The sequence below is a fragment of the Sarcophilus harrisii genome, chromosome 2 (genome assembly GCF_902635505.1).
Source record: "Sarcophilus harrisii chromosome 2, mSarHar1.11, whole genome shotgun sequence".
NCBI classification, from domain to species: Eukaryota; Metazoa; Chordata; class Mammalia; order Dasyuromorphia; family Dasyuridae; genus Sarcophilus; species Sarcophilus harrisii.
Window position 1 is genome coordinate 547,512,848 of NC_045427.1, and position 144,179 is coordinate 547,657,026.

Below are 144,179 nucleotides of genomic sequence, written 5' to 3' on the forward strand. Positions count from 1 at the left end.
TACATGATTTACCAAGAAATTTCCCTGTGACATAATATATATCTCAAAGTATCACTTGCCTTTATCTACAGCAGACTTGCTACACTGAGAGATGAGTGATATTTTAAAAATACTAACTTGGGCTTTTTTCCATTACTTCTATATGTCTGTAGTGGAAAGAGCCCTGAATTTCCAGTCTAAATCAAAAGAACCGAGTTCAATGAAACCCTGCCTCTAACATCACTTCCTGGGGGCCTCAGTTTTGAAAGGAGGAAACTGAATCAGATGACATCTAAAGATCTTTTCAGTCTTAATTTTATATGTTAACCAGCACCCAACAAAGCAAATATCTCTGTTAACTTCAATTTGTGCTCTGAGGAAGACTAAATCTAAAGTTATTTCAGGGATAACCTGCTATATAAAAGGTTAAGTTATTTTTAGGTTTGAAGTTAAGGTTTGCTCCAGGTAGGCATAAAACATAAATAGTAGGGATGGAAGGAAGTCCACATTTTTTATACACAGTCAATGATCTGTTATACATAATTATATCTACTTGTTAATAGGGAGAGTTTTGGGGAGGGCTTAGGGAAAGTCAATGCAAAATGACTGATTTTCTTTCAAAGAAAAATGTGGTAGGGTGAAAAGACCAAGTGTCATGAGCTGCACAATTCAAATATAGACAAAAATATTCTTCAATCATGGTTCTATGAGTCAAGTAAACTTACCTTCCCAGGAAGCTTAAGAATCAAAATGACAGTTCAGTTCCCCACACCTTCCCCTGGAGGGGAATAGAACAGCATGCAAAGTTTTATACAAAACAGAAGTTCCTCTTAAATTAAGATTTATTACAAGACAAAAGGATGTGTTTGACCACACAGGTAAGATAGTGTGCTGTTGAAATAACTAGGTTACAGGCTCTGAGCAGGTCCAGTGAAAAGGCAATTGGGAGGGATAGGAATTTGAATTTGGATATTACTATGGGCAGTTTAGCAATAAATTTATCATAAAAAAGGAGATATACTAGTTATGGAGGGTTATTTATTATCAGAAAGGAAAGGGACACACCCTGTCCTGAAACTCAGGAAGGGCCTCTTTAAACTCATTAATAGATTATCCTCAACCTAGGATTCAGCTGTCACTTTGATACTACTCACCATAGTCCTTGAACAATTCCACTCCTCACTCTGATCCCTGCCATAAATACATAGCTCCTTCACTTCTACCTGATCCCTGATCTATTCTTTTATATGGAAGTGCAATGGTTTTATGATATAGAGGAGGTAGAAGCAACATTCAGCCCTGAACTCCCAAGTGAAGGTTAACCAAGAGAAGACTTCACAAAAGACCACAAGAGAACTATAAACCTAAAACAATCCAAATATCATTTCACATTAACTGCTACAAAAGTAAGGCTCCCAGCCCCCAAAGTATTCTTTTAGCTAAGATCATTCCGAAGGCAGGGAGCTTATTAGATTTGTCATCTGTTGAGAAGTTGGTTGTCTGTAAATCCATTGTCAATCCAGGGATAAGCCATGAACAATGGATAAGCTGCTGTCATGTTTCGGACCATATACTTTTCATAAAAGATAAAAAACATATCTTGGATTCTTGCCAAATAAGAAGATATTTTCTTGGAAGGAAAATGTTATTTTACTATAAAAAGACATGGTTAGACAGAAGAATATTGGCCATACCTTAATCCAGCCAGCAGGTGATTCAGAAATCTATGAAACTATGAAAATTAGTTTCCCCACCCCTACCATTTCCTGATAGACTTCAGAGGAAAGCCAGCTTTCCTGAATCTGAATCTAAAGAGCCAATCCTTGGCACCTAACAGAAAGGTATAATAACCACAAGAATCTTGTGGCACTGAGAATAATGAGCTTTAGACATTGGCCCCACCAGAATCTGGGGGGGACTAACTCAAACCACAACCACCACCCTTAGGGAGATTCAGCATGCAGAAGAAAGTGGGGCAGGAAATTTGAGAATGCTAGCTGACTTACTTAGGAAGGATATGCATCCCTTACATGAATGTTGTACCTATAGGCAATGAAGAACTTCATGTTGGATATGTGCACAGAGATTGTGATATAATGACACTGACTTTTCCCTAATCCCTCACCTATAAGTCTGACCAAAAAAAAAAGAGATCACATCATAGGTCTTAATGCTCCTAAAAGGTTCAAATTTTGCTCAGATCCATGATCAGTCTGGCCTTGGACTTTTAAAAGAGATTCAGTTCTGCTTGATCCATCTAATGCTCCTTCAGTCCTCAGACAAACTGAGAGAGGTTGGGAACTTTGATGTTGATATCCCCAATATTGATGTTCCGAGGAATCTCAGGGAGATTAATGTTCTTCACTGCAGACACAGCTCGTGCAGGGGCTGCTGAAAGGCCACCCTAGTGGGAGAGAAGAGATACAAACATGAGACAAATGGACTATATCATCATAGGTTCTTGAGTGCCTGTTTAATGCCAAAAACCAAAAGACAAACAAATGCTTTTGGTTAATGCTAAACAAATAGCAGAGCTAAGGATTGATGATGAAACTGAGGCTCAAAGAATCTAACTGAATTGGCTGAAATCATAGAAGTATTAAGTGGTAGAGTCAGAATTCAAACTCCAATCTTTGATTTCAAATCCAAAACTCTTCCCATAGCACCATGGTACTTGCCACTTATGATTTTCTCTCTCTCATCCTTCAAATATAACAAGCAATTCTTCATAATAGTCTCAAAGCTCAGTTTAGGACAGTAAATTCTGCATTTTATTTGATTTGGTTTCTCCATGCTTTAAGGCCATCTTTAAGGCATCTGCGTTATTACATTAGGAGAAAGATTACATACTTTCTTCTAGGCCAGATATCTTAGCAACTAGACTTTCACAGAAAACTAAGTCACAGAAAAACCTTTTTTGGAAGGGAAATGAAACTGTATTGCTTTATTTTCAGTCATTTGCCAACGGGATTGCAAGAAACAGGAAAGAGTTGGCTTTTGAAACTTCACGTGGTTATAATGTGGGAACCAATGACACGCATGTGAAGTTGGAGAGCCCCAAAGTACAATATAACTGGCAGGACTTGTAATGAAAAGCAGATGAAGGCAGCTGGTGGCCAAACTTTTCCCCATCATCTATAATAGACATGGGAGAGGAGGAAAGCGGAGATTAGGAAGACAAGGAAAGAAGCTGTCAAAGATGTTTCTCAAAATCTCCTTTTTCTAACTATCCATTTCCTGTATATGAACATAGAGCCTACCGTCATCCAGTAAGTCTGATTTCCATCAGCTAGAAAATCCCTTGATCCTGATTCATTTGCTATTTCTAGCATCATGCTAACTAATACTCCTAAAAAAATCACTGCCTCTATGGCAGTAATCTAGAAAGACTTCCACATCATAAACTTCCAGGCTTTGTGGAAAAGGGAATTTCTTGTAGCTCAGCCAAAATAGAGTGATTTAATTGCTTCAGGATACTAGGAAAATTTGAAAGGAAATTTATTATTTTAGTTTCAAACATTAACATTAACCCAGGGGCAGCTAGATGCTACAGTGGATGGAGCAACAGCCCTAAAGTCAGGAGGATATGAGTTTAAATCCGGTCTCAGACACTTAATATTTTCTATTATGTGACCCTGGTCAAGTCACTTAATTAATCCCAATTGCTTCAGAGATTGGGGGGGAGGGAATCATTAACCCAAATCTAGTTTCTTCAAGAATTTTCTGTTTCAGAAAAAGAAGCAATTCTGATTTCTCAATGCCATTTAGCAAGGCAGCTGAAGCAGCCAACTACCCAGGCAGGAGACCTGTACCAGACAGGTCAAACCACTGCCCTAATCCTGACCACCTCTTCCTTTAGTCCCCAGTGGAAGCAATCCAAGACACTGCTCAGCAGCTCCAGAAATAAAAAAATAGGTCCCTTCAAACCACCAGTCCTGCTTCCAGTCTAATCCACAACCACTACTCAGAGGTGCGACCCCAGTGGAAAAAATCCAACCATCCCAAAAGAAGCAATGCCAGCTACCACTGAAAATCAGATAAGCCCAAGTGTTTTCCAGACAATCTGTCCTGCTCCCAGTCCCTACTATGGAGATATCAATGGTCTTCTGCCCTTTTAGGAGCTCTAGCTACTAATAACCCAGAAAAGTTCTCCCCACCCAACTCCTGAGCACTAAATTACCTCAACATCAGAAAGAATCATGGTTTTATCAGTGAACATGGCTCAAAAACTAAAGAGAGGCACTACCACCTGCCTTGTCACTGCACCCCAATGGGCACTGAACCTCTCATTGGATCTCTAGCTGAAGCCTACTACGTGTGCTGGGGCTTCTGGAGACCAGGAATTCCATTTCTTTTCCATTTGTATCCTCAGCACTTAGGACAATTGTACAGTTACCACTAAATAAATACTTACTTGTCCATTTATCCATTCATCAGTGGAACTGTTTTAACTCTAAGTTAACTGTAACTTCTGTTAGAGACAGAAGATATGAAACCAGAAAATTTCACCAGCATCTGAGAAGCTGATGGAGGACTCCTCCAGAAGTCCTGTGGCTTGGAATAGTGACACAAGGAACCAAAGCATGGATAGAACCAAAAGCCAGTCGGGGCTGGCGCTTTCCTTGACATACTCATTGGCTTTCCCACTCATATTACAAGTATGCAAAGCATGCAATTTCCAATTTCACTCCTATCTTTTTAGTGTATAGGTTTGGCCACTGGTATAAGTAGCTTAAGAAACAGCTAGATAACTCAATGGGCCTGGAGCCAGGAAGACCTGAGTTCAAATTTGACCTCAAAAATTTAACCCAGTTTGTCTTAATCCAGTGGAGAAGGAAATAGTAAACCATTCCAGTATCTTTGCCAAGAAAACTTGTGTGCTATGGTTCATATGATCATGAAGACACATGGATATGTATAAACAATTGAACAACAAATAAGTAGCTTACCGAAGTTACTATATACTGCTTTATGATTAAAGAGTGCTTTGTATACATTATACTCCATAAAGCCTCATAAAATTTTCATGAGGAAGATAACATAAGCTATCCATTTTATGAATTAGGAAACTGAGGCTCAGGGAAGCTAAGTGACTTTGGAAATAAATCTTTGTCACAAAACTAGGAAATTGCCCCAGATGTCTACATAAACTCATACAATGTATGGCTAATAAACAAAATTAACTAGCCACTTTAATGAAGGGGGTAAATTTGGGCCTTTCAGTGCTGAATAACTGAGAATTAATGGGATAAGACAGATAAATGGAATTACAAAGAACAGAACACATAAAAGAGGCACAGAGTGACACTAGAAATTGTAAACATGTTCATGTAAGGAAATCCAGGAATTAGAAAAGGAAATAATGTTAGCAAGAATGATACTTTAACAAGAAAAGGAACTATACTATGGTAGGATCATTTAGCCAAGAGGAAATAGACAAAGAGTTTGCAGAACAGATCATAAATCTGGCATTGAGACAGGATATAACAGTAATGGAAGACTGCTGAAACCCACGTAACTGCTAGAATCCTGTTTCAAAAACAAAGCATCTGAAAAATTCCTGTCTTGCTTTAGTGAGAATTTCATTCTTCAAAAAATAGGAATTGCTATTCTGGACCTGATTCTGAAAAATATTAATGAACTGGTTGCCACAGTAGAAATAAGAACTTTGACAGGAAATTATCATTTCATATTAGAATTTATGGTAAAAAAGGAGAGAAGATGGGTCTGACAAATACCCTAGATATACTGTAAAGGTGACTTCAGATAACAGGATCCTAAGGCCAAAAATTCTACAGGGAAAGCTGGCCAAAGAGAGAGAGAATATTCTAAGAATTAAATTCTGAAAGTAAAACATACAGTCTTAATACAAAAGAAAAAGGAAATTATCTAAAGAGACTGACATGAATGAAGAGATAACTTAATATTATAGATTACTAAAATTTATTAAGCACTTCCTTTATATCAGACAGAGTATCAGGTGCTGGGGACACACACACACACACAGAGGATTATCTGAGCTCTCAAGGAGTTTGTATTCAATAAGAAAGAGAATAGCAATGTTCTAAAAGAACCAGGGCACTAAAGCTGTTTCAAAATGAGCAGAGGGTAAGGTTGAAACTATTGATTTTTTTATTTGTCTTGAGGAGTAATCTCTCCCAATATTTATTTATTTGTGGGGCATTCACTTTTTTGAGTTCCATTCTCTTCCCCTAACCCTCCAACACACTGAAAAGTTAAGTAATGCAATACATAGGAAATCATGTAAAACACATTTCCCTATTAGCTATGTGTTCTATGTGTTGCCAAAGAAAAACAATATGAATATACTTTAATCAGTTCCTCAGTTCTTTCTCTTGTAGTAGATGGCATTTTTCATCATGAGTCCTTTGTCATGGATCATTGTCTTGATCACAGTAGCTAAATATTTCACAGCTGATCATCCTAACATTATTGCTTTTATTATGTACAGTGTTCTCTTGGTTCTACTCACTTGACTTTGCATTAGTTTATGTCTTCCCAGGTTTTTCTTAAATCATCTCCTTCATCATTTCTTATAACACAATAGTATTTCACCACAATCATATACCACAATGACTAAACAAGTCATTTTCCAATTGATGAGCAAACCCTCAATTTCTAATTCCTTGCCAATCTCTTTTCTTCTAATTTTGGCTGCACTGGTTTTGTTTGTGCAAAACCTTTTTAATTTCATGTAATCAAAATTATCCAGTTTACTTCCCATGAGCCTCTCTAACTCTTATTTGGTCATTATTCTTTCTTTATCCAAAGATCTGATAAGTAAAACTTTTCATGTGCCCTAAATTGCTTATATCATCCTGTAAGCCTAAATCATGTACCCATTTTAACAACATCTCATAATGTGAGATGTTGATCTGATTTATTTCTTTCAGAATGCTTTCCAGTTTTCCTAGCAGTTTTTGTCAAATAATTTGAGTTCTTGGCACAAAAGCTTGATCTTTGGGTTTATCAAACACTGAATGAATATGCTCATTTATTTCTGTATATTGTGTACCTAATCTATTCCACTGATCCACTATTCCATTTCTTAGTATCAAACTGTTTTGATTTATAAACTTTTTTATTTACTTTATAATATAATTTGAAATCTGATGGGGATAAATATTAATGATTACAATTTTCTTTCTTTTTTTAAAGCTATATTAAAAGGCAAAAGAAGGCAGTTAGGTAGCATGAAAATTCATCTTTCTGAATTCAAATGTGGCCCCAGACACTGACTAGCTATGTGACTCTGGGCAAATTACTTATCCCTGTTTTCCTTTATGTCCTCAACTGACAAATGAGTAAAGAAAGAAACGGCAAATCAATCTGACAAAGAGTCAGACACAACTGAAAAATAACTGAACAGAGAGAGAGAGAGAGAGAGAGAGAAGAAAAAAAAAAGGAAAAAGGAAGAAAGATGGCTGCTGGGAAAATGGGGAGAATGAAATAATAGCTTCCACAAAGAAAGAAACTATTCGAATCTAATTTTGCTTTTATTTTTTATTTTTATTTTTCTCTAGCAAGAAAAATGATCTTCAGACTAGGAAGAATTCCCCCAAAAATGTTTAACTGAGAGTTACTGCTTTATCCAAGGAGAGTGTGGGAAAAAAAAGAGAGTAAGCTCTGAGCTGTTTTCAATATATAAAGGAACAAAAATTGTTCAACGACCTAGAGTTCCTACCTAAATTCTCTCTTCAGATTCTTTGCCTGCCACTTTGCTACCCTGGAGAAATGTCAGCCCTCAGGCTTCCTCTTCACTTCCCATTTCATCCTCAGCTCCCCAACCCCTTCACTTTCTAGGGCCCTTTTTTTGTGTTGTTCTCCCCCAATAGAATGGAAGCCTGTATTTATATCCCCACACTTCGCACAGAGCCTGGCATACATTACTGTAAGGACTTACCAAATGCTCTATCAATACTGAAAGGGGCCTCAGAGGCCACCTACTCCAACCCCCTTTTTGCACATGAGAAGACCTAAGAGGTCAAGTGACTTGCCTATGATGATGATACAGGTAGTATCACAAAAAAGACATGAACCCACTACCTCTGAGTCAGGGCCAGAGTTATTCCCTCTGACATCTGTCTCCTCACATGCAACCATTACAAGAAATGATAGCTGTGACTGCTGAGCTGTTTTCAGTGACCTTTGATAGATCACGGAGAGCAGAAGAGGTGCTTCTGAACTGAGAGGAGCAATTTAAAGTTAAATTTCCAAAGAAGAGAAAAAGACAGTGCTTCCAATGATAAGCCATGAGCCTGATTTCAATTCCTGGCAAAACTTTGTAGCATGGGATTCATTACTTTGATATCTTATGGTACAGATGAAAATGGGTTCTTGAGAATTATAACAACAAGGCGAAGCAAGAACTACAAGGCTGAAAAGACTTAGATTACAGTCCAGTCGCAGTGATGGACTGCATGGAGCTTACTTCCAGGCATCAACCCTGCTACATTTATAGAGCTAAATCAGCAATTTGGCTGCAAGGGGATTCATTTTTCAGCGAGAGAGACTCTTGAAAATGCTCTATTTAATTGGTTAAGGGGATTACAATCTGTATCTATGAAAGTAGTACCCAAACCAAAAAAATCATATTGATAACATAATGATGTATCAAAAAGACAATCTGCAAATTTAGATAGGAAAGTGGTAAATGGTAAGAGTCATTATGGTTTCACCAAGAACAGGCCATATAAAATTAACCTCATTTCCTTTTTCAACAAGGCTATTATGGGTTTATTAGGAAAATAATTTTAGCATAACATTTGATAGTCTCACATTTTTTTCTGGACAAAATAGATGCAAGCTAGATGACAATTAAGTGTGTCTGGTAGTGGTTGAATGACTGGATTCAAAGGATAGTTGTAAATGGACTGCTGCTAATGTGGAAGGAGATCTCTGGTGGGGTACCACAATAATCTGTCCATGACTGTGCTGTAAAATACTTTTATTACTGATTTGAATAGTTCATTAGGTTATATATATATATATATATATATATATATATGTATAATACATAGCCCATATATATATATATATTTGTATAATACATAGCCCAGAAATAAAGTTCTGGGCTTACAAGGATAAATTTCAAATTGGGAGTTTCTCACTAAAATTTCTATTTAATTTATACAACTATCCAGGATTTCCCTGGAACATCAGAATTGGGCTGGTGCCTGGTTCTTTACAGAAAAGGTATCTTGCCTTTATGGGGTAAATATCCATGCAAGTACCCAGACTAACAATACACAATAAATTTCACTTGATTAAAAATTGCAAAGCACAAAGAACTCACCTCCAAACTTCCGCCTTTAGTCAAAGCAACTTTCTGTCACTCCTCAGGATCTGCCCCAGGATTTAAATCCCCTTAAAAAGGAAAAGCCCTGAGGACTGTTGGAAAGATGACCCTTCTCCTTCCAATAACCTCTGTCCTTGCTAATACCCAGGAAAAGAAAGAGGACTATAAAAAGATATATAAAAAACAAGTCTTTTGGGGATGACTATAGAAAGATATATAAAAAGAAGCAAATTTTTTGTGTATACATAGTTATGTACATATATGTGTGTGTGTGTATACATATAAATTTATATGTAGATATACATATAAATTTCATGGTTAGAAAAATAGTTTACATTTTTAAAAATCTTATAATAGAGATAATACATAAAATTCTAAACTTGGTTCAAAAACAACTTCACCATGTGAACGAATCCAACCATTTTGGAGAGTAGTTTGGAATTATGCTCAAAAAGTTATCAAACTGTTGACTAAAAACCATTACACTGAATTCCCAATCCCTATATGTATGCTTATTGTGTATCTAAGTTATATTTTAATATATTTAACATCTACTGGTCATCCTGCCATCTAGGGGGGGGGGGGGGGGGGATAAGAGGTGAAAAATTGGAACAAGAGGTTTGGCAATTGTTAATGCTGTATAGTTACCCATGTATATATCCTGTAAATAAAAGGCTATTAAATAAAAAAAATAAATAAAATAAAAAAAAAAAGTTATCAAACTGTGCATACCCTTTGATCCAGCAGTGTTACTACTGGGATTATATCCCAAAGAGATTATAAAGAAGGAAAGGGACCTGTATGTGCACGAATGTTTGTGGCAGCCCTTTTGTAGTGGCTAAAAACTGGAAACTGAATGGATGTCCATCAGTTGGAGAATGGCTGAATAAATTGTGGTATATGTATATTATGGAATATTACTGTTCTGTAAGAAATGACCAACAGGATGATTTCAGAAAGGCCTGGAAAGACTTACACGAACTGATGCTAAGTGAAATGAGCAGGACCAGGAGATCATTATATACTTCAACACAATACTAGATGATGACCAGTTCTGATGGACCAGGCCATCCTCACAACGAGATCAACCAAATCATTTCTAATGGAGCAGTAATGAACTGAACTAGCTATGCCCAGAAAAGAACTCTGGGAGATGACTAAAAACCATTACCTTGAATTCCCAATCCCTATATTTATGCACACCTGCATTTTGATTTCCTTCACAAGCTAATTGTACAATATTTCAGAGTCTGATTCTTTTTGTACAGCAAAATAACGTTTTGGTCAGGTATACTTATTGTGTATCTAAGTTATATTTTAATATATTTAACATCTACTGGTCATCCTGCCATCTAGGGGAGGGGGTGGGGGGATAAGAGGTGAAAAATTGGAACAAGAGGTCTGGCAATTGTTAATGCTGTATAGTTACCCATGTATATATCCTGTAAATAAAAGGCTATTAAATAAAAAAAACAAAAACAAAAACAAAAAAAACAACTTCACCAGTCTATGATATGTAAAGTGTGATGAAATGATTTCTATGAAAAAAATCTAAGGGTTCTGTTGAATTGTAAGCTCAATAACAATACAAAACTAATGCAACTTTAGGTTGCTTTAAGAGAGGGATAGTAGAGAAGAAGAGAGACAATAGTCCCATCTGAATCTGTCAGACGACCTTGGAAGTATCATATTTAATTCTGTGTGCCACATCTTAGGAAAGTCACTGCAAATCCTGCAAATCACCAGGAGGCAGAGAGGACTCCACACCATACTCTCCAAGGGTAAAGAAAAGGACATTTTAGAGGCACATGATTTTCTTCAAGCATATGAAGGGCTATCATGGAGAAGAGTTTGTACTTAAGCTCATAGCACAGAATTAAGCATGAGAGAAGGAAGCTACAGAGAGACAGATTTGACAAAGGGGAGAAAAAAAGAACAATTCAAACTATTCCCAAATTGTATGGATCACCTAAAAAGATAGGCCTAGCATGCTCCACGACTGGACATTTTTAAGCAGACAGTGGATGACCATGATTAGGGCTGTGATATAAAAGGAATTCTTCAAGTACAGATAGAACTGGATAGACTCTGAATTTCTTTTCAACTCTGAGATTCAATGATTTGAGTGAAACAAGACTTCTTTAATCCAGGACACCTCCTTCTTCTGGCGCTTTTCCTACCACATCTTACCCATCCGCATAGAAGAAGAGAAGGATGGTAGCAGGAAGGCAAAGTGAAATAACAAATCTACATATCACTTCTGCTGGCTGTTCTCTAACAAAATTATATTCAACTCCATAAGAATGGAGTCCTAGGGGTTTACTCACCTCTGATTTCTCCAATTTGTTTTGAGCTTCAATCTGAGCCACAATTTCATTCATGTTTGTTTCCAGCACCATACCACCCATAACTACCTCTTGCAGGATATAATGTACCTAAAGGAGAGACAAAAATAAGAAAAATTAGAGCTCCTGGGTCTGAGCTGAGCACCTCCAAAAAGAAAAAGGAGGGAGTTTCCTGCAAATTGAGAGTGAAAAATAGAACAAGATTGTGATGATTGGTTGTGATCATCTTGTTGCTATGTACAACATTCTCTTGGTTCTACTTACTTCACTTAGCATCAGTTCACATAAATCTCTCCAGGCCTCTCTGAAATCATCCTGCTGATAATTTCTTATAGAATAATAATATTCCATTTCATTCATGTACCATAACTTATTCACCCATTCTCCAACAGATGGACATCCATTCATTTTCCAGTTCCTTGCCACTACAAAAAGCGCTGCTACAAACATTTTTGCATATGTGGGTCCTTTTTTCTTTTTTATGATCATAAAAGAGTTTTCAACATTCATTTCTCTAAGATTTTGAATTCCAATGTTTTTCTCCCTCCCTCTTTCTCTTTTCTCCTTCCCCAAGCAATCTCTAGCAAGCAATCTGATATAAGTTATTATGAGCAATCATTTTAAACAAAAATCAGAACAAAAGAGAAAACCACAAGAAAGAAAAAGCAAACAAAAATAAAGAAGAAAGTAGTATGGGTCAATCTGCATTCAGTCTCTACAATTCTCTCTCTGGATGAGGATGGCATTTTTTTATCTCAGGTCTATTGGTACTGTCTTAGATCACTATATTGCTAAGAGAAGCTAAGTCTATCATAGTTGATCATCATACAGTCTTGCTGTTACTGTATACAGTGTTCTCTTAGTTCTGATTATTTCACTCAGCATCAGTTCATGTAAGTCTTTTCAGGCTTTTCTAAAATCAGCCTGCTCATCATTTCTTATAGAATAATAATATTTCATTACATTCATAAACCATTACTTATTATGTGATGATCAACTGTGATGAAGTTGGCTCTTTTCAACAATGAGGTGAGTTAGCCAATTTCAGTAGACTTGTGATGGAGAGAAACATCTGCATCCAGAGAGAGGACATGGGGAGTGAATGTGGATCACAACATAGTATTTTATGAGCAGGACCAGGAGATCATTATATACTTCAACAACAATACTATATGATGACCAGTTCTGATGGATCAGGCCCTTCTCAGCAACGAGATCAACCAAATCATTTCTAATGGAGCAGTAATGAACTGAACTAGCTATGCCCAGAAAAAGAACTCTGGGAGATGACTAAAAACCATTACATTGAATTCCCAATCCCTATATTTATGCACACCTGCATTTTTGATTTCCTTCACAAGCTAATTGTACAATATTTCAGAGTCTGATTCTTTTTCTACAGCAAAATAACGTTCTGGTCAGGTATACTTATTGTGTATCTAATTTATATTTTAATATATTTAACATCTACTGGTCATCCTGCCATCTAGGGAAGGGGGTGGAGGGGGTAAGAGGTGAAAAATTGGAACAAGAGGTTTGGCAATTGTTAATGCTGTAAAGTTACCCATGTATATATCCTGTAAATAAAAGGCTAAAAAAAAAAAGGGAAAAAAACAAACAAAAAAAACAACATAGTATTTTACCCTTTTTGTTGTTTGCTTGCTTGTTTTTTTTTCTCATTTTTCCCCCTTTTGAGCTGATTTTTCTTACGTAGTATGACAAATCTGGAAATATGTTTTAGAAGAATTGCATATGTTTAACCTATATTGTATTATTTGCTATTTAGGGGAAGAGGGAAGTGGGGAAAAAGAGAAAAATTTGGAACACAAGATTTTACAAGGGTCAATGTTGAAAATTATCTTTGCATGTATTTTGAAAAATAAAAATTACTATTAAAAAAGAAGAAAAAAAGAAAACACAATCTTTACATGTAATTAGAAAAAAAAATACTAGTAAAGAAAAAATAAATAAAATAAAATTACAAAAATAACCCAAAACCAAATATCATTTCATTTTATCCTCCTTGCAACTCCAGGAGGTAGATGCTATTATCATCACCATTTTGCAGATGAGGAAACTAAAATAGAGAGCAGTTAAGTGACTTGTCCAGGATTATACAACTAGTTGTGTCCTGAAGCTGCATTTGAATTTAAATCTTCCTGGCTTAAGGTAGAGTACTCTAACAACTGTACTACTTAGCTCTGCATGTGTCTGTGACATGCACACATGTGTATACATACATATATAACACATATGTGTATATGTATATATACACATAATACATATATACATGTGTGTACATCTTGTTGCTGTGTATACACCTGTAGGCATATAGGTATGTACGTATATGTGTATATATGTATACATATAAATATCTATGTAGAAAACATGCTGTAACAGACAATAAATTGGGCAAGAACGAATAAAGAGGAAATGAAGCTGGGAATCACATCTGGATAATGGGAATATACTTTCAAAGGTCCTGTCTACTTGCTGTAGCAAATGCCTATCTTTATGACCAATATTCTCCTGGTCATTTTATATAGCATGGGACACACCAGGATATATAATTAGAAAAAGAGGTGAACCTGTCATATACTGAATATATTGGGTAGATTCTCTATGGAAGATTTATACAAATATATACACAAGAATTATACAAAATAGGATTTTTAAAGGAGTTTACACTAAATCTGCACTAAAATTTATGATTCAACCAAAGTCAACCTGCTCTTTTGCCTCTACAATCATTTACAGAAGCCATGTCCTTTTCCTTGCTCCCTTAAGCAATGATATAGAAACGACCAAGTAGTTGCCTTTACTGCTTTGGCCCTAGCAACTGGCCCTGAGCCATTATCCCCCAAGGGCATGTCAATGTCATCTGCCTCCTCCTGGAAATTGTCTTCCTCTACTTCAGTACCCTACTCAATCTACTATTTTTTCTTCACTTTTTTAGGGATTAGAGAGGTCAAGGATCAGTAGTTATTGTTATGTCACAAGAAATAGTATACCACAGTTCTCTGGATCACAAATCACTCCTTTCTGAGCATTTCTATTTTGTGCTGCTACAGGGTCTGCAGGTCTTTCACATGAAACACTCAAGGTCAGCAATAATGGGGGAATGCAATGACTCAGAGTGTATTCTGAAGTCTTCCCATATCTTGGATAAGCATCTTCCCCAACTCCAATTCAACTTGACCTGGGAACTGTATTGTCTATTTGTATCTTTGTTCAGAAGGAGGACTGAACATAGTCATTACTCTCCATTGCTACTGTTCCTAAACCATTCAAGTATCAACATTCCTCAATGACATCTCTTCTTTTAAGGGATATTTAATCTTCAAAATTTATCATCATTACCATTAACTCTTACACTCTCTGGATACAAGTATACTCCTCACAAAATGGAATAGATTTCTAACCTATATTCTTGATTCCACAGCTCTCTTACCTCCTTCAGGACCTTGCTGCAATAGTCATCAACTTCTTCTGATGTGTCAATTTGTTCAAAACTATTGTGCATTGAACTCCAGTCAACCACAAAATCAAACATATATTTAGAACTATTTACACTGCAGCACAATTTTCTACACATAGTGTATCCAAGGTTTCTTCTGGTCTTCTCTATTTGTTCATTTATGACTTTATTTGTATTTCAATTTCTCTCTCTACAGTGGCTCCTACAAATCCCTCAGGCCTTCCAAACTATTAAAGAAATCCTTTCTTTGACCTTTCTCTCCTCCCTTCTTATTTATTAGTAAACTTCTCGAAAAAGTTGCCTAAATCCATCTCCACTCTTGAGCATTGATGAGAAATCAATATACAAATCATTATTAAACTCTTATATGTCAGGCTCTGGGGATACAAATACAATACAAAAAAGGAATACAGTCTCTACCCTCAAAAACTTACATTAAAGGAAAACAACATGTTTAAAGGTGAATAAACATGGGTTATAAACAAAATAAGTATGCAAAGATTTGGCAGAGAAATGAGAGTACTAATGATGAGGGGAATCCTGAAACTGTCCTCTGACTTTGGGGGAGAAGCCATGGGTGAATTCTTGAAACTCTCCTTGAACTCTTGAAAAACTCTTTGGGAGAGGCCGGCCTCAGGAAATCAAGGTAAAGTGGCTTCATTCTGTTATCTTTATGGGACTAGCTATACCCTCTAGTGAGTTGAAAATTAGTCCAGTACCACTCCTACTTAGCTTGAACTAAAGTAGTCTCATTCTACTGGAAATCTAGGCCTGGGGGCAGTGATCTCATTCAATTGATCTCTTATAAAAAAGGTAATATTAAACTCATCATTTGCAGAGGTCCAAAGCAGGACCATGCCTTGTCAAGGAACCTCTCTCTTATTGGCATAGCTGCCTGCCAGGACTCCTGCCCGCTGTGAAGACATTCTCTTCTCAGTGTCAACACCTCTGTTTATCTCTCTGCCAGGATTTCTCGGCTAGGACCTTTATCTCTCTTCCAGGATTGACTTCTCAGTGCCAATATAAAACTTCCCTTTTGCCAGTCAAACTTTTTGGGTTCATGAATTCTTTCACGTTGAACATGCGCTGACCAGAAGGGGATTCTCACAGCGCAATTCTCTGTACTGCCACTAACCGCATCATTTGGTTCCCTAACCACATCACTAACAACTGAGGAAACAGAAAAAAAGCTTTTTGAAGGAGGTAGTACTTGAGCTGAGCTGAGAGCATCTCTAGGATGGGAGATAAGAGATTCCAAGCAATAAAAACAATCCCTGAAACAGAATAAAAGCCCTCAGTAAACTTGACTGATTGGCTCCTTTCGGCATAGAGGTGGCAGACTATGGGGTGTGAAATGAACCATATGTATTGTCAGTGTATACATTTGTTTTCTTTCCTATTTCTGTATTAGAATGGAGAGAAAAAGAAGAAAGAGAGAGAGAAAGTGAGTGTGTGTAATGACAGCGATATTTTTTAAAAAAGAATCAATGAAATATTTTTAAAAGATATCTATATCTGAGACCAATGCTTTTTTATTACCTACTCTCTCCATCAACTTCTTGCCAACAATCATTTGCTATCATCACTTCACTGAAACTACTCTATGGTCAAAATGACTTCTTAATCCCAAAATTTAAAAGCCTTTTTCTTTTTCTTCATCATACTGTGTGGTTCAGACAGCATTTAATTAAAAAAAGCTGGAGAAATATCTAGAAGCAAAGCGAAGTTTATTATACCCAAGAAATTGAACTTGACCAATAAATACATAGTTGGCACTGATGTCATAGGAGGATAACAAGGGGGATTTAAGTATGCCCTTAGGGGATAGCAGGGAGGGAACTTAAGTATGCCCTTGACTTGGTGCTTAAAGTCCTTCAGGCCTACTCAAACTTTGAAATAGATGAAGCCTTACTGGACTTTCACAACTGTCTTGAAAGATCTCACCTCATCTCCTTCAATACTCATTATTATCTACTTCTATCTTTTCTTTCTTCCCATGTCTTCAGAAACACACTCCTCATTCATGTTTATATACCTTTTCTAAGAAAAAAATAAATTGTTTAAATATAATTTCCCATTGTAGAAACCATGTTATCTTTCTCCTAAAAATATGTGTTTTCAAAGATTCAACTCTTTACTATATATTCTACAAACCTGCCTGGTATAATGGACTATAACTTCCATGGTCTCTCATAATCTCTATCACACAAAATTTGCCATTCTCACTGGCACATGGCTAACAAGAAGTTTTATATTTTGGCCAATAGTCACACTTTCATTCCTTTTCAATCTTGGAATTTTAAAATTTCAGGGATATGTCATTTAGTCCTATTGATACTGCAGTCTCTAATTTGTTGATCTGATCTAAACTATGCAAAACCATCACCACAGTTTGATCCAACTTTTTCCAAAAGAAATCTGAAAATACAAATCTCCTTAACTTCTTATTCATTAAAGACCAAGGAACTCTATTTATGTATCTGTTTTCACCACTTCAGTAGATTTTAAGTTTCTTGAAGGCAAGGATTGTTCTCTTCTTGCATTACATTCTCACTCCAATATTAGGACAGTACCTTTTTTGCATTTTTGTTGTTGAATCAATTTTCAGTCAATCCAACTCTTTGACCACAACTGGGGTTTTCTTGGCAAAGATACTGGAGTGGTTTGCAATTTTCTTCTTCAGATGATTTTACAAGTTGAGGGACTGAGGCAAACAGAGTTAAATGATTTACCCAAGTTTATACAGATAGGAAGTATCTGAGGTCAAATTTGGCCAAGTCATCCTGACTCTAGACCTGGTGCTCCATCTGTTGCACTGCCTAGCTGCCCAATATTTAATATAAGTTTGATGAACTCATTCAGCAAATGTATATTAATCACCTATTACATGCAGGAAACTATAGAGAATACAAATGTGAATGCTAAATGATCTCTACCATGAAGGAGATCATTTTCTGACTATTTAAAGGGGGAAAGATGACATGGAAATAAACAACTATAAAACAAAGCTGTCATATAAAACTATTTGAATAGATAAATTCAAAGGAGGGAGAAATCACTTCGGGAAAAGATATTTAGGGAGGGAATACAGGTTTGTGGATCAGGTGGCATATAGTTTGACCTTGAGACTATATAGAACTTCAAATGAAGAAGTTGAGACAATCCACATACATTATTACTGTTACTGTATACGACGGTTTCCTGCTTCTGCTCACTTCATTTTGCATCAGTTTGGATCTTTCCAAGTTTTTCTGAAATCCACCTATTCATCAACTAATCATTGATTAGTTTTAATATGGGGGCATAATATCAATTCAGCACACTTAATGGAAATGCCTTGTTACAGCCAACATCTTTTTCTAAGGCACCAATATGTCAGTCATTGTTTGTAACAACCATCAAAAATGTTTCAATAGTGAGTCAGGGCATGTTAGGGATAAATGTTAAGGACAATAGCAGAAAAAAATGGAAGAGGGAATTTCATGAATACAGAGAGAAGAAGGTATCAGAGAATCAGTGACTGAACTTGAATTGGAAAATTACATCACAAAGAAGGGATCTAGAAAATAGATTTCTTTGAGATAGTGATCTTGCAACACAAATATTTTGAGCACTTAAATTTAACATAAAGTGATAATTCCTAGTAGACAATTTACTAACTTAAAATTTCAAATGGCAGAAATTCCCTTAGAAATTTTTTCTTGACTGAGTTTAGACAAAAGTGTTATTGATTTAAAACTGAGAAAGTCCAATGGTAATTTGGTCTAATAGTGGTCCTTAATCAGAAAAATTTATATCTAAGTGGGAAAATTATTCTTCCAATATTCACAAACTAATAAGCTCTTATAACGATAATAGATAGCAAAGGAAAAAGCACCCTGAATGACTAAGCCTATTCTAGCATAAGTGTGACACTAGAAGGAAAATAGAGAAAGAAAAGAAACTGTGTACATAATCACATTCTTCAACATCAAATAAAAGAATCAGCAATAAATTTATGGTCAAATGTTAGGGAGCAAAGGTTGGTTCCTACTGTCTAAGCAGCAGCCCCAGCCCAATTAAATTCTTCTCTTGGTCATTATGGCCAGGGCAACTTGTCAAAGCTGTCAGCTGTACAGACTGGCAACACGCAACTGAAAGATTTATTCCTACGTGAAATATTTCACTGTTTCTTATCACACTCTCTTCTCTCATACCTTCTATTCTGTTCCTCAGCAAAAGCAAGGACTTCATTTGTCTATAGAAGAAAGACCATCATATACTTTGTATAACTAACCTCTCTTTTCTAAAAGCAGAGAAATGTGACAAGAGGACCAACTACTCTGTCAATTTTGCCCCACTGTTGTTGGTTTTGTTTTTTTTCTGAGTCACTATTTGAACATTTCCCACAGCAACACAGTTTCATGGGAAAGATATAGATTTAAAAGTTTGTATCCTGGTTCCAACACTCATTTGTTTTACTTTTAGTCCTCACTATAAAAGAAGAACAAGTATAACATACAATAACACTGAAATCTTCTCATCAGTTTTATAATATTCACAGAATATTCTTTCAGAATTTAGAGTGTCAAATACCTAAAAACAATAATCTATCATTTGTCTTTAAAATTCTCATCCGAAGGAGGGGAAACATTTTTGATGGTTGTTACAAACAATGACTGACATATTGGTGCCTTAGAAAAAGATGTTGGCTGTAACAAGGCATTTCCATTAAGTGTGCTGAATTGATATTATGCCCCCATATTAAAACTAATCAATGATTAGTTGATGAATAGGTGGATTTCAGAAAAACTTGGAAAGATCCAAACTGATGCAAAATAAAGTGAGCAGAAGCAGGAAACCGTCGTATACAGTAACAGTAATAATGTATGTGGATTAATTGTGAATGACTTAGCTATTTCATAATACAATGATCTAAAACAATTCCAAAGGATTCATCATGAAATATGCTCTCCACCTCCAGAGAAAGAACTGATGGAATCTGAATGCAGATTATTATTTTTCACTTTATGTGTTTTTTCCCATGTTTTTCCTCCCTTTGGGTGTGTCTCCTTTCATAACATGACTAATATAGTAACATGTTTTACATGACTGAAAATTTATAACTCATCAAATTGTTTACCATCTCAAGGAAGAGGGGGGTAAGGGTAGGTAGAAAGGATATTTAGGACTCAGATTTTTTTTTTTAATGAATGTTAAAAATTGTCTTTCCATGTGACTAGAGAAAAAAATAAAATATTAAAACAAAACTAATCAATTGAAGGACAAAGAAGAGCAAGTATAAGAATATAGGAACTCTGCTCTACATCTAAGGAAGGAGATGGAAAGGTGCTCAGATCATCCACACTTCTTTATCAGAAGACTGATAGGATGTAGATTTAGCTTTCTTTCCTACCTCAGGAACCTAGGTGAGGTCCTAAGTATTTTCTAGACCAAAAGAAAACCACTATAACAAAAAAATAATAAACATATCTCAAGTGAAGTTAAAACCACACCTTAGAGGAATGTCTATTCCCTAACTTCCCATCCTTGCTCCAACTTCAATAATAGGAACAGTGAAATGAATTCAAAAGAATTAAGTAAGGGAAGTACAAATCCAGGCATTTTTATTGATGCAGTAAACATAGCATCACCCAGTTTATGGACATATTATGTTCTAAAAATTAATGTATAACTCAATGGCTTAGAAATTTGAATACATTTTCCCTTAAATACCATGTTTAAAATGGTAGATAGATCTCTAGGTCAATCTACAAGTCTATTTAACTCATAATATAGTTTAAATATGGAATCAATGGTTATTATTTCATATGCACTTAACAATTATTTTATAACCATATGGTAAATTCCAAGTTTTAACATAAGACATCATAAACACATCCCATGCAGCATCAGCAAGGACTCCAAGACAGGGAATGGATTTGAAAGGAGGAAAAAAAATACTATGAAGTACCACTATGTTAGTCATTCCAGAATGCTTTAAATTAAGAAACAAAGGGCAGCTATTTTCAAACATAAGAGCAATAAGGCTTCTGGGCTATGACTACCCCTGCTACTACCTTTTATATATGGACATTTACTGAGTGTAGTCTTCTACTCAAGAACTGCAAAGTAATAGATAACATTTCGCATAGCACTGTGTTCTAGATCAAATGTGTCAAACTTGCTAATGGAAAGCCATTAGATTAAAATGTAATTGAGAAATGTTTAACAAAATAAATAAAAATATAATACAATCATAGATAATGTTAATTTGTGGTTTTCTAAGCCAAAATGTGGTCTAAATGGAATGTCTTTCTATTTGAGTTTGATATCACTTTTTAAATTAACTGGCAGAAAGCTGGATTCCTGAGAGAATGGTCTTAAATATAATAAAGAGATCATGTTCATGTTATCTAATAAAGTAAATGATAAAAACTGTAATACCAATTAAAACTGCAGTATGCTAATTAACTATTCTTACTAAATCAAGACAACAATATTACAGCATATAAACTTCAAAAAAACCAGGGATAAAAGGTAACTGTGGGTTTCTTTCTGTCATTCAGCAATGACTCCAGTGATATATGACAAAACGAAATCATAAAGCATTTTACATTTTAAAAAGGAATCTTCTACAAAGGAGCCTATTTTTCCTGATTCCTTCATGGTTTAGTAGATTTTAATGGTCAAATGTTATGCCTATTTTCCTGACTCCTTCATGGTTTAGTAGGTTTTAATGGTCAAATGTTATATTTATAATGGACTTAGCCCAAAGCTTTAGTACAAAGAAGATGCTTAAGAAATGCTTATTTCCTTCCCTTCCTCTTTCCCCTTTGGCTTCTTCCTTTTCCTTTTCCCCTTTTAAAAATTCCAAGTAACTGCCCTCTGGGAGGACAGTTAATATTTTATGCTTGAAGATGTGTTAGATTTCAATTCCTCTGGAAAGCTTAGCCATTCTGGAAAAAAGTCTTAGAGGGCACTCAAAGCAGAATCAGAAGGGCTTACAGTGCCAATCAACAAAAACTAGTGTTGTCTCCAGAGAGAGAAGAGTTATCTTAATTGCCTGAATTCCTTAATTAATAATTCCCACATTTTAAAAGAAGACCAATTATTTATTTTTAATATGAAGTGAAAAAAGGAAAGGATACAGATCCTCCCAGAGCCCCTTGGACCCCTTCCTACCTATAATCTATCCAAGCAAGAATTACTTCTTTTTATAGAGCATTTTATAGCTTTCTTTCTGTCTTTTCCTTATGTTATTACTTGGAAGATAAGAATCATTCCCACCAGAAGGAGAAGAATCAAATCTCTAGCAATCTTGAATTTTTTATCTTTTTGAGGGGAGCTAAAACCTAGTGGAGGCATCTCTGTGTGTTGGAGAGTGTAGGGCATGGACTGACTGAAAGGAGACAAATGAATGCAGCTACTACAAGTAGTACAGGGGAGAGTCAATGAACCCTTGAACCAGAGAGAAGGGGGGAGCTGGTAAAAAGATAGAATCAGTAAGACTTGGCATTGATTAGATGGATGTAAGGAAAGAGTTGAGTCTCCAAGATTACCAATTAGGTGACTGGAAAGATAGTGGTCCCTTCAAAATAAATAGGAAAGTTAGAAAGAAAGGATGATTTGGGGGGAAAGATAAAGAATTTCATTTTGGAAATACTTAATTCGATGCCCATAGGACAGCTAGATCAACATCTCTCTCTCTCTCTCTCTCTTTTTTTTTTTTTTTTTTTAAATTTAATAGCCTTTTATTTACAGGTTATATGTATGGGTAACTTTATAGCATTGACAATTGCCAAACCTCTTGTTCCAATTTTTCCCCTCTTACCCCCCCCCAAGATGGCAGGATGACCACTAGATGTTAAATATATTAAAATATAAATTAGATACACAATAAGTATACTGTACAAATAGAATCAGACTCTGAAATATTGTACAATTAGCATGTGAAGGAAATCAAAAATGCAGGTGGGCAAAAATATAGAGATTGGAAATTCAATGTAATGGTTTTTAGTCATCTCCCAGAGTTCTTTCGCTGGGTGTAGCTGGTTCAGTTCATTACTGCTCCATTGGAAATGATTTGGTTGATCTCGTTGCTGAGGATGGCCAGGTCCAACAGAACTGGTCATCATCTAGTATTGTTGTTGAAGTATATAATGATCTCTTGGCCCTTCTCGTTTCACTCAGCATCAGTTCGTGTAAGTCTCTCCAGGCCTTTCTGAAATCATCCTGTTGGTCATTTCTTACAGAACAATAATATTCCATAATATTCATATACCACAATTTATTCAGCCATTCTCCAACTGATGGGCATCCACTCAGTTTCCAGTTTCTAGCCACTACAAAAAGGGCTGCCACAAACATTCGTGCACATACAAGTCCCTTTCCCTTCTTTATGATCTCTTTGGGAGATAAGCCCAGTAGTAACACTGCTGGATCAAAGGGTATGCACAATACCCTTTGCAAAGGGTATGCATACCCTTCAAAAAGTTTTGATAACTTTTTGAGCATAGTTCCAAATTGCTCTCCAGAATGGTTGGATGTATTCACAATTCCACCAACAATGTATTAGTGTCCCTGTTTTCCCACATCCCCTCCAACATTCTGCATTATCTTTCCCTGTCATTCTAGCCAATCTGACAGGTGTGTAGTGGTATCTCAGAGTTGTCTTAATTTGCATTTCTCTAATTAATAATGACTTGGAGCATCTTTTCATATGGTTGGAAATAGTTTCAATTTCTTCATCTGAGAATTGTCTATTCGTATCTTTTGACCATTTATCAATTGGAGAATGGCTTGATTTTTTATAAATTAGAGTTAATTCTCCATATATTTTGGAAATGAGGCCTTTATCAGAACCTTTGACTGTAAAAATGTTTTCCCAGTTTATTGCTTCCCTTCTAATTTTGTCTGCATTAGTTTTGTTTGTACAAAAACTTTTCAGTTTGATATAGTTGAAATTTTCTATTTTGTGATCAGTAATGATCTCTAGTTCTTCTTTGGTCATAAATTCCTTCCCCTTCTACAGGTCTGAGAGGTAAACTATCCTGTGTTCCTCTAATTTATTTATAATCTCATTCTTTATGCCTAGGTCATGAACCCATTTTGACCTTATCTTGGTGTACGGTGTTAAGTGTGGATCAATGCCTAGTTTCTGCCATATTAGTTTCCAATTTTCCCAGCAATTTTTGTCAAACAGTAGGTTCTTATCCCAAAAGCTGGGGTCTTTGGGTTTGTCAAACACTAGGTTGCTATAGTTGTTGACTGTTTTGTCCCTTGAACCTAACCTATTCCACTGTAGATCAACATCTCCATTTGAGAAGTTGGTGCTATAGGACTGGACCTTAGATGGAGCCTAGGGCTAGACACTGAGCAGTGACCAACTGAGAACACAGACTTGCAATCAGAGATGAATAGAGTGCTAGGTCTTTAGTCAGGAAGACTTCTCTTCCCAAGTTCAAATCCAACCTGAAACACTTATTAGATGTGTGACCCTGGTAAAGTCACTAAACACTGCTTCCTTCAGTTTTCTCATCTGTAAAATGAACTAGAGAAGAAAATGATAACCCATTCTATATCTTTGCTAAGGAAATCCTAGAGGGGGGTCATAAAAAGTCAGCCATGACTGAAATGATTGAACAACAACAAAAACTACTGTTGTCTTCAGGGAGAGAAGAATTATCTTAATTACCTAAAGGCCCAAGGAGTCCTTTAGGTCTTGCACTATCAGTCTAGGGAAATAAAGTCTATCCTATAGTCAATGTGTGGTTAGTCAGTGCTTGCAGGTTGTTGATGGCAAGATCTTTACTCTTTTCTGTAGAGACCTAGAGAAAGCAAATTCTGATGTTCCCAAGGAAAATCCTGGATAGAGGCACAAGACATAAAATTATTAGTGAGAAGTGCCAAAATCTGAAAATAGTTTGTGTAAATATTAAGTTTTAATTCTAGGCTATGGATTATACATATAATCAAATGAACTAGTGTTGTGCCACAGTTCCCTTTTATTGTCCTAACTCAGTTTCCCTAATTGTCCTGCCTTGATTTCCCTGAATCGTTCTTAAACCTTTAGCACAGCTCTTTAACCAACAAAACATACAAGTCACACAAAACACAAATCACATAGACTGCATAATTACATTAAACAAAACATTTTACATATATAACCAGATAGTGCCCAAAAAGGCACTTAGAATCAGATCAGATCAGATGTGTCTTAGAAGACACCCAAACCAGAGAGTATCATCCAGCATCCTGGAATGATACCTTCTCAGAATTTTATGCCCATCAGCATTTTATTATTCTGAGAATCCAGATGCTAGCACAGACAGACAGCACAGATAAACAGATCAGATTATGTCCTAAGACATCCAGACTTACTTTCCAGTGGCTGAAATGGAGTGTCCACCACTGGGCTGTGGCTGAAAATTGCTCTCCTTCCTGGAGACTCTGGAGAAATCCAGAGGGCCAGCCTCTCCAGGCCAAGAACCTAGATCTCCAGCCACCCCAAGACCCAAGGCGGAGACCCAAAGGTTTCTAAACTCTAATCCTGCTCTCATTTTCTAATATCTTGGTGGGAGGCCTCCAAAATGTAATGACGGAGAAATTGAGGCAAGATAGAAATTGAAGAGTTTTTAATGTTTTATTTGAAAGGGAGAGATTTATTGGGACTAAATGGATCCGTGGTTTGGTTCCAGGGCTGAATGAGACTATTGTCTCCAAGAATCCAGCAACCAATGTGAGTTTCCAATGACATATATATGCATGTGGCTCAGCTACAGGGATAGAAGAAGGCAGGGGCAGAGTCAGAGTACTGAGTGCGGGAATGGGACTATCAATCTGGTTCTGACAGGGTGGGGGCAGGCATTAGGATAAATTGGGATGACAAAATGGGGAGAGGCACCTGATATTCTAAAATATAAGACCTTTATCCTATCAAACATTCTAATGATTAAGAGGGAAGGGTGGTGTTATAACCTGAGGATTAAACAGAACAATTAGGAACTGAGGGAGAACAATTCAGGGAAACCAAGGCAGGACAATTAGGTAAATTGAGTTAGGACAAAAAAGGGAACTGTGGCACAACATTAGCAGGAAAGATAAGAAAGAGCTGACTAGAAGTCAGAATAATTAGGGAAATTTGTGAAAGAAATGTTATTTAAATTGGACTTTGAAAACATAGGTAGCACTTATGTGGAAATAGGAAGGGAGGATAATCTAGAGTAGCAAAGATATAGTTCAATTAATCAACAAGCATTTATTAAACTTCTACTATGTATCTGTGTGTCAGGCACTATGTTAGGCATTGGAAATACAAAGACAAAAGTAACAGTCTCTGTTCCCAAGGAATTTACATTTTTTTAGGGGGAATAAAATGAGCATCAACAACAAATACAACAAAGCTGGGGAGTGAAAAGAGGGATACCACACTCAAGAAGTTAGGAGAGAAGGGCACAACAAAAGACTGCTATAGAAGGTGTAACTTGAGCAGAGTTTTAGAAGAAAAAAAAGAGAATCAGAGACAGTAGTGTCGTGAGAATATACTCAGCAAGAGGTATAGATAGTATAAAGGTACAGAGATAGGATTTGGAGCTTCATTTGGTAAAAACATGAAGAAAGTTATTTTGGCTGGGAATGATGTAGCATTTACATGGCATGCATGGAGAATGAAGAGAAAACTGGATTGATTGGCACAGAGAATGGGCCTGAGAATTATAAATGATAATACTGAAATGACTGTTAGGTCCAAACTATGGAGGACTCTAAACCTGGGCAGAGTTAAATCTTGATACAAAAGGTATTGGAAGGGAGTATCAGTCTTTAGCCCCAGAATTCAGTCTGGCAACAGTGTTCCACGTAGAGAAAAGATGGAAGGAAGATGTTCCACGAATGAAATTATAAGTGTCTAAATTACAATTAGTATGATGGAAGAACAAATGAAAAATATATCAGTATAATTTGGTGAATTTGAACAAAGAAGACACAAAAAGAGTACACATCAATTATTCCAGGGTTTCTAACTAAGAAAATGACAGTATATCCCTGACAGTTATAGGAATATTAGGAAAAGAAAATGGTTTTGCAGGATATCTTAACCTAACTACTCCCTTCTATTTACCACTTTGGGGATTTCTCCTTATCATCTGGCAATTACATTGGAGCTGTTTGCACTGGACACTGCCATGTTGGGTTAAAAGGTCTATATCCTCCCCAACTGTCTGTTTGCACTGAATACTGCCCTGTTTGGTTAAAAGGCCTGTATTCTCCCAACTCTAATCCTGATTGCTTTTCTGTTGATTGATGACATTGGAGTCCTGAATTTCTAAAGACTCTCTGGGTGTGACCTCAGCTGCCATCATGCTCCACCTATCTTTTGATTGATACTTTGGAGCTGTGCCCTGCCTCTCATTTCTCTGGGTCAATCTACATTCAGAGGCCCAGTGAAAGCTTCGGTTGCACTTTGGACATGGGTTTGGGGTTTTCTCTCATCCTGTCTTCTCAGTCTATCTCCATATCTACAATGAGCTCTCAAATGTCCAACTTTTCCACACTGAAAACATCTACGAGTTTCTCTAGAAGTCCCTTACCAAGAGGGACCCTGTTTTTCCATATTCATCATATTTTGGGTATAATAAACATTTGTGCCCACTATGGCACAGCCAACTTATGATCTCCTCTAAAGGAGCATCTTTGTCTAGTCCCCATATAATTCTTTTGCAAACCTCATTGGCATTTTCCTTAGTCAAATGTCTGGTCATTATTTCTGTGGCAGAATTATCCCCAATGGTTCTTATTTCATCTTTTTTTCAATTTCCTTAGCTCTAAAACAGACTAGTATTATCATTTCACCTCTGAAGGTTATAAAGAACTACTTTAAAATGATTATAAAACTACTGATGAGTAGAATATGCTGTGGAAATATGAAATATTCTGAAGATCCATAGGGAAGCTAGGTACGCAGTGAATAAAACGCTAGCTCTGGAGTTAGGAGGATCTAGACACAGAGTGGCCTCAGACACTTATTAGCTGTGTGACCCTGAATATCACTTAACTGTTTGTCTCAGTTTCCTTATCTGTAAAATGAACTGGAGAAGAAAAATGCAAACCTCTCCAGGATCTTTGCCAAGAAAACCCTAAACAGGGTCATGGAGAATTAGACACAACTGAAATGATTCAACAAGAAATACAATCCATGTTGGGAAGTGATGCTTCAAAAACTATTCATTATGAAGACTGAAGCAGATTAATGAAAGGAGGGTCATAATGGGAGTAAAGGGTAGAAGGAAGAGCAAGAGGAGTTTTCATACACCCACCCAAAAACTGAAATACTTAAAAGTCCCAAGTAGTCAGAGTCAATGGATAGCAAAAACTTTCCACTATTTTCAATGAGTCATTCAGAATCAGCAAACAATTGTGCAAAGTCTTTTTGCCTTTCAACAAAGATAAGGCCCCACCAAGTTTTACGAGTACTCATTTTCTTATCTAAGATATAAATAAAGCATATTCATCATTTGATACTAGTTCTACCAGGTACATAAAAATACGGAGTCTAGCTATATATTCTCAGTAAATTAAAGTATCCCAGGTAGAATTGTAAATTGATTAATCTTTTTAAATGGGCTCTGTGAGCCTTGTTATACACACTTTCCATTGCAAGCAACCCAGGAAAGTGCAATTAGGTAACCAAACTTTTCTATATTAGGCTACAGGTAAATAAGCAACTCATATATTAGTTTACTTTAAAAATAAATATTTTTTATTTTTTGTTATTTATATAATCTATATATATAAGATATTTAATATAATATACATTAACATCCTAGCACCTGAAGTACTGTTTAAAAACCATGAATCTCCCTTATGTACAGTTTGTTTTTTTTTAAGTCCATATATTTATTTTTATTTAAAATCTATATTTTGCGTTTTAGTTCCAAAGATGTTCTGTGTTTTCTTCTAAACTTTCTTCTGTTCTGTCCTCTGCTCTCATCATTCACTTTTCCCCCTTTCTTCTTCAATAGAACCCAGAGTTCAGAGCAGCAGGGACTAGAACTTATTATATCCTCCAAATAATTTTGTAATGTAGGTACTATAAATATTATCATCTCCATTTTATAATTCCAGAAATTAAAGCTCAGATCATACTTCCAGTAAATATCTGAGGTAAAATGCTAACCAAATTAGAATGATAATAATATTCAAATAAATGATAATAATGATAATAAATTCAAATAAAGCAAATAAAGCATTTTGGGGTTTCAGGAAATGGAACACTTGTTAGTAATGAAATCAAGGCCATTCTATTTCTATGTGTAGATGAGGTGAACTAGGGGAGTGGGAATTCAGATGAATTGGGCAAACTAAGGAACTAAGAAATTATATTATTTGGGACAACATTAGTATGTATACCTAAAGATGCCTTGCAATGAGGGTAGGGATTTTATTGAGGTGAAGAAAAAGACTGTAAGCCTGATTTAGGTACTCCCCTCTAACAATTCAAACCATAATCCTCAGATACCTTAGTTGATGGTCTTTGGGAGGTGCTGGAGCAAAATAACTCATCACCCTAGTCAATCTGATGAAATTTTTCCTAACTTACCTAGGAAGTTTCTCAGATGACAAAGTCCATCCCTAGAATTATATGAGAAGACTTTCCAGGTTGGCAGGACTTTCAACCCTATAGCAGGTATAATACAAGGTTAAAGCCTTGCCCCAAAAGTTTTTATCTAAATAAATAGCTCTTTAAGAACGAATTTATTCACATGATTTCAACTATCATGTTATCTTAACCTATTTCCTGGGTTCCCAAGCAGCATCTCTAACTTTTCTTCCTGGATGTCTTACCTTCATCTCAAATTTAACATGTCTAGAGTCAAACACATTAAAAATAACAGTAATGAAATCACAAATATAAGAAATCTTCATGGAATAATATAACTTGAAAATGAGAAAGGACCTTAAGCAATTATCTAATTCAATCCACACACAAACAACAAATACCCACTCAAATCCACTAAATGGTGGCACTCTAACAAATCCAATAAATAGTGATCCAACCTCTGCTTGAAGACCTACAAAGAAAGGGCAAAGCCATTGTCTCTCTAAGCCTTCCAATCCAACTTTTGGTAGCTCTAATTATGAGGAAATTTTTCTTGACATTTTCTTGACATTAACCCTAAACTTGCTTCTTCACCACTTTCACCATTTGTTCTAGGTTCTACCCTCTGTGACTTCACTGAAAAAATCTAGTCCCTCCTTCACATGACAGTCCTTTAAATACTTAAAGACAGCTATCAAGTTCCCCTAAATCTCCTCATCTTCAGACAAAACATTTTTGGTTCCTTCAATTGACAACAATGGAAGTCATCTAGTCCTTGGTACTTTATAGATGATGAAATTAGCACTTGAGATGAAATAACTTGTCCAAATTTACACAGCTAGTAAGTGGTGATTCTGAGAGAAGTTCTCCTGTCATTTTCACCCCAAACTACCTCATCTTTTGGACATCTCCATTTTTATCAATAGTATAATTAATTATTCTTTCAGGTACCTAAGCTCAAAATATCATAATTCTTTTACCTTCTTCCATCTTCTTATCCAAATCCATTCAGCACTCAAATTCTTTCTACACCCTTTTTTCTCCTAATATTTCCCTTATCTTCCCATTTCATTTTATTTTCATTGTTAAAAACATTAGACCAGGCCTTTATCATTTCAAACTAGAAATACTTCAACAATCCTCTTAAGTTTTTTTGAGGTCAATCTCCCCTTCTACTAATCCAAATGCAACAATAAATTTAATTAATGGAAGCACCATCTATATATAGTTCACTATGCCATGCAATGGAAAAGAACAAGATGAATTTTAGTCATGGTTCTTCAAAGGCAGAGTTTGGTATGATGAGAAACACAAAAAAATTAAATAGAAAATAATGAAGTTAAAAAGTGCTGATGAGTCAGTTTCAATGGTCTTGTGATGAAGAGAAGAACCATTTGCACCCAGAAAGAGGACTGTGGCAACTAGGTGTGGATCACAACATAGTATTTTCACCTTTTTTATTGTTGTTTGCTTGCATTTTGTTTTCGTTCTCATTTTTTTCCTTTCTGATTTGATTTTTCATGATCCACAGTATGATAACTGTGGAAATATGTATAGAAGAATTAACACGTTTAACATATTGGATTATTTGGGGAAGGGAGTGGGCAAAGGGAAGGAAAATAAATTTGGAACATAAGGTTTTGCAAAGGTGAATGTTGAAAATTATGCATACATTTTGAAATTTGCCATTTATTTTAATAGAAAAATGTTAATGAAGGAAAGATCATTTCCAAGTGAAGGAATAAAGAAAGACTTCATGGAAGAGGTAGCATTCGAGCTGGGTTTAAAGGCTAAAATAGAACTTCAACAAGTTAGGGGGCTTTTGAAGCAGTGTGAGATTAAGTAATAAATGTAAGTTAAATTAGTATGAGATTATAGAGACTTGAATGCCAAAAAATTAGTTCTTCATCCTTTAGGAAATGAGAAGCCACTATGCAATAATCAACAAGAACATATTAAGTGCCAGCTGTGTGACATACTCTATATTAGGCAAAAGAATGACAATCAGATTTGCCCCTAAGAATGATTAATCTGGTAGTGATATGAACAATGTGCTGGAAGGATGGAGCCTGGGAATGGGGAGTCTAATTAAGATACTGTAATGGTCTAATCAAGAGATGATGAGAAAAATCACTACTAAAGTAGTAACAACAGGAATGAGAAGTAAGTTATGGTATCACAGAGGGAGAACTAAATAAATGTGAATGATATAGGAAAGGAAGAAGTCAAAGATGACATCAGATTTCCAAGCAAAGATAAGTCAGATGATTAGTTAACAGAAAAAAGGAAATCAAAGGAATAACAAATTAAGAGAAAAGACAGAGCATAAATTCAGTTTTGAATATACTGAATTTGAAAGGACAGTGGGACATCTGGGTAGAGATGTCCAGAAGATAACTGATAAAGGAAGCTGGGGTTTAAGGAGATAAAAATAGTTCAAATGGTTTGCTGTGGAGAACGTGATAAGGAACTTAAAAAGAGGTGAATAAAAGAACATAGAAATGGAAATGAGAGTATTTAAAGTTAAGAAACATAAATTTATAATGGACAGAAATAAACATTTTGTAATTTTCTTTAGCAATACTGAGTAGTTTAGAATATAGAAGGGAAATTAGTTGGTAAAAATTAACCAGTTACAGAATAACAGGAAAAGAATGGTAGAAAATAATTTCCCTAAAATAATGCTTCAAATTAGCAATTCTGATTTTAAAAAATCAATTAGATAATAAAACAAACTTCCCCCTTCTTGCTAAAGAAACAGGGAACTATGAAAAAGGAACAGTATATGTACTCTTAATCATAGCCATTTTTTGGTCAGTTCTGCTTAACCTGTTTGATTATAATAATTGTAACTCATTGCTTGTATTGGAAAATGCTATCTATTCACATCCAGAGAAAGAACTATAGGGTCTGAATGAATGAAGGTCCTGATTCTTTTTTTACAACATGACTAATATAGAAATATGTTTAACATGACTGCACATGTATAGCCTATATGGGACTGCGAACTTGGGGAGGGGTAGGAAACCGAGGGAGGGAGAAAAATTTCTCCCTCAAAAATCTAACAAAAATGAATGCTAAAAACTCTCTTTGCATATTAAAAAATAAAATACTATAAAATGCAAAAAAATTGTAACTCATTATTACAAGGTAAAGTAGGAGAGAAAATAAATGTATAAAGAAATAAAAAGAATCAATAAAAAAATTTTATACACAGCTTTACCCATGTCATTTCCTTATTCAAGTGGCTCTCTAAAATGGATTTACCATCTTATAGATGTGGATATTTCCTCCAATAACCCAAGCTGCAGTCCATTCACAGCTGCCCTAGGAAATTTTTGCCACTCTTTTTGTAAATTCAACACAATCCTCTCAACATGCTGGAGGACCTCCACCACTTTTCCTGATGTTTTAAGGAGAGTTCAAGCTATCTCCCTGTCATCCTTTACCCTTATCACATAACCAGGACATTTTTTCTTCCTATCATACAATGTCTTGATGATATCTTTGTTCTTTTGTTCTTCAAAATATCTGACTGGTTATAAACTGCTCACTCCTACTGTAGCTATCCACTAGCCTCTGTGCAACATTCTTTTCCAATACTTCAGAGACTGTTATGTTCCATGTCTCAGTCTTACAATAGCACTAGCAGAAGATTAGTTTTAAAAAGATGGGTATTTTTTTTGTCCTTGGGAGAAGCTTAGCCTCATTAAATGAACTTTGCAATTCCTGAAAGCAAATGGATCCTGTTCTCTGCCTTTTGTTTAATTCTGGACCCAACTCTAGTCACTTGTACCTTCTGTTCTATATACACATAATGATGGACGAGCTCTATAGATTTTCCATCCAAATGGATGTCATAATCTGGACAAAATATTCTTCACCTACTTGATGTTTCCTACATGGACGATTAGGACTTACAGATCACTTCCAGGAAGCTGTGAGGTTCTAGAGTCTGAGGCCACCAACACAATGTCATCTGAAAAGTGAGAGCATGTAAAGGACTTCATGTTCCACAGGATATAGCTAACTATTACAATATAAAGAAAATCCAAATTCTTGGTACCGAAGGCCCTCCAGAATCTGGTCCTAAATTATCTATATTTCATGATACATAATTAAACTGGACCTCCTCATCGCTGATAGGCAATCTTTTTATACTTACCTAATTGATTTGTTATCCTATTCCCCAGTGACTTTTCCAGACTTTTTCATCTCTCTTCAAACCTTCAAAGCTTTTCCCTACCCTCTTAGCTGAGAACCCTGCCTCATATTTTACTGAAAAAACTGAGGCCATTCATTGAGAGCTCCTTCTCCTCTCTCCATATCATATAATTTAAATGTCTTTCCCTACTACCTCCTCCACTCCTGTATCATACAAGGAGATAGCACTTCTTGCCAAGGAAAACCCCTCTACATGCACAAGTGATTCTGTTTCATCCCATGTTCTCCAACATGTTCCCCTCTGTCTTACTTTTCTTCACACTCTCTATCCCTTGACAAAAATACGCATGTCTACTCCATCCTCAAAAAAATTCTCCATGCTCTGTCTGTTAGATATTGTATTCTATTTCTCTTCCCTTTCAGAGCATCCTTCTCTTTGGAAAAAATTATCTGTAGTCAGTACTTCATTCCTGCCCTATGTAACAATCTTCCTAGACTCTGTTAAAAGAAAATTAAGGACATAGGATAGTTTATCTCTCAGACCTGTGGAGGAGGAAGAAATTTGTGACCAAAGATTTTGATTACATCAAATTAAAAAGCTTTTGTACAAACAAAACTAATGCAAACAAGATTAGAAGGGAAGCGACAAACTGGGAAAACATCTTCACAGTTAAAGGTTCTGATAAAGGCCTCATTTCCAAGATATATAGAGAACTGGCTCTAATTTCTAAGAAACCAAGCCATTCTCCAATTGATAAATGGTCAAAGGATATGGACAGACAATTCTCAGATGAGGAAATTGAAACTATTACCACTCATCTGAAAGAGTGTTCCAAATCACTATTGATCAGAGAAATGCAAATTAAGACAACTCTGAGATACCATTATACACCTGTCAGATTTGCTAAGATGACAGGAAAAAATAATGATGAATGTTGGAGGGGATGCGGGAAAACTGGGACAGTGATGCATTGTTGGTGGACTTTTTTTTTTTTTTTTTATTAATAGCCTTTTATTTACAGGATATATGCATGTGAAACTTTACAGCATTAACAATTGCCAAACCTCTTGTTCCAATTTTTCACCTCTTACCCCCCCACCCCCTCCCCTAGATGGCAGGATGACCAGTAGATGTTAAATATATTAAAATATAAATTAGATACCCAATAAGTATACATGACCAAAACGTTATTTTGCTGTACAAAAAGAATCAGACTCTGAATTATTGTACAATTAGCTTGTGAAGGAAATCAAAAATGCAGGTGTGCATAAATATAGGGATTTGGGAATTCAATGTAATGGTTTTTAGTCATCTCCCAGAGTTCTTTTTCTGGGTATAGCTAGTTCAGTTCATTACTGCTCCATTAGAAATGATTTGGTTGATCTCGTTGCTGAGGATGGCCAGGTCCATCAGAACTGGTCATCATATAGTATTGTTGTTGAAGTATATAATGATCTCCTGGTCCTGCTCATTTCACTCAGCATCAGTTCGTGTAAGTCTCTCCAGGCCTTTCTGAAATCATCCTGTTGGTCATTTCTTACAGAACAGTAATATTCCATAATATTCATATACCATAATTTATTCAGCCATTCTCCAACTGATGGACATCCATTCAGTTTTGTTGGTGGACTTGTGAACAAATCCAATCATTCTGGAGAGCAATCTGGAATTATGCCCAAAAGTTATCCAACTGTGCATACCCTTTGACCCAGCAGTGCTACTACTGGGCTTATACCCCAAAGAGATACTAAAGAAGGGAAAGGGACCCACATGTGCAAAAATGTTTGTGGCAGCCCTTTTTGTAGTGGCTAGAAACTGGAAAATGAATGGATACCCATCAATTGGAGAATGGTTGGGTAAATTGTGGTATATGAATGTTATGGAATATTATTGTTCTGTAAGAAACAACCAGCAGGATGAATACAGAGAGGATTGGGGAGACTTACATGAACTGATGCTGAGTGAAATGAGCAGAACAGAGATCATTATATACCTCAACAACGATACTGTATGAGGATATATTCTGATGGAAGTGGATTTCTTCGACAAAGAGAAGATCTAACTCAGTTTCAATTGATCAAAGATGGACAGAAACAGCTACACGCAAAGAAAGAACATTGGGAAATAAATGTAAACTGCTTGCATTTTTGTTTTTCTTCCCGGGTTATTTATACCTTCTGAATCCAATTCTCCCTATGCAACAAGAGAACTGTTTGGTTCTGCACACATATATTGTATCCAGGATATACTGAGACATATTCAACATATATAGGACTGCTTGCCATCTAGGGGAGGGGGTGGAGGGAGAAAGGGGAAAAATCGGAACAGAAGTGAGGGCAAGGGATAATGTTATAAAAAAAATTACCCTGGCATGGGTTCTGTCAATAAAAAGTTATTATAATAAAAATAAATAAATAAATAAATAATAAAAGAAAATTAAGGGGAATTTTATGGGATGGGTTACTTTATGACCTATTTTATTTATTTGTATTCACATCAGAAGACTTTTATAGTGAAAACATTATCCAAGGACTTTTGTTTAAAATGAGTAATAGATATATATTTCTACCATGTTTAACATATAGTGGACTACTTGCCATTTAGGGGAGGGAGGGGGGGAAGGGGAGAAAATTGGAACACAGGGTTTTGCAAGGGTTGCTCTGAAAAATAAAAAGCTTTAATAAATAATAATAATAAATAAATAAAATGAGTTATAGAAGATCTCACTATAATCTGACAAAGAACCCAAATAGACACCATATCAAAAAGAAACAAAAGTAAATTTCTTTATACAACTCCAGACTAAAAAACAAAAACCAAATAAATAAAATGGCTTGAAGCCCGGAGGTTTTTAAAAGGGATCCTACTAGGGAAGCTAGACTCAACACAGATAAGCAAGCCAGAAACTTGCCAGTGTTCTGACTAGAGAAACTCCAGGGGTCCTTGAAGCTTTCAGTGCTAGAAGATAGGATCTGTAATGTTTGAAAGGAGAAGCAGTTGGGGAAGAAAGGTGAATGAAAACTATAGTGCTTCATGGAACTAGACATCTGCATTTAGTCTGACCTCATTTGCTCCCAAGGACTCTGAAGACCACAGATGATCCCGTGGATAAACCAGGAGGTCTTGTCAGCACTATCTGTGAGTAAGGAGAAGTGGAAGCCAGAGGCAGGAGCTCAAGAAATTGGGGTCAGGATTAAACATGGCATAATTGTGTGGAGAGGAAGAAGAGTCTCACTGGCACTAAATCACAAATAAGGAACTGAGGTAGGAAAGATGACTAAAAAGAAAAAGTAAACATTGCTTTTGTGGAAATGAAGCAAGAGATAAAAGATAAAATTACCTGGGAGAAAGAATCAGAAAAAGAAAAAAAAAATCTTAACAGAAGGTGGACAATCCTACCTAAATAACAACTCTGAAAATTAAAACGGAGCAAAGAGAACTCAATGACTCCATGAAACAAAAAGAAATAATCAAAGAAAATCAAAATATTTAAAAAGTAATAAACAACTTTTCCAATAAGCTGAGAAATAAAACAAGAATGTCTGTATCATTACTATTACATGACATCATGATAAAACACTAGTTATAACAATAAAGAAATGAAATTGAGGGAATAAGCACAGGCAAAGGAGTTTACAGATGATATGACAGTTCATATAGCAAACCCTAGGGAGAAAGCTAGAAATATAATAGAAATGACAATACTTTCTAAACTAATTTATTTATTCAGGGTCATAACAATCATCAACTACCAAAAGATTACTTTACAGAGGAGAAAAGAAATAACAAAATTCATTTGAAGGAACAAAATGTCAAAATTTTCAAGGAAAATAATAATGCCCTTTGGTACAAAGACTCAAAAATTTGATTGGACCTTCACAGGAATCACTTAGCAAGATCTCTTGAGAAATCTGTTGTGTTTTATTTACTTAGAAATTTTGTCTTGACCTGTCAGACACCCTCATGGGCAAAGAAAACCATGTAAGTTTTACCTAGAATGGTTTAGTTTCTCACCTCATTGTACAGGCATAACTTCTAGTCAACTCTAGGTCTCTAATCTCTGTGGGCAGAGGCTTCTTGGACCCAATTTTGGTTTTGTTATAGCACTTGGGAATTGAACTAACAGAATAGACAATCCTCTCCACAGAAGAGAAACAATGAGGATGCAGTCCCCCAGAACCAATGAACCAGTGTTGCTATCCAAACACTAAGTCAAATTCATTTGCTTTCTAAACAGAAGGGTAAAAAAGGCTGACTTGTAGAGAACCCAATCACTGTGGAAAGAAGCCCACAATTCTCAGAGAATACTGTAAACAGACTTTACTCTGAAAACAGACTTTACTGAAACAGACTTGTTTAACAGTATCTTTATTATTTTTAGGTTAGGTAAGGACCATCAAAGTACCAACATAAGAATCAATCTATTACAACTTTAAATCATTTGTACTATGTATTTATATGTATGAAAGAATGTGAATGACCAGCTTATGAACTATGCTATGTAGATTTTTCCAGAGGCACTGGGCAAGGCCTTCAAAAAGGAAATGAAGAACACCCCCAAACACTAAAAGAGCTGTTCAGGATTTGGGATTTACAGGTTTTGCCAAATACACTCCAGTAGATTTTTCTGGGAAAAGCAGATATCAAAACTGGAGAGAGAGTATAAGAGTAGAGTTTATTGCACTCGATGCTACTTAAAGTGATAAGATGCCTTAATAACTTTTAACTAAGAGAGTTAATCAATTTCAGCTATAAGCTTTCATTTCAATTAGTCAAGATTTAAAAGTAAGTAGGAAAAGTTCTTGGAAATGAATGACAATGATGTTGTACAGCAGTTATGTTTGAATTAGCTAAAGAAACTTGGTTACATGATGGGATCATTTATAAAACATATAGTCACTTTAGAACCAGGATTATTCCAGAAAATGAAGAAGTACAACATTCCAGTAAAACTCTGAGGAGGAAAGGCCCCTAAAGGGCTTAGTCAGACAAGTCTAGGAATGGAGCCATTATCCCTGTGTTTCTAAATTTAAAGCAATAAAAGTTAAATCAAGAATGAAGGTGACACTTCTAGCATCTTTTTCCCCCTTTATTTTCTCTATCTGAAGAGGTTAACTCTATCTCAGAAACAGAAATGAAATCAAAGAAGAATGTCTTTGAAGTCTTTACCTAACCCAAAAATGTCTCAGGCAAGATATCTTTTTGACACTCAAAGAGGGTGTGGTTTCTAATTTACTTTCTGCATTATTTGTTGCCCAACAATCTCAGGGGTGACAATCTTTTCTGATGACACATGAGTAAAATACAGTGAACTATCTAATAAGTTATAAAAATAACTTGTGACATCAGCAATATCCTTTATGGGAGGCTACATGAAGATAAGCACTGTAAGGAAGAACTACAACAGCTTTTCTGTGTCTACTTAATGTATTTCAAGATCAAGTTTTATAATATGCCAATGTATCTGAACTTATTTTGTGAGAATTACAAATGTTCAAAAAAATTACATTAGAAAAAGACCATTGAGCACAAAAGAAAGGAACCATTATGTTCTGACATTCTCAAAACCATTTATTCTTAGCTTTGTCCATTCAATAATGCAACAGGAAAGCAGATTTTTATTTTAGATCTCCTTGTTAGTTATATGATAGGAGAAAAGAAGCTTTAACAACTAACTTATTCAGTACACAATACAAAGGACTTAAATTCATATACTAGTAGACCTTTGAGGCTTTCAGGAGCTTTTCCCATAATAAAAGAGGAGAATGACCGCTCAAAATCTTCCCTAAAGGCTTTGAAAGCTAGTATAACTTTCCAAGAGTCCAAAGTAAAGCAAAGAAAGAGGAAGCAGAAAGTTATGATTTTCCTGCACATGTTCTAGGATCTCTCCTAGAGCTACAGGAATCATACTTCATAGGGTCCAAGAACAAAAATAATGAAAAATACCTAATTTCATTTCAAAATTCTTCACTGAGTTTAATGACAATCCAGACCAATAATACTGAAACAAAGGAACATATTCAGAAATGAAAAATAATTTCTCCAAAAAAAAAATACTATCAATGATTTGCCTTAGGAACATTTAATCTGACAAGAAAAGTCTTGTAGTAGACTCTTTACTTATCTGAAAAACAAACATCTAATGGGGACAATAGATCCTACTGATGGATCTTACTAAAGGGAACATAACTAAACATGAGTCATTTTATATAAATATACTTTCGAATGAGCAAGTTCATACTAGAGATAATAGTGTGGACATGTGTTGTACTAGTATAATAATACAGGTTCCAGGTTCTTCCTTGGAATTTTCATGTTCCATCTCTGAATAGTTCATTTACATCAGTCAGCCTATCTTCACAACAGTGAAGGGATAGACGACATCCCACAGTTATAGTTGAAGATGGATCTAAGAACAAATTCTCTGGCCCACTCATACCTTCTTCCCATTCCAAATCTGATCTTAGTGGTCACCTACTTACTGAAATACAGCACAACCCTGAATTATGTCACCTTCATTTTAGTAACTACATTCTCCATGACTAATTCATACTTTGAAAACTACAGCAAAAGTTCCCCATGGATCCTGGCCAAAGCATGGAATAGCATTTTATAATCTGCCTAAATCTCACTCTGGTATCCAATTACTCTGAGTTCAATGAATGTCCAATTCTCTCTGCACAAATGAATAGAGGCTATGCAGAATTTGAAAACAAAACACAAACTAAATATATTAAAGGCAGTTCTGGGACATTCCTAAGGTAGAAGATGGACAAAAGAAGAATAGGGAAAAGGTGGTAGAAATAGCCTGGAGCTCCTAACTTACTGGGAACCTTGCTCTGGGACAAGATGTACCTTATCCATGTGGAAGATCAAGTCCAACTCACAGACATTTTCAAAACACTTGTCCAATGTCTCCACAAAAACCTACAGAAAGAAGAGAAATAAATTTAGATCAAAATGGAAGAAAAATTAGTTCATATATTTTTAAAAGTAAAATCGCTGGGGAGTTGGACAGCTATATGTTAAGCTTACTCTTACGTCTCAAAAGAATTATGGCAAACAATCTTATGAACTGGGTTTTTAATATTAAATGTTAACTGAACACTACTGCAACTCAGTACAGGGAATGCAAAAAGCTTCTGGAGAAAAAAAAATCTCATATTTTAATATGGCTCCATAGCTTACAGAGACAGGTAGAATACTTTCTCCTTTCACGAGGTCCCCAAAAGTTTTTAAATAGCAAGAGGTTTCCTTTTGACTTGATCAATAGTTAATCTAAGCTTTTGTTTGCCTATCTCCCACATTTTACTCAGAGTTGTTGATTCAGAGCACCACCTGCTGGTCATCTGACCATTCTGTCTCGGGTATCAAGCTAACACTAGTAAAGTGTTTTGATGATCCAAGCAAGGCAAACCAAGTACAGAGCTTTCCACAGAGCGTCCAGGAGACCCAAGGGACAAAAGAGATGAACAAAGAAAATGTGAAACGGGCAGTTTAAAAGATTAATCACCACTGACTAAGGCTTGGAGCCATTTTACTACTACCGCACCCTAGGATTCTAGAAGCATAGATCTAGAGTTGGGAGGGAACTCAATAATGCCAGCCTAACCTCCTTCATTTACCTATAAGAAAATTAGGCTCCAGGAAGTTAAGTACCTATTCTGCTTCTCAACAAATCCACCATACATACCTGAATGAGGTCCAAGATCCCCAGTTCACTTTCGGAAGAATCCACACAAAACACAAAATACAAAGTGGCATAGTGCCGGTAAATCAACTTGTAGTCAGAACCGCCAATCAAACTGCAGGAACAAAAGACAACCCCCCCAGAGAAAGCTGAAATATTGTGCTAGAGTAAATGTGATTTCCACTATAAAACACTGCCTAAAAATCCACAGGAAAATTCATCAGATTCACGTTCAAATCGCACAAGTGACATGTAGCCCCTCCTCACAATGAGAAATAAAGAGGAACACACAAAAGAGCTGAATTTATAAGCATAGGGTCTCTTCATGAATATCTCCATCAAGGCTAAAGCCTAGGAGTGTTCTAGATCCAGCTTTATATTTAAAGAGTTATCAGCACCAGCCTGAAGTTACAGGACTTAACAATAATCAGACCCTGAAATAAGAGAAGAAAAAGTAAATTGCTGGTTTACCTTCCCCCCTCTAGGAAGTTGCATATGTTGTCATCCCGCTTAAGGACAAGGTGGAAAGTCTCCCTGACAATCTGCTGTTGAATCTCTTCTGGCTACAGGGGGAAAAAAAATCAAACAAATCAGTGAAAATGAGAAGAATGAAGCACTATGCAAATTTCTAAGGCACATCACTCTGCTATTCCATAATATTGGAAACAGGAAGTTTCCAGTCTTCACCATACTCCTTCTTCTTTACCATGTTCTTTTCCCATTCCCCTCTATTATTATCAGGGACTCACATGATTTGTCCTAGACAAAGCAGTTCTCAAGCTGTTTGGTATCAGAACTCATTTACATTCTTAAAGATTGAGGATTCCAAAGAACTTTGATGTGAATTATATTTATTTATATTTACCCTACTAGAAATTATAGCTAATAACTTTTTAAATATTTAACTATTACTTCACTTAAAATTGTAAATCTATTACATGTTAATATAAACTTTAAGGAAAAGATAACTATATGTTCCCAAACAAAAAATTTAGTGAGAAGAGTGGCATTATTTTTACAAATTTTTGCAAATTTTTTAAAAGTCTAGATTAACAGAGGATCGTTGCTGGATCATCAAATAAATAAAAAGAAATGTTGTTTTGGTTGATGTGTATGATGAAAATCTCACCTCACACAGATATGTAGTTGAAAGAGGGAGGAGTATTTTGATAGACAAATAATGTATTGTTAATGTTATTATGAAAATAGCTTTGACTTTGAAGATGCCCTTAACCATCTTGGAAACCTTCAAGACCCTGATAATCACTTTGAGAATTACTTCCCTGAAGCATCAAGTATTTGCTAGTCAACTAACATCAAGTGGTTGCCAATCAAGTCTTCATTTCAATCAAGTCTTCGTTTCTAGCACCACGATGAATTAAAATAAATGAGGCAGGTCTTGCAACACAAATATTTCCAGCTCTATCTCTTGATTAATCTTTTCTGAGACCTTCCCATTCATAGTTATAACAGTGCTTTATTGTCCAAATCATGTAAGCTCAAAGTTATAACATTAATCCGAGGAGAAAGGTAGGGAGGACACAACATTCTATCCAGGATCCAGGAAAAAGCTCTTTAAATATGGCAATTGTTTCTGGTTAAAAGTAATTTATTAGATCAACTCACTCTTCCCTTAATCAAAATTTGTAATCACTGAATAGGAATAACATGGACTTTTGCCAATACCCCAAAATTATCATTCTTAGAACGACTCAATACACTTTGACCTACAAAAACTACATTCCCTAAGGCTTAAAACTGTTTTCCTACAATGCTCATCAGCAACAATCTTATGGTAAATATACAATCAGAGACCTAATTCCTCAAATATTTCCTCAGAATGGTCAGGTGAGCAAAAATACACTTGTTCCTGTCACTCTGTTCCCATCTTCTATTGTCAAAAATCCAGATCTCAATAGGATATTTCAGAAAAATCCAATGTTAGGAACTAACTGTCCCCTCTGACCTCACAATGTCTCTCCAACCTATCCATCACATGAGTAATTTTGTCATATGGTTAAGGTTAGACTTTGCTATCTTTCAGAACAATGTGTACTCCTAGATAAGCTACACAGAGTTCAAGTTATGATTTAACCTTTTCAGACTTTTCTATGGAAATAAATCTATGTGCTTGAACTCTTAAGTTAACAATCCCTTCTGTACGAGTAAAGTCTCTTGGATTGCTATCATTCTTCTTAGCAGGACAGCTAAAGCAATAAATGAAACCTTGAGATCTAATGAGAAAAACCTCAAAGTAGCATTTACTTTCAATAAGAGCTTAGTGGAGAGATAGTTAAACCTCAATATCAAGAGTTATCACCACGGGAACTGACCAAAGTGTCAAAATAGTTAAATGTCTTGGATTTTTTTCCCCTAGGGACTCTGATTTGTTCTGAATTTACCTTGAAGATGTACTTACTTTGGTGTATATTTCTTTCTCATATAACAAATTTACATCTATGTAGCACCTTAAGGATTACATTTAACATTGATATAACTAACACAGACATATCAAAAATTATTATCCCCATTTTGCAGACAGGAAAATTTGGGCTCACAGATATTGTCCAAGGTCACATATCTAAGAAGTGTCAGACTTGGGATCTGAACCCAGATTCCTCCTGACTCCAAGTTCACCTGACTGCTCTTGGACAATTTTAGTTACAAAAGGGGAGTAAATATTCTTCTGGTAATGGTACATCCTTTTACTTACTCCTACCTTTCCATTGATTCTGGATGATTTTTATTCTGTACTAGCAAATGAGGATATAAGGGTCCTAAATTAGTGGTAAGTGAGGAATATGAGAAAATATCCAGGGCAGCACCCAATTTATCTATCTATTGCCATTCTTTGATTAAACCATATGATTGGCTAATCTTCCTATTACCTTTAACCTCAGTAGCATGTTTTCCTCCTATTTTTCTGTGAAGTTCTTCATTGTTCATAGTTGCAACCTGCTCACACCCACCACATTCCTCACCACTTAACTCTGCCTTAAGGAAATTGCAAAGCCACTCTAATGATCTTAAGCTTCTCCCCCCCAAATAAAGTCATATCTTTTAAATACCAATATCCTACCAGTGTTCTGGTATGGAGTTATTGTAAGACTTTGAAGCATGGAACCCTGTGTTCTCTGAAGAAATAAAAATAATAATCAAATAGAGGTCAGTGGAGAGACATATGCTGGTTTTGAGCCTATAGGCAACAAATATAATTTACATATTTCCCCAGAAGCTATAAAATATACATATACATTTCTTTGTGAACCAACAATTAACTGACTTTACTGAGGTAAATAGCTTTTCATCTGGTACACAACCCATCCTAGAAGTTAATTAGATTTGGGAGCTGCTTTAAGTATATGGGCCCAAACTCAGGCTCTTCTATATCCCAGGACAAATATCTGACCCTGGCTTGGTAGCAGAACAGGAAGTCTAATGCTTTAAATTTCTTCTCATCTACCATATTCACACTTCATCTTCAGATGCCAATCTATTTCATGCTAAATCCTATGAGGTTTTAGTTTCTGCCTCCAGTACCTTAAATCTGTTCTCAAAATCTTTGAAGAAAAGGAGCTACGGATATTGTCTTTCACACTAAAAAATTATGTGAGGAGGGAATAAGAAATTCCCTTTGAATTCCAATAGAAGATCCGGACCTGTCCCAGCCCCACCCGGATCTGAGCCAACTTTGGGGCTACACTCAAAAGCCCCTCGAGCTAAGTCTCCTATTACAAAAGGGCCACACTGGGAACCCCTCTTTGCAGAGATTCCAAACATGGTAGCCATGTGAGGACCCTCTGTCCATTAGACCCTTTGCCCAGTTCCCTCCTTATCTCTACCTTCACCTATCTCCTACTTCTAAACTCAGTAATAAACCTCTTTTATCAATCTAGCTCTGGGGGCCAATAAATGCTTTTACTGGGAATTCGCACCACTACTAGACCTCAAGATACTTGCGCCGAATCCAAGGGGGTTGCAGGGGAACTCTGTTTGACTCCCTGTACCCCAAACCTGCCACTAGACTTTAACTAAACCCTAATTTCATTTAGGTTCCCCAAATCTAGACCTCAACATTCGGTCAATACCTCAACAAAATCATGTCTCTCCTCCAGCCCTCTCTCATCTATTGAGAAGGGAAACAATATGATACCCATTTTACACATGCAATTATGCAAAACATTTTCATATGGCTAAGATATTTTAAAAAGTAGTGTTTGAGACTTAAATTGAATCTCACCTCTATTTCAAAAGCTCACCTCAAATGTTACCTTTCCTATACAGCCATATCTAATCTTGCTCTAAATGGAAAATGATGGCGTTAATCAATTTTGTTTATAATTCTTTTACATATTTCATTAAGAAAAATATTCTATTTTCTATTATTTATGCATATATTATATCCTTCATTCAAATGTCAACTGCTGGAGTCAGAAATGTCTTATCTTCTTGTGTATTTTCATTGTATTTTTGCACATCTGCTATCTTACACTTGCTAAATAATTAAATAAATAAAATATGTGGAATTAAATAGACAAATCAAATTTTCAAAAGACTCTGCCTCTCTGGAAGACAGGATTCTAGGACACATCCCTAAGTGTGAGGCGGGGAAATGAAAAGCAGTACAAAGGATCCGAGGAAAGGGACTAAAGATCTAAGAGCAAAATTTTAGTAATGATAATGGTAATGATACGAGTAAAAAAGCATTCCAAATCAATAAAAATAAAGGAACAGTTACTGACATTTATAGCACACAAGTTTGCAAATCACTTTACGTACATTATATTTTTCTGTGCCTCATAACAACCCTGAGAGACAAGTATTACAGGTACTGGACCAATTTTACAGATGAGGTAACTGAGACTCATTACCTCATTAGTTATCATTAATTAGTATTAATTAATTAATATTATATATTAGTTAAATGACTCAAACATAACTTTAGAAAGTAGTATTAGAAAAAAAATAAATTAAAAAAAAAAGAAAGAAGTATTAGAAAAAATTTGAACCCCGTTCTCCTGACTCCCAATCCAGCACAGTGGGAAATATGCCATGCAGCCTTGTCCATGATGCCTTTCCAAGAAAAGGACGCAAGCCTAAGAGTTTTTCTTGGTGGCAAGTCATGTAATGACTGATGATGGGGGAAACTGTAGAGATCTCATTTTCCAGATAAGGAAACAGGACAGACTTGCCCGGGGTCACATCAGTAGTAAGAGCCATGACTAGAGGCGAAATTCCTTGGCTGGGAATTCTGCGAGCTTTCCTCTTCGTTCAGGCCCCGTGAAAGCTATCCATGCACAGGAATCGGTTTCCAGGTGCCGTCCACCCAATATTACAGCACAGTATGCGGCACCTGCATCCCTAGAAAACACTTTCGGATCCCTTCACTATTTTTTCTCCCATTATGGTTTAATCGGGGGAACTCGGGATAAAGATGTAGTCAGGCAGGTGGGCATGTCACAAGGCAGGGCAAAGGGTCGCTGACCCAATAAGGTCAAAGCCTGGGAGCCTTAGGGGTCTAGAAAGGGACAAAAAATAAGGAACTACCGTCTCTAGCCTGCCGTGCCGTTAAGGTAGACGGCTTCAAGTCAGTTCAATCCACACTTCATTAAGCACAGTAGTGCTGGAGGCTGAAAAAAAGTGTGTGGGTGTGTGTGGGTGGGTGTGTGGGTGTGTGTGGCAGGGTGTGGGTGTGTGGGTGGTGTGGGTGTGTGGGTGTTGGGGGAGGGGTGGGGTAAATGACAAAAGGCAGCCCCGGCCCTAAAGAAACTTACAAAGTAATGGAAGGGGGAGCAAGCAAACACAAATACGCAAACTAAGCCAGCCGCGATTGGCAGAGACGGCACCCGTGATTTTTATATCACTCTTGGTTATGCTACATGGCGGTAAGATGACCGCTGAAAACCTGCAAGGATTTTTATCCTCAATCACGTCCAAATCCGCCCACACACACACACACACACACACGTATTTTTTACAGAAAGGGAAACTGAGGATCTGAAAGGCGAAGTTTCCACTCCGAGGATGCCCTGATAGCGTCGGGGTGACAACCAGAATTCCGGGCATCCCTAAGCCCTGCGTTCGAATCCTGACTCGGCTAATGCCCCTCTACCGGCCTCAGCGTCCGCCTCCGGGGGAGGGCCGAGGAACACAAAGCTCCAAACCCTGCCCTCTTTCCGCCACACCCGCCGCGGCCCGGGATCGCGGGAGGACCCGGACGCCAGGTGGGCACCTGCCCATTCGCGACCGGCGGAAGGGGTCAAGGGTCGAGTGACAAGGAGGAGGAGGAGGTCCTGCGGGAGCGCGGAGGGGGTCGCACTCACGAAGCGCTGGTAGAAGCGGACCAGCCGCGGCTTCCCGTGGTTGTTAAACACCAGAATCGCCTGGATCATCTTTCCGGGGGCCGACGCCGCCAGCGACTCTCGGGCACCGCTTCCAGCTCCTTCCGCCAGCACTGACGCCTACTTCCGGCCTGTCCCCCTGCCAATAATGTCCCCCCGGAAATCCAGAGGTGGTGCCTAAAGCCCGTCTCAGGGCGTTCCTGCCTGGGACTCAATTTTCCCATCAGCTCTTTTGTAGTCCTGGAGCCCATCGCTGACCTTTACAGCATCAAAATAAATAAATAAATACATAAATTTAAGGGGGGAAAAAAAGTCTTGTATGTGTGAGAGATGCATATCCTACACATGGACACATGAAAATAAATAAAAATTTAAGGGGGGAAAAAGTCTTGTGTGTGTGTGAGATGTATAAAAATTTAAGGGGAGGAAGCCATGTTTGTGTGTGTTGTATACACACACACACACACATGTGGCTCCCCATACTGATGCAGACTATTATTCTTCCTGGTCCGGTTTTCCAAGACCCATATCCCTCCCTGCCCCAAATAAACAGGATGATGGGACATGAGGGATACATGACAGATCCTGGCTTTGTGCAGCAGCTGGAGGCTGTCCTGAGTTCAAATCCAGCTTCAGACCCCCACTAGCTATGTGACTGTGCAAGGGACTCCACTTTTGCTTCAGTTTCTCTCCTACGGTTCTTGTAAGGATTGAATGAGATAATACCATACTTACAAATTGCTCAGCTGCTCTATAAATGCAAGTTATTATCACATTAATAGCTATGATGCTAGTTATTGCAGTAAGCAGAATGCAGGGGAGGCAGTTAAAAGGACCTGAGGTCAAAGTCAGCTTCACTTAACCTCTACGTGCCTCGGTTTTCTTATCTATAAAACGGGGATAATAATAGCACCTTCAGGGTTATTGTGAGGACCGCATGAGATAAATGTTCCCGGTACATGGTATTACATAAATGCTATCTGTGATTATAATATAATGTACTCTTTGCTCTCAAAAGTTTATCCACAAAATAATCTTGTGAGAAAGTACAGCAAGGAATGAAATTACTTAAAGGCACGTGTTTAATCGGTATCAAAACTAAGTGATGCGTAGAGTGGACTGGACTTGAGAGCACGTAAGATCTCCACTCAATCTCCAAATCTCCATGCTCAATTCCACCAGTCTAGAGGCCTTGAAAGACAGTTTATTTATCCTCAAAGCCCCAGAATCAGGCCCTCCTCAAAGACAGGTAGAGTATCTAACTATCATGAAGTGAGGATAGTGCTATAGAATTTTTATAAATTTCTTTCATTTATCGTATACAAGTTTCATAAGAAGAAAATGCATCTTCTTGCATTTTATACAGAATATTGCATATACTGTGAGACATAGCAAAATTGTTACTTTTGTCCATCTACTATTTTCTTTCCTAATCTTTGTTACAAATTGCTCCCTGGGAAAGGGATATTCAGAAATCAAGGTGACATAAAAACAAAAGCTATCAGTCCATCAATAAAAACCAAAATAAAAAAAATTTAAATACATGTGATACAACACACCTTTTAGGCTGTGGATAGGGCACTAAAGTGGGCACCTGCAATCAGGAAGACTCAGCCTCAGACACTAGCTATGTGACACTGGGCCAGTCACCTGTTTCCTCAATTGTTAAATGAGGATATTAACAGCACCAAGCTTGCAGGGTTGTTGTAAGGACCAAACATGATAATTATAAAATACTCAGTACAGTATTAGACACATAGTAGGAACTTTATAATGTTTATTTCTTTCCCCTCTGGAAGAAAATAATGTTAGAGGGTTTAGTCCATCAGTGATGCTATTTCAAGGTCCCAGGAATACAGAAAAATAGGCTTCCATCATGAGCAACTAGAAGTTTTCTAGGTGTCCATCTGAAAAATGATACTGATCAGGAAATCTTCAAGATATTTAAATACATTATTTTTAAACTCTTTTCCTTTAGGACTTGCCTTTCTTTGTACTGCCAATACTTAACACAGTGCCTGACATATAGTAAGTGCTTAATAAATGCTTACTGACAGAACCAAGCGATAAAATAAAAGGTCAGTTACTATCCAATCTAGGGAAGGATCATAGAGTCACCAGCAATCCCAAAGTTTGTCTTTTTATCTTTCTATCTAATATAACACCTAGCACAAAATGGGTATTCAATAAATGCTTGCTGACTGCCTGATATTCTTAGATTGTTCAGTTTAGAGATTAAGTCACAGAGGTCGTCAAAGCCCCACCTAGGTCCACTACTTTTTGGGAAAAGTAGATTTCAACCTAGTTCAGATTCTGTTTTTCATTACATATTACCAATGTTTAGAAATTACTTTCAATGAAGAACATCCTGAAACTTGGAAAGATTAATAAAGTTCTTAGCACACAGTAAGCACTTAATAAAAGCTTGCTGACCTGATTCAAACTAGGAATCACACACTTAAATCAGAGAGTTGTTTTATGTTCTTCCACTTCCAGAAATTTAATAATTGACAAAAACCACCGATAAAATTAGCTGGTATAAAAGAGGTATAAATTACATTAAAAAACAAAATATTCTAGACTGGTAGGATTAGTTTTAGAGTAATAGAACAATTAGATACACCAATAGAGGTGGATAACTCTACCCCTTTGGTTCTTCCCATCAATTACTCAATTAGTGCTGGTCAATCCAAGACATCTTGGAATCAGGAGATGTTGATTAAAATAACCAGCTGTAGTGAGGGGACAATTATCAGAGGACAAAGTGGAATTGGGGATGAAGGTTACAGTGTAAATGGAAATATGGCTGCATTGCCAAGACAGCTGAAAGGGGGGTGGAGCTGTGAAAGACAGTATATGAATCTGTTCAGGGCCATAAGGAAGAGGCACAAAAAGGGACAGAAGAACTGATATCCAATTTCAGTTTTTCAGGACCTCATGCAAGAAGTTAAAGCCAAAATGATCAGCAGGGAATTCACCAACTTCTTTCTATGAGCCACTGACTCAGCTGAATGAATCATTTTTGTTTCCTCCAAGTATAGTTATATATAATTCCAATTCATTTCAAAGGTTACATCCCAAGAAGGTTCTTAAACCACCCAAATGAGGAAATGGAACCCTTTTCCTGGATGAGACCTAACCATGGGAAAATTCTAACAGGTCTTGAGTCCAGATCCTTCAGGAGCCACAATGGGATGTTAGCAGAGATGGGCCAGTCTGAAGTGTATTCCAACTCCGGCTAAGAGGAGGTGATGACATCTTCCCTTTCTACCACTGCTGTTCCATAAGAAGCATCAAACATGAAATTAGAGTGAAGGTATTCAAAAGAAACTGCATCCTGAGAGTGGCCACCAAGGAGATGTTCCTCTTCCTGCTATTTTCAGTCATCCTAGAGAAACATTTTTAACAGAGAATATTATTTGAAATTCTCAAATTGGTAAAATAAAATAAATTCTATGATGTAGTCAGAAGAATTCCCAGGGCAATCTGATGAGAAGAAATATATTCTGGGAAGGTTGTTTAACTTTCCACAAAATGGAAAAATAATAATAACAAATAATATTTATTATTATAATACAATAAATTATGTCTGTAATATAAAATATAAAATAATAATATGATATAATATAACAAATAATAACTAACATTTATATAGCACCTACTATGTGACAGGCACTGTGCTAAGTACTTTGTAATTATTTTCTCATTTGATCCTCACAGCAATCCTAAGAAGATATTATTATCATTATCTCATTTTACAGAGGAAGTAACTGGGGGCACTTAGATGGTCCAGTGGATAGAGCACCAGCCCTGAAGTCAGGAGGACCTGAATTCAAACCCAGCTTTAGACACTTAATGCTTCCTAGATGTGTGATCCTTGGCAAGTCACTTAACCCCAATTGCCTCACACACACACACACAAAAAAAAATAGATGGGGAAACTGAGGCAAAGAGACATTAAAAGTCACAAAAGATAGTAAGTATCTGAGGCTGGATTTGAATTCAGATCTCCCTGACTCCACTGAGCCATCTAGCTGTACCACCCCCACTCTACATCCCTTCTCTCTTTATTCTGTACTTGTATTTCTATATAACTACTACAATATATTCTAAAGGGGGGGAGAGGCAGCTCCTAGCTGTGTGACCTTAGGCAAGTCACTTAACCCCAATTGCCTCAGCAAAAAAAAATTAATAAAAGCGGGGGGGGGGGGGGGGGGAGTAGAACTGCTTATTGGGTAATTATCATTATTATTAAACACAGAGACTTCAGCCTAGTTAGAATTGCCCAATTCACTTGAGGGAACGTTTTTCCTTCTGTTATGGGATTCTGTATTTTCCACCTTGATTGATAAAGGTTGGGACTGAATGAGAAATGTATCAAGAGAGGCCCAGTGACCTCATCACTGAAGATGCTTAATGGAGTCTCCTGGGAAAGGAAGGAGAACGGCAGACATTCCTGCCTAGACACAGGTTCAAACAGATTCAATTCAATTCAATAAACATTTATTCCGCATCAATCATGTGCCAGGCACTGTGCTAAGCACTAGAGATACAAAAAGAGGTAAAAGCTAGTCCCGGCCTTCAAGGAGTTTACAATCTCACGGGGAAGACAACATACAAATATATGCAAAGCAAGCTACATACAAGATAAACAGCAGTTACTTGGCTCTTTTCAACAATGAGGTGATTCAAGGCAATTCCAACAGATAAGATAGAAAGAGCCGCTGACATCCAGAGAGAGAACTAAGGAGACTGAAGGTGAATCAAAGCATGGCATGACCTTTTTTGTTGTTGGAATTAAGTGGGGGGTGGGGAAAAGACTCCTTGTAGGAGGTAGAATTTTAGTTGAGACTTAAAGAATGATCTCTCATGTCCCTTCCAAATTGTAGCATCTATGATTCTATAAAGTATTTTAGTCAATTTTTCTTATTATTGCTACTCATCATTTGCAAACGTTTTGTGCAACTTGTAGTCCAAAAGAATTGGTCAAGTTACTAAGAAGTTATGGGACTTGTCCAGAGTCACAAAACCCAAGCCTAGGCCATTCTGACTGCAAAAACTGCCTTCTATCCACTATCAGACCTGCCTCTCCTGGTAGGGATCACCGAGGGATTAATCCCACTGTATACTGTAATTACAATGCAAACTGAAAATGAGGAAAGCTCTCTATTCACCAATCTTGCTCTCCCCTAAAGAAATCAGAGGTGCTTTGTACATCACGATTTGATTAATAGTTTGTTAAATTCAATGTGGATTCTGTCTGCTGCTAATTCTCTTCAAAACTGCCAGAAGAACTAAAAAAGTTGGGATTTAAATGACAACACTCTTCTTGTCTCCTGGTACCATTTCTCCCCCCCCCCCAATTTTAAGACTCCCCCAAGTCACTCCCAACTTACCCACTCGTCATCCTCGGCCCCATCTCCTTGGCCTCGGAGCTCTGAGGCTACTCCTTCTGAGGATTTCTGTGCCATGATATTATCTGTCCAGGATGCTCCTGTCTGCCCATCACCAGCAAAATTACACTTGGTCACTGTTCCAGCCTCAAGTTTTGCTAGAGAGCCTAAAAAAGAAGAGCATTAAAATGACTATCAAAATAGAGTCAAGCAAGTCCCCAAGCCCCCAACTTACTACCACAGGTATGTTCAGCACACATTTACCAACTTGGATACCAGATGGTGGTTCTTAGATCCATGACAAAAGTCCCATAATATTATGTCACCCCCTCACCCAAAGGAGCCTGTAGGAACCTACTGGGGATTAAGAATTCCCAAGGGATTTGTCCCACACACACTTATGTCACACGGTGAAACTACCTATGCACAGAAAAAAAATCTGCTGAATTCTCATGAATACTAAGGAAAGGTGGAGTGACCTAAGAAGTAAGGCCCATGAGAGCACCTCCATTCATGTAACCAAGGGGACATGAGCAGAGAGAAAATTGGTAAGCTAAGGGGGCTTTGAAAAAGGGAATTACAAGAGGAAAGGACCCATTGTGTAAAAATATTTGTAGCTGCTTTTTTGGTGGTAGTAAGGAATTAGAAACTGAGATGTCCATCAGTTGGGGACTGGCTGAATCAATTATGGCATATGAATGTTATGGAATATTATTGTTCTGTAAGAAATGACCAGCAGGCTGGTTTCAGAAAGTCCTGGAGAGACTTACACGAACTGATGCTGAGTGAAATGAGCAGGACCAGGAGATCATTATATACTTCAACAACAATACTAGATGATGACCAGTTCTGATGGACCAGGCCATCCTCAGCAACGAGATCAACCAAATCATTTCCAATGGAGCAGTAATGAACTGAACCAGCTATGCCCAGAAAAAGAACTCTGGGAGATGACTAAAAACCATTACATTGAATTCCAAATCCCTATATTTATGCACACCTGCATTTTTGATTTCCTTCACAAGCTAATTGTACAATATTTCAGAGTCTGATTCTTTTTATACAGCAAAATAACGTTTTGGTCATGTATACTTATTCGGTATCTAATTTATATTTTAATATATTTAACATCTACTGGTCATCCTGCCATCTAGGGGAGGGGGTGGGGGGGTAAGAGGTGAAAAATTGGAACAAGAGGTTTGGCAATTGTTAATGCTGTAAAGTTACCCATGCATATATCCTGTAAATAAAAGGCTATTAAATAAAAAAAAAAAAAAAAAAAAAAAAAAGGAAATATGTTTACAAGAATTGCACACATTTAACCTATATTGGATTACTTGCTGCCCAGGACAGGAGGCAAAGGGGAAAAGAGGGAGAAAAATTGGGAACACAAGGTTTTGCAAAGGTTAATGTTGAAAACTATTTTTGTATTTTGAAAAATAAAAAGCTATTATTATTTAAGAAAAAAATTGATGAGCAGGCTGGTTTCAGAAAAGCCTGGAAAAACTCACATGAACTGTTGTTGAGTGAAATGAGCAAAATCAGGAGAAAAATGTACACAGTAACAGCAAGATTATGTGATGACCAACTAACTCTTCTTAGCAATACAGTGATCCAAGATAATTGCAATAGACTTGTTATAGAAAACCAGAAAAAGAATTACGAAAACTGAATGTAAATCAAAGAATACTATTTTTTACTTTTTTTAATTTGTTTTTTCTTTCTCATGATTTTTCCCTTTTGTTCTGATTTTTCTTTCACAACATGACTAATATAGAAAAATGTTTAATATGATTGTATTTGTACAAACAATATCAGATTGGTTACCGTCTTGGGAAGAGGGGAGGGAAAAGAGCAAGGAAGAAAAATCTGGAATTCAAAATCTTACAAAAATGAATGTCAAACTGTGCTATGGTAATCAAAGTTTAAAACTATTTCCTGAATTTTACTCTTTTTTGAATAAACTCTGGTATTCTTTCTGAAACCTGATTCCTTGTTGCATTGCATCCTGGAAACAGTCAATAATAAGAAGGCCTGATAAAAATATTTACAATCAAACATTTTTTTTAAAAAGCTCTTCATGTTAGCACCATATGAAAGCCCATGATTTCTTAAAATATATGTTCATCCAAATCAGTTCCATTTGTTCAATAATGAAGAGAACCAGCTACACCCAGTGAAAGAACTCTGGGAAATGAGTGTGAACCACAACATAGCATTTCCAATCCCTCTAGTTTTGTCCGCTTGCATTTTTGATTTTCTTCTCAGGTTAATTTTACCTTATTTCTAAGTCTGATTTTTCTTGTGCAGCAAAATAACTGTATGGATATGTATACATATATTGTATTTAACATACATTTTAACATATTTAATATGTATTGGTTTACTTGACATCTGGGGGAGAGGATGGAGGGAAGGAGGGGAAAAGTTGGAACAGAAGGTTTTGCAAAAATTACCCATGAATTTATCTTGTAAATAAAAAGCTATAATAAAAAAATAAATAAAATAAAACAAATATACATATATATGTTCATTATGAATATCTGCTTTTTTTTCCAAAAGCACATAATTTATTTTAAAAGTTTAACAAATTTTTTTATTGGTAAAAAAAAATGTTGAAAACGACCTTTATATGGAATTTAAAAAACAAAATACTATCAAGTGGAAAAATAAAAGAAAGGAAATTGCCACTCACCTATAAAAGGACCATCACCCTGGGTTTTCAGACGAAGTTCTGCACCTAGTTCTAGTTCAATCTTCTCCATCTCCGTCTCTGGAATCCAAAAGGCTAGTGCCTGGTCTGGAGTGTGGCATTTTGTCACCGCCACCAGCTCTGGCTTTTCCACCAGTCCCTTCAACTCCGTGGGTGAGAGCCTGTCCGTGTCACCTTTGGCTTCCACCTCTGATCCACCAAACCAAACAAGATTCTATTAAAGACCTGGAACTCCTAGGCAAAGCATCTTTCTGGCTCCTCAGGGCCTTCTAGATAAAATCCAGAAGCAAACAGAAGCTCTTCCAACTTACCTAACGGTCTAACCTGATCCTGCTTTCTGCTCAGAGGTCTTTCCAGGAGTCATCTGACAGCTTCTAATCATTAGGATCTTAAACCCTCAAATCCCAGGGATTACATCTTACCTGTTCAATCAGACATTCTCAAGTGCCTGAGGAGAAAACACCTATTCTGACAATGAATGTATTTTCTGAGGCAGCCGGACTCCACTGATACTAAATACAGCTGTAGTCCCAAGCATGGCGTTTCTCTCTCAACTTCAGGTGCTCCTTAAGATACGAGTTCAAATCCTGATTCTAACACTAATATGTTAGCATGGGCAAACCTTCCTCATCTACAGCCTATAGTATCTTTGAAGGATTTTGTGCAGATCATATAAAATATGTAGCCTGCTTTATAAGCTTTCAAACACAATACAAACATCAGCTATAATTAACCTGAAAGAGGCTAGAAGTTAGCCTTCTAGCAAAGGCAAAATTCTCCAGATGCTCCTTTTTGTACAAAACATTGTGTTGATCTGCATGAAAACACAGAATTTTCTAAATAAAGGCCATAACTGCTTTTTGGGGAAAAAAGTGGCTTAGCCATTTGCCCCAGAAATAAAGTAGAGGAAAAGTACAGATTGTCCAGACTGACAACTCTCCTCCCACAGGTGTGTGTATCTTGGACATAAGTTAGGCAATGAGCTGAATCCACAACTGAACAGGAGGAGAACATCAGGCTGGAACCCATTTGAAATATCGTACTTTCAATTATTCCAATTGTCTCAGTCATACAAAAGCCCATCCCTTGAGTCAACATAATTCTACTGATGATGGGGATGGGGTCAGGAAGGCCCAAGAATTCAAATCCAGCCTCAGACATCTCCTAGCTATCCATACTTACTAGTATAACTCTGGAAAAATCACTTAATTTCTGTTTGCCTCACTTTTATCACCTGCAAAATGGAAATAATATTAGCATCCACCTCCCAGAATTGTAGTGAGGATCAAACAACATATTTATAAAAGTGCTTAATTCAATATCTAGTATATATAAGGGTATATAAATGTTAGGATGATGATGATAATGGTGATCATGTCAAAATGGCAGTCAATCATGGAATATCACAATTTCAGAAGAGTCAAAAACAGCAGATGACCCCTTGAATCCATCAAAATAGAAAAGATTGAAATATTCAAGGCTGACAGGCCTATGGAAAAATAGCTATGCTAACTCACTGACAATGGGAGCATGAATTGGTCTCTTTTCAAAATCAATATGAAATCATGTAATAAAAGTTACAAAATTGTTCATATCTTTCAACCCAGTTATTCATTAAGAGGATTCTACTCCAGAAAGGTCAATGACAACAAGGAAAGATATTATCTTTACACAAGTTTCCAAAGAAGCACTATTCATAAGAGCAGAAAGTTGGAGACAAACTGTACACCCAGTGCCTAGAGTAAATGAATAAACTGTAGCACATGAATGAAATGGAATATTCTTGGAATGACAAATATGAAAAATTCAGAGAAATGTGGGAACACTTCTATGAAATGATGCAGAAAGTTGATGCAAAGGACACGATTCATGTGCCCTACAACTACGTAAATGAAGATGAATTCCAACAGCAACAAAATTCAGGCAACAACAATGGACAGTGTTGTAGTGCTGTGTATGAGTTAAAGGATATGAGCATTTTTCTCTTTTAACAAACGGTCATTACAAAAGCAAATGGCAGTTTACACTACTCAGTCACAATTCCTCTATTGTGCTCTTCTACTGAATTTTTGGTGGGGCTATGCTTTGGTTCTGGTTTATTTGTGCTTTGGATCAAAACAAAATTTATCAATTAATTTTTTTTTAATCCCAAAGTCCAATGGATAGACACACAAGCAGCCTGCAGAATATTATCAGTGATGGCTTTCAAGTGAAGATAAATGTGTTATCGACATTTAGCAAGAGATGGATTAGTCACATAGCAGAAAAATGGCTAAAGAGTCAGAGAAGGAGTTCCAGCGCACTGGATAGATTCTTCATGGAATCTTTCCAGAAATATGTTTAAAATGATTGTATACATATAATCTATATCAGAGTGCTTGCTATCCCTTGGAGAAGGGAGAAGCTGTCCCTTGAGCTGAGAGAGGGAGGGAGAAAAAATTTGGAACTCAAAGGCTTACAAAAATGAACGCTGAAAACTCATATATTTGGAAATGTATCTGGAAAAAATAAAATACATTGAGGAGGGGAAAAGATTAAATACAGAAAGACATGGGCAAGAATCCCACAGAATAAAATAGTGTGGTTGGTTCTGCATCCATACAAGGGTAGAAATTAGAAATCATACTGAGCAGATCACAGATCCATCAAGACATTAAAAGTCTAAGTATTAAATTGTCTGTTGCATACTATGCTTGCCATAATTTAGGCAAAGGTAACATCAAGAAGGACCTGGAGTAGAAAGGTTTACCTGGATGAGCTAGGATTGGATATACATGAAGGATGGACAAGATTTCAATGTGAATGAAACACGGAGCCAGGAATGAGAGGCTACCATCATTAAAGCTAACAGTAGAAGCTAAAAACACTTAGAAATATTATAAAGTTGAATCCTTAAGGCAGAGATATGTTTCATTTTCTTTTCTTTTAAAACAACCTTGATGTCTCTCTCCATTGTGTTACTTACATTTGTTAGTATTAACCCTGATATAGTATTGTGACCACATCTTAGCTTCTAGGGGATGATCAAATGAGATCATTGTAAAGTGCACACAGCAAGTCATCATCATTTTCATTATTATTACGAGGACAGTCCATGATTCAGGGGCTAATCCTAGAATGGTGTCTAGTTTATTACTGCCCATACCTATGTTAATCCAATGAGCCACACTCCTCATTCCCCTATTCTTTATTGTTAGAAGTAAATTAATCTAACTGGGTCTATATTTTTGTCATCAATAGAAATCCCATGGAAGGCCAAGTTCAGGAGTACTTAAGATTGATTGGCTGACCTACCCCATTTAGCTTCATCCTTGGAGGGAAAACCAGAAAAAAAAAAATCAGGGGAAGCAATGATAGCAGAAAAGGTGAGAGGAAACTAAGCAAATCACCTGCCATGTCTAACATCATATCAGACGGCTCTTGTATTGACAGATTATCCCTGCCTCAGAAACAGGAGCTCTACCTATTCTAGGGAAGAGGAGAGGTAGAAGGCAGCAAAAGGAGATAAATCCTCCTCCTCTCAATGATTCCCCCTTGTGGGCTTGGTTGGGACCCTTCACAAACTACAATGGTCTGCCACCTGATTGAATTGGCTTGTTATTTTTTTTTCCCAGACCCAAAGGTGTATCTTTTTCTCTCAGCTAGTCACAGTTATTTCCTGTGTAACATTATCTATTTTTAATCTAATGATCAAAGCACTTTATTACTTTCAATTTATACTACTCAGTCACAATTCCTCTCTTGTGCTCTTCTGCTGAATTTTTGGTGAGGCTATACTTTGGTTTTGATTTATTTGTGTTTTGGATTAAAAAGTTGACACTTTTAATTGATTCAAATAAACTACCAGGGATTTCTTTGGTTGTTATTCAGTCCTGTAGGACTCTTCTTCACCCCATTTGGGATTTTCTTAGCAAAGATTCTGAAGTGATTTGCCATTTCCTTCTCCAGGTCATTTTACAGATGAAAAAACCGAGGTAAACAAATAAACTGCCCAGGGTCACACAGATAATAAATGTCTGAGGCCAGATTTGACTTGCATTCTATCCACTTTGCCACTTGGCTGCTCTAACTGGATTAATGTAGTCAACCCCCATTCTTACAATATATTTTCCCTTCTTCAAATAACTAATACACTTCCACATTCACACGTACTGACATACAAACACAAAAACACACACATTCATGCAAACATTTTGAGGGGAAAGATCTGTGATTTCATCACTATATGAGGTTTCCAAGAAATTTTCCATACCACTGCAGGTCAACATTGGTTCTGTAATCTTTGAGAGTTGCCTCTTAGAGGTTAAATGATTGCCTTAGGATCACATACAATCTATGTATGTTTGAGAGAGACTTAAAGTCCTAAATACCTGACTGAGTCTTCTACTATACCATATTGCCTCATATTTTGAAAAGAAATGGAAAGAAACAAACAAACCTATTTCCCCCATTTAATTTTGTCTTCTCTTTTATTCCCCACAAAAAGCACTGATTGAAGAATTTCTCTAAATGGAACTCATTTTGCCCCTGCCAACATGAATAAAGGACCATATTACAGAATCAGCCAGCCTGCTCAATGGTGCCCAGAACAGAAAAAAAAGGGACGGGTAGTATTTTCTCCACTCTGCTACTCATCTATCTGTTTTTCTTTGCCTCTTATTTATCTCTTTGGACTGGGAGGGTAAAACTGGCAGGTAACCCCCATCCTACAGAACTCCCTTAACCAAGTTACATATTGGGTTGCAAAGGCTTTCAGACAGTGTGTTTAGTCACGTCCGACTCCTGATTTGGAGTTTTCTTGGCAAAGATACCAGAGCAATTAGTTATTTCTTTCTCCAATTCCTTCTATGCATGAGGAGGCAAACAGACTTAAGTGACTTGCCCAGGGATCTCAGCAGAGCTAGTAAGGGTCCTGACTCCAGGCCCGGCACTCTCTCCTCTGAACCTTGGTTTTACAAGAGGAAAACGTTCAAGGTGTGAAGGAATCTGGAAGCAAGGAAACAGAGAGGCAGGGCCGGCAGAAGAGGTGTGGAGGGGAAGAACAGGAGAGCTCCAGAGGATAAGGCAGAAGGGATGCAGAGAGATACCTACTGTACGAGGACATGAGGAAGCCCGTGTTCACCTTCCTGGTGTTGCTGAAGTTGGGTTCTATCTCGTTCCCTTTGCAGTCGAATTTGCGGCGATGGATGCGGCCGGGTCTGACGTACAACACATAATAACGCTCCTGAAATGAAGTAGAGAAAAAGTAAAACCGGCTCCCCCGCCTTGTCCTTCCTGCTTCTGGGGCCCCCATCCACATTTTCCACCTTCTGTCTATTAAAACTGCCCACTCTCTGTCATGTGCTACACCTTGTACTAATGATTAGAGCCAGGAGGAAACAGTCCCTTACTTCTCTGAAACTCTGATCCTGTAAATTCTGATTCTCTTGCTGCTATAATTCAGATAGGCAGTGTTAGACTGGATAGGAGCCAGACCTGGAACTAAGCTGAGGTGACCAGGGCAATATCCCAAATGGTGACATGAGAAAGAGAACTGTTTACTCCCACCTGTGGAACAGCTGCCAACAGGTCCCTTGCCCGACCCAGGATGTGGTCCTCTCAACCCCAAAATCCATGACCTTCACACATCCTCTCCTCAAGTTTTATGTGCCATCTGGCCTGGGGACTGTCCTACTTTTCCCAGGCACTAGAACACTGAATACTATCACTGAATCACAGTTAATAACAGTTAGGAGAGGGATCATCAAATTGAGGATCAGAAAAAAAACTGGAACCCGGCATATAATATATGTTTAATAGACATTTATTCACTGTGTGACAGGTTGGCTAATATTATTCTGGACCCTCCACCCTGAGCACATAGTAAACTATTACACCTCAATAAAATGGTAATAATGCAAAAATATTTCATGCAAAAAAAAAAAAAGGCAACTTTTAAAATTGTTCAAGCAAAGAACTGGAAATATAATGGATGCCTGTCTATTGGGCAATGGCTAGAAAAATATAACAGGATGATTTCAGAAAGGCCTGGAGAGACTTACATGAACTGATGCTGAGTGAAATGACCAGGACCAGGAGATCATTATATACTTCAATAACAATATTATATGATGATCAACTCTGATGGACCTGGCCATCCTCAGCAATGAGATGAACCATATCAGTTCCAATGGAGCAGTAATGAATGAACCAGCTATGCCCAGTGAAAGAACTCTGGGAGATGACTAAGAACCATTACATTGAATTCCCAATGCCTATATTTTTGCCTGCTCGCATTTTGCATTTCCTTCACAGGCTAATTGTACAATATTTCAGAGTCCGATTCTTTTTGTACAGCAAAATAACAGTTTGGTCATGTATACTTATTATGTATCTAATTTATACTTTGATATATTTAACATCTACTGGTCATTCCTGCCATCTAGGGGAGGGGGTGGGGAGAAGGAGGGGGAAAATTGAAACAAAAGGTTTGGCAATTGTTAATGCTGTAAAATTACCCATACATATAACTTGTAAATAAAAAGCTATTAAAAAAAAAAAGAAGAAAAAAAAGAAAAATTTTTAAAAAAAGAAAAGAAAAAGATGGTATATAAATGGAATAGAATATTATTGTACCAAAAGATAAATTCACAGAAAACCCGAAAAATTTTATGAACTGATACAGCATAGGGTGGATAGACTCAGAAGAATAAATTTGACCATGACTAGAATAATGTAAAGGGAAACAGCTTTGATTTCAGAACTCTGATTAAAGAAATGACCAATCATAACTTCAGATAGTTGAAAGCATGAAACATGCTTTTCTCCTTTTAATAACAACAGCTAATATTTATATAGCACTTATCACCTGCCTGGCCCTGGGCTAAGCTCATTACCATCTCTATCATATTTAGTCTTCACAAACACTCTGTGAGGTAGGTGGTTTTATTATGCCCATTTTACAGATGAGGAAACTGAGGCAAACTGAGATTTTTTTTTTTAAGTGATCTGCTCAGGATCCTACAGCTAATTAGTATCTGAGGCCACATTAGAACTCAAATTTTCTTGACTTCAGACTCAGCACACTACCCATTGTACCAGTTAACACACTGGACGGATGATGGAATGGAACACCTCTTTTTAGAAACATTAAAAAAAATTGAGATAACGATATTTATACTACCTACCTCAAAGGGTGGTTGGAAGGAAAAAGCTTTGAAATTTGCAAAACATTACAGAATGCAAGGTTAATGTGTAATCCCTTCAGCGGGCACCCAAAGTACCATTACAGTTACAGAGAACAAAACCAGGAAAAAAGATATACAATCTGTGAGTTACTAGAAAAGGAATTCCCACTTTCATCAACAACAATAAATTTCTCTGTAGTTTATACAAGGAACTTAGAGACTGTCTAATCTATCTTCATTTGTGTGTGTACATGTATCTAGCACCTGGGCTTTATATAAATTTTTAAAATATTTTTAATTTTTAATTAATTAGATTAATTAATTTAATATTAATAATATTAAAATATTTCAGATCCATTCTCAGACACTAGCTATGTGATCCTGAGCAAGTAATTTAACTCCTACCTGCCTCAATTCCTCAACTACAAAATGAAGATGATAAAAGCACCTACCTCATGGTGTAGCTTTATTGTGCGAATAAAACAATATCTGTAAAGCATGCAGCACAATGTCTGACATACAATAGGTGCTTATTAACTGTTTATTCCCCCTTTTCTAAATATCTCAGGATAAATGTTGGCCCAATCACATGTTGCCCCCAAATGGCATATTATATTCTCTACCTTCCTGTTCCACATTGCTTGAATCTTCCCAAAGCTGTTCTAGTTTATGTTATACAGACTCCCCCGATTCAAGAATACATGTTCACCTTTTTGCCACTGGCATCTGAGATGTTATGACGAGAGACATCAACCAGTTCTCCCTCCAGAAGAATGCCATTTCCCCTGATAAAAAGAAGAAAAGGGAGATCAGTCTAGCTAGACATCTTTAAAAAGGAAGCATAAGGTTAAGACTCTTAAGTCACAAGCCACACTAACACAAACTGATCTATGTCATCCATGTCTACCCCTCTTACCCAGGACTAAACCTATATGAGATTGTTTGCTGTCTTGGAGAGGGGGGAGAGAAAAGGAGAGGGAGAAAAATTTGGAACAGGTGAATATTGAAAACTATCTTTGCATATATTAGGGAAAAAAACACCATTTAAATTATACAGAATGAAAAATACCCCCTCAACTGACACAGTGCATGCATTCTTATAAAGATTTCACGGGCAAATGATATAATGATAGCTGATATGTGTATTTTACTTTAAAGTAAAAAAAAATTTTTTTTTTGATGTACCTTATGGCATTAGATCAAATGAGAAAGAGGCTCTAAGGAAGGAGAAAAAAAAAGATGGACAGAGCCTAATCAATCACTTGTCCATTTGTAAATCTCCAGCAGACAGCTAGTGATGGGAACTAGAGCTTAGGAAAGGGAGGAGGTCTTTATGAAGATCTAGGAATCATTTTTATATAGATTGGGGGGGGGGAGAAGAGTTAAACCCACCCCACACAAACACACAAGGGATAGAATGATGGGAAAGCACAGAGTTGTTGTTGGTCATATAGTCAGGTCTGATTTTGGTGACCCCATTTGGGGTTTTCTTGGCAAAGATACCAAAATTGTTTTCCATTTCCTTCTCATTGTACAGAGGAGGAAACTGAGACAAACAGGACAGCTAATAAATGTCTGAGGCCAGTGCCCACTGTTCCATTTTACTGCCCTGTGGAAAAGGTAGAGAGTCCTACTTCTTAGGCTTTTAAAATAGTGAAAAGCTTATTCCAGGGCTCAACTAACTTTTGAGTGGCTAATCACCATGGCAATGCCTGCCATTTTGAGGAAAATGTTCCCCTCAAACTACAGAATTGTATCGCACTCTTCCCACTTACATTTCTTCTTAGTCATGCATGTTTTAATTGTACTAATGATGTAAAATGAAAAGACTGTTCTGCTTGATGGAAGCCCAGAACAATGTAAGCTCTGGTTTGACTTCACTTACAGTAGCTCCAACATAGGCTTCCATTAAGTTCTGTACTCCCAGAAAAGAAGATTTATGGCAGAGGGGTTACTGGCCACCAGGGTTTGAAAATGACCTTATCAGAAATTGTGAGTCTGTCTGGAGAAGGGGGCCAATTATTCAGTGGTGTCAACAAGTACCCAGGGGAAGAGTAGTAACATACTTCATCGGTAAGAGCCTCAAGATGTATCAAATGAGCTACCTTAAAAACTTCCACAGGGACAGAGAGATGGCCCAGTGGATAGAACACTAGCCCTGGAGTCAGGAGGACCTGCAAGTCACTTAACTCCAAATGCTAAAAACAAAGATTCCAAAGTCTTTTCCCAGTCTTGAGTAGACTGCCCTTCCTGGTCACACCCTTAACAAGATTTTGCTTTTCCTTTATCTTTTTATGTTAAGTCATCTCAAGCAGAAAAGCAGTGGATTATGGTAAAACCTTGCTGCCTCTCTCCACCACCACTACCACCTTTTATTTTTATTTATTTTTCCCTTAAAACAATACAGTTGCCAAGTTTTAGGGCTAGCCCCTAGATCTGAGACAAGTTTGTCGAGTCCTGGTTTAGTCAATGATGACATTGTCTACATTCCCTATGAGACTAAAACTCTTTGAGAAAGGCATGTTCTCTAGTTTAACCACATAAGATCTAGGACCAAATTGCACAAACTCAGCACTCCATACAAAATCAGGAGAATACAATGCTAATACTGTTACAGTACTTAGTATCTTGGCAGTGATTAACAGGACATTCACCATCCCAGTGGGAAGCTGGCACAAACTGGTAGAGGAGACACAGTCTGCACTTGGGAGTATTAAGCAATTAATAGGGTGTTAGACTGAGAGTCAGGTATCGCTTTGGAGCTCCCCTCCTAAGTCTTGCTGAGAGATGTACAGCAAGTTATTTTGTTTCTCTGTAATTTGGCTTCCCCATCTGTCAAAAACAGAAAATAATTCAGGCCCAGCATTTAGGGAAGGGTCACCTGGTGCTGTGTTGTTTTGTTCTGTTTTGTTCTCTTAAATACTTAAATCAGCCTTCTCATTGCCATAATGATGCAAAGCAGAATAAACACAGTTCGACTAGAGCTCATATTATTACAGGGATATGAACTTTAACCAAAGCAGGGGAATCACAGCAAAAAGATATTGCAGGGTCTTCAGGCCATTCTTTTCACTTTTAAATAATTCCTCTGAGTTGCCATAAATTTTCCCTCTTTCTCACAAAGTCTAGTTAGAAGGGGAAGAAGAACACAGTGGAGGAGGAGGAGTTGTTCTGAATTAAAAAATCACACAAGGTCAAATTTTCCTTAAATTTGATCTTGCATGGAAAAAAAAGGCCAACAAATAAAACAAGTTAAATTTCAAGGGCTTAAAAAACCCCAAACAACTGAATTGTTAGAGCTAGAGTTCTAATCTACTTACTGTGTATAAGAGACAATTTAATGGAGTGCATTGCAAAGAACTGGGTTCAAATCATACCAGAGACATTATCAATAGAACTAGTAGTGTTATTTTCACTATTAAAGAGGCAGTCACATGGGAAGATCAGAAAATTCATATTTATCATGAATCAATAAATTTTTCTAATATAGTTACTCTATGACTACTAGCAAAATACTAAGCTTCCATAGAATGTAAATTTTGAGGACAGAAACTTTTTCCCATTATCTTGGAAGCTGATTTAATTTAGTTTTAGTAATTGTCTGAGGCACTGAGAGGTTAATCAGTCAATTGAAAGTATTTAACTGGTCAGTCAGAGCCAAGGAATAGGAAAAGAAATGGAAGAGTCTCTGAGTTCCTCCACACTGTATGGAAGGTAACCTTAGAAAGGCTTTAGCAGCTGGGGTTGATCCGAGGCTTGGGCAGAGCTAAGGATTCTAAGGCTGAGCACCATGGACAATTCCAAGGCACAAAGAGAGCCGATACAAGTTTCCTTAGGACAGTATGGTAAGATTGTAGCCCATGGGATAAAGAGTTATATTGTGTATATCTGGAGAACTTTATAAAGAATTCTGGAAGCCACTGAGGTTTACTGAGTAGAGCAGTGAGTAATCAGATTTACACTTTAGGAAAATCATTTGGTAACTATATGGCATAGTGATGTGAAGCAGAGTCAAATTAAGAGGCTGAAGACCAGGTGAAAAAAGAAAAGGACCTGGATTACGGTTTACAATCTGAATAATGGGAAGAAAGTGGGACGCTGGAGAGCAATAGGAAAGTTCAAAAGAGGGATAAAGTAAAAAAAGAATTCCATCTTGGTCTGACTGAGGTTGGGATGCCCATTCTGCGGCTGTTAATCTGTAAGACTTGAATCCGGCTCTCCCGACTCCAAGGCCAGCCTGCTTTCTATTTCTGAAGCTACAGCCTCTCAAACCTTATGCACAGTATGCCCTTAATAAATGTTTTCAAAATGAATCCTAACACAGAAACAAAATACGGTTGCCGTTTTGCGTCAGCCTTGCCACTGTTCGGTGTGAGGCAAAAATGAACCTTTTTGCTCCGCTGAGTTCTTACTGGCACAAAAACAGTGCTGTTAAAAAAAAGTGTCTGAACGGAGTTTTGTGAACTATGGGATGTGATTACGATTGTAGAACCAAGTCTGGAAAGTAAAGAATTTGGGACTCGGTCGCTAGGTATTTGGCACCGAGTCCCAAGGCCATCACTGTTTGCTAAGGGCAGAGGGACACTAGCTGGCCCAGTGCCTGGAGCACCGGCCTTGGGAGTCGGGAGGATCCGAGTTCAAATGCAGCCTTGGACACTAGTTGTGCGACCTCGGCAAGCCCTTTATTTTGAAGCCAATTTTCTCATCGGTTGGATGTGTAGACAGCCTCTGTCCCTTAAAGGCTTGTGTAAATGTGATGGGGGGAGCCGGAGACCTAGGATGGGCGCATGGCACCCCAGATTCCCCATTTGGGGCACGCTCAAAGATAATCCAGGTAGATTGCGGCACCTTGTGAGTGCAGTTCGTAGCACGATGGGCTCTAACCAGGAAAAGTCATTTTCTTCCAAAGACGGACAACAGAACGGCAAAACTGAGGCACCCCGCGCCTCAGCGACAGGACTGCTCCTCCCAAGTCCCCTTCTTCCCCACCCTCCACTCCAGCTAAGAAGAAAGGAGCCCAAGGCTACGGAGATGGAAAGGGGCCCCGCCCCGTCCGTGCCCGGGCCCGGGCCCAGGAAAGAGTCAGGGGCCGAGCTCCAGAACAGCCGCCCAAGCCCAAGCGCAGGGCCGAGCCCGGACGGGAGCCCTACCGCTGGTACGCAGCCGGGTCCCAAGAACCGGGCAGCCGAGTGCTGTGCACGGACTTGTTCCGGAGGGCGCAGTCGTGATAGATGCGGCTCATCGGGACAGAGGATGGGATTTATTAGGAATGATGCTGCAACCACTTCCTCCCCGGGACGGCGCGATGGGATGCCTGAGGTGGGGGTGAGGAAGACTAGGGAGCTGCCGGAGGCTGGTAGGGAAACGCAGACAAGTCTTAACTTTCAGAACAGTGCAGATCAAGCTCGCGTCACCTTAGCGCGGCCTAGTCCCTGAGGGCAGCTCTGAGACATCAAGGTCTGTGCCTCTCCTGGGTCCTCCAACGCTTCTCCTCCCGTCTGTAGAATGGTACGATCCAGGCCGCCCCTTTCCAAGATTTGGCTTTAAAGGAAAAGAGCGCATCCTAAGAGAACCCTTGCAATGTACCTTCTTCCTGAAGGGGCGCAAGACTCATCCCGGAGTAGCGTCTCTGACTAAAAGCGGGGAACACGAATTGGTGTTTGTTTAGGAATAAAAAAGTAAACAAAATGATTAAAAAAAAATCATAAATCAGGACCAGAAACCAGCTCTGTGCTTTCCCTTCTCCATGTGCTGAAGAAGTAGGAGACCACAGGCCTGTGTGGTTCTGCTTAGGATAGGTTCAGAATGAGTATATCTCCGAAGGGATGGAAAATTAGAGAACAGACCTGATCTCAAAAGAGCCAGGTAGAGGATATCCTGTCTCCCAAAAGAAGCCGTCACATGGGGCCTACAATTGGACTTCTGAGCATATGGAATTTCTTTCTTTCTTTCTTTCCTTCTTTCTTTCCTACTTTCTTTCCTTTCCTTTCCTTTCCTTCTTTCTTTCCTTCTTTCTTCTTTTCTTTCTTTCTTTCTTTCTTTCTTTCTTTCTTTCTTTCTTTCTTTCTTTCTTTCTTTCTTTCTTTCTTTCTTTCTTTCTTTCTTTCTTTCTTTCTTTCTTTCCTCTCCTTTTCTTACTTTCTTTTCTCTCCTTTTCTTTCTTTCCTCTCCTTCTTTTCTTTCTTTCTTTCCTTTCCTTTCCTTCTTTTCTTTCCTCTCCTTTTCTTTATTTCTTTCTCTTTCTCTCTTTCTCTCTTCCTTCCTTCCTCCCTCCCTCCTTCCCTCCTTGCCTCCCTCCCTCCCTTTCTTTCTTTCAAGCCATCTTCCCAAAATAGAATGAAACTTGTGTTGGACTACAATACAAAACTTGGGAGTTTCCTCGGGTCTGACACTGCCAGCTGTATGCTATAGCTGAATTTCCTAATCTCGGGTTTGGATTTTCTTATACTTGAAATAAAGGGCTTGAATCTCTAAAAGCTGTCTCTGGGATAAATCCTATCATCTCTTAACTGAATTGGCCAAATCAAGTAACTTCACTTTTCAGCCCTCGAATTTCATTCATTTTAAAATGAGAGAATTAGACTAGAAGCTTTGTAAAGACACATGCAGTTCTGAAATCCAATGATTCCACATATTGTTCTAGAGGAATGCATTCTTTGTTTGGGACCTCTTAGTTATCAAGCCTCTAAATCTTTTGGGAAAGGATACAAACTTCCTCAGTTTAGTCTACAAATATTTCAAAAGATGCATGATTTCATTAATGTGGATACTCCCTTAATTCAATTAAACAATCATTTCCTAAATTTCTCAATTCACTCAGATCACACCCTCCTTCTTGCCTTAGTAGAATTTTAGGAACTGCTATGGCCAAAAATAATTACCACCTCGTAATCAAAATTTACTCTGGTCCTTGAATAACTAACACATTGACAGATGCTTGCCCCATCTTTTTCCCAAAATTTTAAGGCCTGGCTTTAACTTGAAAAACCCAGGTATATATCTTTACACTAGGAAAAGATACTAGAGGACTTTAGAGGGGGAAATTAAGTTTACTGAGGAAGAAATACAAGGGAATTCCACACAGTAAGTAGAATTAGAACCAAATAGCAGTTTATTCTATAATATACTAATTTTATACAGCCTCCCAAAAACTCCTACTTGTAGAGGTAATAATATTTGAATGTGTATCATGTACAAAAATTCTAAAATAAAGTTAAACTGGGAGAGAGAGAGAGAGAGAGACAGAGAGAGAAGAAAAAGAAAAAATTATCCTGTGGCTTTATCCCATCCAGAATATTTCATTCCCTACTATTCCTCATTATTCACCATAAGCAGGCAGATGCCATCAGAAAGTGATTTTGATAATATTAATGAAGCCCTGAGTAACCAGACAGGGTTGGCAGAGAAAGCCTTAAGTACTGATAAAATTATAATACTTTCCCTATGCAAGCAGGGAAGGGCACTGATGGGATCAGCTCAGCCTTGCAGTCTCATCCCTATGGAACTCATAGGAAACTCTACCTTATTGTATTCAATCAGAAAGACAAAATATGGTGTCAAACTCTCAGAGTTAAATTTCCCCTTTAAATTTGTCCATGGCCAACACCATCTTTGCTGAATCCCTTTTTGGGACTAGCCCACCAATCAATGGTATAATCCCTTCACCTTTGCTGCTAAGGAGCTAGTCTTTCCCCTTGCTAATTGTTAAAACTCCTTTCCTTGCTAGCTATAATCTTTCAATTGCTCTCCCAAATCTATTTCATATTTACCACTTCTGGTGTCTATTTTATATTTTCACTTTGTCCATAACCTCTTCTTGTAGATAGAGATACCTTTTGCCGATCAGAAGCCCTTTTGAATTCTTCACCTGTGCCTTGTACCCTTGTACCTCATTTTAAGCTAAGAATTGCTACCCAAACCTCATCATTTAGTATTGAACCTCATCAGTGTCAATTAACTGTCCATTTTTTCCATATTATGATCCCATCTTTTCCTGAAATAAAAATAACACATTCTATTTTTTAAAAATTTGTAGATTTTAGTAAAGGGAAAGAGGAACAGAAGCTATAGCATGGCAATATCTTAGCTATTAGATAAGCAGCATAAACTGCTTGAACAATATAACTAAAAGGATGACAGCATTCTGAACAAAGAAAGAAAGAAGGAGGAAGAGAAGAAAGCAATTTAGCTAAGTGCTCAGTCTTATCATTGTGTTTCTGTGACACTCTATCACCATGATATAATTTCTCCTTGGTATCACTGCTGAGACATAAGATATTTACTTGCCTGTGGTTCTATACATCCTACAATCAAACAAGTCCTTTAAGTTAAGAGCTTACACTTCAAAGTCTAGGAGAAACCCAAGGATTGGAACTGAATCATGGTTAAGTGAGTGAAGACCTATTTCTGGTCATTGGGTGTTGTGTCTTTCAGCAGAGTACCAACTGATTAGAGTTCATAGGCATCCATGGTACTTCTTCATTGGCAGGGTCAGGCAATAGAAGATGAGGCAATAGGAACAGTCCCTATCATCTCTCCAGGTGATTTCATCCATTCCTACATATCTGATTCCTAAATCATGTCTATATTATACAGCTTAGTTTCTATTCCCCATTTATAATTTTCCTGCTGTATATCTCTACCTAGATATTTTTTCCATCAACTCAAACTCAAGATGTCTAAAACTAAAATTATCTTCTTCCCAAAATAAGTTGGTTTTCTATTTTATACAGTCCTAAAATGTTGGTCTTGGGAGAGGCATTAGAAATCAACCTGTACAACCCCTTCCATTTTACATGCAGCATCTTCTGTATACTTTCCCCAACTGACACCAGCACGTTAGGTTCCTAGAAGGGCTTCTGCTAGCAATGGTTCTTAGAGATTTTTCTTCTAACATAACTCATAGAGCCCCACTATTATGATTCTACTTAACATTCAGCCAGTAGATTCTGTTGCCTTTTATAAAATACAATATTCCATTTATTTATTTTTTTATTAAAGCTTTTTATTTTCAAAACATGTGCATGGATAATTTTTCAACATTGACCCTTGCAAAACCCTGTATTCCAAATTTTCCCCTCCTTCCCCTCATCCTCTCTCTTAGATGGCAGGTAATCCAATGTATGTTAAACGTGTTAAAATAAATGTTAATTTCAATATATGTATACATAAAATGCATTATTTAAATGGCATAAAAAGATGTAGAATCTATGAAGGAAAAGTATGGAACTAGACTTAAGTACAGCTGTAGTAAGGCACATACCTGGGGAATACATGCGGCCAAGGCAACTCACAACTCTAAAACAGCTAGGTCTCAGTGTCTTTTCTTTCTCTGGAGAGGCTTTATGAAGTTCAATATGGGGTGAAGCATTGGTGTTGGTGATGGATAAATTGTTGCACTGGTAGGCTGGGCTAGTTCTTCACAAGGCAACTCACCTGGACTTACAGTATCTCAGCCAGACAGTTCAATCTACTGCTGAGTTGGGTCAAGGAGATTGCTCTACTGGTGGATTGGACTAAAAAGGCTAGATAGAACCAGATCATGAAGGACTTTAAATACTAAGCAGAGAGGTTTGTATTTTGTCTTACAAGCAATAGGGAATGACTGATGATTCTTGAAGAGGGGAGGGACATACTGAGATTTATACTTTAGGAAGATTATTTTAACAAATATATGGAAAATGGATTAGAACAAAAACAGAATGGAAGCTGGAAATCCAATGAGAAAAATGTAGCAATAGTCCAGAAGACACTAGGATGGCACTTACCCATATTTTACCTTTCCTGTGAAATCTTTGATTTTTGAGCATATTTCATAAAAATATTCCCTATAGTCCTATAAAACTTTTAAAAATGTTTTTTTTAGCATGTATTGTTTAGACATATATTTATGTATATACACATATAATTATGTATATAAATAAAATGATAAAATCATAAAATAGGACCTAGAAGGGATCCCAGAAGCCATCTATCCTCATTTTACAGTGGAAGAAACTGAGGATCAAAGAAGGTAAGTGATTTGCTATACCTCATTACCTCCTATCTCCCCTCAGAGATTTTAAGTGCCTTGAGAGCAGAACTAGTTTCTAATGCATATTTCTCTTTCTCACAGTATCTTATATATAATGAATACTCAACAAATATTTTTTAAATGAGTAAGGTGCATGAATTTAAAAATTTAAACAAATCTTTTCTTTCTTTAGTATGCCTAATTTGGACAATCCATGCTGAGTACATCCCACTGTTTGGAGGCTCCCTCTTCCCCCTCATTGTACCAAATTCCTGAAGCATGCTGGGATGATGTCAAAAGATAGAAAGATCTGCATTGCTATGGGGACACCTCAATGTGGGGGAGGGGAGTCCATTATAGATAGAAGAATGGGTTTCTGCAAGCACAGAATAGCACATTCTGGATATCTTTTGTACAAGGATCACTATGTGGCTTGACCTGTCCTGTGAGGCCATAATGTGTTTTCATCAGCAAAGTCACTGGCAGGGTTGCAGTAGTTCTCTCTCACTCCAGTTTGCCTTATCTTTCCTTCATCCTTCATCTTCCCCCCTCAAATTGGGTTCCCTCTAGACTATAGCCATGGAATTGAACTTCATCATCTGAAATTCAAAGAAGTCCAAATATATCCTTCAAACTTCACAGCTCAAAAAACTATCATTCATTTCTTACACTCACTGGTCTTGAATGGTTGTGCTATGCTCTCTTAAATTGGTACTATTTTAAGTGGTTAAATTCTTGGTCATTGTCATTGTGAGAATGAATTTCCTTCATAAGTCAGTAATACACTTTTCCCTGTGAGTTAATTTTTGGGTAGTTTGCCTATCCCAGATTGACATTTCAATTAAAAACTGCCATAGAATTTGTTATTCCAAACAATGTCTCCTACTTTCATCCACTTACAGAATTAAAACTACTTGAATATCACCTTAAGATATAGCCCCCTTCACTGCTAAATAGTTCTGTTTGTTACTTATTTTGTATGTTGAATTCTAATTCAAGTTCTTCCTTCTAATAGAAAACTAAGATCTGCTTCTTATCCAGGAGCCCCTTCAAAAGAAGGAGATAAACAGAAAGTTGTGAATAAGGGAGCATCTCTTAGACAAGTTTTGTTGGAAAGGAGAGTAATGTGAAATAAGCTAGAACATAGGTGGGAAGTATATTTTGGAGGGTTTTAAGTGCCAAGCAGAAGAGTTTATGTCTTATTCAAGAGACAACAAAATATTACTGAGGATTTTTGAATAAGGGAGAGAGTGACATGGTCAGATTTATGTTTTAGAAATATGATAGGAAACTTTGTAGAGAATGCATGAGGGAAAGGAAAGGTGAGAATCAGGGGAAGCAATTAGAAGACTAGTTAAAGAATCCAGGTAAGAAGTGATAAGGGGCTAAACTAAGTTAAAGGTTTTGTGACTGGAAGGAAGAAGATTAATAGAAGAGCTGTTGTAGAGGAAACATCAATAAAACTTAGTTGATTGGATGGGAGGTGATATTAGGGTGAGAACAGGGAGGGAAGAGTCAATAATGATTCTGAGACTGAGAACCATGATGTCTAGACTGTAGACTCTAGAGGATTTCTCAACAGAAGTAGGGAAATTTGGGAGAAGAATGGATTTTGCATTGAGTTTGTGATACCTGTGGAACATCCAAGTACATTTGTCAAGTAGATAGTTAGAGATGGGGGACTGGAGTTCAGGAAAGGGATGAAGACTTAATATATAAATCTGGTGATTATTTTACTAGAGGTGATAATTGAATTTATGAGGACTGATAAGATTTCAAAGGAGGGGAGTATAAAAAAAAAGAAGAGGTACCAGTTTAAAACTTGTAGGGAATTCCACATCTGAATTGGAGCAGTTTGGGTCAGTAACAGAGACTGAGAATCAATCAAGTAGTATCAACTTTTATGTGTCAGGCACTACAACAAGGCAAGAGGATACAGATGCAAAGAATAAAACAATCCCTACTTGCAAAAAGTTTATATTCTAATGGGGAAATAAGTACATATTTAAATATTTGGAGAATATATATATAGAGAATGAATACAAAAAAACTACAAATAATAAGGTACTTAAAAAAGGAAGGCACTAACAATTGGTGGTGTGTATCATGCATAAAAACAGAGAGGGCCAGTTTGATTGGACTTCAGAAGAGTGGAAGGGGAGTAACATAAAATGAGGCTGGAGATGAGTTAAGGCCAGATTATTAAGTTCTATAAAAGCTAAAAGTAGGTTTTATATCTTATTCTAGTCAATAGGGAACTATTGGAACTTATTTTTATTCTATTCAGGCATATCTTGTTTTATTGTACTTCACAGATAATGCTTTTTTTTTTTTTTTTTAAACAAAATTGAAGGTTTGTGGCAATCCTGCCTCAAGAAGATTGATTGTTGCCATTTTCCCAAAAGCATTTTCTCCTATTATGTCTGTGTGTCACATTTTGGTAATTCCTGCAATATTTCAAACTTTTTTATAATTATTATATCTCATACTGATCTTTGACCATTGAACTTTGATGTTACTGTCATAATTGTTTTGGGGAGCTATAGACCGTGCCCAGATAAGACAGCAAATTTAATCAATAAATATTTTATGTGTTCTGACTGACAAACCATTCTTATCTCTCTCCCTTTCTTCCAGACTCTCTATTCCTTGAGACACAATAATATTGAAATTAGGCCAATTAATAATCCTAATTGTTCAAACAAAAGGAAGAATCAACCAGTGATGCAAACTTACTGCTGTCTTATTTTAAGAAACTGCTACAGCCACCTTGACCTTCAGTAACCTGATCAACCCTGATCAGTCAGTAACTATCAACTTCAAGGTAAGACCAGTAAAAGGATTATGACTTGTTGAAGATTCAAACGATAGCTGGCAATATTTTTGAATAATACTTTTTAAAGTAAGGTATACATTGTTGTTGTTGTTTTAGAAATAATACATTGTATAACATTCATATACCATAACTTATTTAGTCATTCTCCAACTGATGGGAATCCACTCAGTTTTCTAGTGTCAAGAAACTGGAAACTGAGTGGATACCCATCGATTAGAGAATGGCTGAATAAGTTATGGTATATGAATGTTATGGAATATTATTGTTCTATAAGAAATGATCAGCAGGATGATTTCAGAGAGGCCTGGAGAGACTTACATGAACTGATACTGAAGGAAATGAGCAGAACCAGGAGATCATTATACCCGGCAACAACAATATTATGTGATGATCAATTCTAATGGACATGGCTCTATTCAATAATGAGACAATTCAGGCCAGTTCCAATGACCTTATGATGAAGAGAGCCATCTGCCCCCAGAGAGAGACCTGTGGAAACTGAACGTGGATAACAACATAGCATTTTCACTCTTTCTGTTGTTTGCATTTTGTTTCCTTACTCATTTTCTTTCCTTTTGGATCTGATTTTTCTTATGCAGCAAGATAATTGTATAAATATGTTCACATATATTGAATTTAACATATATTTTAACATTTATAACATATATTGAATTACTTGCCATCTAGGGGAGGGGGTAAGGAGGAGGGGAAAATTTGGAACACAAGACTATATAAGGGTCAATGTTGAAAAATTATCCATGCATATGTTTTGAAAATAAAAAGCTTTCAAAAAAACAGAAAAGAAAAAGAAAGAATATATTGTATACTTAGTAGAACTTAATAGATTATAGTATAGTATTAAAAAAAACTTTTATCTGCACTGGAAAACCAAAAAAATTTATGTGACTTGCTTTATATTGAAATTTTTTAAAATTGTGGTGATCTTGAACAGAACTCACATTATTTCTGACATATACCTATAAAGTAATTACATGATCAGAGCCAATCTAAAAGGAAAATATAAAGATATACTGGAAAGACTTGAGGCTATTGATAATCTATATAAAAGGTAACATGGTTTAACCCAAAATAGTGGAATATTTGTTGGAAGAAAAGATCAGATTGGAAAGATATTCTGGAGGTAGAAACAACATGGTAACTGGAAATATTGCATGAGTGAAAGTGAATGGTAGAGGCCAATGCTATGCCATTAACCCAAGAGACTAGAAGATTGGTGATGTACCTTACGCACCTTTCACACAAAGAACCAAGAGAGAGTTATCCATGTTACACAGCCACATGTATATCACCCCACTAAGTGACTCATCCTCCTTGGGAGAAGGACTATCTGCACAGGTCACAAAATCACTCCACACTATATATAGATTGCATTAAACCTAGTTTAGCTTCATTTTTGCTTTTTATGATGTACAATCTTTCAGAGATTTCTTTCAGTATGATGCTTTATCAAGGCATATCGGGGATGACTACAAGAATCCTGGATCCGCTGCTCAGGGCACAGCCCTTGGAGCTAGCCAAGTATATGAATATCCTTGGTTTCTATGAAGATGGACATGTGGTCAGTCTCAGTGCTGCAAGACTTACACCTTCATTTTACACTGTATTTCTCATGTATATTCCTATATAAGTCTCTCTTGTCTCCCCCCACTACCATGTAGATTTTTGAGGATTTATGTCTCTGTGTGTGTATGTCTTTTTCTTTCTTTTTTAAATCCCCAGTGCTTAACACAGTATCTAACACATAGTAATTAATAAATGCTTGTTGATTGACTGATTGTGCTTGGGAATGGTACAACAGTATTAATTAGTGCATTAGGGAATTTTGCCAAAGATAATTAGCAATTAAGCCATGAAGAGCTACCCATTTAATAGCCTGAGAAGACAAGAAAGGCCCAACCAAACTATTCCTCCTTTGGACTTCTAAAAAGTGGGAGCTTCTTCTCTGCCCTTTCGGTAGCCATAATGTCTAGGTATATAGACATTATATAGACAGGTGTATGTCTAGGTTTATGGACATTGTATAGACAGGTATATGTCTAGGTATATAGACATATATCTATATAGACATAGGTATATATATACTTGTATGTATATTTCATACCTAGACAATCCTGAGACTATACTTCAAGCTCCTTGCAGGGTCTTATTCTTTATGTATTTTACCCTTAGCACAAATCACTAAATAGTGATCCCCAAGAAAAGACTATTTCTACCCTTTATGACTAGCCCCATGATTTTGAAAGGTCCAGAAAGCTAGTACTGGTCCATTATAAATACCTACAAAAGGACCTCCACTTCCTGGATGAGATGACAATCACTTAAAACAGGATTGTACGACTAAAAAAAAACTAAGGAAGCTCAAATCAAACCTAACCAGAACATCTAGATTTTTCAAGCTGTTTGGACAGAATAGATTCTAGGTGAGATATGAGATGTCCATTACAATATGAGATTATATCAGAGTCTGATTCTTTTTGTACAGCAAAATAATGTTTTGGTCATGTATACTTATTGTGTATCTAAGTTATATTTTAATATATTTAACATCTACTGGTCATCCTGCCATTTGGGGGAGGGGGTGGGGGGGGGTAGGAGGTGAAGAGTTGGAACAAGAGGTTTGGCAGTTGTTGGTGCTGTAAAGTTACCTATGTATGTATCCTGTAAATAAAAGGCTATTAAATAAAAAAATAATAATAATAAAAAAAAAAACTCAAGTTTTGTATCAACAACTAAAAAAAAAAAACAATATGAGATTATAGGTATGAGCTAATATCTATTATGAGATATCTATTCAGCAGTTCTACAGAATTATCCTTATCTATTGAGAAAATAGAATAGATATGATGGGTTATTGTTTTAGGTTTTATTTATTTCTTAATGTATACTTTAAGTAATTTGCATTTTAAGCAGTTCTTTTGTAGTAGAAGGAATAAATAGCTATCTTATGTCTGATATTTGCTTCATACATTGAATACTCTTTCTATAAGGGACACAATTCTAAATAAGAGCCACACTTAAGGTTTACTGGTTTTGACTTCCCTTATTTTCCCAGTACTCAGTACAATGCTTAGTACATAACAGGTATTTAATAAATACTTGCTGACTTGACTTAACTTTTATGTGTCAGACAAGGGGCAGTAGATAGGGCACTAGACTAGAAGTCAAAAACATTTACCAGCCACATGAATCTAGGCAAGTCATTTAACACAACATTTGTGGCTGAATTACCCAAAGTTACTTCACTTAGGTTTAGCCAAGCATTTCCTGTAAAATTTAAGAGATAAAAGCTAAAATTAAAGATTTCTTTCCTTTCCTTCTCTAATTCCACAATGCTATGTGTCCAAAGGTAAGAAATGATTATTAATAACAATATGTAGTATAACCATTTAACTTTTCAAAAAGGAAAATCTACCATCTTTCCAGAGACCTTCTGCTCTCCTGCTTATGAGACAGCTGACACAATGGACAAAGCAATGGACTTGAGTTCAAACTGGACTTCAGATTCTTACTAACTGTATGACCCTGGACAGCCTCTGTTTTTTTCTCTGTAGAATGAGAATAATGATACTTCCTTTTTTCCAGGGCTGGTTCTTGTGAGGATCAAATGATATCATATTTGTAAAACATTCTACAAACCTTAGTGAGCTTTAGACAAAGCTAGTTATAGTTACTGTTAATCACCAAAAACATACTGGAGACAATTGTAGTGGGATCGGAACAAATATTATTCAGATTGGGGAGACACAATCTTTCCTTGGTTCAAAAGTAAGGAGATCAATGGAATATATTCCTAGAAGGAATAAGACCTGAGCTGAGCCTTAAATGACAAAGTAAATCTAAGAGACAATTGTTGAATGAATAAAGTTATTTAGTTAAATTTCTGAGGTGGCTCTAAGGAGATAGGATTGGTCTTCCTCAATAGACTGAAAGCAAGGCTGTTTCAAATTTTTATATTAACTTCATATGTTGGTGATATCTTTTGTGTTTACATCTCCTACATTTCTTAATCTGCCCCTTTCCCCTCTCCTCTTGAAAGTCATCAAACTGTGTCTGATTTAATCTTTAACTCTCTGCCAATTCTAGATCAGCATGCTGCACCCAGCAGGTACTTTAATAAATGTTTGTTAAATTGAATTTTGGTTGAAAGGATCAAACATGCATTGCAGAATTATTCCAGTGTTAGATCACTTGGGGTTTTATCAAGTATCCTCACATCCCCCACCTCTCTCTCAGCCACTATTTAACAGCATTTAAGTTAATGAGTGGTCTCAGCCTTAACTCTGCCTCCCTAAATCCCTTCTTCCAGAACCTAGCTGATGAGAAAGTCTTTCTTCAATGTTCTCTGAATTCTTCTGGACACACAACTTTTCCTTCATCCTTCTAAATAAATAATATTATAAATAATAGTACTAAATAACTATTAGCTATTATTACTAGGTGTAAAATCCTCTGCAAATAGCAAGTTTGTCTGAAAATCTTAAAATGCTTCTATATCTAGCTATTACTACTAACTACTGGGGCAGTCAGATGTTACAGTGGATAGAGTGCCTAGTCTGGAATCAGGAATCAGGAAGGCCTGAATTCAAATGTGATCTCAGACACATAGTAGTTGTGTGACCCTGGATAAGTCACTTAACTGTTTGCCCTAGTTATTAATCTGTAAAATGAGCTGGAGAAAGAAATGGCAAACCACTCTAGAGTCTTTGCCAAGAAAACCCCAAATAGCATCATGAAGAATCAAACACAATAAGAAAATTATTACTACTATACGTAAAACATTCTACAAACCTATATAAACAAGAGTTTATATAAATTCTAGCTTTTATTTTTATGATTATATGTAAAATACTCTGTAAAACTTAAAGTACTTAAATGCTAGCTGTTATCATTCAATAATAGTGTTGATATTGTTGTTTTGCCTTAGGAATATAGTAATCATGTTAACTTAAGTTGAAAATATAACAATATCTTGAGGAAGAAGTTTGGGTTTTTCATTTAAACACATTTTTATTAATAAAGTTTAACGCCTACCCATCATTATGAACATTCACATATATAAACAATTTAAAAAGAGGGTAAGTACTAACAAAAACAAAATATAACTAAACAATTCCACCAGTATATTCCTTTTTGTAGGAAAATTCAATCTTTTTTCATTTAGGAGTTGCTTGCTTGAACCTGTAATTTCATTCTTACAGGGAATTCCAATTAAGAAAGAGTCCTCCAAATATGGAAATATGTTTATAAGAATCACACATATTTAACCTATATAAATTGCTTACTTTCTTGAAGAGGGAGGGAGATAAAAGAGGGAGAGAGAAAAATCTGGAACACAAAGTTTTATAAAAACGAATGCTGAAAACTATCAATATATGAATATGAAAAAAAAAAAGAAAGAGTTCTCTACCAATGCAGACTGACATTTCAGCAGTTTATGGTTCTATAAGGGGTTGCCTGAATTATTGACAGGTTGAATGACCTGAACAAGGCTCCACTGCAAGTATTTGTCACAGATAGGGCTTGAAGTCATATTGTGCTTCCTGCATCAGCAACTCTTTACAGCCTTTCATATTTTTTTTTAATTATTATTATAGCCTTTATTTACAAAATATATGCATGGATAATTTTTCAACACTGACCCGTGCAAAACCTGTTCCAGCTTTTCCTCTCCTTCCCCCCATCCCCTCTCCTAGATGGCAGGTAGTCCAATACATGTTAAATATGTTCAAGTAGATATTAAATCCAATATATGTATATATATTTATACAGTTATCTTGCTGCACAAGAAAAATCAGAAAGAAAGAAAGAAAAAAACCTGAGAAGTAAAACAAAAATGCAAGCAAACAATAATAGAAAGAGTGGAAATATTGCCTCATCTTTAGGATTATAATTGATTTTTTTTCCTCTCTCATCACCTACTTCATTATTTTATTCATGACATACAATCCACTAAATTTTTACTAGAACCAATCCAGACATAGTTTTACACACATACAAACAGATGTCTCCCTTTCAGTATAAAATTCAGTATTTGATATTGCTGCTATAGGATTTTCATCACTCCTTCCCCTACTCTAGCTAGGTTATTTTATTTTGAAAAAAAGAAAAAGGGAAAAAAAAATTGTCATGTGCCTAGCAGAACATCAGGGAGGAGTCAAAATATGTAACAATAAATTTCCATTTCAAGAAAGCATGTATAATAATAGAAGAGAATTTTATATTCACGACTATCCATCTTTTCTTTGCATCCTTGTTGGTTATTCCTTTGTTCTCTGCTGTGCACGTTTTACTTTTTTTTTTTTTCCCTTTCAACCTTCCCACCTCTCCCAGGCAGACTATAGTTAAGCACAGATACACACACACACATAATCACATATATCTTTATACACATATACATATATGCCTATATATATATATGTACTTACATATATGTAGGCATGAATAAAAAAACCAATATTAATATGGCTGACATAATGTCAATTTCTCTCTTGATTGATTCTTTAAGTTTAACTTTGTCTGAGATCAGTGATTACTAGTACTACTTTTTTTCTCCTAATGAATTCTATTTTTGATCCTTGTTATAGTGTTTGTATATATTTATTATTTCCTATTCCTGATAACTCTTCTACTTTAATTCTACTCCTTACCTTATCTTGCTAATAGTTAACCTCCTCTTAAGAATCCCTCCCTCATTTTCTCCCCCCACCTTCTCCCTCCCTCTTTATCCCATTCCCTTACTATGGGAATTATCCCATTCCCCTTAATCTAAATACCCTTCTATGCCCTGTCAACCTTTTTCCTCCCTCTTTATCTCTTTCCCATGAATCTACACACCTTGTCTTACTACCATAAATTTATAGACTTTTCTATACCCCATCTTATCCTATTTCCTCCTTCTCTTATTTCTTTATAGCTTCTGGAGAGTACTAGCTCTTCATGGCATATATATATATATATATATATATATATATATATATGTATAACAATACATATTTAACCCATTCCCAATGTGAGCAAGTTTTCAGAACTACCAGCTCTCCTCCCCCCTCTAATGCCTCTGAATCAGTTCTTCCTTTCACCTCGTTTGTAAAGCACAATTATTATTTTTTTTCCTAGATAGTTTTGTTTTTTATAGAGAATTTTGAAAACGCTGTTTATATTGTTACTGACCTATCCCAGGCTCCAGTGATCTTTAGTACAAGTCTAAATATGCTTATTTTGTGTTTGCAAATCACTTTATAATTGTTTATGTGAGTTTTCTCTTGTACAATGAGAGATCTAGGAAACAGCTACTTCTAAAAACAATTTACAGTCAAATTACTTCTCCACTGTTTTAAAGATGCTTTAACTTGGTAAAGATAAAACTTCTTAGTTTCTTAAATGGTATAATATCAAATGTACTATATCATAGATTTAGACATGAAGGAATATTAAAGGATATCTGTATCTACTTCTCACTGAGATCCTGAGGAGAAAAGAGATGGAGCTCATTACATAAATCCTCTAGTTTCAAATCCAGTATAATTTATCACCACACTACACTAACTCAGGTCCTCTTCAGCTTTGGGTTCTTCTATAGAAATACCAAGAATTAATCTGTTGAGTTTAAAAAAAAAAACCAAAACACTTTCTTCCCAGAAATAGTTTAGTTTGGTTAAACACATAATTTGGGGATGTAGTACAATTTCCTTTATTTTCCCACATATTGTATTCATATGGTTTTCTTTCATTTATTTTCCTGAGCAAAAAAATATTTTACAATTTGAATGATTGTTTTTAGTATATGATATGTTTCTTCTCTATCACTGACATTTTGGCATTCTTTGTGAATTTATTCATGCTAAAATATTTTGTGATAGAATAAGCTTCATTTCTAGAGCCATTGCTGATTTTAATTTTTCCTTCTGGTATCTTCTTTTCAGTTTCTTTTAAGCCATAATATTTCTTCATCATGCTATAACCTTTCTTTATTTCTTTTTTTTGCTTACTTATTCTTTTTTTCCATTTTTTAAAATAAGGCAATTTTCCTTGTGAAAATAGTTTTAGTCATTCTGCTAGTGATAAATGGTCAAAGAATACGAACGATTTTTGGATGAGGAAATTAAAGTCATTTATAGTCGTGTGAAAAAAAATGCTCCAAATCATTATTGATTAGAGAAATGCAAAATAAGACAACTTTAAGATATCACTATATACCTGTCAGATTGGCTAAGATGACAGAAAAAAGATGATAAATGTTGGAGAGGATGTGGGAAAACTGGAACACTAATGTATTGTTGATGGAGTTGTAAATGATCCAACCATTTTGGAAAGCAATTTGGAATTATGTCCAATTTGTAATTGGACCCTTTGAACTAGTTGTCTCACTACTGGGTCTATATCCCAAAGTGATCACAAAAAAGGGAAAAGGACCCACATGTGCAAAAATGTTTATAGTGGCAAGGAACTGGAACTGGTTTCTCATCAATTAGGAAATGGCAGAATAAGTTATGGTATATGAATGTAATGGAATATTATTATTATATAAGAAATGATCAGCAGGATGGTTTCAGAGAGGCCTGGAGAAACTTAGAAGAACTGATACTGAGTGAAGTGAGCAGAACCAAAGTGAACATTGTACACACCAACAAGATTATGTGATAATCAGCTGTGATAGGATTTAGTTCTTTTCAACAATGAGGTGATTCAAGGCAATTCCAATAGAGTTGGGATGGAGAAAGCTGGCTGCATCCAGAAAAAAGACTGTGGAAACTGAGTGTTGATCAAAGCACAGTATTTTCACCTTTATGGTTTGTTTTTTCTTTCTTATGTTTTCTCCCTTTGGTCTGATTTTTCTTTCACAACATGACAAATATGAAAATGTTATTTTTATTTTTTTAGTTCCCCATTTATTTTAATAATCTACCCTCAAAAATCCATATTTGGAAATATTTAAGATGAAAAAAAGTTTTGATTTTGAGTTTTTCCTTTGTTTAGTAAATCTGCTGCTGATTTTGAGTTGCTGAACAAATGAGTTCAATCTATCAAACAATATCTTTGATATAGTTAAAATAATTCAAGTCAAATATTAGCTACAGTATGCAGACATTGTACTAAGTAACGGGAATTACAAAGATGGAGTCTCTCCCCTAATGTAATTGACAATTTAATAGGAAGACATGGTGTGTACAAATGACAATACAAAGACATGAAAAATACATTTCAAAAGTACATATGGAGTATTATGTGATATCTTGAAGGAAGAAAGATCTTTGCCAACCAAGGCAAAAGAAATCTATGAAAGCTTCTGGAAGAGAAGACATTTTAGTTCTTATAATAAAGAATGGGAAGCAAAGAGATCATAAAAAAGAGAAAAGGACCCTCATGTGCACAAATGTTTGTGGCAGCTCTTTTTGTAGTGGCAAAGAACTGGAAACTGAATGGATGCCCATCAGTTGGGGAATGGCTGAGTAAGTGATGGTATTTGAACATAATGGAATAGTATCATTCTGTAAGAAATGATCAGCAGGATGATTTCAGAAAGGCTTGGAGAGACTTACATGAACTGATGCTGAGTAAAGCAAGTAGAACCAAGAGAACATTGCACAAAGCAACAAGATTATGTGATGATCAATTCTGATGGACGTGATTCTTTTCAACAGTGAGGTCATTCAGGCCAATTCCAATCAACTTGTGATGGAGAGAGTCATCTGCACCCAGAGAAAAGACTGTGGAAACTGAGTGTGGATCACAACATAGTATTTTCACCTTTTTTGTTGTTGTTTGCTTGATTTTTGTTTTCTTTTTCATTTTTTTCCTTTTTGATTTGATTTTTATTGTGCAACATGATAAATGTGGAAATATGCATAGAAGAATTGCACATGTTTAACATATATTCGATTACTTGCTATCTAACGGAGAGGGTGGGGGAAAAGGAGGGAGAAAAAAATTTGGAACACAAGGTTTTGCAAAAGTGAATGTTGAAAGTTATCTATGCATATATTTTGAAAATAAAAATTTTAAAAAGAAAAAAAATTATGAGCAGGCTAATTTCAGAAGAGCCTAGAAAGACTTGCATGAACTGATGCTAAGTGAAATGAGTAGAACCAAGAGAACATTGTACACAGCAACAAGATTATGTGATGATGATGGAAAGAACCACCCACATTCAGAGAGAGGACTATGAAGACTGTATGTAGATTGAAGCATAATATTATCACTTTTTGTGGTGGGAGTTTGTTTGCATGTTGTGGGGATTTTTTTCTCATTTTTTTTCTTTCACCTTATCTTATTTTTCTTGCGCAACATGAAGAATATGGAAATATATTTAGAAGAATTGCACATGTTTAACTTATATTGGATAGTTTGCTGTCTGTGGCAGGGGGAAGGGAAGGAGGGAGAAAAATTTGGAACATAGGATTTTGCTGAGGTGATTGTTGAAAACTATCTTTCCATGTATTTGAAAAAATAAAAAGCTATTTAAATTTTTTTAATTAAAAAAAATTAAAAGGAAAAAAAAAAGAATGAGTAGGACTACAACAGACTTCAGGAAGAAAGAGGGTATTAGAGACATAAAACCAAAAATGAACAAGGCCATGGAAGTATGAAAGTGTAGGACACCATGGGGATCAGGAAGGAGTTATTTGGGTAAAATATAACAAATCAAAGAAAATAACTGGAGATAAGACCAGAAAAGCAAGCTGGTATCGCATTATAGAAAGCCCTGATTGCTAAACTAAGCTAGGCAGACTATTGAGGAATTTTGGCATGCATAAAGATAGTCATATGGTTTATAGTAGGAAGACAGTGGGGGTAGGAAGACTTGTTAAGAGTTTATTATGAAAAGCCTGGAAAGGTTTATATGAACTGATGCTGAGTGAAGTGAGCAAAACCAGAACACTGTATATAGTATCAGAATTATATGATGATTAATTATGACAGACTTAGCTTTTCTCAGCAATATAGTGATCCAAGAACCCAAAATGTTTTCATACTGTGCATACCCTTTGATCCAGCAGTGTTTCTACAGGGCCTGTATCCCAAAGAGATCTTAAAGAAGGGAAAGGGACCCGTATGTTCACAAATGTTTGTCAGCCCTTTTTGTAGTGGCCAGAAACTGGAAACTGAGTAGATGCCCATCAGTTGGGGAATGGCTGAATAAGTTATGATATATGAATGTTATGGAATATTATTGTTCTATAAGAAACGATCAACAGGATGATTTCAGAGAGGTCTGGAGAGACTTACATGAACTGATGCTGAGTGAAGTGAATAAAACCGGGAGATCATTGGACAGAGCAACAACAAGATTATGTGATGATCAATTCTGATGGACATGGCTCTCTTCAACAACGAGATGATTCAAACCAATTTCAATTGTTAAGTGATGAAGAAAGCCATCTACACCCAGAGAGAGGACTGTGGGATCTGTGTGGACCATAACATAGCATTCTCACTCTCTCTGTTGTTGTTGGCTTGCATTTTATTTTCTTTCTCAGTTTTTTTTTCCCTCTTGATCCGATTTTTCTTATGCAGCAAGATAACTATATAACTATAGTATACATATATTGGATTTAGCATATATTTTAACATATTTAACGTGTATTGGACCACCTGCAATCTAGGGGAGGAGGTAGAGGGAAGGAGGGGAAAATTTGGAATACAAGGTTTTGCAAGGGTCAATGCTGAAAAATTACCCATGCCTATGTTTTACAAATAAAAAGCTTAAAAAAAAAAATGATTGTACAGGTATAACCTATATCAGATTGCTTCCAGTCTTGGAGAAGGAGAAAGTAAAGAGAGAGAGAAAAAAAATTTGCAACTCAAAATCTTTTTTTTAAAGCTTTTTTTCCAAAATATATGCATAGATAGTTTTCAACATTCACCTTTGCAAAAGCCTTTTTTCTATATTTTTTTCTCTTTCCCTTCTCCCCACCTCTTCCCCTAGACAGCAAGTAATCCATTATATGTTAAATAAATGGAATTCTCTGTACATATTTCCACATTTATCATGCTGCACAAGAAAAATCAGATCAAAAAGCAAAAAAAAAAAACGAAAAACAAAATACAAGTGAACAACAACAACAAAAAGAGAGAATGTTATGTTGTGGTCTATCCTCAATTCCCACAGTCCTCTCTCTAGGTGCAGATGGCTCTCTTCCTAACAAAACCATTGGAATTGATCATCATAAAATTTTGTTGTTGCTGTGTATAATGATTTCTGGGTTCTGTTCATTTCGCTCAGCATCAGTTCATGTAAGTCTCTCCAGGCCTTTCTGAAATCATCCTGCTGGTCGTTTTTTACAGAACAATAATATTCCGTAACATTCATATACCACAATTTATTCAGCCATTCTCCAATTGATGGGCATCCACTCAGTTTCCAGTTCCTTGCCACTCCAAAGAGGGCTGCCACAAATATTTTTGCACGTAGGGGTCCCTTTCCCTTTTTTTATGATCTCTTTGGGATACAAGCCATAGAAACTGCTGGATTGAAGGGAATGCACAGTTTGATATCCCTTTCGGCATAGTGGAACTCAAAATCTTTTTTTTTTTTTTTTTTTTTTTTTTTTAATTTAATAGCCTTTTATTTACAGGATATATACATGGGTAACTTTACAGCATTAACAATTGCCAAACCTCTTGTTCCAATTTTTCACCTCTTACCCCCCACCCCCTCCCCTAAATGGCAGGATGACCAGTAGATGTTAAATATATTAAAATATAACTTAGATACATAATAAGTATACATGACCAAAACATTATTTTGCTGTACAAAAAGAATCAGACTCTGAAATATTGTACAATTAGCTTGTGAAGGAAATCAAAAATGCAGGTGTGCATAAATATAGGGATTGGGAATTCAATGTAATGGTTTTTAGTCATCTCCCAGAGTTCTTTTTCTGGGTATAGCTAGTTCAGTTCATTACTGCTCCATTAGAAATGATTTGGTTGATCTCGTTGCTGAGGATGGCCTGATCCATCAGAACTGGTCATCATCTAGTATTGTTGTTGAAGTATATAATGATCTCCTGGTCCTGCTCATTTCACTCAGCATCAGTTCGTGTAAGTCTCTCCAGGCCTTTCTGAAATCATCCTGTTGGTCATTTCTTACAGAACAGTAATATTCCATAATTTTCATATACCACAATTTATTCAGCCATTCTCCAACTGATGGACATCCATTCAGTTTCCAGTTTCTAGCCACTACAAAAAGGGCTGCCACAAACATTCGTGCACATACAGGTCCCTTTCCCTTCTTTATAATCTCTTTGGGATATAATCCCAGTAGTAACACTGCTGGATCAAAGGGTATGCACAGTTTGATAACTTTTTGAGCATAGTTCGGAACTCAAAATCTTACAAAAATGAATGTTGAAAACTACCTTTACATGTAATTGGAAAAATAAAATACTATTGAGGAAAAAAAAGTTGTATAAATGAGTAAAAAAAGCTTATCACAAAAGAAAACTACCTTTACATGTAATTGGAAAAATAAAATACTATTGAGGAAAAAAAAAGTTGTATAAATGAGTAAAAAAAGCTTATCACAAAAATCTAATTGGGTCATAATACATTAACACAAGGGTTATGTCAGTGGTCAGGGAACATAGAGAGGAGAAGAGACTTAAGAGTCATCACAGGGCTTGGTAAAAGATGGACTATTTGAAGTGACAAAGAGTAAAATAATTATTACTTTATTTGGGACCTCCTCTGTCAGCAGCATAGCTGCTGGAGAGAAAGTAGAGAATATGGAGTGGATAGATAGAGACATAGTGGGGGAAAGTGTGTGTGTGTCTGTGTGCAGACACCAGGTGTACTTATTCCCCCGAGTTCTCTAGGTTTCCAAAGCTGTTGGCTATGAAAGGAACTTCCTTCTGCAGAGAAGCCATGCCATTTCACATGCTTCTCTTGGCAAGTCGTCAGAGAATAGGTCATTGGGTGTATCTCCCTACAAACAAAAGCAGGGAAAGCAAACAGAGTTGAAACCTCATTACAGATGGTGATGGGAGGAGGGAGAGATAGGATTGTAGTGAATGAGTTCATTTTCTCTCCTGAACACTCTGCAATCTGGTTCCCAACCTCATCACTCAACTGAGACTGCCCTCCCCAAAATTATCAGTGATGTCCTAATAGACAATGACCTTGTCTCAGTCCACAACCTTTTTGAGTTCTCTGTGTCAGTTGCCAGTTGACCATCTTCTCTTCCTGGATTGAGATTACTAAAGTCGCTGGGTGGGCTTGAACCACCAACCTTTAGGTTAATAGCCAAATGAGGTAGCTGATTACACCACCAATAGGTCCTAGCCAAGTATCATTTGGTCATTGTTTGGGTCCAGATTGAATGTAAAAGCAGTTATTTCTGCTTTGGCCAGAAACCTTAGTCTTTCCCTCCCAGCTTTATTTAGTTGGATTTTTTTTTTTTTTGACTAAGTGCAAGAGGAGATTCTTTGCCTCAGTTGCTACCCAGCCTTAATCACTGAATGGGTGCTGCATCAATCAGACTAAGACCTGTTGGGGACCTTAGTTCAAAAAAAGCCATGGCCTCCCTCTGCATCCAGAGCCATCTCCAGTCCTCCTCATCTCTATCTGGCCCCTGGACCCAGCTGGCTCAGGAGGAGATAGTGAGGCTGGTGACCTTGCCCAGCCTCCCTCACTTAAATCCAATTTACTTGTATGTTGTGGTATCACCTCCCTGATGTCACAGAAGGACAAATAACTACCTCCTGGATACTCTTCCTTCTCAGGGTTTTGAGACTCAGTTTTCCTTATACCTATCTGATAATTCCTAATTCCTAATTACTTGGCAAATGGGACAATAGGGATGCCCTTGACAGTAACAGGGAACAACCTTAGTATTATTCTCAACTTCTTACTCTCACTCACTCTATTATTCAATCACTTGCAAAACTTGCCATTTCTGTTTCTATAATATTTCTTGTTGATGTCTGCTGTTCTCCACTCATCATCCTGATTCAGGCTCATATTACTTCTTGCCTAGACTATTGCAGTGTATTCCTCCCCTTCACACATTCACTGCTTCAATTTGACTTTTCTTCCTACAAAATGTTCAGTCTCCCGCCTCCATGCATTTGTCCCGGCTGTCCTCACAATGACGAGAATCCTCTCCCTTCCAACCTCTGCCTCTCAAAATCTCTGTCTTCCTTCAAGACTGGACTCAGGCCCACTGTGGTGGTACAAGTCTGTAATCCCTGTTACAGGAGGGCTGAGGTTAGCAGATTTCTTGAGCTCAGGAGTTCTGAGCTATAGCAGGCTAAGCTGATTATGTGTCAGCATTAATTATGTTCAGCATTAAGATGGTGAACCCCTGGGGGGAGTACCAAGATGCCTACAGAGGGGCTTAAACTGGTCCAGGTCATAAACTGAGCAATCCAAAGCCTCTGTAGTGATTAGAGTGGACCTGGGGTCATAAGTAGCCCCTGTATTTCTAGCCAGGGCAAAATAGGAAGGCCCAATTAAAAAAAAAAAAAAAAAAAAAAAAAAAAAAGACTGCTCAATTGTCACCCCCTGTTGGATGTTTTTTTCTGCTCTTTCCCATCTGCTTGAGCCTCCTCTTCTAAAGCAATTTTTCATTTACTCTGTATCTATTTATATCCATGTTATTTCTCTTATTAGAATGTAAACTGCTTGCAGACAAAAACTGGTGAGGTTTTTTCCTTTTCTTTGTATTACAAGCTCTTAACCCAATGTTTAGCACACAGTAAGTGCTTCATAAATGCTTGTTGACTGAATGATTGACTCTCTTGAGGCCAAAGACTATTATTATACTTTTTCCCTTGTTTTTCCAGTACTTACAGTGCTTGATATATCTATATATGTATACATGTCATATGTATACATATATATTATGTGTATACACAATACACATATGAGTGCTTGACAAATGTTTCTTGATTGATTAAATTCTCTTTTTAAAAGATTTTTTAGTTAAAGCTTTTTATTTTCAAAATATATGCACAGATAATTTTTCAACATTGACCCTTGCAAAATCTTGTGTTCCAAATTTTCCCCTCCTTTCCCTCACCCAGTACCCTACAGATGGCAAGTAATCCAATATATGTTATACATGTTAAAATATATGTTAAATCCAATATATGTAAACATTTATATACTTATCTTGCCGCACAAGAAAAATCAGATCAAAAAGGAAAAAAATACAAAAGAAAACAAAATGCAAGTAAATAACAACAGAAAGACTGAAAATTCTATGTCGTGATCCACATGTTCTCTCTCTGAGTGTAAATGGCTCTTTTCATCACAAGATCATTGGAACTGGCCTCAAGATTGATTAAATTCTCAAGTTGGGAGAGAACAAGTATAATCAGTGTTTGTTTGATTGTTCCTCATTTGGGGTTTTCCTGCCAAAGATCCTAGAGTCCTTTGCTATTTCCTTCTCCAACCCACTTTACAGATGAGGAAACTGAGACGAACAGGCTTGAGTGATTTGCCCAGCTAATAAGAGGCCAGATTTCAGCCTCCCTGATTTCAGGCTGGGCATTCTAACCACTGTGTCACCTAGTTGTCCCAGCCACCAGAACTACCAGAACCAAACTGCAAAAGTCCAGAATATAAATACTTCTCTCTCGCTTTCTCTCTCTCTCTCTCTTTCTCTCTCTCTCTCTCTCTCTCTCTCTCTCTCTCTCTCTCTCTTCCTCTCTCTCTCTCTCTCTTTCTCTCTCTGTCTCACACACACACACACACACACACACACACACACACACACCCCAGTCGACTACTCCGGTAGCCAAGGGAGCTAGACCAAAATAGCTTTCCCATAAAGAGGTCTCACCTGGCTTTCTTTCTCTTATTTCTTTCCAAAACCCACAGCTCAGCTACCGCAGGTAGTTGGAAATGACCTCAGGAGAGAGATTAGGGCTGAATATATAGATCTTGGAATCATTATAAAGATGATAAATGAATCCTCGGGAGGTGATGAGGTCGCCAAGTGAGGTAGTATAAAACGAAAAGAGGATCCAGGAAAAAAACCTTAGGGGATGCTCACTGTGAGAGAGAGTAGAAAGAAGCAATTCGAAGGGTGATTCCGGATGACTGGAAAGTAAATTAGAGTGGCAGCTGTCAGGAGGAAAAGATAAAATTAACTGACCACATTGTTCTAAATGGAATGTGGGATGATGATGTCTTGTAAGTGTGCTTTAAAAAATCGGTGCAGTTGCTGCGATTATTTCCTGCCTTATCATGCTGGTGAGTAGGGGATCAAGTTTTGTAGTATTTCATATTTTACAAACATGTTCTTAGTCATATATGTCTGGTCAGTGATAGGGATCCTCACCTCCAAGAGTTTACCTGGATGATGCAAGGGTCTACATAGACTTCCATGTCAGGTATTTTCCAATCTCTATGGAGGCTACATTTAGCACCTCCAGGTTTCAATGACCTCCTTATGGAAAACTCTTTTATAATTCTTGTAGTTATCACTTTACTCCTCTTCAAATTATTATGTATCATCCTATGTGTTTATATACTGTAAAAATAAGCGAAGTAGTGCATACCGACCTTGGAATCAAATTCTGGCAAGTCACTAAACCCAAAATGCCTCAAAAAAACAAACAAAAACTTCACAACTCTAATCACCATCCCATTCTCCTTCTTCCTTGTAAACTCCTTTATTTGCCTTTAAGGACTACAAGAACTACCAGATTGTTTTTTGTTTTATTTATGTGCCATGCACATAGCAAGAGCTTAATAAATACTTGGTGGATTGGAAACAACCGGAATGGAAAGAATTTATAGATTTAACCTCCCGTAAGTAATTTATTCAGTGGTGACTGAGTTCAGAAGTTCTGGAAGTTTTCTTCTATTATTTCTGGCATTATAGCGTTCAGAATTTTTTGGCTTCTGATGTTCTTCTAAATAATCCTTAATTACCTTTACCCATTCTGTCCTCATGGTTAATGCATTTTTTAAATAGAGATAATATTTTCCTTTGCTGTTATTGCTTTTTGCTTCTTTTCTTCCAGATTATCCTTTATTTCTGTGTATTTGCATTCCCAATTTGTTATTTTCTCTTTTGTTTCCTTAGTGAGGCTTGCCAGCATGGATTCAAATTTTTCTGTTCTGCCAATTTTTTCTGCTATGCATGCCATAAATTCTGCTTTTACAATTTTTATTTCTCTTTTAAACTATTCAGAAACATCCTGCTGTGGTTCCATGTTCTCTTTGGAATCCTCGGGGTTCTTTGCCTCATCAAATGTTAATTCATTATCCTTTTCCTTACAGTTTTATTCATAGATTTCTGGACTTTTTTCCTAACCTGATCTGAAGGCCATAATCCCTTCTGTTATTAATATCTTCCTCTTGATTTAATAAATTGAGTTTTTCTTCCTCCTGAGATATTTGGTAATTTTAGTCTTTTTTTTTTTTCTCCTTTTATAGTCCCGTATCACTTACTTTTTGACTTCTTTTTCTTTGTATTTTCACTATTTCCTTTGAGGTTCCTGTAGGGGCTAAACCTCAAAGACATTTCAGACTCCCCCAGCTCACTCACTGTCCTAGTGACTTCTGGGAGAACTGGTCCCTACTGAATGTTGAGCACTCTGGCTGAGTGCTATACATCCTCCCACATATGTGCCCTGCTCCAGTTCCCTCTATTTTTCATTTTCTCAGCTCTGGATAACAACAGAGCTCAGCCATGTGGTTGTCCCATTTAGAGCTGGAAGGTTCTGAGGAGAAGGTAGAGTGAAATTGTGTTTCAAGCCATGGGTTCACCTGCTTGTGAAGGGGAAGAAGAAGCTGAGTAAAGGGTTAGAAATTTGCCTTTTCTCCATTACATTGAATTCCCAGTCCCTATATTTATGCACACCTGCATCTTTGATTTCCTTCACAAGCTAATTGTACAATAATTCAGAGTCTGATTCTTTTTGTACAGCAAAATAATGTTTTGGTCATGTATACTTATTGTGTATCTAAGTTATATTTTAATATATTTAACATCTACTGGTCATCCTGCCATTTAGGGGAGGGGGTTGGGGGGGGTAAGAGGTGAAAAATTGGAACAAGAGGTTTGGCAATTGTTAATGCTGTAAAGTTACCCATGTATATATCCTGTAAATTAAAGGCTATTAAATAAAAAAAAAAAAAAAAAAAGAATTTTTAAAAACTTAAAAAAAAAAAAAAAAAAAGAAATTTGCCTTTTCTGATATTAGTTCATTGAATTCTTTCCCCTTTGATGTTACAGACCATAAAGACAGCTTAAATTGTTTTTTTCTCTACTACATTAATGAAACAACTAGATGGAGAGAGTCCTGGCCTGGAGTCAAGAGGACCTGAATTCAAATCTTAGTGCATTATTCCTATTTTAGAGAGGTTTGAGAGGTTATGAGAACCCAGAGAAAATGTCTAGTCTTCTACCTTGTTAATCATGTTCATTCAATGGTAACTGAATCCCAAGCTTTACTAATCTTATATATTTTTAAATCTTTAAATTTGTTTTTATCTTCTTTAGATTTTAATGATCTATCTTTAAATTCTACCAGATTATTTAAATTTAAATCTTTAAAATTATTAAAGTTACTGGAATTATTTCTTCTTGATGGATAGGGAGTCAAATCTAGTGATATGATATTTTATAAATGTCGTATTTGTACTATTCTCAAAAGCAGTCACAGAGAACCTGGCAGTTCTCCTTTAAAACCAAAGCCTCAGGATATTAATCAGCTCCGTAAACAAACAAACAAACAAAATCAACCAAAGTATCCAGACCATCACGAGTTACCTAATACTTGGGTTTTGGCTTAAACATTCCAGTTTTCCTGCTGAGGATGCTTATTAGATTTAAGAAATATGCCAAATCACAGTTAGGATGTCTGATGAACTGTGGGAACATATGTAACTCACCAATCTGTAGACACAGTGGAAACTGGAGACTGTTTAAAAACATTTCCTTCTCTTTCAATTTTATGTGCCTGCAGTGCTTCTCTCCCAAAGGGAATGAGGAGTAACTGTGTTTAGCTCATATGTGGAAGAATTAGAAATATAAACTTGTTTTTTTTTTTTAATACTTTGATAAATATATTTCAATACAATTGGTTTCTTTTATAATACTATGAATTTTATTTTATGCATAAAAAACCTTATTAGGAGGATTCCAATGACTTCTTCAGACTGCTAAAGGGGTCCTGACATAAAAAATGGTTAAAAACCTTGATCCATATGGCACCTTCCAAAATTGGCGCCATCCGGGAACTCTCCTATCTCTGACTAAAAGGCTAGATTCCACTGGCTAGGAAATTCAAAATCTCTTTTCCTCCCCACAGGAATATGTGGATCATTATCTATGAACAGGATTCTTAGGCTAAATAGGCCCACACATATTAATCTCTGCCCCAAGCTTCTACAAATCTATATGTATCTCAGTTGCTACCATCTCATTCTGAGATTAAACAAAAATATCCACCTTTATTATGCGGTTTTACTATCAGTTATCTTCCACTGCTCTTGGAAGAAGAAAGCCGTTTATGGACATAGGTTGCACAGTTTTCCAAACTTACCCCCAGAAAGTGTTCTGTTAGCAAGCTAAGTGGATATAGGCAACATATTCCATGGGGTCATGCTCTTTAAATTCCTCCAAGTTCATGGCCTGCAATTTTAGCAAGTTGGCAGGGGAACTATGTTAAATAAGAACTCCTTCAAACAACCCTCCTTACATTTGATACTCAGAATGTATTTTTAAATAGAAACACTATTACTGGGTAGTTTTGAAAATAACATGTAGAATGCATGAAATACTTTTTTAAAAAGTGGCAAGTAATAGGAATTCGGTTTCACATAGAATCCTCTTTTGTGTTCTGTTGTGTGTATGGAAATACCCTTTCTTGGTGGTTAAACTCAGAATTTTAAAAATTGCATAAGAAACAGAAAATATCAACAAAAACTTAATTTAAAAAATTAATGGTGATAATATCCTATAATATGTATCTGTAGTCTGTGATGTGGATCAAATGAGATAATATTATGTAAGTCCACTGAAAAACTTGACATTTGTATAGCAAAAGAAAAATAATACTGCTACTACTACAACCACAACTACTACTAAACAAAACTGAAAAATAAGATAAGTTTTTTTTAAATTTTGTCTTTATATCATAAATACTGACACTTCAAGCCATCTTGAATTAAAAAAAAAAAACTTTCCCTTTTATTCAATTAATGAGTATTTTTTCCTCTCTTCTACTTCCCCCCCATCCAAAAAAAAAATCCTTGGAGCAAATATGCATAATCAAACAAAACAAATTCCAGTGTTGGACATCTAAAAAAAGTATTATTTCTTCATGAGAAGGTGATTAGCATATTTCTTAAGTCCTCTGGAACTGTCCTTAGCTCAGCTAATTTTGTAAGAGTAATCCTCTATACATTTTCCAAGTTGATGAAACTCTGCATATGACAGAAACTATTCATTGCCTACACTAGACTACATTCTAAATAACTATTGTTTAAATGTTTCTTTAGCATGCTGTTTAAATTCCTGCAACTTCTCAAGTCCCTTGGTGAAAAAAGCCCAGTCATTCTGCTACAGTAGCAATACAACAGGAGTAAAAACAGAAAAGGTCCAAAGATCTCTTTCAACCAGCCCATGGTCTCAATCTTCAATTTCACTTCTATTTGTTTCTCTTCTCTTCTATTCCTTATGTTAGCCAAAGTCTTCACATTCTGCAAAGAAGTCTTTGAGTCAGAGATGATGCTTTCCATTTATAGCATTATCAATCCTCATTCCCATTGCTATTGCCTTTTTTACCTATGCTGTTACTAAGTCCATTAGCCATTCTTCTAGTTTCAAGGCAAAACTATGCCTTGAAACTATGATTTTTTTGGTCATTAAAAGTCAAAAGCAACCTAGTCATACCAGATCCCAAACTACATCATAAAGTGATAATCATCAAAACAATCTGATACTAAGAAATAAAAATGATGGATCAGTAGAAATAGATTAGGTGTACAATACAGAGTAGTAAACTATAGCAATTTAGTATTTGATAAATTCAAAGATCTAAGATTTGGGGACAAGAACTGACCATCTGACAAAAAAATTACTAGGAAACTAGAAAACAGTCTGGCAGAAATCAGGTTTAGACCAACATCTCATACCATATATCAAGAAAAGATCAAAATGGGTATATGACTTAAACATATTGGGTAACATAAGTAAATTAGGAGTGTATGGAATACTTTGCTTGTTATATATCTATGAATAAGGGAAGAACTTAGAAACAAAAAAGAGAATATTATGGGATACGGATAATTTTAATTATATTAAATTTAAAAGGTTTTATTCAAACAAAACCAATATAAACAAGATTAGAAGGAAAGTGGAAAGTTGGAGGAAAATTTTTTAAAACAATTGTTGCTAATAAAAGCCTCATTTCTCAAATATATAGAATTAAATTTATAAGAATACAAGTCATTCCCCAACTGATAAATGAATAAAGATATGAACAGGTAGTTTTCAGAAGAAGAAATCAAATCTATGTATAGTATTGGAAAATGCTTTAAATCACTATTGATTAGAGAAAGGGAAATTAAAGCAACTCTTGAGGTTTCATAAATATCAGACTGGTCAATATGATAGAAAAAGCAAATTATAATTATTGGAGGGAATATGGAAAAATTGGGACACTAATGAACTATTGGTAAAATTGTGAATTGACCCAGCCATTGTAATTTTACTTTATTTTATTTTTCTAATTATATGTAAAGATCGTTTTCAACATTAATTTTATAAGACTTTGAATTCCAAAGTTTTTCCTCTTCACTCCCTTACTTCTCCCTTTCCCAAGACAGCAAGCAATCTGATATAGGTTATACATGTACAATCACTTAAAACATATTTCCATTTTTGTCATGTGAAACAAAAATCAGACAAAAGGGGAAAACCAAGAGAAAAAAAAGCAAACCAAAAAAAAAAAAAAAAAAGTGAAAATATGCTTCAAATCTCATTTAGTCTCCATAGTTCTCTCTCTGGATATAGAAGGCATTTTCTATCCCAGGTCTATTGGAATTGCCGTGGATCATTATATTGCTGAAAAGAACTAAGTCTATCATAGTAAATCATCATATAATCTTGCTGTTACATTACACTATTCTCCTAGTTTTGCTCACTTCATTTAGCCTTAGTTCATGTATTTCTAGGCTTTTCTGAAATCAACTGTTCATCATTTCTTATAAAACAATAACATTTCATTACATTCATATACCATAACTTATTCAGCCTTCCTCAATTAATGGGCATCTACTCAATTTCCAATTTCTTGCCACCACAAAAAGAGCTGCTAAACATTTTTGCATATGTGAGTCCTTTTTCCTCTTCTATGATATCTTTGGAATATAGATCCAGTAGTGAAACTGGATCCAGCCATTTTTTTTTTTTTTTTTTTTTTTGCTGAGGCAATTGGGGGTTAAGTGACTTGTTCAAGGTCACACAGCTAGGAAGTGTTAAGTGTCTGAGACCAGATTTGAGCTCAGATTCTCCTGACTTCAGGGCTGGTACTTTATCCACTTCACCAACTAGCTGCCCCTGGATCCTGCCATTCTTGAGAGCAATTTGGAACTATGCCCAAAGGATTAGAAAACTGTGCATATCTTTCTTTTAACCAGCAATATCATCACCAGGTGCATATCTCAAAGTGATTTTTTTAAAGGGAGGGGGAAGGAAAAAACCTATTTGTACAAAAACATTTTTAGCAGTATTTTTGTGATAACACAAAAATTGGAAATTAAGGTGATATCCATCAATTGGAGAATGACTGTACAAGTTGTAGTATATACTACACTTATACTTATACCTATACCTAACCCTAAATCATATGATTTTGATGAAATACTATTGTGCAATAAGAAATGATGAACAGGATGATTTCAGAAAAACCTGGAAAGACTTAGATGAACTGATGCAAAATGAATTGAGCAGAAGCAGGAGAATATTGTACACAGAAACAGCAATGTTGTACAATGATCAACTGTGAATGGCTTGGCTATTTTCAACAATACAATGATCCAAAACAATCCCAAAGGATTCAAGATAAAATTATATATATATATATATATATATATATATATATATATATCTATATATCTTTGTCTTATAGACAAAGAATTGATAGTTCTAGATGCTGACTGAAGAATACTATTTTTAATTTTTTTTCATGTTTTTTTTAATTTGAATTTTCTTCCACAAAATGACAAATGAAAATACATTCTATATGATTACATGTGTATTGCCTATATCATATTGCTAACCATCTCAAAGAGGAAGGAAGAATAGGAGACGGAAGAAAATATAGAACTCAAATTTTTAAAAAATTTATGTTAAAAGTTATTTTTACATAAAATTAGGGAGAAATAAAATATTATTTTTACAAATCAAGAGCATGTTTCAAATGCTGAATTATCAAAAATAATTTACTTTCTTTTTTTCTTAATAATATTTTCTTTTTCCAAATACACATTATGTTCCAAGCTTTTCTCCTTCCCCCTTCCCAAGACAGCAAGCAATCTAATATAGGTTAAACGTGTACAATTCTTTTAAACATAGCTCCACATTTGTCATGTTGTGCAAGAAAACTTAGACCAAAAGAGAAAAAAACCATGAAAAAGAAAAAGCAAACAAAAAAAGGTGAAAATATTATGCTTCTTCCATATTCAGTCTCCATAATTCTCTCTCTGAATGGGGATAGCTTTTTCCAAAAGATAATTTATTTTCAATTTCCTTATACTGCCCATCCAGCTTTTCTAAAACTATTCATGAGTCATGGGATATTCAGTCTTATAATATTTCTACCTTCCCTTCAAGCTTCTTAACCATCCAGTAGGCTAATCCTATAGATTCAGTGGGATAACTAATACACCTTATTCCACTTGAAAAGTTTCCCCATGTATGTGTAAAATCATCCAAGAGTGGCTATCTAATTACCCAAGACTCTCTTTTTTCATATAAGAAAATTCATATTCCCTCAATTTCAATAATGAAATGATCCACAAAGTCATTGCAATCAACTCCAGCCAAATTGTAATACCGAAGAAATTGAGCAAGATAGTAATAAGAGAACAATTTAATAATTTCTTTCAAAGGGAGAGATTTACTGGGACCAAATGGATCCATGGTTTGGTCCTAGGGATGAATGAGACTATTGTCTCCAAGAATCCAGCAGTGAATGTCAGATACAAGACATGATTCTATGACATAATGGGGGATGTACCTGGATGGGGATGACCTAGGATGACATAATGGGAGATATCAGAGAGGCTTCTGATATTCTAAAATGAATAAAGACCTTTAGTCCATAAAACATTAAGAGGGAAGGATTATAGCCTAAGGTCTAAGATATAAAACCTTTATCCTAACATTGAGAGGGAATGGTTATAACCTGAGGCAGAGTAACTGAATAGGACAATTAGGGAAACTGGGCCAGGACATTAAAAGGGAACTGTGGCACAACAAAATAATATCAAATATTCTGGAGAGTCTGGAATCACTCAGCTTACATAAAGAAGAAAAGAAAGGTAAGTTTCTATCTCCCAAATCTCAGACAACTTAAATTTTAAGTTTCTCCAAACAGAAATAGGTAGATCTAGCCATCTCCATCACCCTCGATTTAAGGATACAAAAATCTTCAGAAGGATCACAAAATTGTCGATTCTCAGAATAGAGAAGCATCACAGAAGCTCTGAATTTTGAAAGTGACCTTCTCTACAATCCACCTGAGAAATGGATAAATGGTGATTTGCCTATCAACGAGTTCCATTGTAATTTTTCCTTAGTCCCAGGGTTTATTTGAAGGAGATTTGTGCTTTTGATTCAGAGATATGATAAGAGTTAAAAAGAAATTTTAGACTACAGTTCAGATAAGCGCTTAGGGACCCAGAGCAGAGAAAAGGATTCCAAAAAGACTGGCTTTAAAATACTGAAGCGTTTATCTAACTAGAAGGCTGGGTGTGCCTGGCTGGGGTTTACATCATAAAAGAGCTAAACAGATTTGTATAAAGAGCTTATAGTTCCTTCCTTTTAGAGAGGAGCAGCCACTTTGCAGCTGCAGTCCGACAGATGGCAGCAGAGAGTAGCCAAAGATCAGCAGGTGAGTAGAGAGTCAGAGATGCAGAGCAGATACTCACCGGAGAATTAAATGTTTGCCCAAAAGGGAATAGGGCAGCAGAGGACCTTCGGTGAGGAAAGTAGCTCATTAGATGACACTGCCAGAGACCACCTGCAGTCCCGCACTGCTGGAGGTGGGAGTTTGCAACAACTTGCTGTCTATATATATGCGCTCATTCATATGTCCCCCCCCCCGCCCCCGGCTATACATATTCTCTACACTTGTGCTTCTCTGCATACCGTGATCACGTGTGTTCTTTGTGTGCCTTTCACAAGTAGTGAAGTCTCTTTCTGCAAAGTGTAACCCCTGTGGGTATGAGGAGGGAGCATGCAATGAGGCAGCTAGGGTGCAGCAGAGAGAGGTAGGAAGACCTGAGCTCAGACATGACTGCAGATACTTTGTAGCTGCGTGACTTTGAGCAAGTCGTTATGCCCCGTGTGTCTCAGTTTCCCCATCCGTGAAATGAGCTAGAGAAGGAAATGGCAAACCACTCTAGTATCCTTATCAAGAAAACTCCAAATGGGTCACAAAGAGTCAGACAGGACCGAACTACAAAAATGGGGGAACAACAAAATAACTTATTTTGTTATGCTATGTAATTAAGTGTTTTGGGTTTAAATTCACGTCTTTTAGATAATCTAGTAAAAGGTCCTCTGATTCCAGATCCACTTCTTTTCCCAATAAGATCCTGTTATGCCTAGTTGTTTTTTTTTTTTTTTTAATAATAGCTTTTTATTTTTAAAAATATATGCAGGGCAGCTAGGTGGCACAGTGGATAGAGCACCAGCCCTATGATGTGAAGTCAGGAGGACCCGAGTTCAAATTTGACTTCAGACACTTCCTAGTTGTATAATGCTGGGCAAGTCACTTAATAACTCCAATTGTCTAAAAAAAAAAAAAAAGATGCAGTATGAAATTCAATTTACATTGAAAGTACCAATCTAAGAACATTTTTATTGGATTAGAAACCATCTAGGGGAGGGGATGGGGGAAGGAAGAGAAAATGGAACACAAGGTTTTGTTAATGTTGAAAAATTATTCATGTATATGTTTTGAAAAAAGCTTTAATTAATATATATATGCAAAGATAATTTTCAACATTTCAAATTTTTTATCCTTCCCTTCCCACTTCCCCCCTCTCCTAAACAGCAAGTAATCTAATATCAGTTAAACATATTATGTCTAGTCCTAGATCTAGAATAATATCTACTTTTAGGACTAGTTCTCCCTGCCTTCCAATAAGTCAACAAGCATCTATACGCACTTACTGGGACTAAGACACTATGATAAGTATTAGAGATAGCCAAAATACACCGTCCCTGCCCTCAAGGAATTTGCATATTAATGGAGAAGACTACATGTAAACAACTATGTACATACTAGAGTTATTCAATCTAAAGAGGTTGAAGAGACATGATAGTTTTACCAAAAGGCCTCTTTGCAGAAGTGAGATTTGAGGTGAATCTTGAAGGAAAGCAGAGAAGTTGGAGACAGAGATGAGAAGGGAGAGCAGTCCAGGAATGGGACATAGCCAGTAAGGAGACATCAAGTCAGGAAATTGTGTGTCTCATTGTAAGGAAAAGCAAAAAGGCCAGTGTTGCTGGATTTTAGATTGTGTAAGGAGGAATCAAGTATAAAAAGATTAGAAAAGTAAGAAAGGATGGGGGGAGGTTGTGAAGGCTTTAAAAGTCAGAGATTTTTCTATGTGATCCTAAAGACAATAGGAAGCCATTGGAATTTATTCTGTGTGTTTCTCTGTAATGTATGTATATGCTGTATATTTTATATATACACAAACATGTGGAATTATATTAAGAAATTATGTCCACATATAAGGAAAAGCAAAGAAAAGAAATAGAGAGAATGGAGATTAGTCATATAATTTCATTGGTATTGGGAATTTCAGACAAAGAAACTTTATACAATATATAAATTGATAGCATATCTTAAAAAATTGTACAGAGGTTAAGTGTTTTGCTCAAGTCCACAAAACTAATATATGTTAGAGATAAGGCCTGAATCTAGGACTCTCTGGCTCCAAAGCTTTCTCTCCCTTACATTTTATAGCCTTTAAGAAATAAATTACACTTAACAAAATAGTAACAAAATTTCTCTGTTTGAATACCCATATGTACTTTTTTCCCTTTTTGTTTCTTTGCATTCTTAAAATACTTATTTTTTTTTCTTTTCAAAACTCTTATCACTACCTATTAACCTATTCCTCATTCCTAACCCTTCATTTTAGCAAATATGCATAATACTCCAATAAAAGAATTCAACACCATGACTGTCTGAGAATGCATATATCATTCTGCATCTCTCCTCTTTTTTGCCAAAAGGTAGGAGGTATGTTTCATCTAAAGTCTTTTGATGTCATTATTGCTAACTGCTTTGATCAGAGTTCTAAGGCCTTTCAAAGTTGTTTTCCTTCACATCGTTATTGTGGTCATCATGTAATTTGTTCTCCTAAAGAACTCATTTCATTCTGCATTAGTTCATATAAGTATTTCCATGTTTCTCTGTTGTCGCATTGCCATTCTGAATTGTCTCCATGTGATATTTGTCACTTATTCTGATGTGATATAATATTCCCTTGCATTCATATAACATTATATGTTCAACCATTATTTAATCAAAAGGCAACTATTTGTTTCTTGGGCTTTGCTACCACAAAAAGTACTACTATAAATATTTTTGTACAGAGGGTTTTTTCTTCTGTTCTTGACCTCTGTATAAAAGGGTCTATCTATATACTTTAGTAATTTTGGGATACAGAGCTAAATTGGCTTCCAGAATGGTAGAACCAATTCAAAATGCTAATCAGTCCCCACACTGATATGTCTATCCCAGCAAAGGTAATTGCTCTTCTCTCCCCAGTCCCCCATCCTTACCAATATGTTAGGTATGAGTTAGAATCTCAAAGTTCTTTTCATATGCAGTTTTCTTTGTAACCCAAGTTCCAGGCCTCTAGGTATAGGACTGCCCCTTGAAGCTCTTGGGACTCTAACCTCTGCAGTTTCTTCAGGCACTTCAGACCTCCCAGTTTGGGGACAAAAAAAATGAAAGATGATAACTTCACTTCAGATTGTTGAAGGTTCCCAGGGCAGAAGCTGACATGAGAGGAGTAGCAGTCTTTATCATGTCCCTATCTCCAGCTGGCTACACTACAGACTTTAGGGAATTTCTTCTTGGGTGAGATTTAAACTCTCTTCCTTGAGCTGAGTCACCTTTCTTCCAATAGGATAACAACAAAATAACTTATTTTATTATGCTATGTAATTAAGTGTTTTTGGTTTAAATCCACATCTTTTAGATAATGTAATAAAAAGGTTCTGGATTGTTTGATATATATTCTCCTTTGTATATTTCCCTGATTTTTGTTTTATTCTCTTAATTTTTGGTGAGGCAAATTGGAGTTGTGACTTGCCTAGGGTCATGCAACTAGAAAGTGTTAAGTGTCTGAGATTAGGGCTAGTGTTCTATCCACTGTGCCATCTAGCTGCCCCATTTTTCTTTTCTTTCCTATAAATGGCTTTCTTTGCTACCTGCTGTGTGGGCTCATTATGGAACTGGTATTATATGTTATGGAATTTGGAGCTTGGGGCTCTCCTTCCACATTAAGAAGTTTAGCTTGAATCTGAAAACTCTATCTCCTAGACTAATATTATTTAAGGAGGCACATATAACTCTAGTTTAGTTCCCCTTCTCTGTAAGTAGAGCAGAGTGGTCATTATGGTCATGGTCAACCTTCTGGCCCTAATCTCCTTTCAGGGAAATTAAAATTCTCTTGGTTAAGGTAGGGGAAAATGAGGCTGGAGATATCTATTCTACCTCTCTTAGAGCCACACAAAGATACTCTCATGCTACATGTTGGGGACAGTCTTGCTGTATCTTATAGTTAATGATTTGGAAGATTTTTCATTCAGTTGTTGATAGTTTGCATTTCTTTATTTGGGAAATATCTGTTCAGATACTTTGACCATTTTTTTCTTCTGAGAAATGGTTCTTTTTTTAATATGTTTGTATCAATTCTTTATTTATTTAGACTATTAGATTTTTGTCAGAGAAATCTTGCTGTGGAGTTGTTGTTTTTTTTTAAGTTTGCTTGTGGAGAAGCTTTTGTTTTACAAAGATATACAAATACACCAATTATTACCCTTGTACTAGACATCCTGCTAAGTTTTATAGATACAAAAACAAGAAAACGTGACAATCTCTACTGTCAAGAAGCTTACATTCTAATGGAAAAAACAACACATAAAGGAGAGCTTGAAAGCCCAGTCAGGCATCATCCAATTTATCTCTTAATCACTGATTTATCTTTTGATCATTGGTTTATTTTTTTTTTCATAACTTCTGTCCTTTTAGTTATTGTTGCAAAAGGTATCTGCTTCCCTTCCTTCTCTAATTTTTTTAAAATGAAATGATCATTAATATTTAAGTGATGTACCTATTTGGATCTTATTGTAGAGTATGACATATGATGTTGATATAGACATTTTCCCAAGAGTTTTTTGTCAAATAGAAAGTTCCTTCCTCACTTGTTTATGTTTTTTACTTTAATTAAAAGGATAACACATATAAATTGACTAATTATCAGAGAAATGAAATTCAATACAATCTGAATAGCACCTTACACACACTAGAATTAAAAAATAGAGAAAAAATTATAAAATTCAATATAGGGAGCATTCTGAGGAAACAAACATTCTAATTCATTGTTAGTGAAAGTATAGACTAGTTAAAACATTTTTTTGAGAACAATATGAGAAAAGTGAGTTCTAATACACACTGTATATTAAGTTCTAAATACCTTTATTAGTGGAGATCCTAACAAAATTTTTTTGTCACCAACTGATGACTTGTCCTGTAAAGGTATGAGTTGAATATACTATGGTGATGATGTTGTTACACTGATTTGCCTATATATTAGCCTTGAATTCTTGAGTCTGGATTGATCTTAAGTCTTGGAGAATGTCTGATGTTTAGAAGAACAGTTGGTTGGCAGTTACTTGGTAGATGTTTTCTTGTTTTCTGTGTTTCATATTGTATGTTGACATATAGTTTGAAATAACATTTTCTCCCACATTTTATAAAAATTCAGAAAAATGCCCTATTCTTGGGATATATTTGCTACACATGTCTAACCTTAGGTGTTACCCATTTCTACCATGACAGCAGCCTGACTCTGAGTGACCTACTATTCCCATGGGAATATATTTCTTTATATTTCTCAATAAACAAGCCACTCAGATGCATTCTATGAATGTAGCAATCCAGGATAAGAAATTCCCATCACTTCTGAATATACCAAGCACGAATAAGACATGTAAAAATTCAAAACTGGTTTGGTATAATTTCTTTGGTGTATAAATGATTCTATACAAAGTTGATATCCTAGCCACTGGTTATTTTTGTCCAAAGAACTCATGCCTCCCTCTAGAGAAAAGGATCAAGGCTGACCTTTCTTGCCAAATTACTAATATTTTTTCAGTTCTTTTTCTCTTTAACCTTTGATACTTGACTATCTTTTTGAAATTCTTTTTTTCTAATAAAGGCAGGTAGGTGGTACATTGGATTAAGTTGAATTTGGAGCGGAAAAGAGCCACGTTCAAATGTGACTTCAAATATTTTTTAGTTGTATGATCATGAGTAAGGCACTTAATAGCCATTTCCCTCAGTTTCCTCAACTGTAAAATAGGGACTATTTTAATTGGTTTTATTATTTTACTATGTAAAATAGTACTTATCTCACAAGCTCTGAGGATCAAATGAGATATTTGTAAAGTGCTTAGCACATGGTAGGTGTTAGCAAGTGCTTATTTCTTCTCTTCTCACTAGCTGCCATTAACATGGAATTTTCCTTTCATAGTTCTCTGTTCTTTTTACATATATTTTGCTGGTTTACCTTCTTCCACCTTTGCCTTAATTATAGATGTCTTTAAAAGCTTTTTTGTCTAGCCCTCAACTTTTTCTTTCTAAAGTCATTCCCTTCAAGAAGCTCATTTTTTAGGAAGGAAGGAGGAAAGGAAGGAAGAAAATTAAGAAGGGAGAAAGAAAGAGAAGAGGGGGAGGAAAAGAAGGAAAGAAAAAAATAAGGGAGTAAAAAAAAAAAAAAAAAAAGAGAGAGAGAAAACCAAGCATATATTAAGGTTTTCTCTGTGTCACTTTTCTAAAGTGCTGGGGCAATGCAAAAAGGTACTTCCTGTCCTCAAGGCATTTACATTTTAATGAGGGAAAATAATACCCAAAGGGGAGAAGGAGTCAAGGTTGAGTAGATTGTTGGGATGATTGGACATTGCTGAGGTAAATTCCAAGATTAGACAGCAGTAGAGGCATGATTTTAAGTCTGGAAATCAGGAACAGGGACTATGATCTATGCAAAGACTCTCTCCTTGATTCTAGAGAACCAGTGATGAAGTATGCTGTCTACCTCTTGACAGAAGTGATGGATTTAGGCAGCAGAATAAGATATATTTTTGTATACAACTTATGAGGGAATGTGTTTTATTCTCTTATGCATATTTGTTCCAAGGATTTTTTTTTCCTTTTCTCCATCAATGAGGGAGGGAATAGAAGGGAGAGAAAACAGATTTCTGTTCATTTTAAAAAACACTAAAAAATAGAGAGATTAGAGGAACAACAGGTGTGGAATATTTCATGCAATTTCAGTATGTCACTATGTTGCTAGTTTTTTCTTATTGTTGGATGTAATCTGAAAATATTTGTAATACAAAAACCAAAACACGTCAATAAAATTTTTAAAAGAAAAATGGAAAACAACAACAACAACAACAAAGCACTCATTCACTTTCATAGCTTCAACTATCCCCTCAATTTTGATAACTACTTTATTTGTATGCTCAATTTGGAATCAGAGGACCCAGGTTTGAATCACAGCTCTATGTGTATGTGCTCTTGGGTAAATTACTTCTGTCTCAACTGCTTCATCTGTAAAATGAGACAGTAGCATAGTATTAAATGACCTTAAAGGCAATTTTGAGTCTAAATCTCTGATCCCACCATCTCCCCAAACTCAATATGACCAACACCAAATTCATCTTCTTCCTCTCTCCAACTGGCTAATGTTACCTTTTTCTTTTATGGCTTTCAACATCATCACCATTAATTAGGACCTACCATGTTTAATTGAAGTCTTTTTTTTTTAGCTGTCTCTCTTTCATCTCATATCTAATCTATCATCAAGTCTTTTCATACCTCCTTTTGAAAATGTTTCTCAAGCTTTCCTATTATTCTTTCTCTTTCTGCCCCTTCCCTAGTCGAAGTCTTCATCACCTAACACACTGCAACAGAGAACTCCTTACTTGTCTCTCTCCATACAATGTATTTTATATACTACATCACAACTTACATTCCTTACATTCTGTTACTCTTTTGCTCAAGCACTTATATTGTCCGTAGTTATTTGTTGCTGATCACAGCATGCTACCTTGGGGAAAATGCTGAATTTGAAATCAGAGAACTGGGGATCAAATTCCAACTCTGTCCCTTCATACCTATAAGATCATAACAAGTCACAACTTCTCTGGAGCTGTTACCTTAGGTGCAAAAAAATAGGGTTGGGCAAATGACATCTTTGGTTTTTCCACTTCTAAATCTATAGATAGATAATATATAATTTCTTTATATACGACTCATATTTTATATAGATGTGTATAATATATAATAATATAGAAGTGATGTATAATGTAAAATTATAAATACAATCATAAAACTAAACTGCTCAGCCTGACTTTCAAGGCCTTCCACTATTTAATTCCAATTTACTTATTCAATAAATCTCACTGCTCCTTAATAGGCATCCATCCCCTTCCCTGATCAATCTGGTCTTTCATTATCCCTTGCATATGTCTAATTAATTGTATCTTTCATCCTTTTGCTCATATTGTATCTTCTACTTCTCCTTCCTTTGACCCATTCCAATCTAATCTACCTTTCAAGGCTTTATTCAAGTTTTCCTTCCTTCATTTAGATTCCCTTGACTACTATGATGTAGTACTTGTTATTCTGAATTCCAATGTCACTGAAGGTTTATGCTTTACTATTCAGTATTTGATTATTTAGAAACTTTTATTATTGTCAAGTGTATTTTATTGCATATAGACCAAGATAGAAAGGAAATAAATCAATTTCTATACTTCCAGCTATCTCCTAAACCTCTTCCTAGTTGTTCTCTCAGATATTTGAATGTGACTTAGGAGACTCTCAATCACATAAATCCATAGCTCATGGGAAGAGAATAAAAGAAGAGGAAGATATTTGTCTTCTCTCAGGTTCTCAAATAAAAGCTGGGAAGATAGTGAGGAAAAATGCTTTTTCTCTTAATTTCATCAGCCCAATAGGATTCATAATAGTTGATAGTCTCAAGAATTCAGGATCTTCTTTTAGGACCTTTGTTCCAGATTCAAGTCCTCTGATCCATCATCAAATTCAGGGCAGCAATGATCATGGTCTCTGTACTCGCCCTGAGGGTCTCTGTCACCAGCCATTTGTGTCTTTGGCAGCAGTAAGCACCATAGTCATAGCTCCAACACTCTGATTATCCCCAAGGAAGCCCAGCAGTCCAAGTTCAATATCAATAGAAGGGGAAAAGAAACTTTTAATGATGGAGTATACCTACTGATCCAGCCCCCTGCTTCTTGACTGACTTCTCACCTCAGAATACATTCTCATCAGGACCATTTTTATTGTCCTTTCCATTTTCTAGAGGGGATCAGGTCATTTTCACTTCTGGGGGTCCATCACAAAGGTTTTGGTCTGTTTTCCACTATGGAACCCTTAGGACTCTCCAGAGAAATGAAAAAAAAAAATGATGTAAAAACACCATCTACACTACCTAACTCAAAGTAATGAGGAAGGCACTTTGAAAACCTTAAAATGCTATAAAAAAATGAGTTGTTATTATTATTAACATTTCATGACACTGGGCTAGTTTGATCTAGTTATCTTGACCAGTTATACCAACATGCAGATGAAGCCAAGATCACAAAATCCATTGCTCAGACTGCACGCCTAATATCCATTAACCACCTTGCAAACATGTGTCCTTGGGTGGACTAGAGATGTCTGCTCAGAGGTCTTTTCCAGTTGTAGTTATATAATTCTATAAAATGAGACCAGACAGGAGATATTCATTACTTAGTGAAATATATAATCACTCCTGGAAAAACTAATGTAGATTGTGTTCTACACTATTCTACTCCAGGCAATAGAGATTCTCAGAGCCCTAGCCAGCTCTTACTGACATCCCTTAGATGGCTAGGTATCTCTCCCCTTAAAGTTCCAAGGATACCTCTAAGAGGTTGGAATTCTTCTCTAATGTTTGGGCTTAAGTCCCATTTGAGTACATTTTCCCCAATACCAATCTCCAGAAATATTTATCATTAATTGAAACAATGATTTAAGAACTTTATTCAACATCATTTAACCAATTCACATTCATTATCTTTTACAAAGGGATATTATTCCTTTAGAAGATATAGCAAAAATGGAAGCACAAACATATATTTCTTTCTCCTAAGAAAGGGACATGCTCTTCCCTAGACCATTTTAGTCCCCAGGAAGAGTGAGTTCAAACTTAAGCTATTAGTACAGTTCACTTCTGAATATAGGACAAACCATTTCCTCTTGGCTGCCTGATCCACCATATTCTGGGTCAAGTAGGTAGGTCCTTTGAAATTTGGCTGCCATCAAACTGTGGTACAGACCCCCATCTTTGTTTTTTTTTTTTTTTTTTTTTTAAGTTTCATAAACAAATATTTATTGAAGGCCTAATGAGGCCTTGTGCTAGGATAGAAAAATAAAAATGAGGCTTGGACCTTGAGGAGCTTACATCATCCTAGGGGCTATATTCTCTCTTTTTTTTTTTTTTTTTTTTAATAGCCTTTAATTTACAGGATATATACATGGGTAACTTTACAGCATTAACAATTGCCAAACCTCTTGTTCCAATTTTTTCACCTCTTACCCCCCACCCCTCCCTAAATGGCAGGATGACCAGTAGATGTTAAATATATTAAAATATAACTTAGATACACAATAAGTATACATGACCAAAACATTATTTTGCTGTACAAAAAGAATCAGACTCTGAATTATTGTACAATTAGCTTGTGAAGGAAATCAAAGATGCAGGAGTGCATAAATATAGGGACTGGGAATTCAATGTAATGGTTTTTAGTCATCTCCCAGAGTTCTTTTTCTGGGTATAGCTAGTTCAGTTCATTACTGCTCCATTAGAAATGATTTGGTTGATCTCGTTTGTTGAGGATGGCCTGATCCATCAGGACTGGTCATCATCTAGTATTGTTGTTGAAGTATATAATGATCTCCTGGTCCTGCTCATTTCACTTAGCATCAGTTCGTGTAAGTCTCTCCAGGCCTTTCTGAAATCATCCTGTTGTAGACCCCCATCTTTGAACCCCTGATACTCCTCCAACCTTTAGAAGCCAAGATCAAAGCCTAGGCTTCTCCATCTCCAATACCACTTCACTTATGCAGAAAAAAAAGAGAACAGCAAAAAAAGAAATAGCAGCCAAAGCTTTATACTAACCCTAGTAGGGAGAGTTAAGTAACTTGCTTTCTTCCTCCCTAGAGGCTTATAGCAATTTTTACATTCTTATTTGAATATAACAAGGAAAGAAAAGAAACAGGTTGAACTATTGAGGCCTTTGTATACACACCTAATTCTGGCTCAGAAGCAAACTAAAAAAGGCTTCTGAGAAACAGCAAGTGGACAGGGATGTCTGCAGGAGCTCTGAAGTCCCTACGGGGGAATTGCAGCAAGCCACGCGTGCTGCACACATTCATCTGGGATTTTACTGGCCAGACATCAACTGGTCTTCATCCTACATCTATACAACTTTACTCCACCATCGTACCACTGTGAACTCTGAATCTCTACCAATATCACCCTCGGTGATCTTACACTAATGGCAGCTTCAAAACTGGATTTCTAGTCACTTTTACATTTATCATTGTTATCTCTGATCAATCTGTACTCTTATGAGCCACAAATTCTGCCCACACTCTCTGCAACCCCTGTCTCAGGTGGTTTACTGAATGTTACAGATATAATATTTAGGTTCTGTGAAGGCACATTCTTGGTATCATAAAACTAACTGTAAGAGGTAGAGAATATAGACGTAGGGAATAAGATCTGAGTTGTCCCCCAGGTGGTCCTCAACTTGAACCAACAGAGCAGTGACCTTGCCAGTTTTTCTCTCACACATGCTAGCCTTTCTAAGAGATTTCAGTATCCTTATTGGACATCATAAGACATCTAGCTGGCAAATGCCTACCATTATGGAAGCAGCATGCCTTCCCCCCAAACCCAGTGGATTCCATTGTACTCAGTTTGTTAACCATTAAAAAATAGTTTGTTAGAGTAAAACACTGCCTTGGAGGATCTCCCATGTATAAGTCAAATTCATATAAGATTCTTTGAAAGCTATAACAACAGAGAGAACCTTGTTTAAAGATTTAATAACAGAAAGAACCTTGTTCAAAGACCAGACCCCTTTGATTATTAGTATTAAACAAAGCATGGAACAGGGAGATGTATGCTCATGAAAGGTGTGTTTACAACTGTCATAGAGGAAATCCAGTGCAGAGTCCAAGTCAAAGCAGGATTCTGTATAGATGAGGGGGAGGGGAAGAGAAAAGAAGGTGATGAGCATTTACATATGATATATGTCAGGAATTATATACTGATATATATCAGGCATTGTGCCTGAGCTTTACGAATATCTCATTTGTTTCTGTCAATAACCCTGAGAGAAGGTAGATACTATTATTATTTCCAATTGAGGAAACTGAGGCAGAGGTTAAATGACTTTTTCAGAGTCACACAGCTAATAAGTATCTGAAGTTGAATTTAAACTCACATCTTCCTGACTCTTAAGTCCAGTGACCTATCTATTGAGTCACTTAGCAAAGTGCTTCAGATATTCTTATTCAAACATGACATTGTGCTGACTACATGAAGGCCTAGAGAATCGTGGAAACTCCTAGTCACTCAAAAGCATTTGGCCTAACTATTCACACAATAATCAAACAGATGAAGAATGCTGGTGCCCAAGCCATGATGTCAATTGGATAGATAAGCTGTTGAGCTTGTTCCTCAGTTTTACAGTATTTGTCCAGTACGGTTGTATATACATGTACAAATTGAAAGAGCTTTTTTTTTAAATGACCTTAAATTTCTCCTTGAAACAAGATCCTTTTTTTTTTTTTAAATACTTGGTGTGTGGGTTTTGAAGGACTTTGACAAGCAAACAGAAGATATTGTATTTTATTTTGGAGATGAAAGCGTTATTTTGGAAGCAATCATTTTAATGAAAAAAGTGGCACTTGATTTCTTGTTCTAATTGATATTGTCTTGTCATAAAGACAATCTTTATGAAATCTAAAGAAAAAGTAACAGAGGAGGAGAAAATAGGAACAGATAAGAGTGAGTAAATATTGTAGTTTGAGACTTGAGTTTTGATCTAGTGACAGAATTGGATAGTGCTAGACCTGGAATCAAAAAAACCTGAATTCAAATCCAGTTTCAGACAATTATTAGCCATGTGACCCCGGAAAATTACTTAATCTTTATCTGCTTTAGTCTCAACTGTAAAATAAGGGTAAGAGTAGCACCTATATCACAGAGATGTGTGCCTCAAATAAGATATTATTTGTAAAAAGCCCTTAACAGTGCCTGGCATAGAGAAGGCCCTATATAAATGCTTATTCTTTCCCTTAAGAAGTAGGGGAAAGCCTAGGAAGTACAAAAGAGAAAAGGAAGGAAAAAAGAAGGGATATGGGCAGGAGAAGTGGAGAAGAGCTGATAAAGCAAGGAACTTGTCATTCTCGTCTATCTTTCTTTGAGCTTATTCTTCATCTGAATATTTAGGATTGATGGGTTTCAATTTAAAACAAGGGATATCTTCCTAGAGTTTAGCTATTCACTAGTAGAAGAGGTTGCCTCCCCACTACTATACTATAATAATTGGTAATCTGGATAATCCAATGCTGAGAATATTACCAGTTACAGAAGAAATTTCTGCTTAGAGATTTTTTGGACTGGATGAATGCTAAGGTTTCTAACCCTGAGATTCTTTGACTACCCAGGCTTCCCCTTTCTGAAGACCATCTACCCTCCCAGGTCCAGCTCAAATTTCACTTCCATTAAATTCCCATAAATTTTCCCCAACTACTCTAATGCTCATTGATGTCTTCCCAAGCTGATGTCCATATTTACTGTCTGCACCACAGACCAAAACATAGATCTTTGAACTGGAAGGGACCTTAGAGGTGATAGATATAGCTTGACTACAGATTCGTGAAGGAGCTCAATCCCCAACAATTTTTTGCTGTTACACAAAAACTTTTACCATCAAAGGTCCTTCAAAAACCTGTGAACTTAAAAAAACTCTTCATTCTCCCTATGTTCTATTTCTCTCACCTCTTACCTCCTAGGTCTTCAACCTCCAGGCTGGGGGAATCTTCTGATTTCCTAGTTTATTACCCTACATTGTCTCCTATAGTGCAGGATTTGGAGTAAAGAACTAGCTGCTTTCATATACTAACACCACTGTGACCAAAGATAAGTTATTTAACTTTTGGGCCTCATCTATGACAAATGTGGAATAATTCTTCTGCTTAAGATCTTTATTGGACTGAAATGAGAATCAAATGAGATAGGAAAAATAGCCAGCATTTACAAAGAGCTTTAAGATTTGCAAAATGTTTACAAATATCTCATTTTACAACCTTGGGAGATAAGCACTATTTTCCTTACTTTACAGTTGAGAAAACTGAGGCAGGCAGCATTTGACAGTTGTCCAGAGACATGCTACTAAGTCTGCTTGATTTGAAGGGCAGATCTTCCTAATTCCAAATGCCCAACTCTATCCATTGAGTACCTAGCTGCCAAGAACATATGTAATAGACTTTGCAAATCTTAAAAGTCTTATGTAAATGTGAGTCATTAAAATTTATTGTATTGTTCATTATTTCATACCTAAGTTCCTTGAAAAAGGACCCATGTCTTCTTCTGTGGAAACAGCACAAAATGATAGGTTCTCAACAAAATTTTTTTATTGTATTAAAAACTGAATTGAATAATGAGATAAGCCCACCACTAGACAGGTTTTCTACATCGTTTCTCCCAACATCCCTATAAAAGTGCTAAGAGTCTGCCTGATAGGTATTGGTCTGATGCAAGGTTTCACCATTAATAATTTAAGCTCGATCACTCCTCAGGAGAGAATGAGAGGACCGTTCTGTGGATTTTTCTCTTCTGGACGGATTATCTTTTGAGAAAGCCCTTTCTACTCTGCACTTTTGTAGTATGGTTTCTCCTTCTAGGAGTAGTTAGTTTGTCTGCCTTGAACCAGTGGATAATCTATCATTATCTGCTGGAAATGTTTTTAAGGAACAACTTTTGAGTCTTGAATTCTTTCCGGAGATTGGAGGTATATGTCCTAGAAGAACTGTTCTTGTGGAGTTGTAAGAAGAAAGGGCTGTGAAATGCTCATTAACCCAGTGGCACATTCCAGAAAGCTGCCTCAGACAGCAAACTCCAGAAATATTAGCTCCCTTGTTTTAAAATGACTGGGGAGGTTAGTGGTGAGAAGCCAGAGTCCTTTCAGGTCCATTCTTCTACCTCCTCTCAAGAAGCTCAAGCATCAGAAGCAGCAATGCTTCTTATAACTGCTGGGAGTCAGCAAGGAGTTTTAACCTTCACTGTACTTATCTGTTCCTGAAAGACACATCATCACTTCCCTGTCTTAGGAGACCTCACCCACAAACAGGGTTAATAGCACTCCCTTCACCAGACACTTGCCTGTACTAACTCATTAGTGGCTGGCCAGTGCTTTGAAACTAGTCTTAAAGGTGGCATTTTTTTTTAAACTGTTAAATGTTCTAAATACATGTTTGTCCCATAGGCATATGCCCATTTTGAAAAAACAAAAACAAAACCTCCAGCTTTATTCTCTTGAAAGAGAGGTTTCTAAGACTTCCTCATCTCTCTCCACCCCTCTCCTTCAGCCCAACCCTATTTTTCTCCTCTTTCCCATTTACAAAATCCCATTAACTTTTCTTTCTTTAGGATGCACAAAGCTTAACATCTCCCCAGGACTCTTTCCCTCCCCAGGGCTGGCAAAGATCCCCCCCCCCACCACCACTGTATTTATGGGCACCAGAAGGCCCTATGTCCCCCCAAACTCAAGTCACCCCATTTCTACCTAAGTCTCCTTATATAAAAATAGGTCTCCCTCTCCCCCACACTCCTCAGCTTCAGTTAAGTTTTGTTCCCTTTTTCTGCTCTGATGTTTAAAAAAAGAAGAAAAGAAAGAGAAAAAAAAAAAGGCGTGACTTGATTTTCAAACGAAACTCCCACAGCAAACAAAACCCTTTTAAAGAAAAGAGAAAGGAGGAAGAAGGAAGAAAAGAGGGAAGAAAAAAAAAAGGGGGGGGAACCCCCCTCCAGGCTTTCAATTAGAGTAGGAGAGTTGAACAGAAAGAAAGAAAGAAAAAGAAAATTCCTCTCTGTGGTGGAAAGAGAAAAGAAAACTTAGGCTGACCAGGGAGGGGGGGTATTAAGGGGGAAAAAGGGGAAAGAAAACAAAAGAATAAAACTGTTTTTCTGTCTCTTTCCTCTCAACTGGTTAGGAAATGGCATCCCTTTCACTCAGCCTCCTCATTCCCTTCTTCCTGAGGAAGAAAAAAGAAAGGAAGGAAAGGAAGGAAAGGGGAAAAAAGGAAAAAGAAGGAAAGGGAAAGAAAGAAAGAAAGGAAAAAAAAACGGCTCCGGAGAGCCGGCGGTACCAGCACCCACATCAGGCGGTGGACAGCCAGAAGCGAGCCCTCTTCCTGCCGCCCCCCTCCCCCGGGCCGGAGGGACCCCCCGCCGGGTCCCCCAGGGCCCTCCAAGCCCAAGGGGTGAGTCTCAGCCCGGAGCCCCCCTCCCCCCCTCCCCTCCCCGAGCGGAGACAGACCACCCGGGAGCCCGGGGGGGGGACGGGGGAAGCAGGGGGAGGACGGCGGGGAGGCAGGGGAGGGGCCGGGGCCCCGTCCGTGGGCCCGCCCCCGGGCCCGGGACCGGCCCCCCAGGCCCCTGCGGGCGCCAACATGTCACCCTGCCTTTCACTTCCACATTCCCTCATGCCGGGGAGAGAGAGACAGAGAAAGAGAGGGAGGGAGGGAGGGAGGGGGGGAGGGGAAAAGAGAGAGAAGGAGGGAGGGGAGGAAAAGAGACACTCAGAGACAGAGGGAGAGATGGCGTCCGGGGGGAGGAGAGAGGAGAGGGGGAAGGGAGGAAGGAGGGGGAGAAGAAAGAGGAGAGAGGGAGGGACGGAAGGAAGAAAGAGAGGAGGAGGAGGAGGAGGAGGGGGAGGCAGGCGAGGAGCCGAGGCCGGGCGGCTGCCGGCTGTCGCTTCCCCATGGTGTCCCGCAGCCCCGCCCACCCCTTACAACATCTGGGATAATTTCTCCCCGCATGATGCTTCACAAACTTTCTCGTGTGTGTGTGTGTGTGTGTGCGCGCGCGCGCGTGTCGGTGTCTGTCCGTGTGTCCTCGCCGCCGGCAGCCCGGGAGCTGGACCTCGGCCAGAGCGGGCTGGAGCCGGGGTGAGGGGGCGGCGGGGAGGGGCGCCCCGGCCGGGGGCGCCCCCGGGTCCGCTTTGGGATGCCCGGTCAGTTACCGTGAAAGGGCCAGCCCGGCGGGCCTGGGGCTGGGGTCCGGCTCGGCCCCCTCTCCTGGACCCCTTCCCCTCACCCTGCTCTCCCCTTCATTTCCTTTTTCTCCCCCTCCCCTTTTTCTGCTCTCTTTTTCTTTCCCCACTTCCTTCTATCCGTTCTGTCCTCTTTTCTTCCCCTCCTTTGCCCTCTAATTCTATCCTCCCCTCCCCCTCTTCTTTCTTATCTTCCTCCCCTCCCCCTTTCTTCCCTTTCTCATCTCCCCTTCCCCCTCCTTCCTTTTCTCATCTTCCTTCTTCCTTCCCCCACTTCCTTCTCCTTCCTCATCCTCTCCCACCCTCTTTAACTTCTCCATCCTCTTTCTCCCCTCTTCCTCTTTTCCCCAATCCTTATTGCCTTCTCCCTCTTCTTCCTCCTTTTTCACTTCTCTTCCCTCTTTCACACTTCCTCTTTTCTCCAATCCCTCCTTCTTCCCTTTGTCACCCCCTCCCCTTTCCTCTGTTTATTTCTCCTTCCTGCTGGCATTTCATTCCTCCTTTCCTTTTTCTCCCCAATCCCTCCTCTCCTCCTTCCCTATCAATTTCCTTCCACCCTGTACCTCCCTCATATTTTCCTTTACCTTCCATCCCCAATTTCTCTCTGTTTTCTGTTTGAGACAATTGGGGTATGTGTAAAAGGGGTTTCAGAAGGAAGTCTGGATGCCTGTCAGATGGGTGGGGAAAGTGGCAGGTCCTTTAAACTCCTGACTTGTTAACAAGTTTGTGTGGGCTTTTTTTTTTTTTTTTTTTTCCAATATGCCTTTTAAGATGACTTTTATGGTTGTTGCAACTGCATCCCTGTAGTCAGAGAGTAGTTTGGAAAGATTTAAGAGGCAGAGAGAGGCTGAAACTGACCTAGAAAAGTAATTAATTTAAATACATCTGTTAAGTACTGAAATTGCTCAGGGTGCCAGTTTTAAAGAGATGGGGGACATGTGAAGTTGGGGGGGGGGAGGTCATTTAAAATAATGCTTGAATGGTTCCTGGTCAAACAGCAATAGCTTTTGAGTAAGGAGAAAATTAATGAAAACATATCACTGAGATAGGATTGAAGAGGCTGCTCAGATCTTATCCTTGGGACTGTGGGAACTGGCACTGCTGTGTGGGCTGGATGGCTCCAGTTTAGGGAAACAACATAAACCCTGGCTAAGCCCTGGAGAACCTAGACTGGCTAACTTAGTCAACTCCTAGAATTCTCACATAGGTATAGTGGAAAAGAACTTTGTGCCCTCGGGAGTCATACATCTGGCCTTGAAGTTGCTCACTCTTTCTTGTGCTCGTTTTGTACAGGTGTAGTTTAAAAAAAGTCAAAGGTCATTTCTTCAGAAGAGAAAGGCTGTTGGATTCATTCCCACAGTGACTTTGCCATATTTTTCTGAAGCTCAGGACTTGAGGGTCACGTAGAAGAAAAAATTCTTAAGAATGAATAGGAATAATTTATACAGCTAATTCTAATGATCAAAGCAGCTGAATTGTTTCAGTTCCCATCTGGCCTCTGCATTTCTTTCTCACTGAAAATAAATGTCATTACTTTTAAGGATTCTACTCCTAGCTTCTGACCTGGCCCTTTGCCCTACTCCAAGTCACCTGTAATTCTTGATCAGACTAACCAATTAGTAACTGAGTTATTAAAACCCTTTTCAACCTAAAGTAGACTGTACAATGTGAAATTCCAAGATAAGATAGAAAAATGGGATAGAGGGAATCTCTACCGAAAAGAAGGGTCAAATGGACATTTTAGGGTTGGTTATCTTTTGACCCATTTTCTAGGCCAGTGCTTCTGCTGCTTGGGAGCTCAATTGCAAATTAATATATAGGGCTAGGACCCTAGAGTCTCTGAAATACTTTACTTCTTTCTTTCTCCTGTGAAGATTCTTTGGGTGTCTCCTTTCATTTTGGTGTTACATGCTTATTATCGTCCTGGCATTGTATGATCATTGCATGCTTGTGTTATTTCCATTTTGGATGCTTTTTCTACTGGGGAGACTTATTTTAAGCATATTGTCTAGAGACATTGAGGTAACCAAGATCTGAAATGGTTTTAAAATGTGGAGGAAGGGAGAGAGGGTTATAGGACCACTAGAGATTTTTGCAGAACTTCTATTTTGAGTTTGCTTTGGGGCTCAGAGATATTTCTAGTACCCTTTTGCCTGGGAAGCTTAAGTTTAAAATCATACAGGATACTTAGGCAGCTCCATTTCAGTGTGTGTAAAAGGAAAGTGCTGGTTAGAAAGGAGGGAGGTTGTTCTGTGATGAACATTGGCCTGTCATACCTGGAGTCCCAGGTTTTACGCAACTTGCACATTTATCCCCTTGCTAAGTCTGGTACCACTGTACATGCCCACATGTGGTCAATGACAAAACCAATGGAAATCAATTTTTTAGGGCATTTTATCAACCAATATCCTGGGTTTTCAGCTTAATCAACTACTTGTTGGCTTCAGTGCTGTTATCAAGATGTCCCAAAATGCCAAATTGACAGTTTTAAAATAAAATGTTTTTAATGAATTCATCATAATAATTAATATTTATATAGTGCTTTAAGATTTTTGAAACATTTTATAAACATTATCTCCCTTGAACCTATGACACAGTTGCTTTTGTGACCCCCTATTATATAGATAGCCTATGTCACTGATAAGTTCAGCTATGAACTGGGAAGAAAAGAGTGCTAGGAATGATAAGGGCAGAGAGCTTCCCCCTAATCCCTCTTCTCAGGATGTTGTGCTTAGTTCATAGTCTCTTCCAATTATAGAAGGTTCTTGGGCCTTCTCTCAGAAGCCCTGAATGACAGGGGCAACTAATAGGATACAATAGGGGCCTAAAAGAAAAGTTTACATTAAGATCCAAAGAGTACTAATCAGTAGTTCTATGCCCTTAAGTTCTAAGTCCTGGATAGGAATGCTTACTTTGTCTTCACCTTCAGGGAGAATCCTACAGGGCAGGACAACTCCGTGGACATTTTTGTAAGACAATAGCATGAATTTGAATTAGATTCTGAGCTGGCTTGCAAGTTAGGGAATATAGGATCAATTTTCTCTTCATCTCTGTACTCTACAAGTTCTTTGGAACTTTGAATCTTGGGGATTTATGAAGATGAAAAGTATCAGGGAAGATGTTCATAGGCATTATCAGTAAGGGAGTTCCTTGTAACAATGAAGTCACAGATCCAGTATTATCTCTGTGATGCAGACCCCTAACTATCGAAAGTGGACAGTCAAAGGGGAAAATAATTTATTGTGGAGAGTGTTTCTGCTTCCTCTGCCAAAATTCCCTTGGTAATGTAGGATGGATATATACAGATGAAGAATTATCCCTTCTGTTGGATTGTAAGTGCTGTGAGGAAGGAGCTCTGCCTTTGCTTCCCCTATGCTGACTTTGCAGGGAACAGATGTCTGTAAAGATCTCTTGAGTGAATAAAGGATAGGAAAAAATGCCTGAAGTCAAGGATAGTGGAGATGATAGGACATGGTCTAAGTCCACTTCTGTTTTATTAGAAGGTAGGGGTGGTGTGAAATGAAAGCCTCTTCTCAAATCAGTTTAGTTTCTTATTAACAAGATAAAAAAGTCCCATTGCCCAGATTTTTTAAAATGAGGATATCTTATTGAAGTATATTTAGAATTGGTGGAAATTTTAAAATGCTATTGTCAGAAACAAAGATACACATGTTATTGTTGGTCCTTAACCCTCTAAAAAAGAATTTTTATAGGATGTTAAATTTTTGTCAGTCATCCTTCAGGTCTCTTACACAATGATCTTTCTGAATTCTTAACACTTGCCTTCTGACAACTCTTTGTGTTTTTAAAGTCTTACATTGTTGATGAACATTTGTCCTGGGCCTTAATTTTCTTTAATTTTCTTAATTTTCTACAGTTTTGAAAGCCAACAGGATTTTATGTATTGTCTTCATACTGGATTGTGAGGTCAAAGGCTATATGTTATGTTTTAATATATATATATATATATATACTTCTTCATATTATAAAGAATAGTGCCCTGTACATAGTAGGATGTATATTTTTTGATTATTTGTTTTGATTTTGAGTTGCCAGTGACTTGGAAGTCTAAATCATTGCAGAAATTGGCAAGAACAATAAGAATTTTAATAGATGTGTATAACTTTTCATTGCCTAAAGAAGCACTATATTAAGATACAACACTTAGCACAATGCCTAAGCACATAGTAGGTGCTTAATAAATGCACCTTGACTTGGGATCGATTTAGCTAAGAGCAAAAGAAAATGCCAAAGATCTTTTTGACTTTAGGGGAAAATTATACTTTTTGCCTTTAAAATAGACAACTAATGGAGGATGAAATAATCTGTCATTTCCCCAGCCTAGTAAGAAAAACTAGGGAATTGCTTGAGTTACATAGAGGTTAAATAAGTCAGCTGGTATCAGAGACAGGATTTGTCAGTACTCTGCTCCTTATACTAGGGTACTTCCACAAAGGAAGAAAATTACAAAGCTAATCAGAAATGGGCAATACTTATCCAGGCTTTTACTAGTGTGGTAGGGAAGTCTCAGTATGTTGATTATGATATTTTAGATGTTGCCTTTCTCTACCTAACAAACAAGTTGCAATCCAAAAGGTAGTATGTAAATTGGCTTTTGGAAGTTTGCACGTTTTTCATGAAACAGAATGTTGTAAAATGAATTTCCTTTCCTGGATAACACACAAAACTATATAACCCATTTCTGTACTTCATGGAGTCATGATTTAGTCAAAAAATGAAGAATATAACCCTTTTCAACTTAATAGTCTTCTCGAATTGCCTTAATAGATGGTTTTGTTATGAGTTGTCAGGGCAGAAGGAAATTATCACTTAGAAATAAATAATAATGATGGCATTTATACAATGATTACTGTATGCGAGACACTTTGCTAAATGCTATATAGATATTGTTTTATTTGATCCTTACAACAAATTTGGGAGATGGGTGTTATTATCATTTTACAATTGAGGAAACCTGATAGAAGTTAATTGACATGCCCAGGGTCATACAACTAGTGCATCTGAAGCTGGATTTGAACTCAGATCTTCCTGAATACAGTCCATTACTTTCTCCACTGTGCCACCAAGCTTGTAACCAAACTTCTAATGATGAATCCCTCCAAATGTAGTTCAGCTTCATTTCAGACATAGAGTTTCTTGTTAAGTCTGTTCTTGAGTCTTTCTAATTTGGAAGGATCTACCAAAGATTGTATTTTTCTTTAAAAATCCAAGGTTGTTTATTTGGAGTAGGATTTTACTAGTGTCAGTCAACTCAGTCAGTCAGCTTGCATTTATTAAGCACCTACTATATGCCCCACACTGTGCTAAGTATGCAAACAAAAAGTCCTTGCTTTCAAGAAACTCCTACTTTAATGGGAGAGACAATATACAAACATTTATGTACAAAGGACATATATGCAGGATGTATTGGAGATAATATTAGGTAAGGCCTGAGAGTAAAGAGAATTGGGAAAAGGTTTTGTAAAAAGTGAATCTTTAGCTGAGACTTGGAAAAAAGCTAGGAGATGGAGGTGATGGAGGGTGAGAACTCAGGCATGGGTACCGCCTTTCAAAATACTACCACTGAAAACACATAGGAGTTGCAGTGTCTTGTTCCAGAATCAGCCAGGAGTATCGCAGGTTTCAGAGTGAATAGAGGGGATTAAGGTGCAAGAAGGCTGGAAAGGCCTCAAGAGGCCAAGGTATAAAGAGTTCTGAAAGCCAACAGGATTTGTACTTGTATTCCAAGGTAATAGGGAGCCACTGAAGTTTCTGGAACAGGTAGGGTGATAAGAGTCAGGCTTATCAAATCTATTGGAAAAAATATAGAAAATAATACTATTGAAGTATTAGCCTTAGCAAGAGAAAAACTGGGGCAGCTAGGTGGTGCAGTGGATAGCGCACCAGCCCTGAAATCAGGAAGACCCGAATACAAATTTGATCTCAGACACTTAACACTTCCTAGTTGTGTGACCCTGGGCAAGTCACTTAACCCCAATTGTCTCAGAAAAGAAAAGAAAAGCTAGAAAAACTACTTTAAATTTGATAAAGATGGATTTTATTTTTTACTTCATTTTTTACATTTTGATTTCCAAATTCTCTCAAAACCACTAGTCCCTCTTCCTCAAAAAATATTTTATATTGAATGCTGGTGCTTAAGGAAGAGCTGCTTGAGGGGCAGAGATCTTGTCAAGACTTTGTGTCTACTGATGCTCTGTTCTTTGTATACAGACATCATTTAATAAATTTTTGTTACACTGAGAGTGTTCCTTCATCACTTGAAGAATAATGAAGGTGTATAGGGATATGAAGAGGATGCAGAAAAATATTGCATTTGAGATCAGTGAGTAGGGATAAAGAAAACAAAAGTATCTTTATTCCGGGGAGAGGATGTTGTGTGCTCATTTTTATAATCTCTTTTTTTTTTTAACTATATATTTTGTCCTTCTAAATGAAAATTGACTTCATGTAGTATATTTTAGATAATATTGCTGCCTGATTTTACACTCTGGAAAGACAATAAATAAAATGTTATTTTAAAATTTTCATCATCATCTAGTTGTTTCCCTGTATTTTTACTTTACATGCTCTGTTGTGCTTATGTGTCAAAACATATGCGGTAGGTAACATTAGGCACTGATCCCGGACCCCTGCCATACTCAGACACAATGGGGAGGATTAAGGATGGGATTTCAATCTTACCTTTGAAGTTTTCAGCTTTTATCGTCTATGTCAGAACCTCAACATTATTTAGAAGGAGTTAATGTTATTGTCTGTAAACTGGTCTTAGCTTCATACCTGCCACTGTCAAGCTGAAGGAGAGAGAGTTTCATGGTGCCATAGACTGAAACCTGACTTTTTTATGGAAGGGTTTTTGTGACTGAAGTTTCTTTGTACTTTTTAGGTCCACAGTTTTCTCCTGAGCCTGGAAAGAACTTGCCTCCCCCTCCTCCTGGTAGGAATCCTTGTCTAGGGGTTCTTCTGGGAGGAATCTCATTTTAATTAAGAGTGTAAAAGTTTGTTCCTTGAACCCTCACCCCTTAAAAAAAAAAAAAAAAAAAAGGTGTCTGACAGAACTAGCTGTACTCTTCTTTTTTTGTTAATTTTATTTTATTTTTCAATTAACACAAATTCTCTCCCCCTCATCCACCTCCTCTATTAGAAAAAAGAAAAACAAACCCTTGCAGCAAATTCAGTCAAACAAAATAGATTCCCATATTGGCCATGTCCAAAAAATATATGGACCCTACACCCTGAGACCATCCAGAGGTAGCTTTTGGCAGATGATATCTATTTCTCCTCTTTGTTATAGAGAGAAATACTCTGTATAGAAGAGGAAATAGCCTGCTAGCCATTCACAAATACCTGGCTATAATTTATAGGATCTAAAACTCTGGATCCTGTAAAATACAACTGGGTATAATATTATGGCTTCTTCCCTGGGGAAGAATTTAATGTCTTTAAGAGACATAAAATCATCCAGAACCACCTGCTCTCTCATCCAGGTCATATTTATTTCTTAAATTTGAGTCATCATTTCTTAAGTGAAAAGGAGAGAAGGGAGTGTTTTAGCCTGGGTTCCACTTACTCTAGAAATGAATGTTCTAACTGGTGAGGAAATCTCAAGATATGTAGGGGTGTGCTGTTTATGTCCACATTATCCTCAGAGGAGTGCTTGACCTCTTTGTTAAAAATATTTCTTTCCACCCTCTTCCAATTTTTTTTTTTTTTGGTAGATTTATAGAATTGATTTGAAAACACTCTATAAAGCCCAGTACAATAGTAATGTTTGTGCTGCTGTATATTGGAGACTCAGTATATGTTTCTTGAACTGATTAATTCATTAATTTTGAAATGTGTTAGGTCTTAAAAGTTGTCTGCCTTTGACTATGAAGGAAATGGGGAAAATGTATATCTCTCCTTTCCTTCCTTTTCTTTTCCTGTTGGCTTGAATAATTAAGGTCCTGCCCAGTGACATTTTTCTTTCAGTGGCATCTCTTTACCCAGTTTTATTTTTTTAACTGTATGATTTTAAGTACTCTTAATGCCCTCCCCTAGTGTTCTACTCTATTATATTGTGTTCTATCTCATTGTTCTGAAAAACTTCTGTATAATAACTGCCGAGTTCTTTTGCTTCGGTTAAGAGTTTGTCAGCATTTCTCTTAGAAACCCCTATTTTCAAGCCTTTATACCTTAGTTGTAAAAAAGAAAAAAAATCTTTCCAGTCAGCCACTTAGATTACCAGATCTCAGCCCATGAGCTCAACTTTTTTCCCCCTGCTCTTCTTAATCCACTTCTTTCTTTTCTTTCTTTTTTTTTTTCTTCTAAAGCACCACTGTTGTTCCATTCTAACGTGACTATAAAGTTGCATTTTTGTTCCTAAGCACTCAACACTTCTCTTGGCTCCCCACCTCCACAAATGACAGTTTGCTTTAGCCACTGGTTGACAAGCATGCACTGGAAAGATGTGTGTTACTTGGGGGTTTTGTGTTGTTGTTTCTTCAGTGGAAATTTCCTGAGGATTTGGCTCTCTGCGGGTGGGCTGCCGGGCTGCCTCCCTCCTTCCCGGCCCACTCCTCCTCCACTCTCTCAGGTCACTGGCCCTCACCCTCCTTACTCCGGCCATAGCCTTCCTCCTTGAATACCCAGCTGCTGCTCTAGGAGCTCTCTCTCTTTCTTAAACTCCCCTTTCAAAGTCCTTTGATTCCTTTTGGCTGAAAACTAGCTCCTAGTCTTTAAAAATGTCCATGGGTGTTTTTAGGATGTATCTTTTCAATTGTGTCTTCTCTAAGAAGAACACTCTAGGGGAAGGGCAGAGAGCCCCCAGCCCAGGCTTGTGGGGTAAGCCCGACTCCCTAGGACTTTATTATCTATGGAACAATCTCCAGATGGTACACCAAGGATTCCTCCAGGTTTTGTTTTGTGGGATAATAGCCAGTTTTTCCATTATTCCCTTTGCTCTAATTATGTCTCAGATCAGAGGGACTGAATCAAAATGCTTTTCCTTCTTTACCTGTTTATTCAAACTTTACGATAGTGCTGCTCTTGTAGTAGCTATCTGTTCTCCACATTTCACCTGTGGAAGAGCCACAGCTACTGCCTAGATTTGGCTCTCAGCTACAACAGAGGAGAATAATTTCAGAACCCTGTGGGAAGTCCGAAGGTCCAAATGTTCTTTGGAGTGACCACTTAGGAAGCCAGTAACAAACCCTTGGCCTCCCCAGGAGACCATTAGAAATGCTTTGCCTTTCTCTATGAGGAGCTGGCCAGTGAGATGGTCTGGATCACTTTGGGCTTGGAGAGAGGGAGTTAAACAATTCCTGCTCTTTTGCCTTAAAAGTTTTCTAGGCTATGACCCCCTCCCCCACTCCCAACCTTCATTGGGGGAGACCCTTTGCTCAGAAGCCACATTCCCCTTGCATCCTGTATTTCTAGGCAAGCTAAGTCAGAGTAGGGGAGGAAGGAGTGATAGAATTACCAAAGGAATAACACTTGCTTGTTCTAAATTTATCTTTCCTGTTCTTCATTCTTTCCCTCTTCCTTTCTCTCCCTCCCTTCCCTCCACCCTTCCTCTTTTTTATCTCCCTCCTAAGAGAATGGCCTTTCTTGGCTGTTAGCAAAGCTTTTGGAAAGCCTCTTCCCCTTTTCTGTGCTCCACTATGACTTAGTTTACTCTCCGGTTGAGGCAGTGGGTATTTCCTTCTTTTTATAAACCAAGCTCAGTTCTTTTTGGATGTTTGGGAAGGATGAGACCGAGGAATTCACCTTCCCTTTCTGCCTTTCTTTCCACCTCCCCTGAATTTCCATTCAGTCTGTTTTTCTCCTATCTCTCTCTCTCATATTTGGGAGCAGACACCCCTCAGGAGATGGTGAGGTGACTCTTCTTGGGGGGAAGAGCATTTCCATGTGAATTGTCTCCCCTCCAAAGACTCAGGATGCCAGCTGCTATATGGATAGTGGGGTGTTTTTTTTTTTAAACCCTTGAGATTAGGAACGTTTCATTTTATATGAACCTAACTGACTAACAGCCCTGGAAATAAAAGGAGCAGGTTGGAGGAGGGAGGTTGGATGTTTTCCCTTGGGGTGGTCTTTGTTTAAAATTTAATATGCTCTTCCTTTCTCTCAAAGAGCTAAAGATGGATTCTGCTCCTTTGTCATTTAGACACTTTATCTGTCTGGTGGTTGAGTTCTGTTATCTTCTCATCTCTTCTTGTCTTTTCCCTAATGGCCGTTCTACCATGAGCCCTCCCCTAAACATTTCCCCCAATATTTGTGACAACTAATTACTGCACACCTGCTTCTTAAGCTATGTGTGCAGCTTGTTGGTTTATACCTTACCCATGTGACACCCCACTGTAACCAGCATCGTCCAGTTGTGTCTCGGTGATCTGGGCCAAAGCCACATCAGCTTTGATGCCTTAAAAGTTTGGAAGAAGAAGAGGATTGGGAGTTTGTGGTGTCAGGGAGATGTTTTCTAACACTGTTCAGCGGAAATCACCACGTCTGACCTATTGAATGAAGTCTTGGACTTCTGGAAATGTCTCATCAAAGAGGAACTTTCACAGCCATGTCTTGTCTTGGGTTTATGAGACAAGGCTCAGGCTCAAACGGAATATTACCCATTCTCTCCTTCTCCTTTGTGGACAGAAGGAAATTGAAAGACTTTTTTATGCCCAGAATATCTGTCCCTGGCAAGTCACGTCTCTCAAGACATGGGGAAAGCCTCTCTTGCCTCACTGTCCTCACTGTCACTAACTTCTAGAAGCCATTTAGCTAGGGGTATGTTGACCTTCTGTCTCAAATCATGAACTACTTTCTTTCAGTAGTATCCTTTTGCCATACTGTAAAGTTGTATTTGCTGTTAGATTTATGTGATCATATGATGTACAGCATAGAATCCAAACATCCCTCATTTTACAGATGAGGAGATTTCCAAGAGACAACTTGTAGACATGAAGGTTGGAGGAAACTTTAGAGTAGCAGATGTCAACTTCTTGGTTGATTTCCTTCTCATTTTACCTAAGTCTTCTGATTGGAACCAGCTGTTTGCAGAGAAAATTTACAATAGTGCATTTTCAAGGCTTGATTTTATTTCATAATAATGTCTGAGTTACTACACCAAAATAATTATTTCCATGGTGTCATTTGTTCTAGATATGCATTTAATTTTCCCTTGCCCCCTGGACATTGTTAATATAGAGTCCTCTCTTGAGATGTTATATTATATCAAGAAGCCCCAATAGTTAAACCCTGCCTTCTAGCAAGTAAAAATACCTTTATAAAACCAGAAAGACAAAGCAGCAAAAAAAAAAGTTGGCAGATTTCTTTGAATTATAAATAAAAATAAAAATAAAAGATACTCTTTCTTTACCAGTAAGAATGGATCAGGTTATTCATTGGATGACTTTTTATAAATGATTTTTTTTTAAAACAGAGATTGATAGAATAGTGCATAAGTTCTAGCTCTGGGCTTGGAATCAGAAAGACCAGAGTTCAAGTTTGGCCTGAGACACGTAACAGTCGTGTGAATCTGGGCAAGTCACTTAAACTCTTTTTTGCCTTAGTTTTCTCAACCCTAAAATGGGAGTATAGCATCAACCTTGCAGGATTTTTGTAAGGATCTAATAAGATACTGTTTTGTAAAATGATCAGCATGATGCCTGGTACATAGTAGGCACTATATAAATGCTTGTTCCTTTCCTTCTACTGATAAATTTGATAGTTGAATCCCCTTGGATCCCTTATCATTTCAAAGTTTCAGTTGGGTGCTTGTACAGATTGCTTAGAAAAAAAGGAACGAAGGCCTAACTTACAGTAGACAGCTGATTTGAAAATAAAAAATAATTTAATTTAGCTACAGAATTGATGGAGAGCAGCTGTCAGTATTCTCACCAGATGTGCCTGTCCTGTGTTCTGTCCAAAATAGGAGAGGCAAGTTTGTACAGAAAGTGATCAATATATATTCCCCAGATTTTTTGGTATCATCAGTCAGCAAATTGTGCCTGAAAGAGTTTTAGATTTGGAGTTGGGAGTGGAATCCTAATTCAGACTTTGCTACTTAGGACCCTCAGGTACATAAATTTGGGCAGTCACTTCCTCTTTTTAGTTCTCCATTCCTTTCCCTGTAAACTGAGGTACTTGGATCAGATGACTTCCAAAGAGCCAGTCACAAGCCTATAATACCTGTGCTCTCAGCATCCTCTGCTCCATGGGCCCACTTCACTACCATGTACTACGTCAGAGCTGCATGATCCTTCAGAAGGCACAGCATACTTAATAAATTTGAAAATTAACTTTCCCACCAGCCAGATAAGTTCATTCCCTTCATGTGATGAGCATCTGACTTTTGGGACTGTTTATTTCCTCTGACTCAGTGAGGTCAGGGCCCTTTTTAATGTCTGGTCTGGGTTCTTTAATGGCTCAGAAGAGATTTTTATTGGAAATAATATCCTTCTCCTTTTTAAAAACTTGTCCCTAATAGTGATCAAATTCAAATTTTAAAATTATCTAGTTGTAGTTGCACAGCCTCTGAATGTGTAAAGCATATGCAAATCATACGCAAATAAACTGGTGATCTGCCCAAATGCCATATCTCAGATACCTGAGTACTATTCCTGAGTAAATTCTAGAAGAGACTTCTAGGCTTGAGATTCTGATTTGAACCTTGAAAATATTCCACGGTAAAAAAAAAAAAAAAATGACAAAAAATTGTATATATTTTGATCGTAGTAGATGATCTCTGACACTGGAAGGACTGACTGGCATTTGAAGGCGCTTGTGGCCCTCCACTACTCTCTATCACATATTCCTTTGTCTTCCCTTTCATCCTTCTACTTTTCTTTGCCTCCCCAGCATATGCTTCCTGGTGCTTACTGATTAGCCCTGCTGTTCTCACTTAAGGTGAAGGAGAATATTAATCCCTTTGCCAGATCATCTCTGGAGGATTGCTCACATAGTCAACTGTCATAGATGCTGGTAGGGTGGCACTTTAAAAACATGACTACTTACATTAGCAGGTATTTCCCTGAGCAGTTCCACTGATGCCACAGGGAACAAGTTGTTAGCATATTGTCAAGACCAAAATTTAATAAACACTTTCAGGGTTCTCAAGGTTGAAGATATGGGACTTTGCTAGAGCTCTGTTGGCAAGGGCAGATCACGGATTAAAAGTAACATTCCTTGAGTGGGTCATAGAAGATGCATTAGGTTCATAGGCTTATAAAATATATAAAGAGGAAGAAATACAAGGTAGAATTGTTTTCTTTTTTTAAATTGACCATTTCTAATGCAACTAATATTTGTGCTTTGATGGAAAACTAAGCTGCTTTCTTTTACTAGCAGAAATAATTGTTCTTTTAAGAGTATCATCTACTAGTGAGAAGAAATGAAAGAAATTGCTCTAAGAGTTGTCTAAATAAACTTTTCCAGGATATATATATATATATATTTAGTAAGGGACCTTTTTTGATTGCTATACCTATTCCCTAAAGAGGATATATTAAGATAGAATGATATATTGTTCTATAAGAAATGACCAGCAGGATAATTTCAGAGAGGCCTAGAGAGACTTACATGAACTGATGTTAAGTGAAGTGAACAGAACCAGGAGATCATTGTACACAGCAACAGCAAGATTATATGATGATCAACTTTGATGGACGTGGCTTTCCAACAATGAGGTGATTCAGACCAGTTCCAATGGTCTTGTGATGGAGAGAGCCATCTGCACCAAGAGAAAGGACTGTAGGGACTGAGTGTGGAACACAACATAGTATCACTTTTGCTGTTGCTTGCTTGCATTTTGTTTTCTTTCTCATTTTTTCCCTATTTGATCTGATTTTTCTTGTGCAGCAAGATAATTGTATAAATATATTTGCATATATTGGATTTAACATATTTTTCCATGTTTAACACATATTGGATTACCTGCCATCTAGAAGGGGGGGGAGGGAGGAAATTGGAACACAAGATTTTACAAGGGTTAATGTTGAAAAATTATTCATGCATATGTTTTGAAAATAAAAAAGCTTTTTAAAAAAGTAGAATGATAGATGTAGGTGTTTAGGGTCTTATGTCTTTCATCTTAAATAGAAGCTTCTTTTTTTAATTATTATTTTCTTCAAGTTTCTGATACAGCCATTAGTCTGATTCTAATTGTCTTTTCTTTTTCTGTTTTCACATACTTCTCAGTGGACTTCATTGGCAAGTTCACCCTGGCAAGTGGAATGTTGCAGGACCACATAGATGTTTTTAGAATGATTCAACAGGGCATCCTTAACTGTTGTCAAGTTGACCAAACAACAAGCTAAAAAAATACTTGAGCTGCCCTAAATGAAAAGTGCCTTGCAAACATTTCCATGAACCTTCATCAAAGTTCATTTCCATTGGAAGCACTTATAGTATGGGTATGAGTGGGAAGTGACTTGTTGAAATCTGCTGAGTTTGGGTCTGCCAAACTACCTGACAAGAGACTTAGACTTCTTATGTTTTATGGCCTGTTTCTATATAGGCCAGAGAACTACTTTGATCACCTTAGTTATGATCTGAGCAAAGTAAAATAAAGAAATTCCTGCCCAAATGAGGACTTGTTCAGTGCTTTTTTTTTGTTTTAATCATCAAAGTAAAGTTCTCAAAGGCTAAATATCTCATAAGCACCAATGTTTTAAAGTCAGAATTGACTTGATATATTTTAGTTAGAGTGGAAAGATCTGACTGAGCTAGAGCTACTAGGTATGTTTTGTCCCTGCTTTGCCACTACATAGCTGTGTGACCTTAGACAAGGCACTTGACCGTTGCAGAGCCCAGCCTACTATCCTCATCTGTAAAATGCCAGGGTTCCATGTAATCTCCAAAGTCTCTTTCAGTCCTATTTATTTATTCTAGCAGTCCTTGTTCAAATTGTGTAGATATTTGGATTGGTTGTGAATGACTCTGAAAGACTCTTTACATTTAAGTCCCTCTGGTCATTCCCAGAAAAAAGTATATTATGGCACGGAGGCACATTTTTAGATATTAAAATAGCAAATATTTTAGCCTAAAAGAAAATCAAACTGATTATATAGTTGTAATGCCAAAAAAAGTTGATTGAAATTTCCACTTTCAAATCAGATGGTGGCTTTAGCTTAGGGAGTTCAGTTTAAGGCATTTGGTGGTTATGTTTTCTCTGTCTTGTGAAGAATTATGCCCATTAATTATGAACAAAGGAAGCAGAAAACTTTCATATGCTTACAGCATTATCTGTTTTAGTGTCTGATTAGGGGAAACTTACCTCTGAGGAAGAACTGATTGGAAAAAAAAAGGACATTTAAGCTGCTTATATAGTGTGACCTTTTCTTGGATCTCAGATCAAAAAGTGAATCCACCTTATATTGGTGCCTATTATAACTTATCCATCCATAATTTCCCACCCTCTGTTTCTTGTCTTTGTCTTAATATAAATCACCCAGGTAGGATCCCCTCTCCCCCTAACATGTTAGGGGACTTCCTCTGTTGTTTTTTAAAATGGTTTTTTTAAATTATTTTTAATGTCAACTATTTTAATGTGGAGATTAATGTAGTAATACTCATCATCTGCTCTGTGTCATTCTTTACATGTGTTTACCTGGCTGACCCACTTCCTTTTCTTATCATATGCATCCTTGGCATCTTTTACAGAATTTGTCAGACCAAGACTTGCTCTTTTACCTACTTTTTTTTCTTTTAATAATAAGATTTGTGACTTTTGGGGGCTAGGGAACTCCCACTGAGGAAAAAAACAATGTTTTTCATAGTTTTTAGAAAGTTGCTGGGAAAAAGCTATTCTATTGAATGTCCTGCCCAGAATGTCCTGTCCATTTCAGAGGTAGAATTTGAACTCAGGGCTATTCTGACTCTGAAGTTAGCATCTTTTCTACCACTTCACATGGGAATCCACAATAATAAGGTTAGCTCATTTGAGGTTAATTATTCAAAGAGGTAATTGCTATGCTGGAGTTCATCTTATGATCAAATTGAAACACTTAGGTAGCTTTCAGATCATACTGGAAGTGATTTTTGTCATTTTTTTTTCAGAGTTTAACTAGAAAATAGTGAATCTGATTAATATAAGGGCTCAAACTTTCAATCTGAAGAAAGTACTTAGTGAATGAAAAATATACCCTAAGTTCAGTATTTTGCAAATTCTTCAATTTTTAGATCTGCTCTGTGTGACATGGCAAGCATTATGTTTAGCTAAATGTGAATTGAGTAGATATATAGAGAAGATACAAATAAGATTTTTTTTCCATTTTTGTCTCTTTTTGTAGAATTCCAGGCAAAAAAATTAAATGCAAAATTACATTTTGGAAATATTAGAAAATTACAGAATTAAGGCTCTCCTAGGTATGATAATTAACATTTCAATTAACTAGAAAATTCTTCATTAATGGTTCCTTAAATTACACACTACTATTTGAGGATTACATTTCTCATAATAACCTTGTAGTTTCTAGATCTGAAGTTTGTTGAAAGTTGGCAAAACTTGTAAAGATTAGTGTGGTTTAAAAACAACAATAATATAAAATGGACAGCAGAAGTAGTTGTGGGAAAGGAAGAAAGAAACTAACCCATCAATCAATGAGTGAAAACCCTAGTCAGAGAAAATTAGAGCTGAAAGGAGACTCCAGAGGTCATTTAGTTCATTCCCCTGCAACGAAGCAAACCTCCACTTTAATTATAGTGACCATATTTCTCAGTCAAAAAGAGGGACACATGGTCTGATAAAAGGATATTCTTTTTACAAAGCCTTATTAAGAGCACTTAAAAAAAAAAAAAAAAAAGTACTGGCCTGGTTTTCCCCATCACATATGGTTGCCTCAGCTTTAAACCATTTCATATGTAGGGAAAAAATTATATTACTATTATTAAATAGGTATAAATCTAGTCTTTTTCTAATTTCTTCAGTGCCCCTAAATTACATTGGTCATATTTTCCCTAACCAAAACTTGAGACCCAGGGCCAATTATCTTTGCTTCGTTGCCTTGTTTGCATGGACTTTTGTTTTAGGTCATCCAGCTTGCTCTTTGTAAGCTTACAGCAGGGAAAAAAAACTTGGTGACCAATTGTCTTCACAGCTGTGCAGCAAACAGTACCTCCATACTTTGCATATCGGAAGTGGATGAGGAGAGAGGAAAGGAACACAAAGGGTGTGTATATTTGTACTGCTGGCTAATATGGACATGTTTTCATGAGTAATCCATATGTTTCTTCATCCAGTGAGTCTTAGTGGAGTTAGTGCAACATGTTTGGGGTCAGAGAACTTGGCTTTAACCTGAACATTTCCATCTGTGTGATCTTGAACAAGTCCCTTTACCTTTTTGGGTTCTAGCTTCCGTTTGTAAAATAATTAAAGAAATGAAACTAGATGACCCGTGGTATCCCTTCTGATTCAAAATATAGGACTCTGTGATTTTTAGAGTTTCTTAATCTTTTGCGGTTATGCATGTTTTTATTGTAATGTTAATGAATTGATTCATTTGGCTATTTTTTTCTTTTTTCTTTACTAAAAATGTTGGTATTTATAGAATTTTTCAATAGTTTGTGGCAACAGCAGACTATGATTTAAAGTCAGAACTATAGTTTTCCTTTTAAATGTTGTTCACGTAAGTGAAGATTGTGGTTTAGGTGGGTAACATTGTTTTGGTGAGTTTACCTGAGTATTTCCCTCCACAGTATCCTAAACCCTGAATTGCCTGTGTACTATTTCAAAACTCTTGTGTCCCTGCACTGTATACTGCCCATAAAGGCTATATATTGGAAAGAGACTAGCCATATTTCCTTACATTTTTAACAAGAATTACTATTATTAACCTGGTCACCTGGTTCATTTTTCTGCAATTAGGCAAAAGAAAAACTAAATTAATTAGGTCTGAGTCTAAAGGAGTTAGAGAATTAGCAAAATAATGAACCCCCCCCCCCCCCAAAAAAAAGGCAGGAAAGTGTATAATAATACATTTTTTTTGAAAAAAAAAGTAATAAAATGGGAAATGAGAAAAAAGTCTCAAAATTAGGACTTTTTTTTGGGGGGGGGGAAGATATTTCCAAACTTTAACAAACAAAAAAAGAATAAATAGGCAAAATATTGAAGAGTTGACTATACATATAAATGGAATTAAGAAAACTAAATAGGCTATTAAAGATAATTGAATTCTGATAAATCAAGGAACCTAATTAGAATAATGAGCAAATACAAAAACATAAAATACCCAAAACTGATACAAAAGAAAAATAGGCTAATTTTAGAAAAATTGGGTAAATTTTAAAAAGGGAACCAGAACTCTACAAGCTTAATAGAATTTTTAAACTTTTCAAGATCAAATAACCACTATATGATATATAGCTTGTTTATAAATGTAGAAAAATAGGATATGCCACCTAGTTCCATTTTTGAAGGAAATATGGTGTTCAGACTTTAAAACCTGGTCAAGACAGCACCAAAAAAGAAAGTTATAGATGGCTTTTACTGATAGGTGCTATATATATATATATTTTTTTTTTATTATAGCTTTTTATTTACAAGACATATGCATAGGTAATTTTACAGCATTGATAATTGCAAAACCTTTTGTTCCAACTTTTTTTTTCCTTCCTTCCCTCCACCCCTTCCCCCAGATGGCAGGTTGACCAATAAGTTTTAAATATGTATGTATACATGTCCAAACAGTTATTTTACTGTACAAAAAGAATCGGACTTTGAAATAGTGTACAAGTAGCCTGTGAAGGAAATCCAAAATGGTGCAAAAATATTTAATAAAATGCTAACAAATTTAACAATGATGAATTTAAAAGTTATTCACAACCAGGTTACCTTATATACAGAACTTTAATATTTGAAAAGTAACATCAAATACTATACTTATAAAAGTATTCAAATTATATGATGATTTAAACATATAGAAAAGGTGATTAGTAAACTGTAGTTCCATTTATGATTTTTTAAAAAGCATTACAAATAGCAATAGAAGATTTTTTTCCTTAACATTATTTGCTTGACATCAAAAGCTGACATTATTGACGTGTGCAGCTTTTCCTGATAAGAATAAAATTTTTAACTCATTTAAGTTTATCAAGGAAAAAGAAAAATCAAGGAGACCTGGAAAAATATAACTTCTCAGACCCTGGAAGGGGAAAAAACACTTGCGAATAAAGACTTCAGGAAAAGTTGTAGTCTATAACTCCGGAATGTCTAATGTAATATTTTTTAAAAACCAAGCTCAGTATTTTTTTTTAATGACATTATATTCAATGGAAAAATAGTGGAAATTTTCCCACTAAAAAAATAGGTAAAAAAAATATTAGCACATTAAAACGATAACATTTTGATAATAAGTCAATACAATTTTATTTTCAAATGGTTGTATAAAATATAACCATTGATTATATATCCCATATCTAGGAAATTTAGGATATTCAAAACAATGAGAAAAATTTAACAAGGTATCATAGTTAAGATAAAGTCATTACAAATCATCCTTTTTTAATACTTGTCATTATGTAGGATAAGACTTTATTTTTGACAATACTGATTGCAGCAATAAAATAATAAATATTGGGTACTAATTTACTAGGAAACACAAGAGATTTTGTTTTGTTTTGCTTTTTTTAAAGATAGTTACAAAGTTGTCATGACAAAAAAAGAAAAATTAAACAATTTGAATGATAGTTCTTCCAGAGAGATAAAACAAATGATGTCAATACTAAATAAAGATTTAGGGTAATACAAATAATACTTTGTTTTTATAAAAGATAAATAGTAGTAGTAGTAGTAGTAGTAGTAGAAGTAAGTAGCTAGAGGGCATGCCTTGAAGTTAAAACTTCTGCTTCTGACTAGCTGTGTGATCATAGATCAATCAGTTAACCTCTAAAGGCCCAGAACAGTTCTCTAGAATTAGAAGTTCTTGAACAGTTGCAGATCTACTTTAAAAGGAGTTTCTTTGCAAAATTATATATCCAGGACATCTCCACCCCTAAAAGGGGGTTATTACATAACTGTCAAATGAAAATATGTGGGGGGAAAGCAGGCAAGAATATTTTTAAAAAATTTTTGGTTAAAAACAAAGCTTTGAAAACTTTTATTCTACAAAATAGTAGTTACTAAAACTATCTGATATTGACTAAAAACCCTTTTCTAATAGTATATAGAAATAGAGATCCCCAAAATAGAACCAAATCTATACAAAAAATTTGTGTCCCAAAATCTGATAATTTAAAAACCTAGGAAAAAGAATTATTATTTAATGAATCTTGATGAAAGAAATAGATTGAAATGTGGCCAAATATAAAGTGAGATTAAATGCATATCTCATATCTCAGAAATCTCTCCAAATGCATCCTCTTGTTAAAGAGGAGAAATCATTTAAATGTTAGAAGAAAAAAGGAATATTTCTCAAACAAGTAGAAGAAATTAAGAGACAAAGTAGATGGATTTTGATTTAAAAAAAGATTCTCTAGAACAAACCAACAGAATCCAGATAAAAAAGAAAACTGATTAGAGAAAAACCCTTTATGATAAATTTATCAGTAAAAAAATTTTATATCCAAAATTTATGAGAAGCTCATTCAAATTCAAAATGGCAATATCTAGTCTCTAATAGTCCAGGGATTTGATTTGACAACTTACAAAAGAATAAATACAAATTGTAAATAATCATGAAATAATATTCAACTTCACAATATGTAAATTAGAAAGATTTTGAGGTACCCATCAAATTGGCAAAAATAAAGGAAATTGACAGCTCATTTTAAGTAGAGTATCATTGATCAAAATAGGTAGATTTATTCATTACTGATGGCATTACAGATTAGAAGTGTTTTTAGGGAGTGATTTAGCAGTTTATAACAAGAGTTTTAGAACTGACTATAACCCAGTCTTTATGGCTTTTGATACATGACACCAATAATCTCTTTACTAGAAATCTTCTTTAAGGTTATGTGTGTGTATATTTGTGTGTGGGTGTGTGTGGAGATATTTATAATGAAATTATTTATATTTATAAGATATGATAAATATCTTATGTGAAGGTATTTGTAATGAAATTATTTGATAGGTTATTTTTAGTTTGTTTGTTTGTTTTTTACTAACTGTCCAATGGGTTAGAGTGTGATAAACAGTGACTAGTGACAATTTTGTGATTAATGATGAAATAGTAAAAATGATTATATATAAAGAAATAATGCAAAAGTATGCAGTTATGAGAACAACAGAATACTTGTTTCTTTGTGCTTAGTAATTCTCTAAGGCTTTTGCTTAGGAACGCTTCTTGTCTTTAGGATAATTTCTTCCAGGCAGTTCAAAGCCTATGCTTTGGCTCTTTAGATTATGACACAGGTGTCAGCTGTTTTGGGTTTAACACCCAGTGTATTTATTTCATTTGCTCTGGGGTTGACCACTTTAGATGAGCACCTGTTCTTTATCTTTCTAGATTAGATTGTCCTAACATTTATACCCTTCTCTCCCAAGGATTGAGGAATCTAAATCTATCTATCTATATTTCTCCATACACACACACAGACACACACACACACGTATATGTATTTTATATAATACACAAAAATGAAAATGTGGAGGTAAAAGTGGGCAAGAACATAAAAAGGGGGATTACAACTATATATAGAATATAACTATAACTATACCTATACATACACACATACATACATAAATGTGTGTGTGTATTTTACTAATTTGGATATAAAAGTCTGTGGAAATTAAGCTGAATTTGAAAATCAGTCGACAACCTTTGAGTAGGCTCAATGAGAAGTATGTCTGGCAGGTGCTATTTTTTTTTTTTTTTAATTTAATAGCCTTTTATTTACAGGATATATGCATGGCAGGTGCTATTGTACAAACAAGGGCATCACCAACTGGAAGTTTCCAGATTCAGCAGAACTAAAGCAACTATTAATTATAAGTTATTGGGGCAATGGAAAAAAAATAAGTTTTAATGGGCTTCATATCTCTGACATTTCACAGTTTTGGTTGCTGGTTATAATGGAGTTCTTGACGTAGCTAAAAATCTGAGGCTTCAGAGGAAAACTCTAAAAGAATATCCTCCTCCCCACGTATGCACACAAATATATTTTTCTTGTTTTGTTTCTCAAATCTCATTTTTACACTACCATTTTCAAATCTCTTCCCTACTGAGAGAGTCACCCTTGTGACAAAGATGAAAAAAATGAGGGAAAAAACTTTAGCAAAAAACAATCAGTATATTAGCAAGTCTAATGGTATATGATATTCTACGCCTAGTAGTTCCTCTGCAGAGAAGAAAAGTAGGTTTATTCCTTCAACTTTTCCCTGTGACTTGGTTATTACAATTACATAGAATTGAGGGAGGGGAGATTTTTTTCATTGTTTTGTAATTTTTCTAGTTTTGCTTATTACTTCATTCTCTATCAATTCATGTATTTTCCCACTTTTTCAAAAAAGTTTTTAAAAAATAAGTATTTATTGAGGTGTTTTTTTTTTTTTTTTAAATAGCACCATAATTTCCATTCTCTACCCGTTTCTAAGGAACTATCTCATACAATAAATGATATTTTTTACGGCAAAATAAAGAAAGAAAACTAGGGCAAAATAAGCAAAAACATAAATACATTAGAAAAAGTCTGAAAATATGTGCAATGTAATTGTGCACCTTTCTCATCTGTAAAGGGGTGGGGGTCAAGGAATCTTCTAATATATCTTCTTTGGAGGAGCCATAGTTGTTCTTTATAATGATTCAACATTCACTTTGTTTTTTTTTTTTTTTTTTTAAGCTTTTTTTATCCCTGCATTTACATTTTTGTCTTCATCTTACATATTGTTTCTTGGCTCTGCTGACTTTATTCTGCATCAAGTACATGTAAATCTTTTTATGCTTCTCTGTCATCTTGTTCATCAATTCCTACAGCCAGCACAATAATATTTCATTACAGTTAGAGAGCACAATTTATTTAGCTATTCTGCAGTCAATAGACAGCTTACTTTGCTTCTGGTCCTTTGATACCAACAAAAAATGCTGCTGTGAATCTCTTGGTGAAAATAGGACCTTTCTTTGTGTATCTAACCTCCTTAGGTTAGCAGTGGGATTTCTGAGTCAGAGGATATAAACCTTTTTGTTCCCCCTACTTTTGTTAACCACAAAATCAGATTTCCATTACTGAACTAGGTCCCATTACTGGATTCCCCTTTTCTGACCACCGTATCACAACAGCAGCCCCTCTGCTGTGACCCCTTGATTGTTCTTCTGGAGTACCTCAGTTTTCTTAGCCTACAAACCAGGCCGACACAGGTGCAACTGTATCTGTGCCTTAGTAACACTAAGTCCCCTGCTGAGCACCTGCATTGGGCCACTGGAGGAAGAAGCTGTGGGTTAGACTTTGGGGCAGGCCCCCACACCTTTCAGGTGCAGGCAAGAAGAAGTCTGTTGCTTGGGGGATTGGCAGAAACTACTATAGCAATTCAAGTGGAGACCTGCCTCTGAAACAGGGGCGGGCTGGTGGTGAGGAGTGTGGGAGTCATTAGACTGTCTCCGTCCTGTGATCTAAACAGTCTGGCTTTCTCACTGTGTGGCCTCCGGTCTTCCCCCAGTGGGGCTGAGCTGTGCCCGCTGCTTGCCTCTCCACCCAGTGTGCTGCTGCCTTCTGCTCCTCCTCCTCCTCCTCCGCCCACTCCCCCTTTATCCTGTTTGTCCTAAGCAGTATCACTTTGTTGCTTTTCACCTCACCAAGGTCTTGGTAACCAAGTTCACCGATTCCTTATTTAAAAACAAACTATAAAGTTCCATTAATTTCTTCATTTACAGGTGGGAGAAACAGGTAACCTCCTTTAAAAAAATCATGTGATTAAACATAATTGAACAAAGTGAGGAGATGATGGTGTATAGGAAAAAGGGGTCAGTGTGATTGTTGGGGTAATCAGGATATATTGAGGGTTTTTTTTCCCCTAAACTTGAATATGGATAATTAAGCCCAGTTTTACTGTCAGGAGTCAGGGTGAAGGCCATCTTTATAGTGAGAAGGGATCATTTTTATTTAGCAGAGAGAAAAAGAGCTGATGAAATAATGAAATACCTTAAAATTTCTTTTTACCCTTGTGATTATTAGGATCAGATCCATTTACCAATCAATCAGTAGGCAATATTGAATTCCTCAGGTGTGTCAGATGCTGTACAGGGTATGTCCAGCATACAAAGACAAAAACAAAATCACTTATGAATGTCTGTAATTAATTCTTTAAGATTCCAAGTTGCAGAATTCTTCTAGAATCTTTTTAATAGAATGTGAGAGTAGGGATTGTCTTGACGATATTTGTTTTTGTATCTCCAATGCCGGTACATAGTAGGGACTCACCAACAAAACTCTTGTTGAGGGGTTTATAGGGATTTCCTCACAGTAGTTTTAATCAAAGATCTTGGTTTAAAAAAAAAAAAAAGCATTTTACAAAGAATTTTCATCATAAAAATGCAGTGAGGTAGGGAATGCAAGTTATCAGCATTTTACAGATGGGGAGACAACCAGGAAGGTTAGGTATCTTGCCCCAGTATCACACAGGTAGAGCAGGGACTTGAGGTGTTATGGTTATAATTCGTGGTCTCTTCGCACCTTTTCTCCCGGTCTCTTTAGAATGTATTGATTTTGCTTATGTGTGACTTTTACTGTGTGAGTAGCTTAATAAAGTCATACGTAAGTGGTGACCCCAACATGACGTCTGAATTCATATTCATCACTAATTACTCTTAAAACTAGCTGTTTGTTACCCAGACATACAAAGAGATGTTAGGTTTTTAAAAATGAGTATTCTTGGGTAGAATTAAATTCCAGGAGTAAATTGCACATGCATCAAGTAGTTGACTCTGAGGCTCTTTTCATGAACAGCTTACTTTCAGCAGCTGGGATGGCTGACTTGGAGATTCAGATTAGGTTCAACAAGTGACTCGCTCAACTCACGTAGCTAGCTAATAACAGATCTATGGCTACTATTCCCCTCTATCTCCCCTTGGGCCCTGAAGAAAGTATTCAAAGCACTCGATTGCTGAATGAATATTATAACTGGATTCCATTAGCAAAGTCCAGGCCTAATCTGCTGTCTTCATGTTCCTGAATTTTTTTGGAAAGACTAGGGCTGTTGTTCTTAATGTTACCCAAATCTGAATTGGTCAAAATATTAAGAAGTATCGTTGTCTACATTGTCTTACTAATGTGCTTTTTCTTATGGGGACCCACCAGCTTCTAGTCTGAAGAGAATGAAAGAAATGTTTCTTTCTCCCTTCGCCCATCCTGTTTTCCTCCCCTTTGCCTTTTCTT

General features: G+C 36.7%; 2 protein-coding genes across 3 annotated transcripts; both read right to left on the reverse strand.

Moving 5' to 3' along the window:
* Positions 1–803: 803 nt before the first annotated feature.
* Positions 804–48,020, reverse strand: LOC100929612 (AP-3 complex subunit sigma-2). Its single transcript, XM_031955599.1, has 6 exons — positions 47,878–48,020; positions 42,026–42,117; positions 41,558–41,669; positions 40,720–40,791; positions 11,626–11,733; positions 804–2,383 (listed from the first exon to the last, which is right to left on the reverse strand). The coding sequence occupies exons 1-6, from the start codon at positions 47,944–47,946 to the stop codon at positions 2,255–2,257; spliced, it is 582 nt and encodes a 193-aa protein (XP_031811459.1). The 5' UTR covers positions 47,947–48,020; the 3' UTR covers positions 804–2,254.
* Positions 48,021–50,365: 2,345 nt separating this feature from the next.
* ARPIN (actin related protein 2/3 complex inhibitor) lies at positions 50,366–68,474 on the reverse strand. Of its 2 annotated transcripts, none has more exons than XM_031955597.1 (6): positions 68,318–68,474; positions 63,877–63,952; positions 61,093–61,225; positions 55,984–56,190; positions 53,292–53,455; positions 50,366–51,283 (listed from the first exon to the last, which is right to left on the reverse strand). In XM_031955597.1, exons 1-6 carry the CDS (start codon positions 68,407–68,409, stop codon positions 51,275–51,277), a joined length of 681 nt encoding a protein of 226 aa, XP_031811457.1. In that variant the 5' UTR covers positions 68,410–68,474; the 3' UTR covers positions 50,366–51,274. The 2 variants fall into 2 exon arrangements, with proteins under 2 accessions (XP_031811457.1, XP_031811458.1); XM_031955598.1 differs by lacking the exon at positions 68,318–68,474 and adding an exon at positions 68,016–68,267.
* Between the last annotated feature and the right edge of the window lie 75,705 nt (positions 68,475–144,179).

Excerpts from the sequence above, each read along its gene's own strand:
- LOC100929612 (XM_031955599.1), bottom strand. The coding sequence starts at position 47,946 with ATGATCCAGGCGATTCTGGTGTTTAACAACCACGGGAAGCCGCGGCTG. Across the intron at positions 41,670-42,025 it reads AACTTCCTAGAGGGGGGAAG|TTTGATTGGCGGTTCTGACT; the intron begins GTAAACCAGCAA and ends TTGTTCCTGCAG. Across the intron at positions 11,734-40,719 it reads TGATCTTCCACATGGATAAG|GTACATTATATCCTGCAAGA; the intron begins GTACATCTTGTC and ends TCTCTCCTTTAG.
- ARPIN (XM_031955597.1), bottom strand. The coding sequence starts at position 68,409 with ATGAGCCGCATCTATCACGACTGCGCCCTCCGGAACAAGTCCGTGCAC. Across the intron at positions 56,191-61,092 it reads CTTCCTCATGTCCTCGTACA|AGGTGGAAGCCAAAGGTGAC; the intron begins GTAGGTATCTCT and ends TTGGTGGATCAG. Across the intron at positions 53,456-55,983 it reads GGGTGATGGTCCTTTTATAG|GCTCTCTAGCAAAACTTGAG; the intron begins GTGAGTGGCAAT and ends CTTCTTTTTTAG.